Genomic DNA, 144179 nt, shown 5'->3' with positions numbered 1-144179 from the left:
GGACTTTTCCTGTCCACAGACCAGTTGAGCTTGTTTACCTGGGACGCCAGAGAAAACAAACTCGCAGCCGGGAAATCAACGCACTTTCCCGGCCGCCGGCAGCACGTTCACCCTCGTCCAACTGAGTAAGGCTTAGAGTCTGGGCAGGCAATGAGAATAACGTGACTGTAATATTGCTGTGTGTTTTATTATTGTGTTGAAGTCAGGGACGCCGATCCCTGTTTCCAACCAATCTGTGTCTACGCGTCGGATTTACATCCACGCGAACCTCGCTCTCTCTCTCTCTCTCTGTCTCTCTCTCTCTCTCCGTCTGAGTCCTGTATATTCCCATATCTGGACTGGTGTGTACAGCTCCACAGTTACACACCGCGGGACTGTGCAGCTAGACAAATTCTGTCCACTGCCCTTCTCTTCTCCTTTCTCTCTTTTTCTCTCCGCTCCACTAACCGCGGCGCAAACTCAGCAACAGCTGTTCCTGTGCGCTGCTCCACCCGCTTCTGTGACCGTGTGTAGTTCACTGTCCCTGGGATTTCTCACCACGAGCCCCCAGGCGCGCTCCAAGCAGGCTCACGAGCCATGCACGAGCACAGTGACGTCACGCCGTCCAGAAAGAGTGCGCCAAGCGCCTCTGGTGGCCGCGTGGGTGATTGCAATCTCTTGAGAGACCGCCACTCGGTGGACAAGTCGAGTCATTGCATTCTCCCTCCGTGCGCCGCCGCGCCCCTAGTGGTCGTTCCGGTTACTGCCTCGAACTAGACGCCTGCCGCCATCTAGCGTCCGTTCGAGGTCATTACACCCACACACACTGACCCTCCAATGCCTGCCGCCACCTGGTGGACGTTCGTGGTCATTACACCCCACTCAGGCTTCCACACACACTCTCACACACATACACACACACACACACACACCCTCTTTCTTTGTACATAGTGTTTGCTGTTTAATAGATTAGATCTTCGTGTTTGATTGTTTATTACTTAATTGTGTTGTTTTAAAAAATGATTTATGAATTATTTTTGAATAAATACTTTTTGTTAATAAACGCATTTTAACTGAATTGATCGATTCTTGGTTATCATTGTGTATTTATTGTTGACAATTCACTGGTTTGTAACAGTCTGTGCTCGAAGCTCACACCTTCCTTGTTATTTAATATTGTTATATATACACAGAAATATTAACTTTACTTAAATAACCCTTTTTGACAAATGAGACTGAAATTTGGTATTAGCTATTTCCAGCTTAGCTGGTGGTGCCCCGATTCAATTATTATTTGATAAATAAGCAATTTATTCAAATTAATAATTTTTTATTAATAAATTATTTTTGATAATTTATTAACTTTTTGAGTAATTACTCATACTCTAGGAGTTGCTGATGAGTAACTAACCGTTTACTTCATTAGTAATTCCAATTTTTCCTAAATTACTTTCAGTAATCCATTACTTTCAGTAATCCATTACTTACAGTAATTATTTATGCTAATTACCAACCATAAATCCCAACACAGGTACCGGGGAGATCACAGTGTAGACAGGTACCAGGGAGATCACAGTGTAGACAGGTATCAAGGAGATCACAGTGTAGACAGGTACCAGGGAGATCACAGTGTAGACAGGTATCAGGGAGATCACAGTGTAGACAGGTACAAGGGAGATCACAGTGTAGACAAGTATCAGGGAGATCACAGTGTAGACAGGTACAAGGGAGATCACAGTGTAGACAAGTATCAGGGAGATCACAGTGTAGACAGGTACCAGGGAGATCACAGTGTAGACAGGTATCAAGGAGATCACAGTGTAGACAGGTCCCAGGGAGATCACAGTGTAGACAGGTACCAGGGAGATCACAGTGTAGGCAGGTATCAGGGAGATCACAGTGTAGACAGGTATCAGGGAGATCACAGTGTAGACAGGTACAAGGGAGATCACAGTGTAGACAAGTATCAAGGAGATCACAGTGTAGACAGGTCCCAGGGAGATCACAGTGTAGACAGGTATCAGGGAGATCACAGCGTAGACAGGTATCAATGAGATCAGTTGAGCAGTTTGAACATATGTTAGTGAAAGTGAGACCATCTTGAACATCTTTGTCCTGTAATGAACTCTGTGAAGGACCTTGTATTGTATAAGCTGTATATTGGTGTTTTTGCTAATTTTGAATGTGTTTCTACAGATTTGTGACCAAAGCGTTGGGTCTGTGTTAAGTTTAGATCTTCTTCCCATTTGGAGCTTGAAGGGATATTGTGGTATTGGAACATGACAGGATTGAAACTATTTTAGAAAGTGGTTTTGGTGCTGAGATCTTCAGGAGGTTTGTCACTGTCTGAGGTCAGTTTAGGTTAATCTCTTCTAGTTTGAACTTTGTTTGTATTATTGACTTAAGCTGGAGATATTCCAGATAGTTATTTTGACTGATACCATATGTTTCTATTAGATCTTTAAATGGAATAAAAGAGTTATTGAAGAAAAGGTGTTCCAAGTTTCTTATTCCCTTGTTTTGCCATCTTGTGAAGTTTATTGGTTTCTTCCTTTGCAGGATGTCAGGATTGTTCCAGAAGGTGTGAGTTTGCAGGGAATGAGTGATGATCCATTCATTTTAAGAAATTCCCACCAAGCTGTCAGAGATTGTTTATATTGATGCTTTTAAAGCAGTTATGTTTTTTGATGACAGGACTGAAGAAAGGAAGGTTTCTGATGTGAAGATCTTCACAGAAGGTTTTTTCAATGTCCAGCCAGCCTTCATCTAAGTTTCTGATTAATCCATTTTACAACATAAAGTAATTTATTGACAAGATCATAATTATAAAAGTTTGGAAGTTCTAAGCCACCTTGGTCCTTGGTGTTCTGTAGTGTTTTTAAACTTATACGTGATGGGTTTTTTTTTCACAAGAACTTTAAGATATGGGAATCCAACGTATTAAACCACGTTTTTGGTGGTTTTGTTGGGATCATTGAAAAGATGTAGTTAATTTTAGGCAGGACCATAATTTTAATTGTTGCTACTCTCCCCATAAGTGATATAGGAAGTGTCCTCCATCGAGTGAGGTCCTCTTCTATTGTTTTAATGAGGGGGGTGTAGTTTAAGTGCACCAAGTCTGACAGCTTGGCTGAGATATTAATGCTGAGGTATTTGATTTTCCCTGAGGTCCGTTTCACGAAGCAGGTTTATCGATTACCCCAGGTAAACAAACACCGAGTTGAGGGAAATGCGGGACTTTCCGTTTTACGACGGGAGGTAACTCAAACCAGAGGAAGCGGGGTAACTCAAGCCTGTTTCACAAAGTGGGGTAATGTCAACTCTCGGTCAGTTACCGGGGCAACAGACGCTCTAGAACTAACCTGGTCGGGAGCAGGTTTTTGTCACTGAACCTGGAGTTTTGCTCTGGCTCCGCCCCCTTTCAGACGGACACGGGATTTAATTTCCTCATTCAGCGGGGGCGTTTTGGCGAAACAGTTCTGCAGTGCCTTATTCCCGAGGCAAATTAGACGTGAACTTTTTTCCCTCAATATGGAATGTGCTTTTGATAATGATCCGATTGATGAAGGTGCAGCGTTACTTCGCCGAGAATTTAATATTGGCAGACAGATCATCATCAGACCAGAGATGTACTGGCATTTCCAGACACCTTCCTTTTTGAGCGGTACGTTTTACTGCAGAGACCATTATGTACATCCACAGTTTAATCGCTCCGTACATTAGCAACATCACCAGCTGAGCCTTGCCCTGACGTCATAGCAAATATTGTGTGTTGCGCATGCGTTTCCTCACAAATGGCAGTTTTCTGTACAATATTGGAGACGCAGAGCACCTGAGTAAGGGCAGTGTATGCAGCCAATCAGAAAGGTGTGCCTGGCCCTAAAAAGGTTTTTAGCAACTTTTGTTGTTTTCCCTGGAGACAAACCTTCAAGAGTCATCAAGGAGGAGTTCCACAGGATTGAAGGTGAAGGATGAGATCCATTAAATTAATATTAAATACAATTCTGTTAATGATATTGTGCTGCAATCTTTGAGTGGGATTTTGACAGGGGTTGCTACCCATGCCAACCCCGGCTGCTGACCCCTTACCCAGACCCTGAACCAGGCCCCCAACAGAACTTCAACCGGGCTCACTGCAGGACAAGAGCCCAGGTGGAGAGGACCATCGGCCTGCTGAAAGCCCGTTTCCAGTGCCTACGTCACCTCAGGGTGACCCTGAGAGGGCCTGTGATATTATAGTGGCATGTGTTGTCCTTCATAACACCCTGCCCTACATAGAGAGGACCCTGCCCTACATAGAGAGGACCCCGATGATGATGATGAGCCCATTGACTTGTCAGCTATGCAGGATGGCAGAGCTGTCAGAGACACCATATGCCATCTTCACTTCGGGGTCTGACCACCACCACCACCACCACCACCACCACCTCCACCACCAAATAAAGACATGATGGACAATTCATTTGGTCTTCTTTATTTCCTACAAATACAATAGCTAGTTTAGTTAATGTAGTTAGTAGTTAGCAAAATTCACCTGGGACTGTACACCCACCCTTAACTTGTGCTCCAGTAGTTCAATTTCCACATCTGCCTTTGTAATCTGGTGGTCCAAGTACTGCATTTCCTTAGCAGCTTTTTCCATCTTCTGGAGCAGGTGGAGTCTATAGATCTGTTTTACAGATAACTGGGAGGACATAAGGAGGACATTCAATTATTATAGTTGGACATGAATTCCACAGAATGAACCTCTGGTGTTTACTGAACATCTGTCTCACTGTGTCAGTCCTTGCAGTGGATGTTGAGGGACCCTCCTGCTGCTGCCCAGCCAGGCCCTGTTAAAAATAATGTGTCAATACTTCAGTGTAGACAAAATATCACTTTATTCCACCACAATGTTTCAGAAATGTAAACGGGATGAGAACTATCATACCTCTATAGGCCTTTGTGGATCCTCCTCTGTAAAGGCAGCAGACAGGGTTTCCTCGTACTCTTCATCCTACATGAATATGTTTCAGTATATTTAAACTACCAACTAGCAAGATCTTTGGAGTGTTGCCTACTTACAAGGTCTGTTGTGGCATGAGGGGGTCCAGCAGGCAGAGAGCACCATCACAATCTGTTGGGTGACAAAAAAAAGACATGATGGGGAAATAAAGATGAACAGAAATAGGCTTAAAGAGATATATAGGCCTCGGCATATGATATATTATGAAGGAAGTGGTATCTTGAGGGGTGAGCTCTGAAGAGGAGCTCCTCCAGGGATTCCCTCAGCCACTGGCCTCCCAACATTCTGGCTTAGGGCTCCTCTGCCTCTGTTAAAGGTGGAGGTGCTGGGCCACCACCCGTTTTACATCTGCCTTCTTTCTGTTGGCTGAGTAAAGTCTGCCTTAGTTTAGCCTTAGTTATTTGACAGCACATGATATGGGTGAGAAGACATTTATGTGTTTGAAAACAGCATTATGTTGGAATAAAACACCTCACAGTCAAATGGCCACTTGATATTTACTGTACAATGTCACACATGATCGAAATTACCTTAAGAAATGTATTGATTAACAATTAAATTAGCAGCGGTCTTACCCGATTGGACAATGTTTTTATATTTCACTTTCAGCTGCTGCCAAGAGGCTTCTCCCCCACGGAATTGCACCTAAAAGAAATAAATTAATAAGCTACCATCAAGCAGTATTCCCTTGCAATAATGTTGCGATGACAAAGACGTTTGAACTTACGCATTCACTTGAGCAGCAATCTTCTTCCACGCCACCTCCCTCTCTTTAGCAGCCGCTGCGCTGTTGCATTTTTTTTTTTTTTATATGTTCATATTCACCATATGATTGGATCAATACTTCCTGCTCCACTGGCGTAAAAAACTCCGCCCTCCGCGTCTCAGTTGTCATGGTGACTCGTTGAATCGGGGCTCCATTGATGCGGTCTTTTTAGAGTCGGAGTGCACGCGCTTAACTCCAGGTGAAACTACTCCGAGTTCATCAAACTGATCAAAATCCGGCGTCGTGAAACCGAAAACTCCGCGTTTTCTGTCTCAGTGTAACTCAACTCAGAGCTCGGTGTTAAGCTCATGGCTTGTTAAACCTGCTTCGTGAAACGGACCCCTGCAGTCCCAGGAATCTGTAGCTGTCTGCCCTCTCCACCGAAGTCCCTCTGATGAACTGAGGCTGTAGAGGGGAAGGATTATTCCTGAAGTCCAGGATCAGTTTCTTAGTCTTGTCTGTGTTGAGGAGGAGGTTGTTCTTTTCTCCATAGACAACCATGTTGACCAGGGCCCTGTATCCTGACTCATCACTCCCTTTGATGAACCCCAGGATGGTGGTGTCATGAGCGTATGTGACGATGATGGAGCTGTCCTTGGTGGAGACACAGTCATGTATGTACAGGGTGAAGAGTTTGGGGCTGAGGCAGCAGCCCTGTGGTGATCCGGTGCTGACTGTGATCTCAGCAGACTGGGATCTGATCTGATCTGATCTGATCTCACTGTCTGGGCTGGTGCCAGCTTCACGATCAGTCTTCCTTGGCGGATGGTGTTGAATGCAGAGCTGTAATCCCAAAAGAGCATCCTGGCATACGCTCTGCTGCTGTCCAGGTGCTGCAGGGTGTAGTGGAGGGCTAGAGGGTGGGTGAGAACAAATTTTTCTAGGCGCTTCATGGCGACTGATGTTACTGCCACTGACCTGAAGTCGTTTAGTGTGCGTGTGTCTGGCTTTTGGGTACTGGTATTATGGTAGAGGTTTTGAAGATGCGGGGGACAATAGCTTGGGAGAGTGATGTGTTAAAGATGTCAGTATACACACCAGCTCGTTGTTCACCACAGGTCTTCAGCTCTTGGGAAGACACTCCGTCGTGTCCCGCTGCCTTGTGGGGGTTCACCTTCTTCTAAAAATCAAAACAGATGAAAAACTACAAATACATTAAGAAACTACAAATAAGAATAAAACAATTCAAAAGAATAAATAGAAAAATAAAGACGCTTAAAAAGCAATCAAATAAATGAGAACAATAAATAAAACAATAAGTAAAAGACACAGGGGACCACACGACTCACGCGGCGTTAAAAGCCTGAGAATAAAAGTGGGTTTTAAGACAAGCTTTAAAACAGTCTAAAGTGGAGGCTGTTGGGACGTGGAGGGGCAGAGCGTTCCACAGCTTAGGGCCGACAACGGAGAACGCTCTGTCCCCTCTGGTTTTGCACTTGGTCTTAGGACCCACGAGCTGGAACTGGCCCTCAGACCTCAGAGCGCGGGGGGGGGGGGGGGGTTGGTAAATTTGAATGAGGTCTGTAATATACTGAGGGGCCAGTCCATTCAAAGCTTTAAAAACAAACAACAAAATTTTAAAATCAATTCTAAAATTAACAGGGAGCCAGTGCAAAGATGCGAGGATTGGGGTAATATGTTCTCGTTTTTTGGTCCCTGTTAAAAGTCGTGCCGCAGCGTTCTGGACTAACTGCAAGCGGGAAAGTGCTTTGTGGCTTATGCCAGAATAAAGTGCATTGCAGTAGTCCAGACGAGAAGAAATAAAAGCGTGCACGACTTGCTCAAAAAGATTAAAAGATAAAAACGGCTTAACCTTAGATAAAAGTCGAAGATGATAACAGCCCGATTTTAAAACGCCATTTATCTGTTTATCAAATCTAAAATCACTGTCTATGGTGACGCCAAGGCTGGTGACTTTGGGATGCAAATAATTTCCGAGTGATCCCAAGTCCGTGAGGGCTGATCCAAATACCATCATTTCGGTTTTTCCCTCATTCAGTTTAAAAAAATTCTGGGCTAACCAAGCCTTAATGTCACCTAGACAGTCGAGCAGGGGTGTCAGGGGGCTGTGGTCATTCTTGGCAATGGGCATGTAAATTTGGCAGTCATCTGCATAAAAATGGTAAGACATGCCATGCTTTTTAAAAATCTCTCCAAGTGGGAGGAGATATAAGGCGAAAAGAATGGGTCCCAGGATAGATCCCTGGGGGACTCCACAGTGAAGCGGGGCAGAAGAAGAGGTGGAGTCCCCCAGCCTGACGGAGAAGGACCTCCTGACAGGTAGGACTTAAACCACTCCAACGCGGTCCCCCTGACACCCACGCAATCTCTTAGGCGGTTTAAAAGAATTGTGTGGTCGACTGTGTCAAAGGCAGCCGTGAGGTCTAGAAGCACTAAAATGGCAGAGCCTCCAGAATCAGTCATTAAAAACCTTTAAAAGTGCAGATTCAGTACTGTGCAAAGCTTTGTAACCTGACTGAAAAGGATCTAAGGTCCCATTTGCATCTAAAAAAGGTTGCAACTGTGCAAAAACGCATTTTTCTAAAATTTTAGACAGTAAAGGTAATTTTGAGATTGGACGGTAGTTTGCTAAAACTGCAGGGTCAAGGCCAGGTTTTTTAATCAAAGGCTCTACAACAGCTTTCTTACAAAAGGAGGGCACTATGCCAGAAGCCAGGCTGCTGTTGATGATCTCCCTAACAGAAGAGCCAATGGTGCCCCAAACCTCTTTAAAAGAGCGAGGAGGGACTGGATCTGTGAGACAGGAGGAAGGTTTTAGTTTGGAAACTATACCTGAGGAGGGACTGGGTCTGTGGGACAGGAGGAAGGTTTTAGTTTGGACACTATATCTGTGAGCACAGACAGTGGCACAGACTCAAACTGACAAAAAACAGCTGAGCACTGAGTGGATACAGAACACCACAATGAAGAGGGAGACATGTTGGCCCTAATAGCAGCAACCTTCTCATTAAAAAAGGAGAGGAATTGTTCACACGTTTTCTTTGACATCTCCAATGAAGTGGACGGACTCGGATTAAAAACAGAACCAATAGTTTTAAAAAGAACTCGAGGCTTACTGATATTATTCAAAATTAAGTCTGAGAAATATTTCGTTTTTTCAGTTTTAACAGCACTCTGATAATTTCTCCAGCACTCTCTAAGAATCTGGTGCGAAACCTCCAAACGATCCTTCTTCCACCTACGCTCCGCCCTCCGACACTCACGTCGAGCTGCGCACGTAGTGTCATTGAGCCACGGTTCCTGCTTTGGCTTGGGACAAATGGCTTTAAGTGGAGCAACACTGTCCAGGACTTCAGAGCAGGTGGAAATAAAAGAGTTCATCAATTGCTCCGTGTCCATAAATGCAGCGGAGTTCAGAAGATCCAGTGCCGATGCAGTAAAAAGAGGAGAAAAAGCAACGGCCGTGCCCGGCTTGATAACACGACCCTGACGCACGGGAAACAGCTTCACCTCCAAGTCCAAAATAAAATCAAAGGTGACAGGGCTGTGGTCAGAGAACACGGCATCTCCGACAAGGACATGGTCAACAGAAAAGCCACAAGACAACACAAGGTCCAGCGTGTGCCCGTGCACTTGTGTTGGGTCAGTGACGTGCTGTGTCAAATTAAAAGCTTCCACCAAGTCCAAAAACTGGCTGGCCATTGGCTTAGAGGGACAGCATACGTGCACATTAAAATCTCCGACAATTAAAACCCTGTCATAACGCGTGAGCACACAAGCAATAAATTCATAAAAGTCTCTCATAAAATCCTTGTTGTGCTTCGGTGGTCTGTAGACGACAGCGCACAGTACTGGGTCAGTCTGGCGGAGCTCGAAACCGCTCAGTTCAAATGAAGAAAAGGACCACTCAGATACCACTTTGTGATAACAACAGTTCTTTAAAATAGTAGCTATACCTCCGCCACGACCGGTGGTTCTCGGTGCGTTGATCAAAGTACAGTCTGGAGGTAGTAGCTCTGAGAAAGCGGTGGACTCACCGGTGTTGATCCAAGTCTCTGTTAAAAACAGTGCATCCAAAGTGTGCGATGTGAAGAAGTCCTGCAGGATGAAAGTCTTATTCACCACAGACCTCGCGTTCACGAGTGCACACCTCGTAGAAGCTGTGGTAGCCACGTGAACTGCCCGGCTCAGCGGCCTGAGGTTAGCCGGGGACACACCGCCAGAGCCCCAGAAAGAAGAGCAGTGAGGGCGCAGCGCGCAGAAATCCTCCCGGTGTCCGAGAATGGGCACCAACCAAGTGCCAACTGGAGCGAGTGTGCGTCGCGAGACATAGCGGCGAAAGCAGTCTCTGTAGTCTCGTGGAAGATCCGAGGACCACACCGCGCCGGGAGAAAGGGCCAGCCAGGCTTTCAACTTCACGAGCCGACCAGATCGCACTCCCCGGCGTTTGCGTTTCTTGGGAAGCGGCATTTTCACCCGGACGAGGTGCTCAGGCAGGTCGGCCAGGTAGAAAGCATTTGACTTGTTTGCGTCACGAATGATACACGATTGCACCGTTTGTTGTATTTTTAGTAGTTCCTGACGATTATACACCAGCAGTGAGTCGATGGTCCTTGTGACAGAAGTTAAAAGCAGCATAAAACAAATAAGACTGAGCAGAGCCAAGCGGCGTACCAGACACACCGGCGCCATCTTGGAATCTCAAACTCACTATTACCACTATTAGAAGGCCTCACTGTCTTACCTGTGAGGTGAAGTTGAGGTGAAGCAGTGATGAAGAGGAGGCTGAGCTCTTCTTTATATACACACAGGGCTGCAGGAAGAGCCACAGCAGTCAAAGCACTTTGGACTGATTTTGTTTGATCTCACTCACAAGTGAGGAAATATTAAAGAATAAAGCTGATACTGCTGATAAACCTTTTTAGGTTAGATTTGAAGACTCTGAGAGAGCTACTGCCCCTTACGGCGTCAGGTAAGGTATTCCACTGGTTTGTGGCTCTTACAGAAAAAGCAGATTGCCCCGCTACAGTGCGGCGAAATGGGATGGTACAATCTCGTATGGAGGATATTCTAGTGGATCTGATGGAATTTGACGAGCGAGCGTGGACAAAAACACATAATGGCTGTGGGGCCAAACCATTAAAAATGTTATAGACCATACACAAATTGGCGAATAACCTAAAATTCTCAAAACTCAATAACTCATGTTTCTCAAGTATCCTACAATGATAATAACGAATTGGCTTTTTGTCCAGTGTTTTTAAAGTTTGTTTGTATAAAGACTCCAGAGGTCTCAAAGTAGATTCACCAGCCTGCCCCCAGCAGGTGATACAATATGACATGCGGGACAGAATCATGGCGTGCATAAATATCTTGGCTGCATCCAGAGAGAGACAATTTCTGATGTGTTTAAAATTAACTAAATTATATTTTATGGTTTTAACCATTTTTTTGACATGTTTCTTAAAATTTAAATTTGGATCCAGAAACACGCCAAGATATTTAAATTCAGTAACTATATCAATTTGTTCACCTTTAATGAGAATCTCAACATCAGGGATTTGTACCATGGTTTTAGAAAAAAACATACATTTTGTTTTGTTTACATTTAAACTCAAACATGATTGATCAAGCCAAAGAGTGATTCTCTCCAGTGCAGTTGTTAACTTAGCAGCTGCTAAGTCAGCTGTTTTAGCATGTACATGAACAACAGTGTCATCTGCGTACATCTGCAGATCGACATCAGCACACTGTTCAGCAAGATCATTAATATAAAGACTAAATAATAAAGGACCTAATACAGATCCTTGTGGGACTCCCATAGTACATGTCCTGTAACTGGATTGTGCATCACAGACTTTAACACATTGCCTCCTGTTTGATAAATATGATGACATCCAAGCCAGAGCTCTAGGCGAAAAATTCAATTTAGAAAGTTTTGATATTAAGACACTGTGGTTAACTGTATCAAATGCTTTACGCAGGTCTAAAAATACAGCACCAACTACTCCTCCTTTATCGAGCCGTGATTTAATTTGCTCTATTAAATGTAAGGAGGCAGTCTCGGTTGAATGGTTCGCTCTAAAGCCAAATTGCATACAATGTAGACCAAAATTGCTGGTGTTAAGAAATGAGGTCAGTTGTTCAATGACAACCTTTTCAGCAATTTTTGAAAATACTGGCAGTATGCTTATAGGTCGATAGTTACTAGCTTCAAGGCGGTCTCCAGATTTAAAAACAGGTGTGACAATGGCACATTTCCAGTCCTCAGGAAAAAGACTACGTTTAAAAGAGAGATTAATTAGGTGAGTGACAGGACAGGATAAAATATCCTTATGTGACTTAACAAACTTGGTGTCAAAGTGAAAAGCATCTCTAGATTTGGAGCTTTTCAGAGAGCTGATGATTTTTTGTACTTGTGACACATTTGTTTCTACCAGTTCGAAGACCAGGGCTGTTTTATCTAGTGGAGCAACATCCAGTTTTCTTGTTGGAAATTTTTTCCCAAGTTCACATACAGATTCAAGAAAAAAATTATTAAGAGCAGAAGCAACAACACGATTATCTTCAATTAACTCTCCCTGTACTTTTAATATAAGATCTCCTATAGATTTATGGTTTCTCCTTGTGAGATCATCTATATTTTCCCATATCAATTTAATGTTGCCTCTTGCCTCATTTAAAATATTGACATAAAATCGGGATTTAGCTGATCTTAGTTCTTGGATAACTTTGTTCCTCAAACCTTTATAAACCAGCATATCAGTTTCTCTTCTAGTTTTAATTGCCTTCCTCAGTGCAGCATCTCTAGTTTTCATCAGCTTCCATAAATTCTCATTGAACCAAGGTAAATTATTTTTGTTTTTAAATTGTGTCTTGACACTCACACTAAATCTCTCTTTCACAGAATTAATTTTGTTAGTGAAAGTGTTACACCCATAGTTCAGATCATCAGAGGATACATCATCCCAATTCAAACTGTTAATTTCACTTGCAAATTCTTCTTGTTTAGCTTTCGGTATGCACTTGCAGATTTTTGTCTTATTTGCTGTGTTCCTAAATCTATTTTTAGATAGTTTTCTAGCACACAGAGTTAAATTATGGTCGGATAGGCCGGTAATTAAATGATAACTTTTCGTTATTCTTTCTGCTCTGTTAGTAAATATCAAGTCAATTTGTGTACTTGAGCATTTTGCAATCCTAGTTGGGCCTTTTACTTGTTGTTCTAAGTGGAATTTTTCGGTAATCATTTTTAGTTTTTTCCTTTTGGTTTTATCCTCCCAATTCACATTAAAATCACCCATAAGCAATAGTTCTTTGTTGTGATTGCACTCATTCAAGACTTCAGCAAGTTGATCATAAAAAGTGTCATCTGCAGAGGGAGGCCTATAGACACCTATAATGTTAAAAGACATTTGTTTAGACAAAATAATTTTTATCCCAACATATTCCAAAGTGTTACCCGCTTTATAAACCTCGCGCTCACATTTAATGCCTTCTCTTACATAAAAAAGCACCCCCCCTCCCCTTCCATCCGTCTGTCTCGTCTAAAACATTGATATCCAGGCACTGTAAATACACTTGAGGGAGTAGACTGTTTCAACCACGTCTCGGTCAGACAAAGAAAGTCCATATTTGAGTCAGACAGAAGATGAATTAGCTGATTGCTTTTTGGAGTAATGCTCCTGATGTTAAATTGTCCGCCGAATAACCCCCTTGGTTTCAGCTTCGGGTCCCACAAAACTTTCGCATGATTGACAGTTTGAAAAGTTTTGAATAACCTCTGTCTCTTCACTGCGGGGTTACAACGCGCAGCGGCATCTTCAGCAGATTTAGTAGGACAGACAGTGGACCTATCAAGGTCTCCACAGTCCAGGAACGATAAGTTATTCATTAAGTCACCATGTCCGAGATTTAAATTATAAGTGGAGAAGCCCGACTCAGGGGGTTCATGCTCACTCACCACCGGTAGCACCGAGTGAATCGCGGACACAGGGACTGCGCCGGGGCTCTGCAGCGCTCCAGTGGTCACTGGCTCAGGATTTAGCTGAACATCTCCGGCCAGCAGGAGCAGCGTGAGGAGGAGACCTGCCATTCTCCGGAGCGGTGTAATGGATGAGCGACCCACTGGGACAGTAATGCGCTCCGGCAGTTGGGCTCGCCCGAGCCGCAGGACAGATGAATAGATCGCATAATATCCCAGTAGATTACAATGCAAACTCACTGGAGAAACGTCGCTTGGCCACGAACCGGCGCCTGCTCCAGGTTCAGACGCCGGGAGCGCACGGTGGCACAGGTGGTTTCCATCAGCGTTGATTGCTCTGGCCAGGTAGATACGCACAAGTGATGCGACAGTGAGTAGCAACAATAGCCCAAAAAGCACTCCATAAAACACACCCCAGGCCTTTTTGCTGTTAAAAGACTGCTTTGCCCTCAGTACAGTTTTTAATTGGCATGTTCTGCGGCATAAACGGCCTCCTTGATGGAAAAGGACGCGCAGGGTCGTAGGACCTGTCACACCGCAACTCCGCGCTGCCGCCATTTTCCATTTGAGGCACCAACACCAACACCTGAAATATGTGAAGCAAATATACATGCATCCGAATCCAGTGCAGAATTCAGTATATGGGAAAGTTCATCAGGAGTTCCGGGCATGTCCCTCCGGTAGGAGGCCTCGGGGCAGACCCAGGACACGCTGGAGGGACTATGTCTCTCGGCTGGCCTGGGAACGCCTTGGGGTGCCACCGGAAGAGCTGGAGGAAGTGTCTGGGGTGAGGGAAGTCTGGGTAACTCTGCTCAGACTGCTGCCTCTGCGACCCGGCCCCGGATAAGCGGCAGACAATGGATGGATGGATGGAAATTATACAACATTCAGGGGCAAATTATAATTTCTATTGACAAAGCACACTGACCAGAGTAGTTTTTTTTTTTTTTAACCAGAGGTGGATAGGGTAGAGTATAAAAATGTATACTGAACGTTATTACAAAACAATAGTCGGGGTTACTCACTGTGATACCACCACCAAAGCAAGAAAAACAATCATTTTGGAAGCAGTGCAAGACACAGAAGTGGTTTTATATTGTCAAAATAAAGCTTATTAATAAAAACGTTGACAGTTAAAAAATATTATTCAAATGCATTATACGTATATTACTTTAGGGTGTCAGAAAATGACTCATAAACGTACAAGTTCATGAAAACGTTGCTCAAGTTAACTGTAGCTAGCTAGTGTGAATGTAGCTAGCTAACAGTGTACTGCCCACCTCTGGTTTTCATCGTTTAACAAAATGTTACATAAAACACATCACATAGTTACTTAACATAACTTTAAGTTATTGTTTTTGGTTCGAGATCAGGCCTCGTCAAACGGCTTGTTTAAAGTCGATATCAACTTACTTGATTGTCTTACAAGCACCCGACGAGGTTTCTTCAGAGGAGCAACGTAGCCCAACCATTTCTCTGGGTAAGGATGTTCAGGTGTAGGTTTATGTAAGGAGAAATGTTTCATTATCATTTGTTCATGCTTGTGCAAATTCTGTGCAGACCTTTAAGTGCAGCGGACTGCAGCCCCTGTACCTCACATGAGATCTTTATCTGTTAAATGTTTGGGTTTCTCCACCCTTTGAATTAGCTGTGTTTTTACAATCCTGTAAGACAGAGCACAGGACCCAGTTTGAACCAGTGTGTTTTTACAACTTGTGAACCCCCGCCCACTGAGCTATCAATAAAGAAGGCTGGTATGAGCGTTCTGGGAAGACTTCTGGGTGAACCATGTGAGATGAACTTGGTGTCTTCCCTTGCTGCAAGTACCTTGATTGTTTCTTGATTCACGTGCCTTCTCTTTATTTACCTATTTCAGGGGTCTAGACCTGACAGTTTACCATCCATAAAGTGAAAAGAGCAGACAAAAGGAAACTTCGGCGGATTCTTTAAATTCAGTGCCTTCAGCCAAGCTCGCCGATCCTCGTCCTTGGTAGGGAGGCGGGGCAAGGTAAACAAAGGACCACAACACTCAGACCTCTTCTTCTGATGTTCAAAACAATGCTGCAACAGAGTTAGGTTCCTTTTTCTCCAGCTATTATGACAACCACGCACTGCGCAATTAACGCCGGCCATCTCTGATAGCTTTAAATTAGCTTTAAATTGGAAACAATTAAACAGATTGGTATCACAAATCAAGTAGCGTGGAGCTAAACCGGAAGTGTGATTACGCACATGGCGCCGCCAAAAACAAACTTCCGGAATAAGGTGAATAGAGGCTGCGCACCAAGACACCTCCTACTGGTGGTGGGCTAACTCCCCCTCCCATGCCCTATGTGCCTTGTCTCGAAGATATGCTTCAATCCGTGCTGATGCTTCAAATGTGCCTGAGGTGCTTTTTTTTCCTTATTACAAACTATTCTCCATTAGAGCAGAATCTGAAATCTGCCTTATTTTCTCCACTCCTCACGTCTTATTGTCTCTCTGTTCTCCAACCTTCATATGCAATTTTGTTGTACGTGTATGTTGTACTTGTACAATGACAATGTTGGGATCTCACAGGACCACAGAAATTTTGTTCATTTGTAGGAAAAGACAATTGTCATATGTCATGATACACAGTCATGACATATGAATTCTGACCCAGGACTGTGATTGTCTTTCACACAGAGTGAGGGGGGGACCTTCTGCAGGACCTTCCTCCCCCCTTTCTGCTCAAAAGACGCTTCCCCCATGCAATCAGCTGATTGGTTGAAGTTATCAGGCTTTGACACCTCCGAATCCACACGTGGAACAAAAAGCCTGCGAAGCCTCCATTCTCTCTCTTGCACGACTACACTATGAAGAGGTGAGTTGCTGGAGAGCAGCTCATCCAGTGTTAGCACACAGCTAACACCAGAGGCCTGCAAGCAGGGGCCTCCACTCCTCTCTTGCCACGAAGACTCCGAGGAGACCTTCCCAGGACCGGAGACCAGCGCCCAGAGTCTGCTCTCCAGTGAAACCAACCGGTTCTTCCAGGACGGGACCAGGGAAACGACGCCTCACAGAACCTCTTTGTGTTTTTCCTGAACAAGCCGGAAAACCATCACAGACCTGAGCGACCAGCTCCTCAGTCTGAACAAAGGGACAACCAGGAGCTGCAAAGAAGGACTCCTGAAACACCAACTTCATCTTCTTCTCCTCAGTCTGCAGAATCAGCAAACCACAGTTAGCAGGAGGTGCTAACTACAGGAGAAGACACCAGCTTCCCTCCAGCAGGACAACAACCGAACTCCTTCCAGGAAGTGGTAACAACTGGGCTTTACCTGAGATTAGTTAAACCTGATGCTATGATAGAACTGTTTAACTTTATGAAGATGTGTTGATTCTGTTACAGTGACTGTGTTCTTTTGATAATGATGTTAGGAGCCATTATCAACTTGTAAACCACTGTTAGCTCTGCCACAGACACAGGGTCTGCATGCTAATCTTTGCTTTACTAACTTGTTAACTCACAATCCTACACATATCACATCAAAGACAACATCACACCGTAACCGAACACCATCTGATGGCTCCTGACGTTTTACAAGACAAATCGCAGTCACATCAACTCATTCTAGAAATGGTCCTTTAGCAGAGACACACAGGAAGCAGATGCTACGGCTAGCTTCTATTGATCCATTGCTATCAGCACATGGTGGAGACTCAGGACAGTCCTCCTGTTCTCTGACAACCTCCATTTGGAATGTAGTTTCTTGTGATCCGCCATTTTGTTTTGTAGTTCCATCACACGTCTCACACATAGACCCTCCCTCCAACTCTCTCTCTCTTTTCTCTCCACACACACACACACACACACACACACACACACACACACACACACACACACACACACACACACACACACACACACACACACACACACACAAGCTGTATATAGGTAGTTAGAATCTGTGTTTTATTTGTTTTCATTGTTAATAAATATAATTTTGGAATCATACTTGCTGCGTTATTAATGTGCACAAAGGTGAATGAAATGTCGACCTCTTCTGTGTTAAGAACTCCAAAATCCTTTAAGCTTTTCTGTTAATTCTGGTAATTGTAATTAATTTAACTATTAATTCAAATTCCTGATGAACTGTTTAGTATATCTTATGAGACTGATAGAACTGAATTGTCTATCATTTCCTGTTACGACAGGTGGTGCTCCAAGGTTCTGATACACATCAGATTAAATTTCGATAACATTATTAATAACTATCTTTGATAATTATTAATCATTATTGATAGCCAACCATAACATAAATAGTGATCCATATGAGGTAGTAAATCCCTACAACAATGAAGTAAATTCTGATTCTGATGTACTTCCGGCTCTCAGCAAAGGCGGGCGCTTTTCTCTTCTCTCCTCTCCCACTCGCCCTCCCCGCTTGCTGCTTCGTCCTGTACTGTCTTGTGTCTGATCTATCACGAGACTCTATTCAGACCCGCATCCGAACCTAACCGGAACCATGGAATTGATCAGCTGGTCTCTCAATGCGATCGACCAAACTTTTACGACACGACGACCGGGCAAAGGAGAGCCCGCATGTCCCGATGGGACGTTTGCAGCCGGATACATGCTGGATTCCTGGGGTTCCTGGAGGTCCCTGTGTTTGGCCATTCTTTCCATCGAGGATGTGGAGGACATCTACATATTGGGATTCATGATAGCAGGTATGCTGCTGATTGGAGCTGGCAGCTTTCTGATCTATCGCAAAGTCGAGAAGACGAGGGCAGCCGCATTGGGAGGGCTGCCTATCGTCACTGAAGGACTGTGCCGAGCTTTGAACGCTCAGACTCAGATGATAAACGAACTCAAGAGCGTGCAGGTCACGATTCTTGAACGTTTACGTGAAATTGGATCGATCTTGGAGGATATTCGAACTCGGTTGGGAAGCTAAAATTCTTGCCACAATTGGAGCAGCAGTGGAGACCAGAGACACTCAAGGTCGACGGATAAAGCTGAACGAAAACAAAGATAATCAGCATTTGGCTCCCAGACACACAGCTGCCAAGGCTGTGTTTTGTCTTCAACTCTCCTGGATGTGTGTGTGGAATTAAGCCTCTGCCTCTACAGACTGTGCTCCTCAGAGCATAGTCTTTAATCTGCCTTTTTTCCCCTCCTCTCCTCACCTCATGTTGTCCTTCTTTCCCCAAAACTTCTATGCAATTTCGTTGTACCTGTACCTGTACCTGTACAATGACAAATAAATCTGATTCTGATTCTACTGCTCAACTGTTGTTGGAGAACACTGTCCTGATCTGCACATCACAAATATCATAAAAAAGCTAAGAAATTTGCCCAAAAAATATAGTTATATGACCACAGGCTGAGGCAATGCAGCCTCTGCAATGCAGTGTGTGGCTGCATTGCACTCCACTACGAGACGCTCCACTATTTTCTCCCACAGAACTTTACAATGAAGCGATACTTTTGGTTCATCAACTAAACAACAAACTATATAATACTGTAAATGAAAGCTTGGATTTTTTTAACCATAAAATGAGCCTTTTAATGGCTTTATGTGAAAGAGAACTTTAATCAGAGTGTGTTTCCGTATGTTGCCATTATAAATGGCTTTAGAGGTGTGTTCTATCATCCTACACCTCCATTCCTGCTGATGCTGAAGCATTTGAAAATTGAAAGGACCAAAAATTCACAATGTAATGCCCAAATGTTGAAAAATAAGCCCCAAGCTCATTCACTCGTTATTATTATTTTTTCTCTCTCGCCACTCCGGTGCTCCGGACTAAAGCAAGACGGACGTGAAAAAACAACAATAGTGATACGAGGAGACGCGCAATGTTTTCTCGATTTTTGGTCTGCATCTGAGGTTCAGGCCAGACAAGATGGAGCGACCCGGACGAAACAGATGTATACAGTCCATCTCCTCATTCTTGTATGAGCGCTGTCTGTGCCAAATTGGTGAAATCAGTGACCTACCACGTTTTGGAGTGATGGCATGGCTCTCACTTGGCTCTGTTAACGGTGGAAAGACAACTGGTTCTTTGGTGGCGCTCATTTAAGAACTGGCCCTGGGACCAGCCCTGAAATAGCATCTGGTTCTTATTGGTGGAAAAGCCCTAACAGAGAGGAAAGGATGGTTTTGGATTGTTTTCAGTGGGTATCACATTATGTCCAGGATGTAAACGTTTTAGTCACTTTTCCACGATCCCGGAAGTTGAGATCACATCCCGCCGAGTGATGTTCGAGTATGAAGCTTAGCTTAGCCACTTACATCAGTCTGCTGTTAGCTTTTGGTTCTTTTGTATTCAGATAGTCTGGGACTCGATTCACTTGGGAGGGAGGGGAGCCAAGAAACTTCACACCTTCTTTTGGTTCAGGTGGCATTCACGTTCACTTTTGAGACCGGACCAAAATCATCTGTAAAATGTCATGCAATTACATCAGCTGCTGGTTTGGGGGCGCTGTCACCTGAAACAACCACTGACCAGAGAGGAAGTAAAGAATGCATACGGCTCATTGATTGCTCTGGAGCGAACCAAGGAGTCCCACCCCTTTGGCTAATGGTGGCTAGGCTAATTAGCTTGTGGCTAATGGGTAGCAACAAACAGAGATCTGTTAGATCCGGTTGCTCATATTATTCATTGAGCAAATAATCTCTCCTGACTAGTCTGGAACCACCATAAACTGATAGGATCAAGACATTTTAGTTTGGACCGCCCCAGATAAGTCTTGAAATATCAAAGTTTTTTGATGTGGCCAGGATTGCTCTGGATCTGGTCTGGTACCAATTAAACTGATCCACTGACATCACAAACAGAGCGATTCAGTACAGTTTTCTTGTCCAAGACCAGAGACCCATGTCATTTTCCTGTTATCTTTAAGGTCTTAATCCACAACCATGTAGTGGAGGACTTTGATGCATGTGGTGGAGCAACGTCCTGCATTAAATTCATGGTCTTCTTGAAAGATTCAAGCTTGTTTCTGTAACAATGCTTGAAGAAAGTGTCGTCAAAAAATTGGTGTGGGATGGGGGTAGAAATGTCCTCTCCTCTCCCAGAGAGTGAGAGGATAACCAATTATTTAAGGATGTAAAAAAATTCTTACTATTTATTTTATATAAAGAGCTAAGTAAATGGCTTTGAGATTCAACCTATTGGTTCATTATTGCTACCCTAAAACAACATAATTTTTTTTAAATATTTAGGATAAAATCGCAAGTGATTTCCAGTTCAAATGTGGTTAGTGTCTCTCAGGTTGCAATGGGAGCGCACAGGAATCACAGACAAAGTAGAAGTTATTTCACAGTTATGACCTTATTTAGTAGATTTGAAGATCTTTTAGCAGCACATTTTTCTACGAGATGAATTAAAGAAATCGAGATGAATTAAAGACATCGGCATGGAAAAAACAACCAGCATGTTTAATGGAGGACCAAACCCAGTGAATCAGATAAATGTGACAGTTAACCACAGTATTGATATGTGGCCGAGTGTAGTAACTGTTTCTAATCACTTCAATTTTTTTTAATCAGATAATTACTGTTCAATTCCAGCAAATCTGATACTTCCTGGTTCCAGGAAGAACCTGCCTGGAAAAGGTCTGCCAGGAATTCTGTGACTAACACCTTGTCTGCTCGTCATCCAGATGAAAAGCCTGGGAAAATCACTTCCTCATATACACCTGATGGAAGGAGGCAAAGTCCATAGGTGTGTGTATCTGTGTGTATAAAAAAGCACAAATCTTCCAGTCATCATTCCATCGCTCAAAGCACTGTGTGAATTCATCTGACCTCTACTTCTCTCTGTAAGTCCTGCTGTGCTGTTTTCTTTCCTATTTTAACTGTCGTTTTTAATCTGGTTCAAGTTTGTCTGTTTGCTTGTCAAGTGATTTTCAAGGTTGTGTCAGAGTTTTGCAGAGTTTCAGAAAATATTTGTTGTTGTCAGACACTTAAAGTTAAGCAACATGTTTTACTGTATTTTATAGTTCTTTCAGTGTAACAACAGTTATACAGTATGCATAAATACTTAAATATTTAGAATTAAAAACCTGACTGTGAGATTGAGAGGAGTTAAAGTTATTAAAGCATCTTGTTTCAAACTCACATGGACAAGTGAGGTTCGTTTATTGTGACATCTGACCATAATGTACTGCTTCCCCAGTACAGACTTTCATCAGCTCTCGTCATGAAGATGCTGCTGATCCTGGCTATCGTCCTCTCGGCTGCTCTTTCAGCCCGGCCTGCAGAAGGTAATTTGTGTACTTTCTTCGACTGACACATTCACAGTTACGCTTTTGATCTATTCTCCATTAAACTCTAGTCCGCTTTTTAATATTTACCTGTGAAGTGCAAGATGATTTCCAACTTGATAATGACGCAAGAAAACAGTGGAGGATCAAACAGACCAGCAGATGTTCTTCCTCTTCCTCAGGCGCTCCTGCTGAAGCTGCTGTTACACAAAGCGAAGAGAAATTTGCATCAAAAACAGGTTACAAACCTTTTCTTATTTTCAGGTTTATGACTTTTACACACAGCATTACGTACTTTACTGCAGGTCTTTGCAAATTACTCAAAATGCTTTAATGATCGCAGTGACATGTAATACAGGTTTTTAAAATGGACTGAGGTTATTTTTGCATCAGTTGGTGGAGGAAGATTCTCCAAGATTCTTCTTAAAAGTCATGATGAGCTACTAACAAGCTGTCACTAGTGAACAGCAGTCAAAGAGCTGATGTTTATTTCAGTCGCTGATGCTGTTAGTTCCAATCATGGATTGATTTTCTTGCTATCAGCAGGAAATGAGGTACAGTAGTTTCACTTCTTCCTGCAAACATGCGTTTAGTAAAAGAATAACAAATGTGCTCTTTAATATTATTGGATACAGCTAAAACTGGCTAAAGCTGTGAGATCACTTACTTTCTCAACTGTTTTCATCAATGTCAAATGTAAGAATTTCACTGAAACGTGGGTATTTGTAACAAATTTATTGATTTCAAAATCGTAATACGTCCCGACTGAAAGCAATAATGTTACAGTAGAAATGTGTTTACAAAACTAATCACATCATGAAATACATTAGACTGAAAAATGACTCACAAAAGGGTGTAAACAGGAGGTTTACACCCTTTACACCCGTAGGTATAATTATTTCTAAGAAGAAGGAATTTCAATCAAAACAGTTTTTCACAACTTTAGAAGCTCAGGGGTAGTTCTGATGAAAAAGGCAAGATTCAAGAGTTCATTGCTCTTAGTGTGAACTCTGAAAAGTGTGTAGAGTTTAAAAGAAGCAAGTCAGAGTTAATGTTTCGATATTACACAGGATGCCAGAATGAAGACGAGTGGTTCATCCATTCAGGAACTTTAATCCCATCTAACCCCCCCAATGAGACCCCCCTTATTATCTGCCCTCTCATCATGCGAGAGCATTGCTGTGAATCCTCAGACTACTTTCAAAATTGTGACTTCTAAAACATCAACATATACTCAAAGGTGAAATCTAAACAGTTGTTGGTTTTCACAGAGGAAGAAGCTGATGCTGCTGTAGATGCTGGCAAAGTTGCTGTTCTTCCTCAAGGTATTGAAGTAAATGATCATATTGAAGTAAAGGATTATCTAATGAGGTCCATTAAATTCATCAGTAATGGCTAAAGTGTGGGTGGTTGGCTGCTAAATAGTGAGTATTTTTCTCTTTCTTGCAGCTCGTTCCAGCTTCTGCCCAGAGGATTGGGAGTATCACAGTGGCAGCTGTTACACTATATTCAATTTCCCTGATTCCTGGAGTAACGCTGAGGTAATAACGCCTGACAGAAAACGCACGGCCTGTTTGTGGTACAATGTCAATACCATGACTCACCTGGAAGAGTGGGTTGATATCCAATTACATACTTGGTAGTTTAATTCCCCATCTTGCCTTGCTCATGAGCCTGAGCTACACATGTAAAATCAGGACTGGGTTTGGTATTTCCCCTGCTTGGGGAAGCAGTGGCCTCGAGGCTCGAGGAGCAGACTTGAGAAGGAACTAGAAAATTCCCGCGGAAATTTTATTGTGCCTGCCACCTGCCGCCCCCTGCTGCCGAGCGAGGCCACGAGCGATACTTCCCAGGTGTGGCTGACCTAGAATCTGGAGTTATGTCACATTCTGAGATGCTGAGCTAGATAGATTAGCGCGGCAGCTAAGTAGCTAGTGCGCCGTGATCGCAGCGCCCCCATGAGGCCACCCTCCAAATTTCAGCTGATTTGAACAAACTTGTTAGCATGCGATGCTAACAGCTAAAAGCGATTTAAGTACGTGGAAACCATGTCACTAGCTAGTGATTCTCGATCGCAGCGCCACCACGAGGCCACCCTCCAAATTTCAGCTCATTTGAACAAACTTGTTAGCATGCGATGCTAACACCTGTGATTTGCCTGAAAAGCGCAGAGGATGCCTCCCAGGTGTGGCTTACCTGGAATCTGGAGTTACGTCACATTCTGAGATGCTGAGCTAATTAGCTACTGCGCTGTGATCGCAGCGCCCCCATGAGGCCACCCTCCAAATTTCAGCTCAATTGAACAATATTTTTAGCATGCTAGTTGGCATGCTAACAAGTGTTGATGCTAAGGTATTAGCATCAACATTAAAATGCATTGAAAAGTATGCTGCCTAAGACACTGTATGTGTGTGAGCACTGTGTGGTCAACCATCATGTTACTGGTCCGGCCAATCAGAGGAGCCGTGTGTGTTGCCAGGCAAATTTGCTGCTTGAGTCTGTGAGTTTGCTGAGTCACACACGAGCAAAAAAGCACAAACGCAGGTCCCGAACAACTGCTTATAGTTGGAGAACCGTGACACTTGGGTGAAAAATTCCTTCACCGTGGGCGTCGGGAGAAGTTGAAGGACGTACGGTGTGGGTTTCATGTCCTTATGAGGTTCCGTCTCCCCGTGAGGACTTGAAACAAATGGCTGAACTTTGGGGATTTGGGGAGAAAACATCTCCCCAAAATACATGGGAGCGGGTTACAGAAAATCCTGCGCTCCCTGTCAATTAAGTCCCCTGGAGGGAGAACCGTGTCTCTCTGAGACAAAAGTGTCCCCTCGTGAGAAGCACAAGGCCTGTAGCTATATTTTGATGTATAATATGTTGAGAAAGACGAAGAAATGTGGCCGTGGCGACGTTTTTTTTTTTTGTAAAACAGCAGTTTCTCTCACTAACCGAAATCTCCTCACTCTAACCTTTCGAATACACACCCATACAAAACTGGAAAAAGGAGGGAAAACTTGATGACATTTGAAGGCTCACAGTTTAAAATTGGTGAAACTTGTGAAAAATCCAAGGACATATGTTTTAAGAGTAAGTTGGAGTCTGTAGGTGAAAATTTGGCGACGTGATGTGGCATGGAAAAAGTGTGATTTTGTGTGAATTTTTTTCTGGAATCCCATTCAAGTCTATGAGAGAAATTTTCACCGTTTTTTACGTTTTGTTCGGAAACCGTTTGCGATATCCAAAATGCAAAACCTTCATTTCAATACTAACATTTTCATGGAATGTCATTCATGATATAATTTTAACACTCATGAAGTCTATTAACATTTATCAAAATTTTTACCAACTTTGTAACGATCCAATTATCTTATCCTGCATTTCAGAGCCACTGTGCAGAATTTGACAGCAGTTTAACGTCAGTTCACAACATCTGGGAGTATACTTTCCTGCAGCGCATGGCCAAAACTAGAGGACACAGCTTCGCCTGGATCGGAGGCTACCACTTTCAGGTACAGTTAGGCAATAAAAAAACAAACATTTCCATTCACTGCCATGTTGCTGATTGTGGCGTATCATGATGCTGTCATGATGGAGTTATTTCTTGAGAATTGAGTCACCTCTCAATAAGCAGGGGTTTAGTGTATTTGCAACGGTGAAGACAACTGGCTAACATAAAAACTAACAGCATAGGGAATCATTCTTTTCACTTACATGGCGCATAATCGCATGATGGAACTTGAATTAATTGTCGCTGAGCTTGTAACTTTCTGAATGTAGGTTGTCATTGATGCCGGTAACGCATTAATTAATAACGTGTTACTCGCATATGACCACTTTTTTCAGTAACAGATTAACAGATTAAAGTTACTTATCCAATTCACTGCACGTTACTATTGTAGCATCCAATAAGACACGTTTCTTGTCTGCAAAGCCGCTTTATTTTTATTATTATTTATTTATTTATTTTACCCCTTCTCCCCCCCCCCCCCCCCCCCCCCCCCTTGTTCGACAGCTTGGGCAGACAATATGATGTGATTGAAAGTCTACCGATGTCAGAACAGCCTTTATTAGAAGTTGGCATGGCTGCTGTACATGACCGGGGTGGGGGGGGGGGGGTAGAGAAGGTTGAAGATTGAGGGGAGAGAGAGAGAGATAGAGTGTGTGTGTGGGGGGGGATGGGTGGGGGACAACATACAATACCCTTGTTATTGCTTCTTCAATCTCAGCCAATCACAGGCCAACTCATTCTAACTGGGAGTTCACGTAACAGAAAAGAATTGGAACCAACCATTGTCATCAGTAAATTTTAACATTGCAATAAGCCCCCTCATTTTTAAATAATCAATCAATCAATCAGTCAGTCAATGAAACACTTTATTTGTCGGGGAGGCGGGCAAATAAAGGCGCATAGAGCAGGCAGTGCAAATAAAGAAATAAATAATGTGACAACAGACTACAACTACATTTCTGGGTAAATAAATATCAGTAGTAGTAAAAATCTGATAATAAAACCATGAATCAGACATAAATACAACAAAGAATAAAGATCAAAGGTTAAATATGGATCTGTAGGTGCAGGAGGCGGTTAGGGTTAGTAACTTGTAATTTAACTTAGTTACTTTTAATAACAAGTAATCTGTGAAGTAACTAAGTTACTTTTTAAAGGAGAAACTAGTAATCAGTAATTGGATTCATTTTTTAAAGTAACTGTGTCAACACTGGTTCTTGTCACTGGTTTAGAGAACAGCAACAAAAGTAGTTTTTCTCTCATGTCTGTGGTGAATGTGGTGAGAAATGCTGTGCAGGAAGTAAGTGGCGCTGATCTCTCCTCCAGTACCTCTGGCGGTGGGAAGATGGCTCACGGTTCAACTACGAAAAATGGAGCTACTGCAGCAACAGTGAAATTAACCAATGTCTGAGACTCAATTCGGAAGGTAAGAACTGAAAATACTGACACTTTCATTTGGTCACCATGAATATATAAGCACACAACATTGTGTTTTTAATTAAAATTTTCAGGAAAGACTGGTTGGTCCAACCAACACTGCAACAGGCGCTATCCCTACATCTGTAAGAAAAGCACAAACTGTTAGTGTTTGTTCACCTTGGGAGGATCAAGATCAAGCTGCTGTTTTCCACAACTGCATCTCTCTCACTCAATGAGACTCAAATCACTGAAACATGTGTTTGCTTCTTTTTTAAATATTTTTCAGGACAGTAACATCAAAGGACAATAAAAGCTTGTGTTGTTGATTGTAATGTGAGTTATCTCATCTAATAGCAAAATAAAACACTCCCTCAACTCTCTTTTTTTCTCTCAAACAAATGCATAGTTCATGTAACCTTTAAAAAACCAGCTGAAAGACTCAAACAATATAAGTATTGTTTATTTTTATTTTATTTATTTATTTATTTTTATATATGTTTATTAGTATTAATATATAATACTATATATAAGGTCCGGGGCTCGACAGCTGGGGCCTTCTCTGTCCTGGGGTGGTTGGGAGTGAGTGTGTGTGTGTGTGTGTGTTGTGGGGGGGGACTACAATGCATGATTTGCATTGTATTGCTTTTGTCTTTTCCAGATGGCTTGACTCATTGAGTAAATGCAATGACAAAAACCAAATAGAAATGACAAAGACAAAACAGGAGAAGCATTGACAAAATGGAATAAGTAAAGACAAGATAGAAAAAGAATATGACTATTGTAGGGATCTCACAAGATCACAGAAAGGTGGTTCATTTCTAAGGAAAGAAATCTTCATTTGTCACTATACACAGTAGTGATAATCGAATTTGAACGAATTGTTCAAAACCCGCGAGTCACTTTACTGAACGGTGACTCACGAGTTATCACGTTCATTAACTCATTCACTGAGTCATTCTTGCTACAGCCTCCAGCTGCAGAGAGAAACATATAAATGTCATTGTTCTGCTGCTAGTGTAACTCCATTACTCACTAGAGTCGCCCTGTGAGAAAAGCAGCTGTAATGCTAAAAGCAGCTAGTAGCCCAGCCGCTAACGCTAGCTGCTATGCACAGCAGCTTCCGGCTCCTTACAGTCACATGAGGCTTTCAGCACGAATGACTGACTCACCTCGTTTCCGTCATTCAGCTCACTTGACCGACTCACCTCGTTTCAATCCTTCAGCTCACATGCAAAACTCGAAAGAGTCGTTGACTGAATTGGTCATTAGAACTTCCGCTGTGTCGTTCACCTCATGAGCGGTGAGCCCTCCGCCCCTCCCTCCCCTGAAAATCTGCAGAAGCGCTCCGCTCAGAAAGTTTCTGAGTGACGGTGGAGAAAAAAAAAACACATGTTGCTTGTTTCCCAAAGCTTGTAGAGATTAATACATGAATAAATACACAAAAAACAATGTTAACATACGACTGTAGCATGTATTGTATTATATTTAATATTATAATTAGTTCTGCCCTATGAACATCACATTATTTATTGATACTTGTAAAAAAAAGAAAATCAGTAGTGGGGGCTTCCTGGGGTGGTGATGGGGGGTGGGGGGCACGCACACTCCCGGAATCTGGGGGGGCTCTGGTCGGGGCCTGGGACTCTGTGCACTTTAACCTTCTCTTGTGGGCTCAGGGAGTGCCATGCCTGAGCGAGCGCGCCCCCCCATACTCCAACCGCACCCACCCCGGAACACTATGGGACCACAGCGGGAGGTCCCCCCCAAGCGGCAGAACCCAGAAAGCCAGCTTATCCCCTCAAGACCCTGTGTGACTAAGTGTAGTTAAAATTGTGGGCAGTGCAAAGTCGGGAGGGGCCAGACCACAGTCAAGTAGCTGTCCCCCCCACCCTAGGCCCCGCCCACTGGTCCCTAATGTTGAGTGAGGTAAGGTGAGGTTAGGAAGGGGGGGTTGAGAGGGAGAAGGTCCCCTCGTTGCTAGGACTTTGGCCCAGCTGGACCCCCACCCCACCCCCGAGTGGCCTGGAACATGGGGACCAACACTTGCTCCGACAAGGCACCGCTAGAGGACCCGGGCAGGAACCCCCCCCTCCCCCCTCCACCCCCCCTCCCCCCCCCCCCCCACCCGGTGTGTGTACGTAGGTATCAGGGAGATCACAGTGTAGACAGGTGTAGGGATTTACTACCTCATATGGATCACTATTTATGTTTTGGTTGGCTATCGATAATGATTAATAATTGTCAAAGATAGTTTTTAATAATGTTATGGAAATTTAATCTGATGTGCATCAGATACCTCGGAGATACCAGATACCTGTCGTAACAGGAAATGATAGCCAATTCAGTTATATGAGTCTCATAAGATATACTAAACAGTAAATCAGGAATTTGAATTAATAGTTAAATTAATTACAATTACCAGAATTAACAGTCAAAGTTGAAAGATTTTGGAGTTCTTAACACAGAAGAAGTTGACATTTCATTCACTGTTGTGCACATTAATAAAACAGCAAGTATGATTCCAAAAATTATATTTATTAACAATGAAAACAAATAAAACACAGATTCTAACTACCTATATACAGCTGGGTGTGTGTAGGTGCGTGTGTATGTGACGAGGAAAGAGAGAGAGAGAGTTGGAGGGAGTGTGTGTGTGTGACGTGTGATGGAACTACAAAACAAGATGGCGGATCACAAGAAACTACATTCCAAATGGAGGTTGTCAGAGAACAGGAGGACTGTCCTGGGTCTCGGCCATGTGCTGATAGCAAAAGAACAATAGAAGCTAGCCGTAGCATCTGCTTCTGGTGTGTCTCTGCTAAAGGACCATTTCTAGAATGAGTTGATGTGAATGCGATTTGTCTTGTAAAACGTCAGGAGTCGTCAGATGGTGTTCGGTTATGGTGTGATGTTGTCTTTGATGTGATATGTGTAGGATTGTGAGTTAACAAGTTAGTAAAGCAAAGATTAGCATGCAGACCCTGTGTCTGTGGCAGAGCTAACGTTGGTTTACAAGTTGATAATGGCTCCTAACATCATTATCAAAAGAACACAGTCACTGTAACACAATCAACACATCTTCATAAAAGTTAAACAGTTCTATCATAGCATCAGGTTTAACTAATCTCAGGTAAAGCCCAGTTGTTGTTCCCACTTCCTGGAAGGACTTCGGTTGTTGTCCTGGCTAGAGGGAAGCTGGTGTCTTCTCCTGTAGTTAGCACCTCCTGCTAACTATAGTTGCTGGTTCTGCAGGCTGAGGAGAAGAAGATGGAGTTGGTGTTTCAGGAGCTGTCCTTCTTCACAGCTCCTGGTTGTCACTTTGTTCAGACTGAGGAGCTGGTCGCTCAGGTCTGTGATGGTTTTCCGGCTTGTTCAGGAAAAACACAAAGAAGTTCTGTGAGGCGTCTTTTCCCTGGTCCCGTCCTGGAGGAACCGGTTGGTTTCCTTGGAGAGCAGACTCTGGGCGCTGGTCTCCGGTCCTGGGAAGGTCTCCTCGGAGTCTTTGTTGCAAGAGAGGAGTGGAGGCCCCTGCTTGCAGGCCTCTGGTGTTAGCTGTGTGCTAACACTGGATGAGCTGCTCTCCAGCAACCCACCTCCTTGGAGTTTGCTTTGCAAGCGAGAATGGAGGCTGGCTGAAGCCTTTTGTTGAACGTGTGAATTCAGAGGTGTTAAAGCCTGAGAGCTTCAACCAATCAGTGACTGGCTGATTGCATGGGGGAAGAGTCTTGTGAGCAGAAAGGGGGGAGGAAGGTCCTGCAGAAGGCCCTCCACCCCCACTGGGTGTGATGGTCAATCACATTCCTGGGTCAGATTTCATGGCATGACTGCGTCTCATGACAAATGAATATTGTCTCTAACCAAAAAAATGAACTAACATTCTGTGGTCCTGTTGAGATCCCAACACAGGTATCAGGGAGATCACAGTGTAGACAGGTACCAGGGAGATCACAGTGTAGACAGGTACCAGGGAGATCACAGTGTAGACAGGTACCAGGGAGATCACAGTGTAGACAGGTATCAGGGAGATCACAGTGTAGACAGGTATCAAGGAGATCACAGTGTAGACAGGTACAAGGGAGATCACAGTGTAGACAGGTACCAGGGAGATCACAGTGTAGACAGGTATCAAGGAGATCACAGTGTAGACAGGTATCAGGGAGATCACAGTGTAGACAGGTATCAGGGAGATCACAGTGTAGACAGGTACCAGGGAGATCACAGTGCGGACAGGTATCAGGGAGATCACAGTGTAGACAGGTACCAGGGAGATCACAGTGTAGACAGGTATCAGGGAGATCACAGCGTAGACAGGTATCAAGGAGATCAGTTGAGCAGTTTGAACATATGTTAGAGGAAGTGAGACCATCTTGTGTAATGAACTCTGTGTAGGACCTTGTATTGTCTGAGCTGTATATTGGTGTTTCTGCTCATTGTGAATGTGTTTCTACAGATTTGTGACCAAAGCGTTGGGTCTGTGTTAAGTTTAGATCTTCTTCCCATTTGGAGCTTGAAGGGATATTGTGGTATTGGAACATGACAGGATTGAAACTATTTTAGAAAGTGGTTTTGGTGCTGAGATCTTCAGGAGGTTTGTCACTGTCTGAGGTAAGTTTAGCTTCATCTCTTGTTATACAACTTTGTTTGTATTATTGACTTAAGCTGGAGATATTCTAGTCTAGATAGTTATTTTGACTGATGCCATACGTTTCTATTAGATCTTTAAATGGAATAAAAGAGTTATTGAAGAGAAGGTGTTCCAAGTTTCTTATTCCCTTGTTTTGCCATCTTGTGAAGTTTATTGGTTTCTTCCTTTGCAGGATGTCAGGATTGTTCCAGAAGGTGTGAGTTTGCAGGGAATGAGTGACGATCCATTCATTTTAAGAAATTCCCACCAAGCTGTGAGCGATGTGTTTATATTGATGCTTTTATAGCAGTTATGTTTTTTGATGACAGGACTGAAGAAAGGAAGGTTTCTGATGTGAAGATCTTCACAGAAGGTTTTTTCAATGTCCAGCCAGCCTTCATCTAAGTTTCTGATTAATCCATTTTACAACTTAAAGTAATTTATTGGCAAGATAATAATTACAAAAGTTTGGAAGTTCTAAGCCACCTTGGTCCTTGGTGTTCTGTAGTGTTTTTAAATTTATACGTGATGGTTTATTTATCCATAAGAATTTTGAGATATGGGGATCCAACCTATTAAACCATGTTTATTTTTGTTGGTTTTGTTGGGATCATTGAAAAAATCTAGTTAATTTTAGGCAGGACCATAATTTTAATTGTTGCTACTCTCCCCATAAGTGATATAGGAAGTGTCCTCCATCGAGTGAGGTCCTCTTCTATTGTTTTAATAAGGGGGGTGTAGTTTAAGTGCACCAAGTCTGACAGCTTGGCTGAGATATTAATGCTGAAGTATTTGATGTTCCCTGAGGTCCGTTTCACGAAGCAGGTTTATCGATTACCCCAGGTTAATTAACACCGAGTTGAGGGAAATGCGGGATTTTCCGTTTCACGACGGGAGGTAACTCAAACCAGAGGAAGCGGGGTAACTCAAGCCTGTTTCACAAAGCGGGGTAATGTCAACTCTCGGTCAGTTACCGGGGCAACAGACGCTCTAGAACTAAGCTGGTCAGGAGCAGGTTTTTGTCAGTGAACCTGGAGATTTGCTCTGGCTCCGCCCCCTTTCAGACGGACACGGGATTTCATTTCCTCATTCAGCGGGGGCGTTTTGGCGAAACAGTTCTGCAGTGCCTTATTCCCGAGGCAAATTAGGCGTGAACTTTATTCCCTCAATATGGAATGTGCTTTTGATAATGATCCCATTGATGAAGGTGCAGCATTACTTCGCCGAGAATTTAATATTGGCAGACAGATCATCATCAGACCAGAGATGTACTGGCATTTGCAGACACCTTCCTTTTTGAGCGGTACCGTTTTACAGCAGAGACCATTATGTACATCCACAGTTTAATCGCTCCGTACATTAGCAACATCACCAGCTGAGCCTTGCCCTGACGTCATAGCAGATATTGTGTGTTGCGCTGCGTTTCCTCACAAATGGGCTACTGCAGGACAAGAGCCCAGGTGGAGATGACCATAGGCCTGCTGAAAGCCCGTTTCCAGTGCCTACGTCACCTCAGGGTGACCCCTGAGAGGGCCTGTGATATATTAGTGGCATGTGTTGTCCTTCATAACACCTTGCCCTACATAGAGAGGACCCTGCCCTACCTAGAGAGGACCCTGCCCTACATAGAGAGGACCTTGCCCTACATAGAGAGGACCCTGCCCTACATAGAGAGGACCCTGCCCTACATAGAGAGGACCCTGCCCTACATAGAGAGGACCCCGATGATGATGATGAGCCCATTGACTTGTCAGCTATGCAGGATGGCAGAGCTGTCAGAGACACCATATGCCATCATCACTTCGGGGTCTGACCACCACCACCACCACCACCACCACCACCTCCACCACCAAATAAAGACATGATGGACAATTCATTTGGTCTTCTTTATTTCCTACAAATACAATAGCTAGTTTAGTTAATGTAGTTAGTAGTTAGCAGAATTCACCTGGGACTGTACACCCACCCTTAACTTGTGCTCCAGTAGTTCAATTTCCACATCTGCCTTTGTAATCTGGTGGTCCAACTACTGCACTTCCTTAGCAGTGTTTTCCATCTTCTGGAGGAGGTGGAGTCTATAGATCTGTTTTACAGATAACTGGGAGGACATAAGGAGGACATTCAATTACTACAGTTGGACATGAATTCCACAGAATGAACCTCTGGTGTTTACTGAACATCTGTCTCACTGTGTCAGTCCTTGCAGTGGATGTTGAGGGACCCTCCTGCTGCTGCCCAGCCATACCCTGTTAAAAATAATGTGTCAATACTTCAGTGGAGACAAAATATCACTTTATTCCACCACAATGTTTCAGAAATGTAAAGAGGATGAGAACTATCATACCTCTACAGCAGTGATTCCCAACCGGGGGTACGCGAGGGTATTGCAGGGGGTACGCAGAAAGATTATAAATTAGCCTACAGTATCCACACACACACACAAAAAAAAATTATACTATATTATATTGTATTATATCATGAATTTTAGTAAGGCCATACGTTTATTTTCCATGAGTAGCAGTTCGTCCACAGTGATTGTAACACTACAATGCACATAATATGAAAAGACTATAAAGTGGCGCGCTTTAAAAAAAAAAAAAAAAAGGTTCACGTTCTTGCTGCGGGCGCGCACGATTCGCGAAGCTAGCTAACTCTAGCTGCATACCGACTGTAAACATGGATGCATGGCTAGGCAGGAGTAAACGTCCAGCTACCGCTACTGCTACCGTCGCCTCGGACGCAGGCACAGGGGAGCCCAGTGAAAAAAGGAATTATGAAAGACTTATGAAAGACAAGCAAGCGCAAGTGTCTCATTAAAAGGTATGTTTTTACACTCACAATAATTGTTTTATTTAAATGAGCAGTTGGATAGATAGAAAGACAAAGGGTTAAATATAAGTACACATTAAGGCGAATAATCACACACGAGAGAGGGGGTACTTTTCACATGGAAACCAGCTCAAGGGGTACACTGGTCAAAAAAGGTTGGGAACCACTGCTCTACAGGCCTTTGTGGATCCTCCTCTGTGAAGGCAGCAGACAGGGTTTCCTCGTACTCTTCATCCTAGATTAATATGTTTCAGTATATTTAAACTACCATTTTGCAAGATCTTTGGAGTGTTGCCTACTTACAAGGTCTGTTGTGGCATGAGGGGGGTCCAGCAGGCGGAGAGCACCATCACAATCTGTTGGGTGACAAAACAAAAAGACATGATGGGGAAATAAAGATGAACAGAAATAGACTTAAAGAGATATATAGGCCTCGGCATATTATATATTATGAAGGAAGTGGTATCTTGAGGGGTGAGCTCTGAAGAGGAGCTCCTCCAGGGATTCCCTCAGCCACTGGCCTCCCAACATTCTGGCTTAGGGCTCCTCTGCCTCTGTTAAAGGTGGAGGTGCTGGGCCACCACCCGTTTTACAGGCATCTGCCTTCTTTCTGTTGGCTGAGTAAAGTCTGCGTTAGTTTAGCCTTAGTTATTTGACAGCACATGATATAGGTGAGAAGACATTTATGTGTTTGAAAACAGCATTATGTTGGAATAAAACACCTCACAGTCAAATGGCCACTTGATATTTACTGTACAATGTCACACATGATCGAAATTACCTTAAGAAATGTATTGATTAACAATTAAATTAGCAGCGGTCTTACCCAATTGGACAATGTTTTTATATTTCTTTTTCATGTGCTGCCAAGAGCGCTTCTCCCCCACGGAATTGCACCTAAAAGAAATAAATTAATAAGCTACCATCAAGCAGTATTCCCTTGCAATAATATTGCGATGACAAAGACGTTTGAACTTACGCATTCACTTGAGCAGCAATCTTCTTCCACGCCGCCTCCCTCTCTTTAGCAGCCGCTGCGCTGTTGCATTTTTTTTTTTTTTTATATGTTCATATTGGCCATATGATGGGATCAATACTTCCTGCTCCACTGGCGTAAAAAACTCCGCCCTCCGCGTCTCAGTTGTCATGGTGACTCGTTGAATCGGGGCTCCATTGATGCGGTATTTTTAGAGTCGTGGTGCACGCGCTTGACTCCAGGTGAAACTACTCTGAGTTCATCAAACTGATCAAAATCCGGCGTCGTGAAACCGAAAACTCCGCGTTTTCTGTCTCAGTGTAACTCAACTCAGAGCTCGGTGTTAAGCTCATGGCTTGTTAAACCTGCTTCGTGAAACGGACCCCTGCAGTCCCAGGAATCTGTAGCTGTCTGCCCTCTCCACCGCAGTCCCTCTGATGAACTGAGGCTGTAGAGGGAAGGATTCTTCCTGAAGTCCAGGATCAGTTTCTTAGTCGTGTCTGTGTTGAGGAGGAGGTTGTTCTTTTCTCCATAGACAACCATGTTGACCAGGGCCCTGTATCCTGACTCATCACTCCCTTTGATGAACCCCAGGATGGTGGTGTCATGAGCGTATGTGACGATGATGGAGCTATCCTTGGTGGAGACACAGTCATGTATGTACAGGGTGAAGAGTTTGGGGCTGAGGCAGCAGCCCTGTGGTGATCTGGTGCTGACTGTGATCTCAGCAGACTGGGATCTGATCTGATCTCACTGTCTGGGCTGGTGCCAGCTTCACGATCAGTCTTCCTGGGCGGATGGTGTTGAATGCAGAGCTGTAATCCCAAAAGAGCATCCTGGCATACGCTCTGCTGCTGTCCAGGTGCTGCAGGGTGTAGTGGAGGGCTAGAGGGTGGGTGAGAACTAATTTTTCTAGGCGCTTCATGGCGACTGATGTTACTGCCACTGACCTGAAGTCGTTTAGTGTGCGTGTGTCTGGCTTTTGGGTACTGGTATTATGGTAGAGGTTTTGAAGATGCGGGGGACAATAGCTTGGGAGAGTGATGTGTTAAAGATGTCAGTATACACACCAGCTCGTTGTTCACCACAGGTCTTCAGCTCTTGGGAAGACACTCCGTCGTGTCCCGCTGCCTTGTGGGGGTTCACCTTCTTCAGAGCCTTCAGGATCTGTGTGTTGGTGACCTGGAAGGCAGAGTCCGTGGGGTCACAGTGGGCTTTTGAGGGTGTGTCTGTATTCAGCCTGTCAAACCTCGCGTAGAAATTGTTTAGGCTGTCTGGGAGGGTGACGTCCCCACGGGTCTGTGGTTGTTGTGGTCCTCCTGTAGTTAGTGACAGACTGGATTCCCTGCCACATGCTACGTGTGTTGTGATGGAGGTAGTAGCCTTCAAGCTTTTGGGAGTGGGCCCTTTTTGCTGCTCTGATGGACTTCTGCAGGTCGTACCGGGCTCTCTTGTACTCCTCGCGGTTCCTGACTAGAAGGCCTCACTGTCTTACCTGTGAGGTGAAGTTGAGGCGAAGCAGTGATGAAGAGGAGGCTGAGCTCTTCTTTATATACACACAGGGCTGCAGGAAGAGCCACAGCAGTCAAAGCACTTTGGACTGATTTTGTTTGATCTCACTCACAAGTGAGGAAATATTAAAGAATAAAGCTGATACTGCTGATAAACCTGTCCTAGAATCACGTTTCTCCCCTTTTCAGCTGACATTCTTCTCTACGACGTGACAAGGAAGAGAAAGTTTTACACCAACACAATGAAATGATTGTGTTTTATGGGTTTGATTTGGCCAAGACAACATTTTAAATCCTACTGTGCTGAACAAGCTGGAAGCAGATTTCAGCATCACACAAATTAATACAAATAATCTAACCTTATTTTATGCAAATATTTGATATAAAGTGCAAAGTATGTGAAAGAAAAACCGCCACTGTTTCCATGAATGTATTTTCTTTCAGCTTCAGCTGAATAATTCTCAAGTTGCTAACTGCAAAACTTTACTTCATTTCCAGTTTTCATTTTGAAAGAAAGGGTTAGAAAAAAGTGCAGCAAACCCCTGAAACTCATGGTCCAATATTTCAAACCAAACACTGAACCAAGCAGGACTGAACAGAGTAAGAATTACTGCAAACTTCAACAAAAACAGCAGAAGATAGAAATCCAAAGAGAACTTGTTAGAAGCTTAAAGTTCTATAACAAAATGTTGTTGAAAAGGATGAAAATGTTGTGACAATGTTCTCATTTATTTAGGTTGGAAAAGTCTCAGAACTGAATTAGGTCAGCTGGAGTTGGTCACACAGTTTGTCCTGATTCGATTGGCTTTACAGACATTATTCAATGTTTCAATGTTCTTTTTTACACTAAATAGCATGCTCATGATTAAAATCTCGTTAATGAAGGTGATAATTATAACAACTTAACACTTTAATATCAGGAACAATACAAAGTGAGCTGAACTGTCATTGTGGGGAGGAAAACCAACTTTTAAGTTCAGAAACGCCAACATTATTCAAAATAGAGCAATATACTGATAATTTTGATTATGTTTTTTTACTTGATGGTCTCATACAGGGCATAGTTTTAACAAGTCAATTCACTATATTTTAAATAAAGCAGAGTACATCTGACTACATCCATTTTGTTGGTCATGTTTCTGAACCCATGTTTCATTGAGATTTATCAGATCAGCAGTGTTCCAGAAAAGTAAAATAAGGCTAAGTCTTATCAGCACTTAAACTCATGAAACATGATTCATATTGATAACACATTTAATGTGTGTTCAAAGTGCATTCAAGCAGATTTCCAGTGTGTTTTCAAACCTGTGGGTCTTCGGATTTTTGTGAAACTCCATGATAAAAAGACTTATCGTCTTGAATCCCAGAAATCATAAATTAAACTTATCACGCATTCCTCCCATCTCTTGTGATCATTATAGCTTACAAGAAACCTTTAAGTTGTAAAGATAAGAATTAATCTCTAAAAACTAGTAATGGACAGTTTCTGCTGTAGATTAGAGAACTTGTCTTCATTTAGTTTTCTTTGATATTTACAAACCTCAGCCCCCTTGAAGAGCGGCACACATGCTGGTTAAACTTGTTTAAAAAAAAAAAGTGGTTTCCAATGTAAATAAACACTAATCCAGAGACAAAAGATGAAAAGTCCTCAAGCAGGTCCAATTCCAAGAGTTTTGGGACTCTTTGGAGAGTTTTATTTATTTATTTTTTTACAATGCTACAAATTAATAATTCAACCAGTTCAACCAGTGATACTACAGGACTCTTCTCCTGTGAACTGTGAAGTAACTGAAATGTTGAAAACCTTCCCTGTAAGAAGGTTCACTTCATTTCCGAATGGCAGAACCGAGCACGTTACCCTGGGCAGAGCAAAATTCCACATCTGCGGTGTCCCTCGGGCCCAATGATGGGCCTCACCCTCCTCTGCATCTCTGTCTCCCTTCTCCCACTGGGCAATGTCATCAACAGAAACGGAATATCTTTCCATTGCTATGCTGACGTCCAGTCTGACCAGCTGCCTGAGGAGAAAGGTGTGGATGAAGGTCAGGTTCCTGCAGCTCTCATCAGCTCCACTCCTCCACCGTCACCAGCATCATCTTCTCTGGCCAAAACATCGCCCTCTCCACACCCATCACCAACCTGGATGCTCAAATTGACCCCAACTCACCTTTGACCCCCACATCAAACACCTCTGCAAGACCTCATTCTCCCACCTCAGGAACATCGTTAAACTCCACCCAACACTCACTCTGGCTGATGCAGAGAAGCTCGTCCAAGCCGTTGGGCCCCCAGAAAAGCTGCAGAGCCTCTGTCCTTCAGAAGGGGCCAGAAGCTTCAACCACAGGATGTGAGTATTTCTATTTCAAACATCATCATGGTCATAGACATACAGTTGTCCCTCACTATAACACGGTTTACCTTTCACGGCCTTGCTGTTTCGTGGAGTTTTTTGTGTGCAATTTTTTTTTTTTTTAACAGCATATGAACACACAGTGTTCTTCATCCTGATTGGTTAAGGGAGAACTTGCATATTGTATTCTGTGTCTTGATTGGCTAAGGGACTGTAGACCCTTGTCAATCAATCTCCGTGCAATGTCTCATGTACGCAAATGTGTTCGACTTCCCAAATATACATCAATGTCTGATCGATAGCAGTGTGACTCTGAAGTGCTGTGTGTTTGCAAGTTTTGTTACTGACAAATCCCACAATGTCAACAAAACGTTCTGCACCGACAAAGGCACCTACAGTCGCAGCCAAAAGGCAGAGGTATGTTCATGTTTTAAATCTACCAAGGTTTGAACTTGAGTGTTTAAACAAGAGAGAAATGTGAGAAAGTGTTCATTCCTGTCAGAGAAAAGTGTAGAAAGTGTGTGGTGAGGGGGTTTTACAGCAAAAAACATATATAATACTTGTAAAAAAAAAAACTTTGTGCCCTTAGCGAAACTCCCATCAGCCAAGGAGCTGGCAGAGGTGTTCCGCCTTCATGGGTTCCCACGGGACATTGTCTCTGACAGGGGGCCTCAGTTCGTGTCTCGGTTTTGGAGGGAGTTTTGCAGGCTGTTGGGAACGACAGTGAGCCTTTCATCTGGGTACCACCCAGATGAAAGGCCAGACAGAGAGGGTGAAGGTCTGTGACAGCCCGGCTTCTTGGTACAGGCAGTTAGTCTGGGTAGAGTATGTGCACAATTCCCTTCCCTGTTCATCAACTGGGCTGTCTCCCTTTGAGTGCGTGTATGGGTATCAACCTCCCCTGTTCCTTGCCCTGGAATCGGAGGTTCAGCCCTCATGTTGGTGCGGTGATGCAGGCGCGCTTGGCTTAAGGCCAGAACCAACCTTTTGCAATGTTCTGCAAAAGCTCAGACGCGAAGAAGCTGGCTTTGAGGTTTATTGGACCCTATCCAATAGTCAAGTTGGTTGGCCCCTCTGCAGTCCGCCTTCGTTTGCCCCGCTCGCTTCGCATCCACCCCACCTTTCACGTGTCAAAGGTTAAACCTGCCCGGGATAGCCCCCTGGTTCCCTCCTCAAGAGCCCCTCCTCCTCCCCGTATTGTAGAGGGGGAGGAGGTTTTTTCTGTCAGGCGGCTCCTGGCAGCTCGCCAGCGGGGACTGGGGTTTCAGAACCTGGTTGATTGGGAGGGGTATAGCCCTGAGGAACGTGCCTGGGTACCTGCTAGGGACATTTTGGACCCAGACATGATCGGGGACTTCCATAGGCAGCATCCTGAGTTGCGTGGGCCGTCTGGAGCCGGTCGTGGAAGGGGGGGGGGGGGGGGGGGGGTTAAACCACTCCCTAATCTGGTATGTTGGATGGAAACTAACATTATCCCAAATGATAACAGATGATCTGCAGGCCCATGATTCTGTTGCTGGTGGTCCAAGAGTGATGCCACCCCAATGTTGGCCAGGGACCTCAACAATGGCTCTTTGGCCAATGATGTTACGGCCTCTTCACCTTTGTTTCATGAGGTTGAACCCAGCCTCATTCGGGAAGATATACTAATGAGGTCTGGCCATCGAGTCCAACCAGAATATCCTCAGTGAAAACCTTTGGCACCGGAGAACTCTTGTCTATTGCGTTCAAGCTGACACTGTCAATGTTCTCAAAGTTGACATTGTCAGCAATGACTGTCTCTGATTTCTCGGAGTCTGATGGTGTTGCTCTCCTGTAACATATCCACAATGAGGGTTTCTTGTGCTTGTGTAAATATGGCAACTCTCCCACCTCCATGTGGCATTCTTTCAACTCTAGAGAAACAAACATGCATTACAGTACTGACTTGTATGTACTCTACTGCATGCATTCAGTAGAAGCATCAATTCTAGCGGGGGAGGATTGAGGAGCATGCGCAGTGAGTGATTCCAGTGTGACGTAATCGAGTGCAATCCAACATGGCGCCACCCAGCTTGTAAAGCAAACTTCTTTGACTACAGAGGGGGAAAAAAAACTAAAAAACAACAAACTAAACTAAACAAAGGGTAAAATTAAGCTAAAACATAACGCTGGAAGAGGAAACGATAGAAAAACTTCAAGCATACTTGGACGAGTGTTCTGACCGGCTCGTCGTGATGTCGAAGACGCCACACACAGCATCCAAGAGGAGGCGCGCTGAAAGCTCCCCAACAGCGGCTCCCTCTCCATCTAAACAGTTTGAGGACATCTTGGACAGCATCAACACCAAGCTGTCCAGCTTCAACGCCCGTCTTGCCCTGGTGGAGGTGCTCCACCGTGAATTCCAAGCTCTTCGTGAGTCGCTGGAATTCAGCCAACAGCAGGTGGCGGATCTCACAGCAGAGACCATCGGGCTGTTGGGATCTGCAGGACCACAGAAAGTTGGTTCATTTTTTTGGTTAGAGACAATATTCATTTGTCATGAGACACAGTCATGACATGAATTCTGACCCAGGAATGTGATTGACCATCACACCCAGTGGGGGTGGAGGGCCTTCTGCAGGACCTTCCTCCCCCCCTTTCTGCTCACAAGACTCTCCCCCATGCAATCAGCCAGTCACTGATTGGTTGAAGCTCTCAGGCTTTGACACCTCCGAATCAACATTCGTGCAACAAAAGGCTTCAGCCAGCCTCCATTCTTGCTCTCTTGCAAAGCAAACTCCAAGGAGGTGGGTTGCTGACGAGCTGCTCCCAGCAGCTCAACTCACCCAGCGTTCGCACACAGCTAACACCAGACGCTCTTGCAACCAGAGGCCTTCACTCCTCAACTCTTCGGCTGACCCGACCACGAGGGTCAGACCTTCCCCTGATCCAGAGACCAGCGATCCAGAGTCTGCTCTCCAGGGAAACCAACCGGTTCCTCCAGGACGGGACCAGGGACCCTCACAGAACTTCTTTGTGTTTTTCCTGAACAAGCAGGAAAACCATCACAGACCTGAGCGACCAGCTCCTCAGTCTGGACAAAAGGAACAACCAGGAGCTGCAAAGAAGGAGTCCTGAAACATCAACTTCATCTTCTTCTCCTCAGCCTGCAGAACCAGCAACCACAGTTAGCAGGAGGTGCTAACTACAGGAGAAGACACCAGCTTCCCTCCAGCAGGACAACAACTGAACTCCTTCCAGGAAGTGGGAACAACAACTGGGCTTTACCTGAGATTAGTTTAACCTGATGCTATGATAGAACTGTTTAACTTTATGAAGATGTGTTGATTCTGTTACAGTGATTGAGTTCTATAGATAATGATATTAGGAGCAGTTATCAACCTGTATACCAACGTTAGCTCTGCCACAGACACAGGGTCTGCATGCTAATCTTTGCTTTACTAACTAGTTAACTCACAATCCTACACATATCACATCAAAGACAACATCACATCGTAACCGAACACCATCTGACGACTCCTGACATTTTACAAAACAAGTCTCATTCACATAAACTCATTCTAGATATGGTCCTTTAGCAGAGACACACAGGAAGCAGATGCTACGGCTAGCTTCTATTGTTCTTTTGCTATCAGCACATGGTGGAGACCCAGGACAGACTTCCTGCTCTCTGATAACCTCCATTTGGAATGTAGTTTCTTGTGATCCACCATCTTGTTTTGTAGTTCCATCACACGTCACACACACACACTCCCTCCAACTCTCTCTCTCTCTCTTTCTCTCTCCACACACACACATGGACCTACACACACCAAGCTGTATATAGGTAGTTAGAATCTGTGTTTTATTTGTTTTCATTGTTAATAAATATAATGTTTGGAATCATACTTGCTGTTTTATTAATGAGCACAACGGTGAATGAAATGTCGACCTCTTCTGTGTCAAGAACTCCAAAATCCTTCAAGCTTTACTGTTAATTCTGGTAATTGTAATTAATTCAACTATTAATTCAAATTCCTGATGAAATGTTTAGTATATCTTATGAGACTGATAGAACTGAATTGACTATCATTTCCTGTTAAGACAGGTGGAGCTCCGAGGTTCTGATACACATCAGATTACATTTCCATAACATTATTAATAACTATCTTTGATAATTATTAATCATTATCGATAGCCAACCAAAACATAAATAGTGATCCATATGAGGTAGTAAATCCCTACATAATCGTTCCCCGTGTCCGGACTACATAATGGCCCCAACAGGGCTAAGAAGTGAGATAGACCTGCTGAACCAGGGACTGAGCGGCCTGACTCGGGAGAATAAGAACATGAAGGAGTCCATCCTGGACCTCCAAAGCAGGAGTATGCGGGACAACCTCGTCTTCGTGGGACTTCCAGAACACGAGGAGGAAAACGCGTAAACATCGCTGCGAGGATTCATCCAGGAGCACCTGAAGCTTCCAGTGGACACTGTGAACAAGATCACCTTCGCCCCCGTCCACCGCCTGGGAGGGACATGACAGGACAACCAGCGCCCCCGTCCACAGCCTGGGAGGGACATGACAGGACAACCAGCCCCCCCGTCCACCTCCTGGGAGGGACATGACAGGACAACCAGCCCCCCCGTCCACAGCCTGGGAGGGACATGACAGGACAACCAGCGCCCGAGGCCCATCGTCGCCAAGTTTGAACATTTCAAACAGAAAGAACTGGTGAAGAGCCGCGGCAGGGAACTACGAGGGACGCACTTCAGCGTTAACGACCAGTTCCCGAAGGAGATCTTAGACCGTCGCCGCTTGTTGTTTCCCGTGATGAAGGAGCTCATCGCTGAAGGATCCCGAGCCGTCATCACAGTGGACAGGCTTTATGTCAACGGCCAGCTGTACCGGGACCCCGCTGTCACCCCCTGGCTCTACTGATGGTCCTCATCAAGAAGTAACATCCCCTCTAACACACACACACACACACACACACACACACACACACACACACACACACACACACACACACACACACACACACACACACACACAGCCGCACACATCACAGGTTTACTGAGGTCCAGATAAATATCTAACGGCAACATTCGTAAGCATCATGATTGATTAAATAAGGAGAAAGTAATTAGTATTATATTGTTAAAATACACGATGCTTGCAATGTTATTATAGTATTAATCATCTTGAACTCGTACTATAAACGCTGGGATATTGTGTATATATGTGGGTATATGTATGTATATATATATATATAGGAATATATATTTACATGACTTTCAAAAAAAAAAAAAAAAAAAAAAAAAAAAAGCAGGCACTCCTCACGTCACCATTAACGTCACCAATGAGTTTGGGATTGTCTTTCTTTGGGTTTTGGTTTCTTACTTTCTATTTCTACGCCTCCTCCCTTGTCTTAATAGTAACACTTTTCCACTGTTTTAGCCACACTAAGACCACGACACCACAATCCAACTGTCATGACATCACACACTCCTATGTCGACAGACACACACTCCCATGTTAAATAACCAGTCAGAATTAGGAACCTTAAAAACATGCGCATGCACGTACACAGAGACACACAGGCACACACAGATGCTCACACACACGCACGCACATACAGACGCACACGCATGCACACACAGACACAGACACAGACACACACATGCACACACAGACACACACGCACACACACACACACACACACACACACACACACACACACACACACACACACACACACACACACACACACACACACACACACACACGCGCACGCACACACACACACACACACAGATACACACCCACCTAGAAGATGAGTGTAGCTAGGAACCTGTTCAGATTTGTCACCTGGAATGTACGTGGAACGGGCACACAAACAAAAAGACAAAAAGTTTTCGAACACTTGAATAAACTAGAGGCAGACATTGTCTTATTACAAGAGACACACACACCTTCCACAGGACATCACAAATTGATCTCACCACAATTCCCTCACACACTCAGCTGGTTAGAACTCCAAGCAGAGAGGTGTCGCTATATTAATCAGCAATAAAAAGCAATTCTCTCATAAAGATACAACCATAGACCCAGAGGGAAGATTTATAATTATTCATATCTCTCTTCAGAACATAGAAATGTGTATCGCAAACATCTATGGCCCAAATGTTGATGACCCTCCTTCTATCACTACTTCTTCACCAGCCTCTCAACACACTCTGACAAAACACTTATAGTTGGAGGAGACCTCAACATCGCCCTCAATCCACTAATGGACAGAGTTAGTAAAGCAGCAAACACCAGACACTGGGAACCCCCAGATATAATACATGTACAGTACAGTAGAAAGTGGACGTCCTTCTCCCTTCCTGTTTTTGTGTGCGTGTGTGCTTGCGTGCGTGTGTCCACTCAGCTGAGTCTCTCCCGGACAAATCTGGCATTTGATCCTGAACTGCCTGGAGGACAACTGAAAAGGTCAGCTCCAGCCGCTCCTTCCTTAGAAGGAAGACAACACTTGCTGACGTGGCCTTATCTTTCTTAAAAGCTGGAAGGCAGCGGTTACTTTGACAATAGCGCTTGTATTTCATTTATTTTCTGCTCGGACATCACACCCACCCACCCTTGGGTGTGTGTGAGCGGGTCTGTGTGAGAGCTGAATGTGTGTGTGAATGTTTAGGTTATTCTGTTGTTGGGATCTGCAGGATATGGTGCGTCTGCTGAGATGAATGCAATGCTGAATGTGAGAATGGCTGCCTGTGTTTATTGTATGTCTACTGTGTGTTTTTAGCTACACCGTTGTGCAATTTTATTGTACAATCACAATAAAAGCTTCTAATTCTAAGATGGCAAAACAAGGGAATAAGAAACTTGGAACACCTTCTCTTCAATAACTCTTTTATTCTATTTAATGATCTAATAGAAACGTATGGTATCAGTCAAAATAACTATCTGGAATATCTCCAGCTTAAGTCAATAATACAAACAAAGTTCAAACTAGAAGAGATGAACCTAAACTGACCTCAGACAGTGACAAACCTCCTGAAGATCTCAGCACCAAAACCACTTTCTAAAATAGTTTCAATCCTGTCATGTTCCAATACCACAATATCCCTTCAAGCTCCAAATGGGAAGAAGATCTAAACTTAACACAGACCCAACGCTTTGGTCACTAATCTGTAGAAATACATTCAAAATGAGCAAAAACACCAATATACAGGATACGAATGTGGATAGGTGTGTGCGGGAAGGTGTGTGTAAGTGTCTGCGTGTGTTAGTGTGTGTGGGGGGACGGTGAATGTGAGCGTGGGTGTATGTGCGTGTGGGGATGTGTAATTTATATATAAGTATGGGAGTCGTCTTATGTGAGTATGTGAGTGTGTGGGGGGTGGGGGGGGGTCTATGCTCCCTAGCCGCTGGCCTCCAGCCGGGCTCGTGCTGGGCCATGCGGGTCTTAGACTCTGCTCTTCGGCCGTCGGGTGGGGTGGGGGGTGGGGGCCTTCCTATCCGGGTCCTCTTGTGGTGCCTTGTCGGAGTGGGTGTTGGTCCCCGTGTTCCAGGCCGGCCACTTCGGGGTGGGGTGCGGCGGCGCGGGGGGTCCAGCTGGGCCAAGTCCTAGCGACGGGGGGACCTTCTCCCTCTCAGCCCCTCCTACCTTACTTCACCTTACCTCATTCAACAATAGGGGCCAGTGAACGGGGCCTAGGGTGGGGGGTCCAGGCCACTTAACTGTGGTCTGCCCCTCCCCCGACTTTGCACCGCCCACAATTTTAACTACACTTAGTCACGCAGGGTCTTGAGGGAATCAGCTGGCTTTCAGGGTTCTGCCGCTGGGCAGCGGTAGAACGCCTGGGCCCCCGCTACCCCTCAATTTTAAATTGCACCTTAGACACACACATTGCACCACCTCTTCAAAACACAAATACACACCTCCACATGCATCCAACACCCCACAGGGTGGAGGGGGGGGTGGGGGCTCCCCCCAGCACCTCCCGCTGTGGTCCCGCCGTGTTCCGGGGTGAGTGCAGCTGGAGTACGGGGGGCACGCTCGCTCGGGCGTGGCACCTCCAGGGGGGGCTGGGGAGTGGTTCTCCCTCCAGATTCATGGTTGTATTGGTGGAGAATGAGATCCCATAGTGGCCTGGTGGGGGCCTGGGGAGTGGGGGGCACCCCCCCTCCCAACCAAATAAATGTATGTACGTATGTCTGTATATATGTAGATATGTATATCTGGGTGTGTATGTGTATGCTTGGTGTGCGTGTGTGTGTGTGTGTGTGTGTGTGTGTGTGTGTGTGTGTGTGTGTGTGTGTGTGTGTGTGTGTGTGTGTGTGTGTGTGTGTGTGTGTGTATGTATGCGTATGCTTGGGTGTGGGTGTGTGGGTAGGCTGGGATTAGGTGATGGGGGGGGGGGGGGGGGGGGGCATTGGGGCTCCTGGGGGTTGGAGGGTGGCTGTCCTCCGGCCGGGCCTGGCTGGGCCTTCGCTCTTCCTGGTCTGGGGGGGGGGGCTGGTCTGGGGCTCGGCGGCTGGGGCCCTTTCTGTCCCACCGGGGTCGGGGGGGTGGTTGGGGGATGGCCCCTGGGGGTGCGGCGGGCTCCGCTGTCGGGGCCGGGGGGGCTCCCTGCCCGCGTGGCCTGGGGGCGCTGCACTGGCCGGTCCCGGCTTGGCGGCTCGGGTCGAGGCCCGGGGCCCTCTCTGTGGGGGGGGTCCTCTCTGTGCGCTCTGTCTGGTGCCTTCCGGGTTGGGGCGTGGCTCTCCGGGGGGGTTTGTCGGGGCCTCCCTGGATCCGGTGGGTCGCCGGGTGCCAGAGTGGCGGCGTCCGGCCCTGGTGGCCTTGGGCCCCGGGGTGGTGCTGCGGGCCCCCCACAACAGTTCCATTCACATCCAGAGGACAAACCACACACACACACACACACACACACACACACTTCCACTCCTCATTGACGAGATTGTTCGGTTAATTATCAAAATTAAGCAGTTGTTTGCTTTTTGTTGTTGTTGTTGTTGTTGTTTTTCCTTCCTGTTTTTGTTTGTTTTTGTTTTTATTTTGTTTTTTTGTTTGTTTGTTGCTGTTGTTTTTTTATGTCCTTTTGTTTTTTCTTTTGTTAGAATTGTTGTGATTATTTAGGTCTTTTGCTCTGTTGTTGCTCAGGCTGGTTTAATCTCATGGCAGTTGGAAAATATTTAGATCACTGTGGTTAATGTATTATCAAAAAAAAAAAAAGAAAAAATGTATGTAGCACTAACAAGGGTATTGTATGTATTTTATTTATTTTTCCCCACCAAGTCTTTCTCTGTCTCTCCTCTCCTCTCCTCTCCTCTCCTCTCCTCTCCTCTCCTCTCCTCTATCCTTTCACCCCAACCGGTCCGCAGAATTCCTCCACCTCTGACTCTGGTTTCTACAAAGGTTTCTCCTTGTTGAGGGAGTTTTTCCTTTCCACAGTCGCAAACACACCTGCTTGCTCATGTGGATATGTTGGGCTTTTCTATTTTCTCTATAAAAGCAAATTGGAATGACTGTAAAGTATTTAAAAATGTCTTTCTTTTAATAATAAAAAAAAAAAGCATCAATTGACATGTTTTGCAAAATAGTGCCTGAGATGAAACCAATTGTACTCCACTACTGTAAAAAAAAAAAAAACTATCTATTGTACACAGCAATCCAGTACAATACCTGATGTGTACTCTGAATGCCTGGATAACGGTGGCCACTGAGAACCTACTCAAGTTTGGATGGACTCTTAGGCCCAATCCCAATTCTCTTTTGTACCCCGTAGCCCTCCGTCTCCGCCTCCGCCTTCACCTCCAAAACGAGGGCAAAGGCAGGGGCATAAAAGTTTCAGCCCTTTGATTTGGGACACCCCTCTCCCTCTGCTCACACCTCCGCCCCTCTCACTCCGTCTCACAGTTTTGATGCCATAATACGGCGCCGTTATATCAGCAGAGCTGAGCCACGGATGTTAGTTGATTTTCCAGCAGGAGCATCGTCCTGCCGTCCAGAATTCCCCGTGTTGCAGCAGCTTGGCTGCTTCGTTTCCTCATCAAGGTGAAGAAATAGACGGAGACATGGATTACTTCAGGTTTTGTATTTGGACTTCAGAAATATTTCCTCATTCACCATGTGAAAGCGGAGGAGCTTCCTTGTTTGCTCTGGTCCCTGTTTTCAAAACACCCATATTAGAAGACTTTGGAACTATACAGTGTAATAATAAAATGTTATAAACACGGTCTCTATGAAACAAATACACACAGAAGCTACATACGGCAGCGCTACTGCCGTTCTTACTAGTATAAAACACAACAGGTTTATATAACTTTAGAAGCGTATATATGTGAAATGCGAGTCCTTCGGCGCCATGTTGGTGAAAGTTTGAAACTCCTCCTACCCCTCTGTTTAAAGTGTGCATCTGTAAACACTCCGTTTAGAGGGGTGAATAGCCTTTCCCCTCACCCCTCCGCCTCTGCACAGTAGTGAAATGGGACACCCCTTAGACTCTTGTGAATGCGCATTTCAGAGGGGTAGGGGTAAGATAAAGGGCTAAGGGGGAGAAATGAGATGCAGCCTTAGTCCTGCTTCAGTCACTGTCATGCCATGGACAAAGACTTGATCAATGACTGTTGTTCATATCTCATCTGTAATGGTGGTGCGAGTTTGTCTTGCTCTCCCTCCTTGGCCTGTTCCTGTGGCTGAATTTTTTTGCAGCTGAATTTTTAGACACATTGAATTTTTATACACTTAATATTTTTAGATGTTGAAAAAATCAGAAGCAAACAAAGATATGTGCTTGAAATTCAACAGCTTTTAACATTCAAAGTCTGATTTCAACGGCAATAAAAGTTCGAAATTCGAATTCAGACCCTGAACCTCCAAGGTCTGCCTCTTCCTGGTGGACATTCGAGGTCATTACACCCATTCATCCTCATCATTCCAGACCCCCCCCCAACCCCCATACACCCCCACACACTTTGTACATAGCGCTGTTTAATATATTAGATTTCTGTGTTAGATGATGTTTGATACTTAAATGTGTTGATTTATGGAATTATTTCAGAATTCTATATGAATTAATACACTTTTGTTGTAAATGCCTGTTGGCTGAATTGAATGATTCGTGGTGATTGTGTATTTATTGTTGACAAGTCACTGACAGTCTGTGCTTGGATCTCACACCTTTTTATTGACGATTGTTATATTTTTGCACAGAAATATTAACTCACTTAAATAGACCCTTTTCCAAATGAGATTGATATTTTGGTCATTGGCTATTTCCAGATTATCTGGTGGTGCTCACTTTTATTATTAATGGATAAATACTGAATTATTCAAATTGATAATTTTTCATTAATACATTATTTTTGATAATATATTAACTTTTAGGAATTAATCAATTACTTCAGCGGTTGTTAATGAGTAAATGGCGGTTTACTTCCATTAATGATTATAATTTTTCATAAATTACTTCCTATGATTTATTACCTTCAGTAATCTATTACTTACAGTAATTTAATGCTAATATCCAACCATAAATCCCAACATCAATAAAAAATGACCACATACCCACTAATAAACTATCTTTATTTCATCCAGAGCTCACAGAAATCAGCAAAGTTGATTGAAAAATTGAAATTCGCCTCTATATGTTTATGAAATCAAGTAAATGATTTGTGTAAATTATTGCATAGAAAACAACAATAATAAATCCTGGAGGGAAACTGCTTCAGTCTTGTCCAGGAATGTTATTTTTACCATATTTTATGAACATGGACTTTTAGTCAGTGGGCCTCGATATGATATAAAAATACAGCCTGTGTTCTTCAAAAAGACTCTTGAGAGCGTTGTCACTGCAGATCTTCAGACATTTGGACCTTCACAGGAAGCTCACAACAGTTCCCATCTTTCCCACCTGGTGAGGCTGCACTGCGTGGAACACGATGACAATCCTGTCAAAGACACCACAGCCAAAATCACACACTGACTGACAGCAGGGCGGAGACAGATCACGTTACTCGACTCTCAGCGCCTGCAACATTCAAAAGTGGATGTGTGGCGTCTCTTTCCCCTCCAATTCTCTGTTTGATGCCTGTGGTTACAGTCGGTAGCTGAGTGAGCTTCACTCATCTCCCAGTTGACCTTTGGCTAAGCCCTGCCCCCAAACGCAAATGAACCAATAGCATTCAACTACCAACTGCCAGGACTTGGACAAACTTTCTCAGCTCCACAGAGGAACATTAGATATGGCAACATTTTTGTCATTTTCTGGACTATTTAAGTCATTTAAGATGCAGAAATGGTCAAACAATGAGCTCGAGGGACATGTAACAGTGATACGAAGAATCCTGAAAGTATAAACAGGGTTTACTTGATTCCATTTCCCAAACCCAAACGAAAGCCGGACAAATGTCTCCTGTGGATGAAGCTCTATGTCAGACCACAAACTTCGACACCATAACTTTAAACCAGGACGTCTACATTTGTTCCAGTAAGACAACGTGTTCTATAAATCTCAGCAATCCAGTTGTATAACATTAATCACATGACACTAGCAGCAATGAGCTTCCTGAAACTAGCCACCTGCCATGAACACTGATGTCAATGTCAGCTAACTGATCAAGTAAGCTGGGTGGCTAAGCGCTAAAGTGTCTCACACCTTTTGCGTTGTGGTTTTCACACTGAGGGCTGCCTTGTAAACTGCGACGGCTTGTCCAAGTTAGCAACAGAAACGTAGCCAGTTTGTCCTCGGTTTTTAAGAAGGCAGAGTGTGTTTATGTTCAGGAAGCTGTGGATCGAGCTCACCGGTCTTCAGTCAGGCCCAGCTCCTTGGTCAGAAAGGCAAACAGCTTTGCGCTGTGCCCCTTGTTCTTCTCGGCGGTGTCAGTCACATCGATGGCCGCCACCGACAGCATGACACACGGAGAGCAGGAGCCGCCGATCAGCATGGGCAGGCCGGGCTTCACCACCACGTTCATCCTCTGAAAAACAGAAGCACCAGGACGGACAGAAACTAAGTGACCTCCCAAGATTTCAAACGCTGATGTGAAACTTGAAGCCAAAACACTAATAAATGTCAAAACATATCGAATACCAAAATCTGTAGTTCAGCATTAGCACTGGAGATGGCCTCTCTGTCCTCTCCTCCTGCCTCTTTCTTTGGCTCAGTTTGTTTGTTTTCGGACTCCTCAGCCTCTGTGAGTGATAACATATCTACGTATGTAATATCTACATTACAGTTTTTCCCGATTGCGAAGACACATTTCTTGAAAGTTGCTCTCATTTTCTCTACTCCGTGAACAGAAAACCCACTTCTCAAGCTTCATCCTGAAGAACTCACACTCCTCTCTCAAAAGCAAACTTTCCCCTCAAAACAGTTCAATCTGCACTCAAAACTGATCTATGTTGTCAAATTGTGCCCCGAGTCAGTCAAAATTCAAAACACTACTGAACAGTCACTAAACACTACATAGACAAACAGAAAACACAGTGCTCAGGACATGAAGCTGGGGAAAGAAATGTTTATTGTTCACTGTACACTAAATGCATGTTGCAAAACAAAACCCCTGTGCATTTAGCACTTGTACATATTAAAAAACCTAAACTGAAACATCTTGTCCATTTAGAAGTAGCACGTGCACAGTACAAAAACAAACAGATTTGCTTCGGTCAAAATAAAGCACAAAAATATAGATGGAATACTAGACCTACAAACGGCTAGCCTAACCTTCCATTACAATACTACCATACATTAGCGCAGTGATGTACTGAAACATATTTTCTTGCAGAAGACCATGGCACAGTATATAGTCTAGTCATATTGATGTCAACATTTACATACCATAATGTAAAAAAACGGTAATTACCTGTCCTCTTCTCTAAATCTTGGGATTATGGTGGACACAGTGAATCAACTGATGATTGGTTGAACCCTCATACTCATGCCATGGACAAGAACATCATCCATCACAGTCGCTCTGATTTCATCACATATTACTGTTCTTTCTTCTTTGTCTTTGCTGACCACCTCTACCTCCACATTTCTATCCATTGCAGTGCCTCACAAAGCACTGCTCTCTGAACTGCCTTACGTATATACAGTCCCTCACATCACGAGCCATATGTGGGATCCATTTGGAGTTGTTGTGTTCAACCAGTGACAGCTGCGCTTTACTTGTGCCTCTTGCCCCCTGTGGTCACCATTTTGCAATGCAGGTGCATCACAACAAAAATGTCTCGTCTAAACAGGTGAAAAGTGCTTATGGTTTTGCCAAACGAGTGACTGATTCAGTCAGTGGATCCAGGCAATGGAGCATTTGGTTCAGACAATACAGTTTAGTGTTTTAGCAATTGAGAAAATCTGTAAGTGCAGCGGCTTGTTAGTTTTGAGGTGAAGCTCACTGAGTTAGAGATCCAGTTCTACAGCCTACAAACATCCCAGCAGATGCTAACATGTTCCGCAGTGCGGGGAAGCATAGTTTTCAGCCCGCAGGATCTGCTCACGATTGCCTGTTCACGTTGCAGTGGATATATATGTGATGAATTGAATGCCTGAAAGAGGGTTTCAATACTTCCCCACAATCTGTCTGTCTTTCTTACCCTCTTCTCTCTGTCCTCTAAACCCAAACCAGAACAGCAGAAAGCCTACACCTGGTTCTGAGGGTTTCCTCCTACTAGTTTTTGTTTTTCACAGTCGCTCATGCTTGATCAAAATAAATTGTTGGGTTTTTCTCTGTGAAAGTGTCTTGAAATGACTGTGGTATCAACAGAAATCAAATTGAACGGAACTGGTCTGTGAGGATGTTAAATGCCCTGACACAAGTCACTGCTAAATATTGTTTGTTGTCTCTCACACAGTCACTCTTCTGGACGGTGTTGTCATCAGACACATCATCAGTAGGGTAAAGCTAACCTGTCTCACCACAGTCTAATCCCAGCTCATGTTTCCTGCTAATCTCGCTGCAGCGTCCGGAGCTTCCTGTCCAATTGCCACCTTTGGTCTGAGTAAAACAGGCCCCCTTGTGGCCGCTAAGCATCAGATACTTTCTTATGACTCTCTCTCTCCCCTTTGAAGGTGCCTCGCTTCACCTGGAGTCTTAGCCAATCACAAGTTAACACAGGCTTGCTCCACACAGGAAACTTTTGCCAGTAGTGTATGTTATCCGCACGGACTAGATACCTTGTTACAACTGTCCTGATTTTGTGTGCGTCTTCACAAGTAAGAATGTGTATTTTGTTATTCCTTTACTGTCATTGCTAAAGCTAGATTGGGAGTGTTTTGTCTGCTGAGCATTGCTAAATGTAAGCTCAGGCTTTGCCTGCTGAGCTCGGCCTCATGCTGTGACTTTCCTTTCTATAGATTTGCATGTTGCCATTCTGTCATTTTCTTTGCTTACACCTCGTAAACTATTTGTTAAGCTCCCTCTGTGTATAGTTTGTAATCTATCTGTGTGATATTTGCCTTACATCCAGCTAATTTGCTATAATTAGCTATAATTGGCTATATTCTCTTCTTTTTTCTATTAAAAATTTCTCAGTTTGCAAGATGAATAAAGGATCACTCAATCACAATCATTATAGGACGCATGTCCACTCACTGTCACATGACACCTCCCTGCATAGCCTGTTGTAGTTATTTATGCGACCAGCAGAGGGAGCCATTGTATTGTAAATAATTTATCCTTTCCCATTTTCATGGTTGAAGCTGTTTAGGTCCGCAGAGCAGTCTTGTTTCATTATATAATGACAGTTTTGGCAGTTTTGTTTATACATTATCATTATTATTCCAGCTATATTATTAGAATATCACATAGTTAAGGCAAATGGACATTTGTTGCATTTTATTTCTGTTTCCCTGTTTCAGAACCACACTAACTCCCATGTAATTATACAGACCCTTTCCAAAAAATGTGGATATCATGGAAAAGTATATTTATTTCCACAATGCCATTCAAAAAGTTAAACTTTCATATATTACAGATTCAGGGTCAAGTATTTATTTGGACATAATTTGGGCTTCCAGCTCATAAAACCCATGAAATCAGGAATTCCAAAAATTAGAATACTGCGACGACAATCACCATTTACTTCTCAGTTTTTGCAGGAAAAAAAGGACAGAAGATAGGATCACATCAAATCACTCAAAATATGGTACTTTCAAAACGATATGTCAATCTTCAATACTTGGTTGGGAATCCCTTTGCCTTAATCACGGCCTCGATGCGGAGTGGCATTGAGCCAATCAGCCTGTGGCATTGCCAATGAGTTATGGAAGCCCAGATTTCTTTGATACTTGCGGTCAGCTCTTCTTTGGTTTTGGGTCTGGTGTCCTTCAGTTTCCTCTTCATAATAACCCATAGATTCTCAATGGGGTTTAGGTCTGGCCAGTCAAGCACTGTGATGGCATGGGCATCAAACCAGGTTTTGGTGCTTCTGGCAGTATGGACAGAGGCCAGGTCCTGCTGGAAGATGAAATCTGCATCTCCATACAGATCCTCAGCAGAAGGAATCCTGTAGTTCTCAAAAATTCTGGTAGACTGTTGCGGTGACCTTGGATTTAAGAAAGCAGAGTTTAGCAACACCTGCACCGGACATTGCCCCCCAAATCATGACTGACTGTAGATATTTCACTTGACCTCAAGCAGCTTGGGTTGTGTTCCTCACCCGTCTTCCTCCAAACCCTTGGACCTTGATTCCCGAATGAAAAGCACACTTTACTTTCATGGGAAAAGAGGACCTTGGACCACTGGCCAACAGTCCAGTCCTTCTTCTCCTTGGCCCAGTTGAGACGCTTCCTGTGTTGGCTCAGGCTCAGAAGTGTCTTGATCCAGGGAACCCGACAGTTGTAGCCCTAACCCTAACCCTAACCCTAACCCTCTCCCGGATGCGTCTGAATGTGGTGGTTTTTGAAGCTGTGACTCCCGCCTCTTTCCACTCTTTCTGGATCTCTGCAAGATTCTTGAATCTTCATTGTTTGATAATCTGCTCAAGCCCACGGTCATCTCTTTTGCTGGTGGATCTTCTCCTGCCACATTTTACCCTTCCACACGACTTTCCATTGATATGCTTGGACACAGCGCTCTGTGAACAGCCAGCCTCCTTAGTTATGAGCTTTGTGGCTTACCCATCCTATGGAGGGTCGGGCTGCAACAACGAATCGATAACAATCTATTAAATTTGATTATTAAAATGGAGTCGAATGGAGACACCTAGCGGCGGGGTGCAAAACGACCCTTCCCATATCCTAAGTGCTGTCTCGAGAATATGTTGTAATCTGTCTGTGTTGATGCTCAAATGTGCCTGAGGCCGATTTCTTTCCGCCAATTGCAGACTGTGCTCCTTAGAACAGTGTTTTTCAACCACTGTGCCGCAGCACACTGGTGTTCCGTGAGATATAGTCAGGTATGCCGTGGGAAATGATCCAATTTCACATTTTTTTCGAAAAAACATTTGCTCTCACAGCCGTTGTCAGCTGTCAGAGCAGTGTGCTGAGTAATCATGTATAAATACTCTTCGCCACTAGATGGCAGCACAAAACTTTTCCGTTGAAATCGAAACTTAACAGAAGTTAGTCTGGTTAATCACCACCACCTGCGGCTACTCCCATCTTGTATCAAAGTGTGTCAGTGACAGTGATGGAGAAGTTTTTGAAAAGGGAGGATTCGAACTCCGAACAAGATGTTCATGTTTGTCTGTTTTCTATTCCTGCCAGGATCTCAGCTCTTCATCCATCAGGTCCAGGTTTCACACTGAGTGAGTAAAAATTAAAAAAAAGAAATTGGGAAATACATTTTTCTATATTTATTTGATTCCTGTTGATAAAGCATTGATGAGGGTGACTTTATATTGTTAATATAGGCTACAGAGTTTAAAATTTTAACATTTTCGGGTGGTGGTGTGCCTCGAGATCTTTCCAAAGAAAAAAGTGTGCCTTGGCTCAAAAAAGGTTGAAAAACACTGCCTTAGAGCATAGTCTGTAATCCGTCTTTTTTTCCCTCCTCTCTTCATCTCTTGTTGTCCTTCTTTCCCCCAACTTTCTATGCAGTTTCGTTGTACCTGTTACAATGACAATAAAGACGATTCTGAGGCGGAGTAATAAGTCAGGGAATCCATTCCAGTGTACAGCAAGGCACCGCTCTGCCGCCAGACGTCACAGTTTTAAAACTCCAGCTCGCCACGGAGAATGGTGCTGATTGGAATTATTTTCAGGGAGTTTAGCGTGGAGTAGGACACAGTTTCACAGAGGTGTGAATTGCCTGCAACAGCGCAGAGGAGCTGCTGTTCATTGTTTTGACGTCAGAGCTGTTCTCGGCGAGCTGGCATTTTAAAACCGTAACGTTTGGTGGCAGAGCGCCGCCTGGCTGGACAAGGCTTTGCAAACATCCACGTCAATGCTTTGAGCGTAAAATATGTCCAAACAGCGACATGTTGTCATGAAAAGTTGGATAGCAGCAATGCTACTTCCGGAGCCTCCCTGCTGGCTTCAAAATATGGAACGGATTTCCGGACATGAAATAAATGAAAAGTTCAAACATGAGACCGGTTTTAAGAAGATATTAACGTATTTCGCGAACACTGCTCTACTCCTCACAGGGCCCTCATGCTGCACTCACGGTGCACCAGATCAGGCCCCGCCTCCCCACACAAGAGTGACTGACAGGAGGGTTCACTCCTCATTACGCGAAGGAACCGAGAAGAGTCAGTCGAGACGGATGCAGCCAAGTTAACTCATTATCCAGTATCTTTGGTAAATGAAAAATTATCGAGCCTGGCAAACTTATCAAGCTCATTTTTAATTATCGTGCAATTAATTGATTTATCAATTATCGCGAAAGGCCCGCTGAGGAGAGAAAGAAGCTTCAGTGATAGATGCTATCTTTTTGACATAATAAAACAAAGCCTTGTCATTTAGCACTTTGAAGCATGTTTATGTTCTTGACTTGTGGCCAAGTCTGTTTAGCTCCATGACACTTCATCTGAAATACTGAGGTTAATAATAATGGTCACACTGACAAAACTGCAGAAACATCAATATATGAAAAGCACAGCTCCTACTGAGGAATATAGGGAAGCACCGATCCAGGTTTTTTTCACTTCCGATCCGATCCCAATTCCCAAATTTGATTCTGCCGATACCGATATTATTCTGATACCAGAGGTCTGTTTGCTTTAATATTACTATTATCCTTATTGTTGATTTTATATGAGGCTGTAATAAAACCCTCTCTACAGTAAAGTATGAAATGTATGAATGTACACAGTACATACCCCAGTGTTAAACATGCAGTGTCATAATGCATTGACTCGATCAGAGTTATTACAACACCCCCCAGTGTTGGTGTCAATTTCCAGAGTTAAATGAGGTAGTGTTAAAAGTATTCTGAAGAGAGTGAATTGGACACTGCAAAAGAGTAAACTATGTGTAAAAATCACATCATTGAGGGCAGTGACGTGCAATCAGGGTAGGAACTGAATTGTTTAAGTTTGTTTAAGTTTCTTTAATGGTATTTTACCATCTTGATGTTGTTAGATTACCACTTGGTAGCATCACAGAGCTGATCACTGCAATGCATCATGGGAGTTGGGTTGGCAGTGTTTCAAATGTCTTTTTATGGTTATATTAGGCTTATTAGGGTTGGTAATGATTGCGTTGTGTTTTTGTTGCTTAGTTCGTGTAGTTAGTTAGTCCATCTAGTTTAGTTTAGTTTAATATTTGTAAATTGACGACCACGAGTGAAGAGGGTTTTGTGAGTCATGTCGTGCTGCCATGGTGTTCTGCTTTTGAGATGTCAAAACAAGTGCCTCTGCTGACTGGAGTTGGCATAAATGCAAAAGTTCACTTTCATGTGACAATACTCAGCACCTTTTGCCTTCTGTGTTGTCACTGACTGAGGTACTTACAGAAATAATGTCAAGTGATATAAACACTACACAATGTTAGCCACTCAGAATTTCTCCACAGTGTGACATAAGTTTAACACTCATGAAGAGCAAATTGAAAAGAGTCAATCCTAATTAACACTAAAAAAAGCTTTAGTGTCAACTGTAAGTAACACTATGGGTGTTATTTTTCTTATGGTGTTAAACTTTGGTCAACACTTTTCGGTCTAGTGTAGTGTCAATTGCAGTGGAAATTCAACACCAAGTTGAGTGTAACTGGGGTTGCAAAGCGGTGGAAAATGTCAGGCAAATTTCTGGAAACAGTCCGGAAACTTGTAATGGGAAGTTTAGCTGGGGAATTTTGGAAATATTAAAAATTAAATAAGCATCTATAAATTAGCTGACAATGCATGTGGCCACCTGAATAAGATGACTTTCAAACAAACGTACTCCAATAATAAAGTTTGAAAAGTCACTAAATGAGACTACAATCAAGCACAGATTGCTGTATTGAGGTGTACATGACAGAAGGATCACATATTTTAACACAACAGACTAAATTTTAACTCATAATTCATATGACCTACAAATAGATTGCAAGTAATTAATTAATTAAATGGCCTGAAAAGTAACTTAAATATATGTTTTAAAAACTCACCATTAATAAGGATTCCTCTGACAGTAAAGCAAGCTGCTAACTAAACGATTTTTTCGAGGTGACTGAAAGCACATACAGAAACCATAATTCATTCACAGCAGTCACACAAGTGGAGGTAAGCTGTGTTGTAGCCACAGCTGTCCTGGGCTGCTGACAGTAGATGAAGTATTATTCATAATGATGAGAAGGGAACATGAATGCCAGTTGCTAATTATTCCCTCTATTCAAAGGACATAGCAAAAGGGAGATGTAGCAGGTTCTTGGACCCCTGTTGAGGGCCAACCTTGAATTTTGCAAATTTCTGTTTTATCCCCATAAATTTTCATTAATTCCCATGGAAAGTTTTCAATTTTGAAACTTCACGGAATTTTTCAACCCTCATTTTCACTTTTACTCTCTATAGATTAGGATCATAAGCTCATTGAATCTGTGTTAAAATGTACTCTTTAAGTGTTAAATAAACACTACTGATTTTACTGTGTATGCATGTATTCTCTCAAAAGACAACTTGAGGTTAGTATAAGGTCAGAAAAGGAAGCAGTACAAACTATTTTTGTTCTATTTGGACAATGTGGGTGTCTGCGTGACATCATCATCTCATACTAAACTAGTTCTATCTTTAAAACCTCAGAATCACTTTATTAATTCCTGGAGAAATTATTTATCAATGCAGCACAAACTGCAATTTTTCCAGCTCTAACGCAACACAAATGATTGGGACTATTTTCAGGGAGTTTAGCGTGGAGTTGGACGCAGCTTCAAGGAGGTGTGAATTGCCTGCTAGCCGCTTTGATGCCGCAGTCAGCGCTGGTCTCCTCAGTGAGCTGGCATTTTAAAACGGTCATGTCTGGCGGCAGAGCAATCACCTCGCTGTACAACAGCTTTGCAGACACTCACGTCGATAATTTGCAGTGTTCTGAGCATAAAATCTGTCCAAACAGCGACATGTCATGAGAAGATGGCTCCATTCGCTGGCTGCAAACTGTGGAATGGAATGAAACTGACTCATTACTCCGCGTCTCATTGAGACGCCTCCGTTCAGGAAATCCATTCAGCTTTTTGAAGCCAGTGAACGGAGCAGCCGGCAGGGAAACGTGTGGACTCATTTCAGCAGAAGCACAGATAAAGCTTCATGGATCGGAAATCTCAGCAGGTTGGATCGGAAATTTCCGATCTGTGAATTACGTTCATATCGGAACCTGATACGAATACTGGATCGGATCGGATCTTTTACACCGTGGTGTGCTGGGGGGGCCAGCACATCCAAGAAGGACACGTCCAGACTGGACAAACTGATCAGGCGGGCCGGCTCTGTGGTCAGCATGAAGCTGGACTCTCTGGTGACGGTAGCAGAGGTGAGAACACTGAACAAACTGCTGGACATTATGGACGATACCAGCCACCCTCTGCACGCCGTCATCATCAACCAGAGGAGCCTGATTAGTGACAGACTGCTGCTCCCCAAATGTCGAACAAACAGAGTTAAGAACTCCTTTGTACCTCAGGCCATCAAGCTGTACAACTCCTCACTGGGGGGGAGGAGGGGCCAGAGGGGTCTGAGGTCTGAGGATGGAAGAGAAGTAGCAGCTATGCTACCCAACTCATAACTCATAACCCTGTCTGTAATCACAGTGCATTTTTAACGCCTCTTTATTTCAACGTCACTTTATATTTTATTTGGCGTTCTTATTCTTTTGCTATTTCTACTTAGTTAAGGTTAGTGAAGAGTCTATATACTATTGTACATAATTATTTATCTTATTTTATTATCAAACATTTTTTCGACTTATTCTATTTAATTTATTTTTTATTCTTTGCTCTCTGTGTGCTGTTCCTGTCCTGTTAAAGCTGCTGGAACTCGAATCTCCCTGAGGGAGTCATCCCAAGGGATTAATAAAGTCGATCTGAATCTGAATCTGAATCTGATTAGTCCGGGACTCGGTTCACTTGGTGGGAGGAGAGCTGAGAATTTAATTTTCACTCCTTCATTTGGTTCAGGGTGCGCTCACATTCACTTTAGAGACCAGACCAAAATGCCTGGAAAATATGGCCTCAAATCAATATCAGGATATATTGAGCAGTTCACCTCGATAACGATAAATGGAGGATAACTACTACACTGTGACCCCCTGCACACAAAAAAAATGTTTGGCCACTAGATGTAGCAGTTATATTGATAGTATGTCTCCCCTGGACCTATTTACTGCCACTTTAAAGGACTGTAAAACTACACAGTCTGAAAGTCAATGAAGACAGTACAAATTAAGTATTTTCATTTAAGATCTGCACCTGAAAACTTGGGATTTCGCCACAGTTATATGAAAACAGACCTATCGAATCTAATTCGCATGAAAGAAGTTACTTATTTTGTGTGTAAAATGACTTTTCACATATAGCCCGACGGATGGCCAGTTGCTACACAGCGCTCTGCCTGCGATGAAGCTGCAGATTCCCGCAGCTCGCGTCACTCTGCCCGCTGATTCTAAATACGGACGATTTGGACGATCGAAGAGGAGTCGCTTCGATGGCTTCTCAAGCCGTTCAATTCAGCCACCGCAGCAGCTGACACAACTTCTGAACCTCCTCCATCGTCTCCTCTCTCCATTTTTGTTACAGACTGGATGGGTGGAGTCATGTCTCTCATGCAGTACAGCACCTTAAAGGACATGCTACCTACACACACTCAAAACCAACGTTTCTTTCCTTTCTTTTTTTTTTAAAAACACCAAATATACCGACATGGGCAAAATGACGTCGGTAATTTTCAGCAATTTCGGTATCTGTAAATTTTCGGCTTATCGGCCAGGCCTACTGGAAAATGTCACGCAATTACAGCAACTGCTGGTTTAGCGGCACTGTCGCCTGAAACAAACAATGATCAGAGGAGTTGAAGAAGAAACACGGCTCATTGATTGGTCCGGCACGAAAGAAGAAGTCCGGCTGCTTTAGCCTGTGGTGGCTAGGCTAGTTACCCGTGGCTAATCAGTAGCCATAAACAACTGTAATATATAGTCTTCAGACCAGATATCAAGGAGTCTTTCTCACAACTTCTCCCTCACTACCTCTTCCTTTCTACTTCTGTCTCACTACTTCTCCCTTTCTACGTCTTCCTCTCCACTCCACGTCTGTTCCTGAGACAGTCCAACTTTTTCTTTCTGCATCTAATTCTTCTAACTTGTGTGGTTAAGTTTTGTTTGTTTATCTGCTTCCTAGAATGTAAGTAAGTAAAGTTTATTTATAAAGCACTTTTCACAGATAAAAATCACAAAGTGCTGCACAAGAAATAGGTGCAATAAAATGAAACAAACAAAATTACATAATTGCATAAAATACAGTAAAAGTGAGGGATATATTTAGCGAAAAGCTTTCTTAAATAAAAACATTTTCAAGTGCTTTTTAAAAGAGTTTGTAGAATCAAGTGTGCAGAGGGGCAGGGGCAAGTCATTTCACAGTCTGGGACTTCAGCCTGAAAAGACCGGTCCCCAGGTTTTAAAGTCAGTCTGTGGGACTTTCAGGAGACTCTGTCCTGAGGATCGGAGGGTGCGTCCTGAGGTGTACACAGCATGTCCACAATATACTACGGGGCCTGGCCGTGCAGTGCCCAGAAAGTGGGGATTAAAATTTTGAGTCAATTCGAAAATTTGACTGGGAGCCAATGAAGGTTGGATAAAATGGGGGTGATGTGGGCTTTTTTCGGTGAACCTGTCAAGAGTCTCGCTGCTGAGTTTTGCATTATGCAAGTCTGCCGAGGACAGTCTTATTGAAGCAGGTGAAAATCGAATTGCAGTAATCAAGGCAAAATGAATGCAAGAATGATCATTTCAAGATCTGGTTTTGACAGCATCTTCCTCACTTTAGAGATGTTTCTCAGGTGGAAAAAGCAGTTTTTGCTCAGTTGTCAGGAGTGGTCCTCTAATGACATGGCCTGATTCAACCTGACCTGAGGTTCCTGAGGCTGGTTTTAACGATCAAGCCCAGGGCACTAAGGTGGTTTTTGATCAGGGGAATCCTTTTATCAGGGGTAACAATCAGAGTTTCTGTTTTGTCAGCGTTTAGCTGGAGGTCATTTTTAGAAATGTCATCAGCATATAAGTGGTAGGACATATTTTTAAAACCACCAATGAGACAACCAAGAGGTCTGGACAGAATGCATTGTGCACTGCATCACGTCCTCCAGCATTGCCCACTAGAAAAATGGTTTATAAAGGAACCGAGGCCGAGCATTTCAACTAGTCCAGAGATCTCTTGATAGCTCCAGTTCAGAGTTCGTGGGCATGTTCTCGTCGCCCAAATAAATCAGTTGTTCTCTGAAGAGAACTCCGGTTTGGACCAAACAGGGGAATGTGAAAACGCCCTAAAGGAAGAGCAGTGAGGAAGCTCTGTCCAAAACGCCTGTGCCATTATAAAGTGAAACTAAGTAATCCCATATTTAAAACATTTAAATGTGGAGTGCTGGCTAAAATTATATTTTGATTTCTCCTCTCACATTTTTTTCTAGAGAAAATCAATTATAAATCAAATTCAACATGACAGGGCAATTTTCTAATTCCTGATGATGAAATCATTAATTTGGTCTCCATGCCATGTAGGAGAAAAGTAATATGGGGTTATATTTGTGCCAAAATTCTGAGCGAGCGATGGGAAAATTTTAGCGCAAAAAAATTAATTGTGCAAGCACACTAATAACATTTTGAGGAAATGTTTAAATTGCGCAAAGACAAACTTGAGATTGCGCGCTCAAAAATCATTTCTGCGCTCAGATTCTTCCTCTGCGCTCAACCTCTCTCTCTCTCTCGCGCTCAACCTCTCTCTCTCTCGCTCGCTCAACCTCTCTCTCTCTCGCTCGCTCAAATCTCTCCACGTCCGCTCAAGTCCTGCTGTGCGCTCGCTCAAAATGTGCAAAGCCCAAATGTGACAGACGCGGTTGTCCACCAATCACAGAAATTTGGGGCGGGCGTTGAATTCTGATTGGTTGCTTCGGTTTCTGGAAGTGCCTCAGAACCGACGAAGAAGAAGAGGGAAAAACAAACTGCGAAGGAAAACAGAAATAAGGAAAACTAAAGATAATGATCCTGGATTACAACATGTTTTCCCCCGCAGTTTGTTTTTCCCTCTTCTTCTTCTTTTTCTTCTTTGTTGGTTATGAGGCACTTCCAGAAACCCAAGCAACCAATCAGAATTCAACGCCCGCCCCAAATTTCTGTGATTGGTGGACAACCGTGTCTGTCACATTTGGGCTTTGGACATTTTGAGCGAGCGCACAGCAGGACTTGAGCGCGGACGTGGAGAGATTTGAGCGAGCGAGAGAGAGAGGTTGAGCGCGAGAGAGAGAGGTTGAGCGCGAGAGAGAGAGAGGTTGAGCACGCAGAGGAAGAATCTGAGCGCAGAAATGATTTTTGAGCGCAATCTCAAGTTTGTCTTTGCGCAATTTAAACATTTCCTCAAAATGTTATTAGTGTGCTTGCACAATTAATTTTTTTGCGCTCAAATTCTCCCATCGCTCGCTCAGAATTTTGGCACAAATATAACCCCATAAAGTAACAGCAGAAGCCTAAACCTGTGTGCTGAGGACTTCCCCCTACAGGGATGTGGCAGGACTTATGTCCTCACTTCCTGTTTTTTGATTGCAATGTTTTTTTTGGTCCTTAAAACTTTCTTAAACTATCACTTTTAACCAACTTTTATAAACTATTTAGTTATTTAAATTATGCTTAAACTGAAAGTCTTATTTTTTTTAATTAGCTACCTCTCCTTTAACTTTTTTTTCAACTGTGTCCTTGAACTTTTTCTTAAATTTATCTTGTGACAAACCTGTCACACACACACACACACACACACACACACACACACACACACACACACACACACACACACACACACACACACACACGTCATTTATTCAACTGTCAAAATCATGTAATTCTGTATCTGTTGTTGGTCATTAGCTAATTTATGTACCTGCTGGAAAAGTAATTTATGTGAATATCTTGAAAGTGCTGGTTAGGTACATTTAATCTAACAATGGTTGTTTGTATCGGTGTGATAACTATAAATAGTATATATAGTAAGGCTGCAACTAACGATTATTTAAATAATTGATGAATTGGTTAAAAATAAATTGAAATTATAGGACCAGTTACTATTAAATGAACCAAACACCAAATATGTTATGATTATTTAAAAGCACATAACTGAACCAATACAAAGATGTATCCAATATATCTGCATATATGCACATGTATATAAGATAATGATGAAATAAGATTTAATGTACTTCAGGGACCACGTACAGTCCAGTTTCATCCTAAAGCCCCGTTTCCACCACACAAAAAGTACCGGTCTAGACCGGTCTAAACCGCTCTGGTTCACGTGTCACAGCAGGAATGCGGTCTAAACCGCTCCAGACCGCTACAAAGGCGACCGCTTTTCCGCTCCCCTTCCGTTGGGGTACCAGGACCATGGAACGGGTCTGAGGTTGAGCTGCTGTCTGCTGATTGGTCAGTGATTTACGACACGCCCTCAATATGTTAATGTGTCGGCTGGATGAAGCCTCTGCTGTCAGTGTGGTCAGCTTTGTTCTGGTTGTTTTGTTTTTTCTTTTCTTTTCTTTAGTGCTCAACTTTAGTGTTTGTGGTGAAAGAGCGACTTGAGGCAGGGGGAGACCGGGGGGAGGGACTTTGCATCGCGTTGGAGCTTTCTGTTTGCAACATAGCGCTCGCCGTGGCGTGCGGGACATGGGAGCCTTGAGCTTTTGGCTCCGGCGCTGATCGCGCATCCACGCCACTGCGTTTGTCGTTTTGTTTTGTCTCCCTGCATCTGAGTGTGCTCGCTACGGTGATGCCTCGCTGCAACACACGGCGGGCCAGCGGCGAGCCAGTTCGCTCGAGTGCCGCGCCTCAACTTTCGTGTTGTTTCCGAGAGTAAACACCAATCGGCTCCGGTGATGTTCCCTGCTTCGGAGCGCGCTCTGCGGCTAGCCGGTTAGCTCAAGTGCCACGCCACAAGTTTGATGTTTCCGAGAGAGCGAACGCCAGCCAAGTGATCGTGTGACACAACGAATTGAGAATTAAATTCGTTGGCAGCACTTTTAATAATCGAATTCAATTGATTTCATCAATTCGTTGTTGCAGCCCTAATATGTAGCATCAATAAGGGTATTGTCTGTTGTCCATTACTAATTCTTTGGAAAGATACGACTTTCAATAAAGGTCCTGAGGCAAACCCGAGCGTCAAAGAGAGGCTCCATCCAGTTTGAATGGGATCTGAGGTTGAGTCTCAGCTACCTCACCTACTGAATCACCTACTGAATCACCTACTGAGAGAACCAGGAGAGAACTAAAACATGTCCTGCATGTTTTAGTTCTCTCCGTGCTTCAGCAGACCTGAATCTAATGATGATGTCATCACCAAGGTTATGAAAAAAACAAACAATAACGAGCCCCTCATTGCAATCAGCTGTGTTGCAAGTGGGAGAGAGCTAAGTCCTGCAGGACTCCGGCCCTCCAGGACCGAGGTTGGGCACCCCTGTACTAAATCAATGAAATATATTAAACAGGAAACACGCACAGCCTTCACTCTAGAACAGGCGTAGACAACTGCAGTCTGAGAGGGCTGCAGTCCTGCATGTTTTAGATGGTTCCCTGCTCAAACACATCTGAGTTCTCATGATGAGTCTCTGCAGAAGAAAATTCACAAAAACATTTATAGCACAAATAATACCTCAGCTTTAAAATTAGGTATTATTTGTGTCGCTACATGGACTAGCAAGTGAGCTACGAATGTTTTTGTGGATTTTCTAGCCTGGAATCTATATTTAGCACAAGTGGGAGACCATCCCAAGATGGCGGCGCTGGAGGCATGTCGCAGGAGGCACCGGAAACCACATGGTAGAAAATGGAGGGAAAACTCATGGCAGAATGCAAAGCAAGATTTTGTATTGAGTCTTATTTTATCAGAAAAAATATCTGACCCATGACTCAGACATGAAAAATTTGAGCGCCACCAAAAAACAACTTCTGGTGCTCCTTCAGAACCAGATCAAAATTGTTGTGTGCACCCCTGGTTATGACATAAGGTTAACATTGTAGACTGAAGGCAATGCTGCTCTGACTCACATTTGTATCACTTGACTTAAAATGGCTCTCCTACATTTGTTCCTCTATAGAAAGCACGAGAAATACCTGGAGAGGAACACCAAGCGAGCTATTAATAAAAGGAAGCATGATGAAGATCCGAATGACCAAGGAGCACCACCCAAGCGGTTGAAACTGTGGGATATGCCTTGCGTGACACAGAAAGGTGTGGATGAGCATCTTGTTGATTTTGTGGTTAATGGCATGCACCCTCCAAGTGTCGTAGAAGAGCTGGGTTTTCAATGTATCATTAGATACCTCCAACCCAATGCATCTGTCATGGCTCGCAATACCATGAAGAGTAGAATCGACAAAGCAACTACAGAGATGAAAAAGAATCTCAAGGCAGCGATGCATGATATGGAGTTCATCGGGACCACCATTGATTGCAGGACAGCAAAAAGAAAAGGCTTCATCTGTGTCACAGTCCACAGTGTGGGATGCAACCCACAAGTCTGCAGCGGTGCTCTGCTGTACTAGCATGCAAGCAACGGAAAGGACCACACAGTTTCACTGCACTTGCGGAAGCTCCGACTAAGATCTATACAGGTATGGAGGCTACATTTAGGACTATTTTCCTTGAGTCCAATCAAGTTTAAATATTTAGGCTTGTTGTCACATCTGCATTCATTCATTCATTTTAATACTTTGCCTTTAACTTAGAATATCTGTATTCTTAACTGCTAATGTGTGCAATCATGTGTATGTGCCTGTGCTTTTTCCCTTGCTACTGTCAACTTAAATTTCCTGTGGGATCAATAATGTATCTGTTTGTCTTTTTTCTTTCCCGTCTGTCTAGAGTTCAACATCAGAGACAAGATTGTACGTATGACGACAGATTGTGGGGCCAATTTTCTGAAGGCCTTTAGAGCTGTCCACGATGACAGCAGCAATGCAAAACCACTTGGGGCAGAGCCAGATGAATCGGGTGAGTGCAGCATATAGGGCTGGACAATATGGCTTGAAAGTAATACCTTGATTTGTTTTGGCAATTCGGCGGTATACAATATATACCTCGATATACACATTTTCTCTCAAATAACACACTGTATATTCTCAAATAGTTTTAACACATGATGTTCTTATAGAATATGATGCATTGCTGTAGATTAAACGACCCAACAGTATATAAAAGTAAAGTTTAAATTGCAGAACATTTACCTGTAGTGGAGTATTTTCAATGTTGGGTCTTTGTACTTTTGCATAAGTCGTGGACTTGAATTACACACCCACTGAAAAAACCACCGGAGCTCTTCCAGATACTTTTAGGAGCTGGAAGCTGTGGGTTCAGTAACAAATGTGATCAGACGAACTATCACGTTTCTGGATGTGAGTTTTTTTTCAGCCATGGCGGATAAAAAAAAAATAAAAATCACATTTACTTATAGCTGCAAACTGGCTAAGTTTGTTTTTCACAGAGCAGCTCTGCTGTGGTGTGAAGAGTACAGGGAGATGCTGGAATAACATTACTTAAACAGATACTTTTTATTTGTTTTCTGTTGTAGCAAGCACAACACACAGCCATTCAGGAACTTGTCTGCAGCCTGAGTTAATCTGCATACTTGATGACTGAAGGAAAATAACTGCATTGAAAACTTGAATACGACAATATGGTCATCTGCTATATCGCGCATCAGTTCATACTCAAATACAATCGATATATTGCCCACCCCTAGTTGCATATTGGTTTGTGAAGATGACATAACTGTTGTCAAGTGTTTGGATATCTTGAAAAGCACCCTTGAATGCTAATAAATACATAATTTTATTAATAAGGTGAAGAGGATGGTGAAGAGAACGTGATGGAGGCTGTTGAAGCCGGTCCCTTGTGGAGCAGGATGATGGCCTGGAATACCAACTGCCAAAGCACCAGGTTCATCTTATGAACCTGGTGGGTGTTTGATTGAGTAAAAACGGTAATCCAAGGGATGACATGGAAGTTTGAACACTTATTCTCTACATGGCCCTTTGTTATTCACAGGTGGCAACAGTTGATATCAAAGCAGCGAATGAAGACCGAATCTACATGAAGCTCTCCCGCTCATGGTTTGCAAAGTGCCAGACTCTCTGGAACAAGAGCAGTAGATCCACCCGATTCAGAGATCATTGAAGAACACTGCAAACTCCAGCTCCTGAGACCTTGCAAAACAAGGTACACTTTGCATTTTGAGATGTGTTCAACCCTTTGAATCTGTTTCAGATATAAAGCACTATACAAAGATAATGTATTTCTTTTTATTGTTACAAGGTGGAATTCTCTCTTCTATGCTGTTGAGAGGATTGTACGGATCCTGAAGGAACAAGGAGAAGCAGCAATTGCAGTGGTCTGCATCACGCTGAAGATTCCGATATAAGTTTACTTTGCATTACCACCTAACTGTAGGGTTGACTGGTGTAAGTAAATATGAAGGAGCTAATCAACAAGTGCAGCTAGCTTCTTTGTTTACCGTCATGACATGTGAATTTAGACCCAGGAATGTGGTTGACTATCACACCCAGTGGGGGGGACCTTTTCCCACAGCAGATCCTCCCCCGCTTTCTGCTGAAAAGACACTTCCCCCATGCACTCAGCCAGTCACTGATTGGTTGAAGCTCTCAGGATTTGACACCTTCGAAACTTTCAACAAAATCATGCAACAGCAGTCTTGCAAGAGAGTCTTGCAATGAGCTTTCTCCTGTGAACACTATGGGAAAGGCTGCTTCCCAGCAGCTCAGCTCACCTAGTATTAGCATACAGCTAACACCAGAGGCCTGCAACCAGGGGCCTTCACTCCTCAACTCCTCTGCTGACCCGACCACGAGGGTCAGACCTTCCCAGGACCCGGAGACCAGCGCCCAGAGTGTGCTCTCCCATCAACCAAGTAAAACCAACCCATTTCTCCAGGACGTGACCAGGGAAGCAACACCTCACAGAACTTATTTGTGTTTTCCTCAACCACCAGGAAAATCATCATAGACCTGAGCGACCAGCTCCTCAGTCTGGACAAAAGGAACAACCAGGAGCTGCAAAGAAGGACAGCTCCTAAAACATCAACTTCATCTTCTTCTACTCAGCCTGTAGAACCAGCAAACCACAGTTAGCAGGAGGTGCTAACTACAGGAGAAGACACCAGCTTCCCTCCAGCAGGACAACAACTGAACTCCTTCAAGGAAGTGGGAACAACAACTGGACATTACCTGAGATTAGTTAAACCTGATGCTATGATAAAACTGTTTAACTTTATGAAGATGTGTTGATTATGTTACAGTGACTAAGTTCTATTGATAATGATATTGGGAGCAGTTATCAACCTGTAAACCAACATTCATAGCATTCGTTTCGATGTCTCACTATGGGATATGGAAGCTCCCGTATTGCCAGACAAGCTTATCTCAAGTCAACCACAAACACTTCAGGAATGGCCCTCTGCCTTAAGTGGGCCCAGCAGTCAGTACTGCATGAGCGAGGCTCAGAGCAGAGACACCAGCTTATAAAAGCGGACAAAGGTGAGAGGTGAAGACCAGCTTGCTGCTGCACAAATCTCCTGAATTGAGACCCCTTTACATAGGGCGCAGGATGCAGCCAGGCCCCGTGTAGAATGAGCCCGCAGACCCACCAGTGCCTGCTGGCCCTGAGATGTGTAGGCCAGAGCAATGGCTCCCACAATCCAGTGGGAGAGCCGCTGCTTTGTGATGGGCCTGCCCCTGCAGGAGCTGGCCCAGGACACAAAGAGCTGGTCACTCTTCCGAAATCCCCTTGTTCGGTCCATATAAATCCGTAAGGCCCAGACTGGACACAGCATGTGCAACCGCTGTTCTCGAGAAGAAGAAAATGACGGTGGAGAAAATGCTGTAAGAACAATGGGGGAGCTCGAGCCAATCACCTTGGGCACAAAAGCCAGGTGGGGCTTCAGTGACACCCTGGCGTACTCAGGAGCAAACTGAGTGCATGAGGAGTGCACTGAGAGTGACTGGATGTCACTGACACGCTTGGCAGAGGCCAAAGCCAGCAGGAGCCCTGTCTTCAGAGACAGGTGCTTCAAGCTGACCTCCTCCAGTGGTTCAAATTGAGCCCCAGAGAGCCCATCCAAAACCACTGCCAAGTCCCATGGGGGGCCAGCGGTCTGGAAACAGGAAGCAGCATGTGGGCCCTTTTCATAAAATGGCAGACCAAAGGATGCTGGCTGGCCGTTTTTCCTTCAAAACCCACATGGCATGCTGCAATAGCAGCCAGGTACACCTTTACTGTGGAGAAGGCTTTTTGTTTGTCAATCAAGCTCTGCAGGAATGACAAAGTTACACCAACAGTGCACTGAAAGGAGATGTGTCCTCTCTGCTGACACCACTCCTCAAACACCGTCCACTTACAGTCATAAAGAGACCGAGTGGAGAAGTTACACCACTCACGGGCCAGGCCCATAGGGCCAGATGCTCCGGGTGTGGGTGTAATACTGCTCCGCCTGCCTATGACAGCATGGCCCTGCGTAGTGGGAGTTGCCATGGCTGCCCCGACAGGAGCTGATATATCTCCGCCATCCAGTGCATAGCCGGCCAGTGCAGTGTTATCAGAATTAATGTGTGGCGATGTTCCCTGAGTCTGTTCAGAGTCGGAGGTATCAGACCCAATGGAGGAAAAGCGTACAAGAGGGCCGGCGGCCAGATGTGCGCAAGCGCGTCCACGCCAAGCGGCGCACTTTGATCGCGTATTGAGAAAAACAGCGGACACTGCGCGTTTTCTCTCGACGGCAACAGATCCACCACTGCTCCGCCATAACGGGCCCACACCTGCTCTACGATCACTGGATGCAGTGTCCATTCTCCGTAGAGCGGCACGCCCCTTGACAGCAGGTCCGCCCCCCGGTTCAGAACCCCCAGGACATGAGTGGCTCTCAGAGACCGGAGGTGCGCGCTGCTACACAGGATCAGTCTGAGTGCCAGCATGTGTAATTGCCATGAGCGCAGACCCCCTTGACGGTTGATATATGCCACCATCGTTGTATTGTCCATTCTCACCAGGACATGATGTCCATTGAGAAACGGGAGGAAGCGTCTCAGCATGAGAAACACCGCTAAGAGCTCCAGATAGTTTAGATGAGAGCGCTGGAGCGCTGCCCTCCAGACGCCTCTCACGCATCGGGTCTCGTATATGCCGCCCCAGCCTGTCATGTCACGTCTGTTGTGATCACTTTCCGGGACAGAACGGCTCCCATCGGGACCCCCTTCACCAGGATAGTCGGGTGGCACCAGCAGCGCATCCCCATTACGCATTGCACACTGATCATAACTCTCCGTGCGCCATGACGCGTGGGGTCCAGCCGGAGGGAGGACACCCATCGCTGAAAATCCCTCATGTACAGACGGCCGAGCCGGACTACCAGGATGGCTGAGGCCATCAGCCCCAGTAGCCGGAGGCATAATCTGAAGGGGACCATGCTGTGCAGGGTGAAGCGTGAGAGACAGGCTCTGAAAGCATTCACCCTCGCGGCTGAGAGAGACACAGAGTCCAGTGATAAGCCCAGGAAGATTATTTTCTGTACTGGAGATAACACACTTTTCTCTGAGTTTATCATAAAACCCAAGCCGACCAGGTGTTTTATGAGGGTGTGGGTTTGCACTATGGCTTCCTCTCTGGACCATGCCAGGAGGAGCCAGTCGTCCAAATACGGGGCCATCCTGATGCCCTGTCGTCGCAGCGGCGCCGCAGCTGCCTCGGTGCAGCGCACAAATACTCTCAGGCTCAGAGATAAGTCGAACGGGAGGACTTTGTACTCAGAGCAAACACCCTGAAAAGCGAACCTCAGATATTTATGGTGTGGAGGATATATCAGGATATGGAAATATGCGTCCTTCAGGTCGACTGATGTGAACCAGTCATTCTGACGCAACATACGCAGCAGGGACGCATGTGTGAGCATTCTGAATTTGTATGTTCTGAGGTATTTGTTCAAAGCCCGGAGATCCAGGATTGGGCGAATCCCGGTCCCTCCTCATTTGGGGACCAGGAAATACCTGGACTAAAAGCCGCTCTGACGTTGTTTGGGAGGCACTACGCATATTGCTCTCTTTATCAACAGCTAGTGAATCTCTTCCTGAAGAACACGAGCTGACTCTCTGCGCACTTGATAATGCACTACGCCAGAGAAACGAGGGGGGACGGCGGCAAACTGAAGCCTGTAACCCCGTGATATCGTTCTCAAAACCTAGGCTGAGCCGTTGAGAGCTGCCCATCGGTCCTTGATTGCAGAGACAGAAGTGACAGCATCTGACCCTGTCATCGGAGCCTCCAATAACTGTGTTATGGAATCCCTGATTGGAGGGAGGTTGTGACACTCGTGCGTCATTGCGCATGCGCTGGATGTTTGTGCATTGACAGCTCCGATGGATCGCTGGGTCCGGAGTTGTGATGTAACCCGCTCCGGGCCTGGGACTGGCGCCAAACTGTTTATTATGCTCTCGTTTATTAAATGTGACTGCGCCCTCGACCGGAGGTCTGGATGCGGCAGTGAAAATTTTTTTATTAAACAAGAACAATTGTGTGTGCTTGTGTGACTTCCGTGGGTGCACGCAGCAGGGACTGCTCATGGGCTCCGGAAAACGGGGGTCACACACACTGGAAGAAACACCGGCAGGGCTGGCGAACGGGAACATGCAGTGCCGGTGGGAAGAGGGGAAGTCGTGAGGCCGCCCGCTTCTTCTTCCTGGCCTGCTGACTGGCAGTCTGCGCAGTGCGTGCCGGCGGAGCCGCAGTCGCTGTGGTGGCCTTTCTGGGCCAGCCGGTCCTCGCCTCATGTGCAGGTGCGGCACTAGGGGCAGGGCGGGCCTAGGGCCACTTCGGGATTTTAAATTGAGGGAATGGAGGACGCACCGTTGCCTGCACGGCGTTCTTTCGCTGGGCTGTGGCAGGTGCATGCTCAGCTTTGCGAGAGAGGCAGAGCTGGAGAGCTTCATCCTCCTTCTTCCTGGCTTCACATCGCTGCTGCATTGAAGCGAGGGCCAAGCCGAAGACGGTGTGACTGGCATGTCTAAAATGTCCTCCTTCTCTCTGTCCGACAGGCGGGTCAGGTTGAGCCATCTGGCTCTTTCCTGCAGCACCATCATCCCGAGAGATTTTCCCGTGGCTTGGACGGCACAGCGCTGCACACATAGGCAGATGTCGGTTATCATGGTAATCTCGTCCCACACCGCTGGCTCAGGTTTGCTCGTCATGTCCTCACATAGCTCCGCTTGGTAAGCGGTGAGCATAGAGGACACGTTAACAGCCCTGACGGCCAGGGCCGTCGCCTTAAAAGTGCGCTCTGCCATAGCGGACTGGAAGCGGTCTGCTTTGGACGGCAGTGCGGGACTCCTGGAGGAAGCGGTCAGTCGCGGGTGCAGGTGCGCGGCGACTAACGGCTCCACGGGGGGCATGCGGAGAATGCCAAGCTTCTCCATGCCCTCACAGTTCAGGGAGGAAGCTCCGTGTACCAGGCTTCTGCCGCTGAACGGGCGGTCCCTCCATGAGGATGACAGCTCGTCGAGCAGCTCAGGGAAAACAGGGAGTTGCTGTTTCGCTGTCCTCATAGCCTGGGGTAATTTCTTCCCTTCATAAAGGGACCTGGCGGTCTCCGTTATTGCTTCAGGCCAGGGGATATTCAGCCGGGATGCAGCACGTTTGCACACGAAGACTGCATATCCATGCTGAAGAAGGGGGAAGCGGGTGCGCTTCCCTCCTCGTCCCCGAGGGCAGCCACAGCGCCTGGTGTGGCGAACTGAGGTGATGGAATGAGGACGTCGTCCTCACTCTCATCATCAGATATGAGGAGCTCCGAGGAGTAATCCTCGTAGTCCTCATAATCCGACTCCAGCACGTCTTCCACGGGCGGACACGGAGTTGCGAGGTCCAGCTGGGAGCCCCAGCTGGACCTCGCTCTGGTGTCCGTGTCATTTCCGTCCTTGGCCTCGGCGGAGACTGGTGTGTCACCGGAGGACAAGAATGGGTCTTGGCCGGACGAGCTAGCTTGGCATGCTAGTCACCATCTGAGATTTTTCATGGTGAACCCGGCGCAGTACACGCATGAGCCGGGAGTCTGGATAGCCTGCCGGGCTTGTTGCAGCCCAAGGCAGAACGAGCAGACCTGGTGTGAGTCACGGCTCGATATCCTGTTTCCACAGGTACAGAGCCGGGCCCCGGAGTCTCCATCTCCTCTGCTGTGAGGAGCATGGGCGTCCATAATGGTTAGCTGTGAAGCTAGACCATAGGTGCCATGAATTAGCTGGTGTGCTAATTGCTCAGAGCGGTGTTAGCTGGTGTGCTAAACCGTGTTACCTTCCCGTGGTTTGGTCAGGTGCGCAACTCTCAAAGCTATGGTGGAGGGTTGCGGTGTGGCAGCTAGCACTCGGCGACCGAGCTGGGTTAGCTCCGGTCTGTGAACAGTTAAGCTAGCTGGCACTTTTAAAATTGAGAGATGTTCGGCACGAAGCGAGAAGAGGTGTTTGAGTGACGCTATGCAGTAAGGGTTGGTGGCTCCACCCTGACGTCGGCGTCGCGATCACCCGCCAATCAGGATTGGCGTAATGAGATAAATGCTTCTGAGGCATACGGAGGGGGCGCATCCCATAGTGCGACATCAAAACGAATGCTATGAATGAGAACTGAACGACTCCTGACGTTTTACAAAACAAGTCTCATTCACATAAACTCATTCTAGAAATGGCCCTTTAGCAGAGACACACAGGAAGCAGATGCTAAAAACTAGCTTCCATGTTCCATTGTTCTCCAGCACATGGTGGAGACCCAGGACAGACCTCCTGCTCTCTGATGACCTCCATTTGAATGTAGTGTCTTGTGATCCGCCATCTTGTTTTGTAGTTCCATCACACGTCTCACACACACACTCCCTCCACCTCTCTCTCTCTCTTTTCACTCTCTTTCCACACACGTGTGTGTTTGTGCAGTGAAATGATTTATCAGCCTGTGTTCAGGACCTAAAGGTGAGGGAACACTGTGTGTGCTGGTGGATGATTTACAAAGCATGACATGGAAACACATCATGCACACACTCATGCACACATGCGCACACACACACACACACACACACACACACACACACACACACACACCCAGCTGTATATAGGTAGTTAGAATCTGTGTTTTATTTGTTTTCATTGTTAATAAATATAATGTTTGGAATCATACTTGCTGTTTTATTAATGAGCACAAAGGAGAATGAAATGTCGACCTCTTCTGTGTTAAGAACTCCAAAATCCTTCAACCTTGACTGTTAATTCTGGTAATTGTAATTAATTTCACTATTAATTCAACTTCCTGATTAACTGTTTAGTATATCTTATGAGACTGATAGAACTGAATTGTCTATCATTTCCTGTTAAGACAGGTGGAGCTCCGAGGTTCTGATACACATCAGATTAAATTTTCAATAACATAATTAATAACTATCTTTGATCATTATTAATTATTATCGATAGCCAACCACAACATAAATAGTGATCCTTATGAGGTAAGAAATCCCTACACTGCTCATGTCCAAGCTTCAGAATATTCCCAGCACCTCAAAGTATTGTGGGCCGTTGGTGGATGCTCTTCAAGCAGGGCTTAAGCATTGCTTGGACAGATGCTTGCTGATCCAGAGCTGATTGCTGCCATCACTCTTGTGAGACTCCCCAAGTTCAGGACATGCTGGACTACTAATGGAGGCATCCTTAAATATTGTATATGCTTCATCACTTTCTTTTATTGTATTGTTAGATGTTTTAAATTATGTTTAATATTCTTGACACCCTAAAACTCCCTCCCTCACATCTATATGTGCATATAAACCTTTCCCTACCTCCCCCTCCACACCGCCATCCACACTCCCTTGTTTCCTCGCCCTCCTTTGCTCTCAGTCCCTCCTTTGCTCCCAGTCCCTCCTTTCTCTGCCTATCCCATTTTCTTGTATGCTAATTCTGTTTCTTCATTTGGTTTTGTATCCCCATAGGCCTTGACTACATCCAAACCCACCTGAAGGAGCAGAGTTGTGGAGCCCTGTCAGGTGACTCTCTGTCGGCGGTGGAGGACGAGGACTTCTTTGCAACCATCAAGCAGATGGATCAACAGGACGACAACACCAAGCAATTGGAGTCGTACCTGGCCAGTCCACCTTGAAATCATTTCCATCTGTGTGCCACATGTCTCTGAAGCTCAGCACACCACTACTGCCTCGGCTGCCTGTGAGAGGCTTTTTAGCACAGCAGGGATGATTTTTAGACCAAAGAGGGCTAAGCTCCTGTCTGAGAACTTTGAAAACCTGCTTCTCATGAGGCTCAACAACGGGTTTTGTTAGATTTGTTTTACTTTGTTTGTTGGCCTGATGTTCTATTAAAAAACTGTTATTAAAAGGGTTGATTGAGAGTTGGGCCTATGATTATGATTTGTGACACCATAGTTTAGTGTGATGTGTTAACCTTAAGTGTACAGTACAAATGACTAAAGGACTATATAGTGAAGTACATTAGGATGCTAGGCAGGTAGTGTTTGTTCAAATAATAATATTGCTAAAGTAGATTCCATATAAATGATCCTGTGTTTGATATTTTTGCAGCCCGTGAATCATGCAATAGAAATACTTTTAAGTAAGTAATTTTGAGTACATTTTAGAGCCTGTACTTTTTACTTTTACTTGAGTAGATGCTTGGATCAGTGCTTTTTACTTTTCCTCAAGTAGTTTTTTTTTGCATAAGTATTTTACAAGTAAAAAATCGAGAGGGGTCTGACTGCAGGAACTCCACTCTCAGGCTTCCTCCACTTTCAGACAGGAAATGACGGTACATTTAATCCGAATGCGTAGGCGCAAGCTACATATTAGCGGTGAGTTGCTACTTTGAAATTTCCCGAAAGTTATGAATACATGGTTTCTTGCATGTGTTCGCCATTGATATACCTGCTGCAAACTAACATATATCGATGATGATAATAACAGCGTGTTACACCAGTGGTTTAGGTTACGTGTCATTTTTAAAGCTAAGTAATGCTAACGGTGGTAATCAATAAAGCAGCCGAGGTTTACCTTTTTTCAGTACACAACGTAAAGTAACTGTTCATATATCCGATGGGTGAAACAGTTTGTAAAAAGTACAGCAAGCAATAACCCCTCCACATACTAGCTAATGCATTGCAATGAAGTAGAAAATAGGTTTTTCTCATCTTGTGAACATTTTAGAGAAGCGTGGTTCTCACAGGACAGCCAAAGTATCAACATATAATGTAAAGCAACATGATGCATTACTGTAGTTTATATTAACATCTAAAGTTGTTAAAAATAGCTCAACCTTAATCAGTTGTTGTAAAGAAATTAACATATCAAATGCAGGAGTAATATTAATCCAGTAGCGATTGATAAAAATGGCTGCTTTTAATTTTCTAATATATCTTAACTTATATTTTATATGGGTATGTGTTTACATTTGCCATGTATTCCGTAGGGGGAAAATATTTTTGTGGTTGATCTCTGTGACTGCCAACATGGCGACAACCAACAGCTTTACCCGCAAGTATACCATGTCATACTGATTTTCAATCAAATTTAGATTCTTAAGCATTTTCACTGTTTTCATTCAGATGATTCCTTTACATTAGAGTGATGCTACAGTCAAAGATGCCATTGTGGTTCCTGTGTAGAAACCTGCTCTCTGCAAGTAATGATGCTTACTGTGACATGTAACGTTTATCGATAAACATTATCAAATGTTCATAAAAAATATTAGTTTTATATAAGTTGTATTGTCTTATGCTGTTTTGTTTTGTTGCCTTGTTCTTTCACACAATGTTGCATTCAAATGTCTGTAAAGTTTTGAAGCCACCAATGAATCCTTCTTGAAATGATTAATATAACGTCAGTGTGGACTAATTAAAAAGCCTAATAGTGTCTTGCTTGTGTTTGAATATTGAAGTGGATCATTTCACGTGTTTATGTGTGTCTGTATGTTTTAAGAAGAGCAGTGCACTAATGTTTCTTTCAGATTGGACGTCACTCCACCAGGACAACGGTGGAAGACGAATCTTGTTTCACAGTCTCTGTTGGTCAAATACTATTGATGCAGCGTTGGAAAGATCTTTTTTCTGTCTGCCTTTTCTATAGGAAACGTGTGAATCAAGGATTGTTGGTGGCTGCAGATGTGCAGCAAAGTGGGTTCAGGCAAACATGCACCTATTTACTGGCCGAGTTGACCTGGATTCTGTACTGGACACGGAGGAGCAGGAACAGACCGAGGCTGGTCTGCAGTACAAAGTCTGGTGTAGAGAAGTAATCCTGGACAAGTTGGGAAATTTATCACTTTTCTAACCATTTAAATGTGTCTTCTATACTATTGGAGATGTGAAGATTTTGTAAAGAAATTGTTGACAAAAGACATTATTAAGGATATTGAGAATGTCACACACATGACTGAATAAAGAACAATAAAATAGTTTGGACTTTTTGTGTTTTCTCCTTTGTGTTGTTGCTTTATGGAGTACTTTATATTTCACTTCAACTGTACTGTGGACGTCTCAGAGCGAAGGTAGTATATTTATTGACATTCCTCCAGGCGTAAATCTTTGTGATCCAGCAGAACAAGAACCAAAACAGCACAATACTTAATGAATAATGGCCACTAACACAGAATAAGACAAAAGAAAGGATGAAATGGAAAATTGAGCAATATACATTAAAGTAATAGTATATACAGTTTAAATAACAGTGAAAGTACATCATATGTGTCACATGGTCGAACACTTTACAATAGCTTTGATATCTTGGCTTATAAAATAAGTCATTTTAAGAAAAAGAGCATTTTTAACCGACTGGCCTCAAGCTGATTTATAATATAAACAAAATTCAGCCATATATATCATAAGGTATTTTAGAAAAGCGAGTACACCTCTCAATTCTGTGAACATTTATATCTTTCGATGGGACAACACTGAAGAAATGCGTCATCTCTTCAGTGTCCCATCAAACGATATAATTTAATATTTACAGAAATGTGAGGGGTGTACTCACTTTTGTGAGATAAACAAACATTCTAGTATTTTTGGAGAGGGGGTGAGATTTGATAAGTTATACTGCTTTCTTTGGTGAGATAGATTTTGAGTATTATAAACTATTTATTTGATTTTGTGCATGTTTGAAATAAACACTGCAATTTATAAAAGATTAAACTCTAAAATGCTGGAGCAATGATTTTTCACATCATAATAATAAACTGTTCAAGTCACAAGCTCTGCTGCATTTTTCTCATATCAAAAATACTACATGGAAGATACTATTACTGTTAAGCCCCAGCCAAGCAGCTACTGGAGCGCAACATAAAATTGCAACACACACAAATACGACCACAGTCATAACAATTGTATATTATACAATCGTTTGTGGCCATAAATGATCGTATATTATACATTCAGAAATAGTATAATATACAATCGTTAATTAGCATAAATACTCAAGCTACACGTGCCATATAGATAAAAAGGCAAAAACAATGTATACTGTACTACATTCAAGAAAATAGCTTTTAATGTTGCGTTCTTAATTAATTAACGCATTCTGAATTTTCCATGAGCATTTCATTCTGTCCCATTTTTTTACGAATTGTCGCGTTTTATTTTGAATGAGCACTTCCTGTCTGACAGTGGAGGAGCTTGACAGTGGAGGTCCTGCAGCCAGACACTCTTGAAAGAATCTGCGTACTTTGACCATCTCTGGTGATATGCATGGATGCAGTTTGTAATGTTGACTCCGATCTATAAGAGAAGGATTCATGAACTAACAGGACCGACCGACCGACCGGATGGATAGAATGAATGCAATATCAGTGTATGGACAAAACAGTGAAAATAAACCTTCAAAATGAAAGCCTCTCGTCTGTTTTCAATTTGCCATGAAAAAAACGTCTTTATATGTTTACACCCAATGCCACTTCATTACAATACTAGAAATAAATTGTTGTTTATTGCTGTTTTCAAATTGCAATAAAAAAGAATCCTTCATCTAAATTCACCTCAGTGCAATACTAGACATACTCATTTGTTACTACAAGCAATATGAAAGATATGAAAGACAATTATTGTAGAAATTTGTACTATTAAACATAAACCTCTCTTTCACTCTCATCTATTTACACACACGCTATGCGCTTCACTATGTTGCCTCACTAAGACTCTGGGACCAGCTGATTCACTTTACATTATTAACAGAGCAATGAACCTTGCCCCCCCCCCCCCCCCCCCCCCCCCCCACACACACACACACACACACGTCTGTAACCTAAATGTGGTTGTTTGTTGTCATTGTTCCATTGTAACAGGTAAACTTTGAAAGCTAAATATGCATAGTGTGGAATTGGTGACGTATCACAGTAATGTATTGTATATATTTTGAATGTAATTATGCGCGTCTGATGGATGTGTACTTTATTCATATATTTTTTTGGTTATGGTGATTTAGGGTAGGTTAAACACCCCTTAGATTTTTGTTTCAGCCCAGTCCGCCCTGATTGGCTGAATTCGGGGTGGGGCTGGGTCTATCTGAAGAGGCCCACTGTCAGTGTCAGGACTGAGAGACAGAGGGAACGAGTGTTTAGCCCCGTTTCCACCGCACAAAAGTGCAGGGACGGAGCGTAGCGGTACGGAGCGGTACGGCAAAGGGAAGCCGGAGCTCGGCTCCGGTACCCGTTTCCACCGCAGAGAGGAGCTTATAAAGTGGGCGGGGCTTAAGAGCTCCGCAGATATGTGATGTTACAACAGAAAAGAAAGTCGGCAGATCTAGATCTTATGAATCCTCTGTTGTTGTTTACATCCTCCACTTTGCACTTGTTGTTTAGTTAACTGTTATTTTCTGCAGAGGCAAAACAAACCTGTTATTTTTTGCAGCGGTTATTTTTTGCAGCGGCAGAGCTGCAGACGCAACTTCCGTGTTTGTGGCCGAGCTCCGAGCTCTGAGCTCCTCTTCATCGCTGCCGCGGTCCGTCCCCGCGATAAAGCGCCACTGACCGCAGCTGAACAGAACGCTGACCGCCTCTGGGAAGCGGAGCTGCCGGAGCGCGATCAGCGCCGGAGCCAAAAGCTCAAGACTCCCGTGTCCCGGACGCCACGGCGAGCGCTATGTTGCAAACAGAAAGCTCCAACGTGATACAAAGTCCCTCCCCCCGGTCTCCCCCTGCCTCAAGTCGCTCTTTCACCACAAACACTAAAGTCAAGCACTAAAGAAAAGAAAAGGAAAATAAAAACAACCAGAGCACAGCTGACCACACTGACAGCAGAGGCTTCATCCAGCCGACACATTAAAATATTGAGGGCGTGTAGTAAATCACTGACCAATCAGCAGACAGCAGCTCAACCTCAGACCCGTTCCATGGTCCTGGTACCCCAACGGAAGGGGAGCGGGAAAGCGGTCGCCTTTGTAGCGGTCTGGAGCGGTTTAGACCGCATTCCTGTGGTGACACGTGAACCAGAGCGGTGTAGACCGGTCTAGGCCGGTACTTTTTGTGCGGTGGAGACGGGGCTATAGTCTGCTTGCCTGCTGTGAGGTTGAAAGTAAAAGAGTGTTTGTGAACGTTTGTTTTTTGTCATTGTTTAATAGGTTTTTTTTTTTTTGTTAATAAAGTTTCCAGAATCGGACAAAGCTCTTCATACTTTTTCAGAAATCTTGAGTGATTATCATGGTAATTCTGAGGTATGTACGTCAGGCTGTGTTCACCTTGCATGTGAAAGACAAGATCAAATATCACTTTACTGATTCCCTAAAGCAGTGGTTCTCAATTATTTTCTGTCATGCCCCCCAAGAGGACAGAATTTTTTTCAGACCCCCCCCCCCCCCCCCCGAATTGTACTACCATTGCGAACCTGAAAATATTTATTTATTTGTCTGTATAAACCATGTATGTGTTGCTGGCACCAGCATTCTGCACACAATCGCCTGATTATCAAAATACATTAATAAAATGAGCTGAGAACACCTTAAAGCAATCTCCAAGTTTAGTTTATGAATTGTGATTCTCAAAACACAAAAAGTGCAAATGATTCACTGGGATGTGCATTTTTAAAAACTTAACACAGTCACATTCAAAACTTTAAACAATAACTATTGGTCACTTGTCAGCTTCATCAGCTTATTCCTTTTCAAAAAGGTACAAGACTTAATGATTTCTTTTGTGCAAAATTTGCAACAACATTGTTTATATTTCAGCTTATCAAAAAGGGATGAAAAGTGCATCACATTTGCATTTCCTTTCCCTGAACATATTGTCTCTCCAGAAGACAATGAAGCCCTGAACCCTGCAACATTTGAAGCTGTCAGCTACATCAGTTTGAACATTTAGAAAATGTGTTATAAAACACAAACTTCTTTCAAACTTATTTCACAGCATTTGTCTCTTATATATGAACACATTCAACTTCAATACAATTTACCATCACTCTGCCAGATGCACAGAACATCTCTTTAAAAAAGACATTGTACCAATATTAGTCAGGAGAAGAGTCTGCTGGTGTTGAGTGGCTGCTGGGAGCCTCGTTTCACAGCACGTCTTTTCATATCTGGGCTTTAAATTTGATATTGCTACTCTTAGCTGTTGCTAACAACTTTGTAGGAAGCTAACAGTGCTTTGTTTACTGATGCCGCGCTGACAAAATGAGCGGCTTGTTGGCCATACTCCTGGAGTTTACCATGAAACAACTCCAGTGGCTTACTGACATAACGGGTGTATGGTCTCCAGGTGTGTGGTGTATGGTCTCCAGGTGTATGGTGTATGGTCTCCAGGTGTATGGTCTCCAGGTGTATGGTGTATGGTCTCCAGTTGTATGGTGGATGGTCTCTAGGTGTGTGGTGTATGGTCTCCAGGTGTGTGGTGTATGGTCTCCAGGTGTATGGTGTATGGTCTCCAGGTGTATGGTGTATGGTCTCCAGGTGTATGGTGTATGGTCTCCAGGTGTATAGTCTCCAGGTGTATGGTGTATGGTCTCCAGGTGTGTGGTGTATGGTCTCCAGGTGTGTGGTGTATGGTCTCCAGGTGTATGGTCTCCAGGTGTATGGTGTATGGTCTCCAGGTGTGTGGTGTATGGTCTCCAGGTGTGTGGTGTATGGTCTCCAGGTGTATGGTGGATGGTCTCTAGGTGTATGGTGTATGGTCTCCAGGTGTATGGTGTATGGTCTCCAGGTGTATGGTGGATTGTCTCCAGGTGTATGGTGTATGGTCTCCAGGTGTATGGTGTATGGTCTCCAGGTGTGTGGTGTATGGACTCCAGGTGTATGGTGTCTGGTCTCCAGGTGTATGGTGTATGGTCTCCAGGTGTATGGTGGATGGTCTCTAGGTGTATGGTGTATGGTCTCCAGGTGTATGGTGTATGGTCTCCAGGTGTATGGTGTCTGGTCTCCAGGTGTATGGTGCATGGTCTCCAGGTGTATGGTGTATGGTCTCCAGGTGTTTGGTGTATGGTCTCCAGGTGTATGGTGGATGGTCTCTAGGTGTATGGTGTATGGTCTCCAGGTGTATGGTGTATGGTCTCCAGGTGTATGGTGTCTGGTCTCCAGGTGTATGGTGCATGGTCTCCAGGTGTATGGTGGATGGTCTCTAGGTGTATGGTGTATGGTCTCCAGGTGTATGGTGTATGGTCTCCAGGTGTATGGTGTCTGGTCTCCAGGTGTATGGTGCATGGTCTCCAGGTGTATGGTGTATGGTCTCCAGGTGTATGGTGTATGGTCTCCAGGTGTATGGTGCATGGTCTCCAGGTGTATGGTGTATGGTCTCCATGTGTATGGTGTATGGTCTCCAGATGTATGGTGTATGGTCTCCAGGTGTATGGTCTCCAGGTGTATGGTGTATGGTCTCCAGGTGTATGGTGTATGGTCTCCAGGTGTATGGTGTCTGGTCTCCAGGTGTATGGTGCATGGTCTCCAGGTGTATGGTGGATGGTCTCTAGGTGTATGGTGTATGGTCTCCAGGTGTATGGTGTATGGTCTCCAGGTGTATGGTGTCTGGTCTCCAGGTGTATGGTGCATGGTCTCCAGGTGTATGGTGTATGGTCTCCAGGTGTGTGGTGTATGGTCTCCAGGTGTATGGTGCATGGTCTCCAGGTGTATGGTGTATGGTCTCCAGGTGTATGGTGTATGGTCTCCATGTGTATGGTGTATGGTCTCCAGGTGTATGGTGTATGGTCTCCAGGTGTATGGTGTCTGGTCTCCAGGTGTATGGTGTATGGTCTCCAGGTGTGTGGTGTATGGTCTCCAGGTGTATGGTGGATGGTCTCTAGGTGTATGGTGTATGGTCTCCAGGTGTATGGTGTATGGTCTCCAGGTGTATGGTGTCTGGTCTCCAGGTGTATGGTGCATGGTCTCCAGGTGTATGGTGTATGGTCTCCAGGTGTATGGTGCATGGTCTCCAGGTGTATGGTGTATGGTCTCCAGGTGTATGGTGTATGGTCTCCAGATGTATGGTGTATGGTCTCCAGGTGTATGGTGTATGGTCTCCAGGTGTATGGTGTCTGGTCTCCAGGTGTATGGTCTCCAGGTGTATGGTGTATGGTCTCCAGTTGTATGGTGTATGGTCTCCAGGTGTATGGTGTATGGTCTCCAGGTGTATGGTCTCCAGGTGTATGGTGTATGGTCTCCAGGTGTATGGTGTATGGTCTCCAGGTGTATGGTGCATGGTCTCCAGGTGTGTGGTGTATGGTCTCCAGGTGTATGGTGTATGGTCTCCAGGTGTATGGTGTATGGTCTCCAGATGTATGGTGTATGGTCTCCAGGTGTCTGGTGAATGGTCTCCAGGTGTATGGTGTATGGTCTCCAGGTGTATGGTGCATGGTCTCCAGGTGTATGGTCTCCAGGTGTATGCTGTATGGTCTCCAGGTGTATGGTGTATGGTCTCCAGGTGTATGGTGCATGGTCTCCAGGTGTATGGTCTCCAGGTGTATGGTGTATGGTCTCCAGGTGTCTGGTGAATGGTCTCCAGGTGTATGGTGCATGGTCTCCAGGTGTATGGTGTCTGGTCTCCAGGTGTATGGTCTCCAGGTGTATGGTGTATGGTCTCCAGGTGTATGGTCTCCAGGTGTATGGTGTATGGTCTCCAGGTGTATGGTGTATGGTCTCCAGGTGTATGGTGTATGGTCTCCAGGTGTCTGGTGAATGGTCTCCAGGTGTATGGTGTATGGTCTCCAGGTGTATGGTGTATGGTCTCCAGATGTATGGTGTATGGTCTCCAGGTGTATGGTGTATGGTCTCCAGGTGTCTGGTGAATGGTCTCCAGGTGCATGGTCTCCAGGTGTATGGTGTATGGTCTCCAGGTGTATGGTGCATGGTCTCCAGGTGTATGGTCTCCAGGTGTATGCTGTATGGTCTCCAGGTGTATGGTGTATGGTCTCCAGGTGTATGGTGCATGGTCTCCAGGTGTATGGTCTCCAGGTGTCTGGTCTCCAGGTGTATGGTGTATGGTCTCCAGGTGTATGGTGTATGGTCTCCAGGTGTCTGGTGAATGGTCTCCAGGTGTATGGTGCATGGTCTCCAGGTGTGTGGTGTATGGTCTCCAGGTGTATGGTGTATGGTCTCCAGGTGTATGGTGTATGGTCTCCAGATGTATGGTGTATGGTCTCCAGGTGTCTGGTGAATGGTCTCCAGGTGTATGGTGTATGGTCTCCAGGTGTATGGTGCATGGTCTCCAGGTGTATGGTCTCCAGGTGTATGGTGTATGGTCTCCAGGTGTATGGTGCATGGTCTCCAGGTGTATGGTCTCCAGGTGTATGGTCTCCAGGTGTGTGGTGTATGGTCTCCAGGTGTATGGTGGATGGTCTCTAGGTGTATGGTGTATGGTCTCCAGGTGTATGGTGTCTGGTCTCCAGGTGTATGGTGCATGGTCTCCAGGTGTATGGTGGATGGTCTCCAGGTGTATGGTCTCCAGGTGTATGGTGTATGGTCTCCAGGTGTATGGTGCATGGTCTCCAGGTGTATGGTCTCCAGGTGTATGGTCTCCAGGTGTGTGGTGTATGGTCTCCAGGTGTATGGTGCATGGTCTCCAGGTGTATGGTGTATGGTCTCCAGGTGTATGGTGTATGGTCTCCAGGTGTATGGTGCATGGTCTCCAGGTGTATAGTGTATGGTCTCCAGGTGTATGGTGTCTGGTCTCAAGGTGTATGGTGTATGGTCTCCAGGTGTGTGGTGTATGGTCTCCAGGTGTATGGTGGATGGTCTCTAGGTGTATGGTGTATGGTCTCCAGGTGTATGGTGTATGGTCTCCAGGTGTATGGTGTATGGTCTCCAGGTGTATGGTGCATGGTCTCCAGGTGTATGGTGTATGGTCTCCAGGTGTATGGTGTATGGTCTCCATGTGTATGGTGTATGGTCTCCAGATGTATGGTGTATGGTCTCCAGGTGTATGGTGTATGGTCTCCAGGTGTATGGTGTCTGGTCTCCAGGTGTATGGTGTATGGTCTCCAGGTGTGTGGTGTATGGTCTCCAGGTGTATGGTGGATGGTCTCTAGGTGTATGGTGTATGGTCTCCAGGTGTATGGTGTATGGTCTCCAGGTGTATGGTGTCTGGTCTCCAGGTGTATGGTGCATGGTCTCCAGGTGTATGGTGTATGGTCTCCAGGTGTATGGTGCATGGTCTCCAGGTGTATGGTGTATGGTCTCCAGGTGTATGGTGTATGGTCTCCAGATGTATGGTGTATGGTCTCCAGGTGTATGGTGTATGGTCTCCAGGTGTATGGTGTCTGGTCTCCAGGTGTATGGTCTCCAGGTGTATGGTGTATGGTCTCCAGGTGTATGGTGTATGGTCTCTAGTTGTATGGTGTATGGTCTCCAGGTGTATGGTGTATGGTCTCCAGGTGTATGGTGTCTGGTCTCCAGGTGTATGGTCTCCAGGTGTATGGTGGATGGTCTCTAGGTGTATGGTGTATGGTCTCCAGGTGTATGGTGTATGGTCTCCAGGTGTATGGTGTCTGGTCTCCAGGTGTATGGTGGATGGTCTCTAGGTGTATGGTGTATGGTCTCCAGGTGTATGGTGTATGGTCTCCAGGTGTATGGTGTCTGGTCTCCAGGTGTATGGTGCATGGTCTCCAGGTGTATGGTGTATGGTCTCCAGGTGTATGGTGTATGGTCTCCAGGTGTATGGTGCATGGTCTCCAGGTGTATGGTGTATGGTCTCCAGGTGTATGGTCTCCAGATGTATGGTGTATGGTCTCCAGGTGTATGGTCTCCAGGTGTATGGTGTCTGGTCTCCAGGTGTATGGTGTATGGTCTCCAGGTGTGTGGTGTATGGTCTCCAGGTGTATGGTGGATGGTCTCTAGGTGTATGGTGTATGGTCTCCAGGTGTATGGTGTATGGTCTCCAGGTGTATGGTGTCTGGTCTCCAGGTGTATGGTGCATGGTCTCCAGGTGTATGGTGTATGGTCTCCAGGTGTATGGTGCATGGTCTCCAGGTGTATGGTGTATGGTCTCCAGGTGTATGGTGTATGGTCTCCAGATGTATGGTGTATGGTCTCCAGGTGTATGGTGTATGATCTCAAGGTGTATGGTGTCTGGTCTCCAGGTGTATGGTCTCCAGGTGTATGGTGTATGGTCTCCAGGTGTATGGTGTATGGTCTCCAGGTGTATGGTGTATGGTCTCCAGTTGTATGGTGTATGGTCTCCAGGTGTATGGTGTATGGTCTCCAGGTGTACTGTGTCTGGTCTCCAGGTGTATGGTCTCCAGGTGTATGGTGTATGGTCTCCAGGTGTATGGTGTATGGTCTCCAGGTGTATGGTGTATGGTCTCCAGGTGTATGGTGCATGGTCTCCAGGTGTGTGGTGTATGGTCTCCAGGTGTATGGTGTATGGTCTCCAGGTGTATGGTGTATGGTCTCCAGATGTATGGTGTATGGTCTCCAGGTGTCTGGTGAATGGTCTCCAGGTGTATGGTGTATGGTCTCCAGGTGTATGGTGCATGGTCTCCAGGTGTATGGTCTCCAGGTGTATGGTGTATGGTCTCCAGGTGTATGGTGCATGGTCTCCAGGTGTATGGTCTCCAGGTGTATGCTGTATGGTCTCCAGGTGTATGGTGTATGGTCTCCAGGTGTATGGTGCATGGTCTCCAGGTGTATGGTCTCCAGGTGTATGGTCTCCAGGTGTATGGTGTATGGTCTCCAGGTGTCTGGTGAATGGTCTCCAGGTGTATGGTGCATGGTCTCCAGGTGTATGGTGTCTGGTCTCCAGGTGTATGGTGTATGGTCTCCAGGTGTATGGTCTCCAGGTGTATGGTGTATGGTCTCCAGGTGTATGGTGTATGGTCTCCAGTTGTATGGTGTATGGTCTCCAGGTGTATGGTGTATGGTCTCCAGGTGTATGGTGTCTGGTCTCCAGGTGTATGGTGTATGGTCTCCAGGTGTCTGGTGAATGGTCTCCAGGTGTATGGTGTATGGTCTCCAGGTGTATGGTGTATGGTCTCCAGATGTATGGTGTATGGTCTCCAGGTGTATGGTGTATGGTCTCCAGGTGTCTGGTGAATGGTCTCCAGGTGTATGGTGTATGGTCTCCAGGTGTATGGTGCATGGTCTCCAGGTGTATGGTCTCCAGGTGTATGGTGTATGGTCTCCAGGTGTATGGTGCATGGTCTCCAGGTGTATGGTCTCCAGGTGTATGCTGTATGGTCTCCAGGTGTATGGTGTATGGTCTCCAGGTGTATGGTGCATGGTCTCCAGGTGTATGGTCTCCAGGTGTCTGGTCTCCAGGTGTATGTTGTATGGTCTCCAGGTGTATGGTGTATGGTCTCCAGGTGTCTGGTGAATGGTCTCCAGGTGTATGGTGCATGGTCTCCAGGTGTGTGGTGTATGGTCTCCAGGTGTATGGTGTATGGTCTCCAGGTGTATGGTGTATGGTCTCCAGATGTATGGTGTATGGTCTCCAGGTGTATGGTGTATGGTCTCCAGGTGTCTGGTGAATGGTCTCCAGGTGTATGGTGTATGGTCTCCAGGTGTATGGTGCATGGTCTCCAGGTGTATGGTCTCCAGGTGTATGGTGTATGGTCTCCAGGTGTATGGTGCATGGTCTCCAGGTGTATGGTCTCCAGGTGTATGGTGTATGGTCTCCAGGTGTATGGTGTATGGTCTCCAGGTGTATGGTGCATGGTCTCCAGGTGTATGGTCTCCAGGTGTATGGTCTCCAGGTGTATGGTGTATGGTCTCCAGGTGTATGGTGTATGGTCTCCAGGTGTCTGGTGAATGGTCTCCAGGTGTATGGTGCATGGTCTCCAGGTGTGTGGTGTATGGGCTCCAGGTGTATGGTGTATGGTCTCCAGGTGTATGGTGTATGGTCTCCAGGTGTATGGTGTCTGGTCTCCAGGTGTATGGTGCATGGTCTCCAGGTGTATGGTGTATGGTCTCCAGGTGTATGGTGTATGGTCTCCAGGTGTATGGTGTATGGTGTATGGTCTCCAGATGTATGGTGTATGGTCTCCAGGTGTATGGTGTATGGTCTCCAGTTGTATGGTGTATGGTCTCCAGGTGTATGGTGTATGGTCTCCAGGTGTATGGTGTATGGTCTACAGGTGTATGGTGTCTGGTCTCCAGGTGTATGGTCTCCAGGTGTATGGTGTATGGTCTCCAGGTGTATGGTGGATGGTCTCCAGGTGTATGGTGCATGGTCTCCAGGTGTATGGTGTCTGGTCTCCAGGTGTATGGTGCATGGTCTCCAGGTGTATGGTGGATGGTCTCTAGGTGTATGGTGTATGATCTCAAGGTGTATGGTGTCTGGTCTCCAGGTGTATGGTCTCCAGGTGTATGGTGTATGGTCTCCAGGTGTATGGTGTATGGTCTCCAGTTGTATGGTGTATGGTCTCCAGGTGTATGGTGTCTGGTCTCCAGGTGTATGGTCTCCAGGTGTATGGTGTATGGTCTCCAGGTGTATGGTGTATGGTCTCCAGGTGTATGGTGCATGGTCTCCAGGTGTGTGGTGTATGGTCTCCAGGTGTATGGTGTATGGTCTCCAGGTGTATGGTGTATGGTCTCCAGATGTATGGTGTATGGTCTCCAGGTGTCTGGTGAATGGTCTCCAGGTGTATGGTGTATGGTCTCCAGGTGTATGGTGCATGGTCTCCAGGTGTATGGTCTCCAGGTGTATGGTGTATGGTCTCCAGGTGTATGGTGCATGGTCTCCAGGTGTATGGTCTCCAGGTGTATGCTGTATGGTCTCCAGGTGTATGGTGTATGGTCTCCAGGTGTATGGTGCATGGTCTCCAGGTGTATGGTCTCCAGGTGTATGGTCTCCAGGTGTATGGTGTATGGTCTCCAGGTGTCTGGTGAATGGTCTCCAGGTGTATGGTGCATGGTCTCCAGGTGAATGGTGTCTGGTCTCCAGGTGTATGGTGTATGGTCTCCAGGTGTATGGTCTCCAGGTGTATGGTGTATGGTCTCCAGGTGTATGGTGTATGGTCTCCAGTTGTATGGTGTATGGTCTCCAGGTGTATGGTGTATGGTCTCCAGGTGTATGGTGTCTGGTCTCCAGGTGTATGGTGTATGGTCTCCAGGTGTCTGGTGAATGGTCTCCAGGTGTATGGTGTATGGTCTCCAGGTGTATGGTGTATGGTCTCCAGATGTATGGTGTATGGTCTCCAGGTGTATGGTGTATGGTCTCCAGGTGTCTGGTGAATGGTCTCCAGGTGTATGGTGTATGGTCTCCAGGTGTATGGTGCATGGTCTCCAGGTGTATGGTCTCCAGGTGTATGGTGTATGGTCTCCAGGTGTATGGTGCATGGTCTCCAGGTGTATGGTCTCCAGGTGTATGCTGTATGGTCTCCAGGTGTATGGTGTATGGTCTCCAGGTGTATGGTGCATGGTCTCCAGGTGTATGGTCTCCAGGTGTCTGGTCTCCAGGTGTATGTTGTATGGTCTCCAGGTGTATGGTGTATGGTCTCAAGGTGTCTGGTGAATGGTCTCCAGGTGTATGGTGCATGGTCTCCAGGTGTGTGGTGTATGGTCTCCAGGTGTATGGTGTATGGTCTCCAGGTGTATGGTGTATGGTCTCCAGGTGTATGGTGCATGGTCTCCAGGTGTATGGTGTATGGTCTCCAGGTGTATGGTGTATGGTCTCCAGGTGTATGGTGTATGGTCTCCAGGTGTATGGTGTATGGTCTCCAGGTGTATGGTGTATGGTCTCCAGGTGTCTGGTGAATGGTCTCCAGGTGTATGGTGTATGGTCTCCAGGTGTATGGTGTATGGTCTCCAGATGTATGGTGTATGGTCTCCAGGTGTATGGTGTATGGTCTCCAGGTGTCTGGTGAATGGTCTCCAGGTGTATGGTCTCCAGGTGTATGGTGTATGGTCTCCAGGTGTATGGTGCATGGTCTCCAGGTGTATGGTCTCCAGGTGTATGCTGTATGGTCTCCAGGTGTATGGTGTATGGTCTCCAGGTGTATGGTGCATGGTCTCCAGGTGTATGGTCTCCAGGTGTCTGGTCTCCAGGTGTATGGTGTATGGTCTCCAGGTGTATGGTGTATGGTCTCCAGGTGTCTGGTGAATGGTCTCCAGGTGTATGGTGCATGGTCTCCAGGTGTGTGGTGTATGGTCTCCAGGTGTATGGTGTATGGTCTCCAGGTGTATGGTGTATGGTCTCCAGATGTATGGTGTATGGTCTCCAGGTGTCTGGTGAATGGTCTCCAGGTGTATGGTGTATGGTCTCCAGGTGTATGGTGCATGGTCTCCAGGTGTATGGTCTCCAGGTGTATGGTGTATGGTCTCCAGGTGTATGGTGCATGGTCTCCAGGTGTATGGTCTCCAGGTGTATGGTCTCCAGGTGTGTGGTGTATGGTCTCCAGGTGTATGGTGGATGGTCTCTAGGTGTATGGTGTATGGTCTCCAGGTGTATGGTGTATGGTCTCCAGGTGTATGGTGTCTGGTCTCCAGGTGTATGGTGCATGGTCTCCAGGTGTATGGTGGATGGTCTCTAGGTGTATGGTGTATGGTCTCCAGGTGTATGGTGTATGGTCTCCAGGTGTATGGTGTCTGGTCTCCAGGTGTATGGTGCATGGTCTCCAGGTGTATGGTGTATGGTCTCCAGGTGTATGGTGTATGGTCTCCAGGTGTATGGTGCATGGTCTCCAGGTGTATGGTGTATGGTCTCCAGGTGTATGGTGTATGGTCTCCATGTGTATGGTGTATGGTCTCCAGGTGTATGGTGTATGGTCTCCAGGTGTATGGTGTCTGGTCTCCAGGTGTATGGTGTATGGTCTCCAGGTGTGTGGTGTATGGTCTCCAGGTGTATGGTGGATGGTCTCTAGGTGTATGGTGTATGGTCTCCAGGTGTATGGTGTATGGTCTCCAGGTGTATGGTGTCTGGTCTCCAGGTGTATGGTGCATGGTCTCCAGGTGTATGGTGTATGGTCTCCAGGTGTATGGTGCATGGTCTCCAGGTGTATGGTGTATGGTCTCCAGGTGTATGGTGTATGGTCTCCAGATGTATGGTGTATGGTCTCCAGGTGTATGGTGTATGGTCTCCAGGTGTATGGTGTCTGGTCTCCAGGTGTATGGTCTCCAGGTGTATGGTGTATGGTCTCCAGGTGTATGGTGTATGGTCTCTAGTTGTATGGTGTATGGTCTCCAGGTGTATGGTGTATGGTCTCCAGGTGTATGGTGTCTGGTCTCCAGGTGTATGGTGGATGGTCTCTAGGTGTATGGTGTATGGTCTCCAGGTGTATGGTGTATGGTCTCCAGGTGTATGGTGTCTGGTCTCCAGGTGTATGGTGGATGGTCTCTAGGTGTATGGTGTATGGTCTCCAGGTGTATGGTGTATGGTCTCCAGGTGTATGGTGTCTGGTCTCCAGGTGTATGGTGCATGGTCTCCAGGTGTATGGTGTATGGTCTCCAGGTGTATGGTGTATGGTCTCCAGGTGTATGGTGCATGGTCTCCAGGTGTATGGTGTATGGTCTCCAGGTGTATGGTGTATGGTCTCCAGATGTATGGTGTATGGTCTCCAGGTGTATGGTGTATGGTCTCCAGGTGTATGGTGTCTGGTCTCCAGGTGTATGGTGTATGGTCTCCAGGTGTGTGGTGTATGGTCTCCAGGTGTATGGTGGATGGTCTCTAGGTGTATGGTGTATGGTCTCCAGGTGTATGGTGTATGGTCTCCAGGTGTATGGTGTCTGGTCTCCAGGTGTATGGTGCATGGTCTCCAGGTGTATGGTGTATGGTCTCCAGGTGTATGGTGCATGGTCTCCAGGTGTATGGTGTATGGTCTCCAGGTGTATGGTGTATGGTCTCCAGATGTATGGTGTATGGTCTCCAGGTGTATGGTGTATGATCTCAAGGTGTATGGTGTCTGGTCTCCAGGTGTATGGTCTCCAGGTGTATGGTGTATGGTCTCCAGGTGTATGGTGTATGGTCTCCAGGTGTATGGTGTATGGTCTCCAGTTGTATGGTGTATGGTCTCCAGGTGTATGGTGTATGGTCTCCAGGTGTACTGTGTCTGGTCTCCAGGTGTATGGTCTCCAGGTGTATGGTGTATGGTCTCCAGGTGTATGGTGTATGGTCTCCAGGTGTATGGTGTATGGTCTCCAGGTGTATGGTGCATGGTCTCCAGGTGTGTGGTGTATGGTCTCCAGGTGTATGGTGTATGGTCTCCAGGTGTATGGTGTATGGTCTCCAGATGTATGGTGTATGGTCTCCAGGTGTCTGGTGAATGGTCTCCAGGTGTATGGTGTATGGTCTCCAGGTGTATGGTGCATGGTCTCCAGGTGTATGGTCTCCAGGTGTATGGTGTATGGTCTCCAGGTGTATGGTGCATGGTCTCCAGGTGTATGGTCTCCAGGTGTATGCTGTATGGTCTCCAGGTGTATGGTGTATGGTCTCCAGGTGTATGGTGCATGGTCTCCAGGTGTATGGTCTCCAGGTGTATGGTCTCCAGGTGTATGGTGAATGGTCTCCAGGTGTATGGTCTCCAGGTGTATGGTCTCCAGGTGTCTGGTGAATGGTCTCCAGGTGTATGGTGTATGGTCTCCAGGTGTATGGTGCATGGTCTCCAGGTGTATGGTCTACAGGTGTATGGTGTATGGTCTCCAGGTGTATGGTGCATGGTCTCCAGGTGTATGGTCTCCAGGTGTATGCTGTATGGTCTCCAGGTGTATGGTGTATGGTCTCCAGGTGTATGGTGCATGGTCTCCAGGTGTATGGTCTCCAGGTGTCTGGTCTCCAGGTGTATGTTGTATGGTCTCCAGGTGTATGGTGTATGGTCTCCAGGTGTCTGGTGAATGGTCTCCAGGTGTATGGTGCATGGTCTCCAGGTGTGTGGTGTATGGTCTCCAGGTGTATGGTGTATGGTCTCCAGGTGTATGGTGTATGGTCTCCAGATGTATGGTGTATGGTCTCCAGGTGTATGGTGTATGGTCTCCAGGTGTCTGGTGAATGGTCTCCAGGTGTATGGTGTATGGTCTCCAGGTGTATGGTGCATGGTCTCCAGGTGTATGGTCTCCAGGTGTATGGTGTATGGTCTCCAGGTGTATGGTGCATGGTCTCCAGGTGTATGGTCTCCAGGTGTATGGTGTATGGTCTCCAGGTGTATGGTGTATGGTCTCCAGGTGTATGGTGCATGGTCTCCAGGTGTATGGTCTCCAGGTGTATGGTCTCCAGGTGTATGGTGTATGGTCTCCAGGTGTATGGTGTATGGTCTCCAGGTGTCTGGTGAATGGTCTCCAGGTGTATGGTGCATGGTCTCCAGGTGTGTGGTGTATGGGCTCCAGGTGTATGGTGTATGGTCTCCAGGTGTATGGTGTATGGTCTCCAGGTGTATGGTGTATGGTCTCCAGGTGTATGGTGCATGGTCTCCAGGTGTATGGTGTATGGTCTCCAGGTGTATGGTGTATGGTCTCCAGGTGTATGGTGTATGGTCTCCAGATGTATGGTGTATGGTCTCCAGGTGTATGGTGTATGGTCTCCAGTTGTATGGTGTATGGTCTCCAGGTGTATGGTGTATGGTCTCCAGGTGTATGGTCTACAGGTGTATGGTGTCTGGTCTCCAGGTGTATGGTCTCCAGGTGTATGGTGGATGGTCTCCAGGTGTATGGTGTATGGTCTCCAGGTGTATGGTGGATGGTCTCTAGGTGTATGGTGTCTGGTCTCCAGGTGTATGGTGCATGGTCTCCAGGTGTATGGTGGATGGTCTCTAGGTGTATGGTGTATGATCTCAAGGTGTATGGTGTCTGGTCTCCAGGTGTATGGTCTCCAGGTGTATGGTGTATGGTCTCCAGGTGTATGGTGTATGGTCTCCAGGTGTATGGTGTCTGGTCTCCAGGTGTATGGTCTCCAGGTGTATGGTGTATGGTCTCCAGGTGTATGGTGTATGGTCTCCAGGTGTATGGTGTATGGTCTCCAGGTGTATGGTGCATGGTCTCCAGGTGTGTGGTGTATGGTCTCCAGGTGTATGGTGTATGGTCTCCAGGTGTATGGTGTATGGTCTCCAGATGTATGGTGTATGGTCTCCAGGTGTCTGGTGAATGGTCTCCAGGTGTATGGTGTATGGTCTCCAGGTGTATGGTGCATGGTCTCCAGGTGTATGGTCTCCAGGTGTATGGTGTATGGTCTCCAGGTGTATGGTGCATGGTCTCCAGGTGTATGGTCTCCAGGTGTATGCTGTATGGTCTCCAGGTGTATGGTGTATGGTCTCCAGGTGTATGGTGCATGGTCTCCAGGTGTATGGTCTCCAGGTGTATGGTCTCCAGGTGTATGGTGTATGGTCTCCAGGTGTCTGGTGAATGGTCTCCAGGTGTATGGTGCATGGTCTCCAGGTGTATGGTGTCTGGTCTCCAGGTGTATGGTGTATGGTCTCCAGGTGTATGGTCTCCAGGTGTATGGTGTATGGTCTCCAGGTGTATGGTGTATGGTCTCCAGTTGTATGGTGTATGGTCTCCAGGTGTATGGTGTATGGTCTCCAGGTGTATGGTGTCTGGTCTCCAGGTGTATGGTGTATGGTCTCCAGGTGTCTGGTGAATGGTCTCCAGGTGTATGGTGTATGGTCTCCAGGTGTATGGTGTATGGTCTCAAGATGTATGGTGTATGGTCTCCAGGTGTATGGTGTATGGTCTCCAGGTGTCTGGTGAATGGTCTCCAGGTGTATGGTGTATGGTCTCCAGGTGTATGGTGCATGGTCTCCAGGTGTATGGTCTCCAGGTGTATGGTGTATGGTCTCCAGGTGTATGGTGCATGGTCTCCAGGTGTATGGTCTCCAGGTGTATGCTGTATGGTCTCCAGGTGTATGGTGTATGGTCTCCAGGTGTATGGTGCATGGTCTCCAGGTGTATGGTCTCCAGGTGTCTGGTCTCCAGGTGTATGTTGTATGGTCTCCAGGTGTATGGTGTATGGTCTCCAGGTATCTGGTGAATGGTCTCCAGGTGTATGGTGTATGGTCTCCAGGTGTATGGTGTATGGTCTCCAGATGTATGGTGTATGGTCTCCAGGTGTATGGTGTATGGTCTCCAGGTGTCTGGTGAATGGTCTCCAGGTGTATGGTGTATGGTCTCCAGGTGTATGGTGCATGGTCTCCAGGTGTATGGTCTCCAGGTGTATGGTGTATGGTCTCCAGGTGTATGGTGCATGGTCTCCAGGTGTATGGTCTCCAGGTGTATGGTGTATGGTCTCCAGGTGTATGGTGTATGGTCTCCAGGTGTATGGTGCATGGTCTCCAGGTGTATGGTCTCCAGGTGTATGGTCTCCAGGTGTATGGTGTATGGTCTCCAGGTGTATGGTGTATGGTCTCCAGGTGTCTGGTGAATGGTCTCCAGGTGTATGGTGCATGGTCTCCAGGTGTGTGGTGTATGGGCTCCAGGTGTATGGTGTATGGTCTCCAGGTGTATGGTGTATGGTCTCCAGGTGTATGGTGTATGGTCTCCAGGTGTATGGTGTCTGGTCTCCAGGTGTATGGTGCATGGTCTCCAGGTGTATGGTGTATGGTCTCCAGGTGTATGGTGTATGGTCTCCAGGTGTATGGTGTATGGTGTATGGTCTCCAGATGTATGGTGTATGGTCTCCAGGTGTATGGTGTATGGTCTCCAGTTGTATGGTGTATGGTCTCCAGGTGTATGGTGTATGGTCTCCAGGTGTATGGTGTATGGTCTACAGGTGTATGGTGTCTGGTCTCCAGGTGTATGGTCTCCAGGTGTATGGTGTCTGGTCTCCAGGTGTATGGTGTATGGTCTCCAGATGTATGGTGTATGGTCTCCAGGTGTATGGTGTATGGTCTCCAGGTGTCTGGTGAATGGTCTCCAGGTGTATGGTGTATGGTCTCCAGGTGTATGGTGCATGGTCTCCAGGTGTATGGTCTCCAGGTGTATGGTGTATGGTCTCCAGGTGTATGGTGCATGGTCTCCAGGTGTATGGTGTATGGTCTCCAGGTGTATGGTGCATGGTCTCCAGGTGTATGGTCTCCAGGTGTATGGTCTCCAGGTGTATGGCGTATGGTCTCCAGGTGTATGGTGTATGGTCTCCAGGTGTCTGGTGAATGGTCTCCAGGTGTATGGTGCATGGTCTCCAGGTGTGTGGTGTATGGGCTCCAGGTGTATGGTGTATGGTCTCCAGGTGTATGGTGTATGGTCTCCAGGTGTATGGTGTCTGGTCTCCAGGTGTATGGTGCATGGTCTCCAGGTGTATGGTGTATGGTCTCCAGGTGTATGGTGTATGGTCTCCAGGTGTATGGTGCATGGTCTCCAGGTGTATGGTGTATGGTCTCCAGGTGTGTGGTGTATGGTCTCCAGGTGTATGGTGTATGGTCTCCAGGTGTATGGTGCATGGTCTCCAGGTGTGTGGTGTATGGTCTCCAGGTGTATGGTGTATGGTCTCCAGGTGTATGGTGTATGGTCTCCAGATGTATGGTGTATGGTCTCCAGGTGTATGGTGTATGGTCTCCAGGTGTCTGGTGAATGGTCTCCAGGTGTATGGTGTGTGGTCTCCAGGTGTATGGTGCATGGTCTCCAGGTGTATGGTCTCCAGGTGTATGGTGTATGGTCTCCAGGTGTATGGTGCATGGTCTCCAGGTGTATGGTCTCCAGGTGTATGCTGTATGGTCTCCAGGTGTATGGTGTATGGTCTCCAGGTGTATGGTGCATGGTCTCCAGGTGTATGGTCTCCAGGTGTATGGTCTCCAGGTGTATGGTGTATGGTCTCCAGGTGTCTGGTGAATGGTCTCCAGGTGTATGGTGCATGGTCTCCAGGTGTATGGTCTCCAGGTGTATGGTGTATGGTCTCCAGGTGTATGGTGCATGGTCTCCAGGTGTATGGTCTCCAGGTGTATGGTCTCCAGGTGTATGGTGTATGGTCTCCAGGTGTATGGTGTATGGTCTCCAGGTGTCTGGTGAATGGTCTCCAGGTGTATGGTGCATGGTCTCCAGGTGTGTGGTGTATGGGCTCCAGGTGTATGGTGTATGGTCTCCAGGTGTATGGTGTCTGGTCTCCAGGTGTATGGTGCATGGTCTCCAGGTGTATGGTGTATGGTCTCCAGGTGTATGGTGTATGGTCTCCAGGTGTATGGTGTATGGTCTCCAGATGTATGGTGTATGGTCTCCAGGTGTATGGTGTATGGTCTCCAGTTGTATGGTGTATGGTCTCCAGGTGTATGGTGTATGGTCTCCAGGTGTATGGTGTATGGTCTACAGGTGTATGGTGTCTGGTCTCCAGGTGTATGGTCTCCAGGTGTATGGTGTATGGTCTCCAGGTGTATGGTCTCCAGGTGTATGGTGTATGGTCTCCAGGTGTGTGGTGTATGGTCTCCAGGTGTATGGTGTATGGTCTCCAGGTGTATGGTGTCTGGTCTCCAGGTGTATGGTGTATGGTCTCCAGGTGTGTGGTGTATGGTCTCCAGGTGTATGGTGGATGGTCTCTAGGTGTATGGTGTATGGTCTCCAGGTGTATGGTGTATGGTCTCCAGGTGTATGGTGTCTGGTCTCCAGGTGTATGGTGCATGGTCTCCAGGTGTATGGTGTATGGTCTCCAGGTGTATGGTGTATGGTCTCCAGGTGTATGGTGCATGGTCTCCAGGTGTATGGTGTATGGTCTCCAGGTGTATGGTGTATGGTCTCCATGTGTATGGTGTATGGTCTCCAGATGTATGGTGTATGGTCTCCAGGTGTATGGTGTCTGGTCTCCAGGTGTATGGTGTATGGTCTCCAGGTGTGTGGTGTATGGTCTCCAGGTGTATGGTGCATGGTCTCCAGGTGTATGGTGCATTGGCTCCAGGTGTATGGTCTCCAGGTGTATGCTGTATGGTCTCCAGGTGTATGGTGTATGGTCTCCAGGTGTATGGTCTCCAGGTGTATGGTGTATGGTCTCCAGGTGTGTGGTGTATGGTCTCCAGGTGTATGGTGTATGGTCTCCAGGTGTATGGTGTCTGGTCTCCAGGTGTATGGTGTATGGTCTCCAGGTGTGTGGTGTATGGTCTCCAGGTGTATGGTGGATGGTCTCTAGGTGTATGGTGTATGGTCTCCAGGTGTATGGTGCATGGTCTCCAGGTGTATGGTGCATGGTCTCCAGGTGTATGGTGCATGGTCTCCAGGTGTATGGTGTATGGTCTCCAGGTGTATGGTGTATGGTCTCCAGGTGTATGGTGTATGGTCTCCAGGTGTATGGTGTATGGTCTCCAGGTGTGTGGTGTATGGTCTCCAGGTGTATGGTGGATGGTCTCTAGGTGTATGGTGTATGGTCTCCAGGTGTATGGTGTATGGTCTCCAGGTGTATGGTGCATGGTCTCCAGGTGTGTGGTGTATGGTCTCCAGGTGTATGGTGTATGGTCTCCAGGTGTATGGTGTATGGTCTCCAGATGTATGGTGTATGGTCTCCAGGTGTATGGTGTATGGTCTCCAGGTGTCTGGTGAATGGTCTCTAGGTGTATGGTGTATGGTCTCCAGGTGTATGGTGTATGGTCTCCAGGTGTATGGTGTATGGTCTCCAGGTGTATGGTGTGTGGTCTCCAGGTGTATGGTGCATGGTCTCCAGGTGTATGGTCTCCAGGTGTATGGTGTATGGTCTCCAGGTGTATGGTGCATGGTCTCCAGGTGTATGGTCTCCAGGTGTATGCTGTATGGTCTCCAGGTGTATGGTGTATGGTCTCCAGGTGTATGGTGCATGGTCTCCAGGTGTATGGTCTCCAGGTGTATGGTCTCCAGGTGTATGGTGTATGGTCTCCAGGTGTCTGGTGAATGGTCTCCAGGTGTATGGTGCATGGTCTCCAGGTGTATGGTGTCTGGTCTCCAGGTGTATGGTCTCCAGGTGTATGGTGTATGGTCTCCAGGTGTATGGTCTCCAGGTGTATGGTGTATGGTCTCCAGGTGTATGGTGTATGGTCTCCAGTTGTATGGTGTATGGTCTCCAGGTGTATGGTGTATGGTCTCCAGGTGTATGGTGTATGGTCTCCAGGTGTATGGTGTCTGGTCTCCAGGTGTATGGTGTATGGTCTCCAGGTGTCTGGTGAATGGTCTCCAGGTGTGTGGTGTATGGTCTCCAGGTGTATGGTGTATGGTCTCCAGGTGTATGGTGTATGGTCTCCAGATGTATGGTGTATGGTCTCCAGGTGTATGGTGTATGGTCTCCAGGTGTCTGGTGAATGGTCTCCAGGTGTATGGTGTATGGTCTCCAGGTGTATGGTGCATGGTCTCCAGGTGTATGGTGTATGGTCTCCAGGTGTATGGTGCATGGTCTCCAGGTGTTTGGTCTCCAGGTGTATGCTGTATGGTCTCCAGGTGTATGGTGTATGGTCTCCAGGTGTATGGTGCATGGTCTCCAGGTGTATGGTCTCCAGGTGTCTGGTCTCCAGGTGTATGGTGTATGGTCTCCAGGTGTATGGTGTATGGTCTCCAGGTGTCTGGTGAATGGTCTCCAGGTGTATGGTGCATGGTCTCCAGGTGTGTGGTGTATGGTCTCCAGGTGTATGGTGTATGGTCTCCAGGTGTATGGTGCATGGTCTCCAGGTGTATGGTCTCCAGGTGTATGGTGTATGGTCTCCAGGTGTATGGTGCATGGTCTCCAGGTGTATGGTCTCCAGGTGTATGGTGTATGGTCTCCAGGTGTATGGTGCATGGTCTCCAGGTGTATGGTCTCCAGGTGTATGGTCTCCAGGTGTATGGCGTATGGTCTCCAGGTGTATGGTGTATGGTCTCCAGGTGTCTGGTGAATGGTCTCCAGGTGTATGGTGCATGGTCTCCAGGTGTGTGGTGCATGGGCTCCAGGTGTATGGTGTATGGTCTCCAGGTGTATGGTGTATGGTCTCCAGGTGTATGGTGTCTGGTCTCCAGGTGTATGGTGCATGGTCTCCAGGTGTATGGTGTATGGTCTCCAGGTGTATGGTGTATGGTCTCCAGGTGTATGGTGCATGGTCTCCAGGTGTATGGTGTATGGTCTCCAGGTGTGTGGTGTATGGTCTCCAGGTGTATGGTGGATGGTCTCTAGGTGTATGGTGTATGGTCTCCAGGTGTATGGTGTATGGTCTCCAGGTGTATGGTGCATGGTCTCCAGGTGTGTGGTGTATGGTCTCCAGGTGTATGGTGTATGGTCTCCAGGTGTATGGTGTATGGTCTCCAGATGTATGGTGTATGGTCTCCAGGTGTCTGGTGAATGGTCTCCAGGTGTATGGTGTGTGGTCTCCAGGTGTATGGTGCATGGTCTCCAGGTGTATGGTCTCCAGGTGTATGGTGTATGGTCTCCAGGTGTATGGTGCATGGTCTCCAGGTGTATGGTCTCCAGGTGTATGCTGTATGGTCTCCAGGTGTATGGTGTATGGTCTCCAGGTGTATGGTGCATGGTCTCCAGGTGTATGGTCTCCAGGTGTATGGTCTCCAGGTGTATGGTGTATGGTCTCCAGGTGTCTGGTGAATGGTCTCCAGGTGTATGGTGCATGGTCTCCAGGTGTATGGTCTCCAGGTGTATGGTGTATGGTCTCCAGGTGTATGGTGTATGGTCTCCAGGTGTATGGTCTCCAGGTGTATGGTCTCCAGGTGTATGGTGTATGGTCTCCAGGTGTATGGTGTATGGTCTCCAGGTGTCTGGTGAATGGTCTCCAGGTGTATGGTGCATGGTCTCCAGGTGTGTGGTGTATGGGCTCCAGGTGTATGGTGTATGGTCTCCAGGTGTATGGTGTATGGTCTCCAGGTGTATGGTGTCTGGTCTCCAGGTGTATGGTGCATGGTCTCCAGGTGTATGGTGTATGGTCTCCAGGTGTATGGTGTATGGTCTCCAGGTGTATGGTGTATGGTGTATGGTCTCCAGATGTATGGTGTATGGTCTCCAGGTGTATGGTGTATGGTCTCCAGTTGTATGGTGTATGGTCTCCAGGTGTATGGTGTATGGTCTCCAGGTGTATGGTGTATGGTCTACAGGTGTATGGTGTCTGGTCTCCAGGTGTATGGTCTCCAGGTGTATGGTGTATGGTCTCCAGGTGTATGGTATCCAGGTGTATGGTGTATGGTCTCCAGGTGTGTGGTGTATGGTCTCCAGGTGTATGGTGTATGGTCTCCAGGTGTATGGTGTCTGGTCTCCAGGTGTATGGTGTATGGTCTCCAGGTGTGTGGTGTATGGTCTCCAGGTGTATGGTGGATGGTCTCTAGGTGTATGGTGTATGGTCTCCAGGTGTATGGTGTATGGTCTCCAGGTGTATGGTGTCTGGTCTCCAGGTGTATGGTGCATGGTCTCCAGGTGTATGGTGTATGGTCTCCAGGTGTATGGTGCATGGTCTCCAGGTGTATGGTGTATGGTCTCCAGGTGTATGGTGTATGGTCTCCATGTGTATGGTGTATGGTCTCCAGATGTATGGTGTATGGTCTCCAGGTGTATGGTGTCTGGTCTCCAGGTGTATGGTGTATGGTCTCCAGGTGTGTGGTGTATGGTCTCCAGGTGTATGGTGCATGGTCTCCAGGTGTATGGTGCATGGTCTCCAGGTGTATGGTCTCCAGGTGTATGCTGTATGGTCTCCAGGTGTATGGTGTATGGTCTCCAGGTGTATGGTCTCCAGGTGTATGGTGTATGGTCTCCAGGTGTGTGGTGTATGGTCTCCAGGTGTATGGTGTATGGTCTCCAGGTGTATGGTGTCTGGTCTCCAGGTGTATGGTGTATGGTCTCCAGGTGTGTGGTGTATGGTCTCCAGGTGTATGGTGGATGGTCTCTAGGTGTATGGTGTATGGTCTCCAGGTGTATGGTGCATGGTCTCCAGGTGTATGGTGCATGGTCTCCAGGTGTATGGTGCATGGTCTCCAGGTGTATGGTGTATGGTCTCCAGGTGTATGGTGTATGGTCTCCAGGTGTATGGTGTATGGTCTCCAGGTGTGTGGTGTATGGTCTCCAGGTGTATGGTGGATGGTCTCTAGGTGTATGGTGTATGGTCTCCAGGTGTATGGTGTATGGTCTCCAGGTGTATGGTGCATGGTCTCCAGGTGTGTGGTGTATGGTCTCCAGGTGTATGGTGTATGGTCTCCAGGTGTATGGTGTATGGTCTCCAGATGTATGGTGTATGGTCTCCAGGTGTATGGTGTATGGTCTCCAGGTGTCTGGTGAATGGTCTCTAGGTGTATGGTGTATGGTCTCCAGGTGTATGGTGTATGGTCTCCAGGTGTATGGTGTATGGTCTCCAGGTGTATGGTGTATGGTCTCCAGGTGTATGGTGTGTGGTCTCCAGGTGTATGGTGCATGGTCTCCAGGTGTATGGTCTCCAGGTGTATGGTGTATGGTCTCCAGGTGTATGGTGCATGGTCTCCAGGTGTATGGTCTCCAGGTGTATGCTGTATGGTCTCCAGGTGTATGGTGTATGGTCTCCAGGTGTATGGTGCATGGTCTCCAGGTGTATGGTCTCCAGGTGTATGGTCTCCAGGTGTATGGTGTATGGTCTCCAGGTGTCTGGTGAATGGTCTCCAGGTGTATGGTGCATGGTCTCCAGGTGTATGGTGTCTGGTCTCCAGGTGTATGGTCTCCAGGTGTATGGTGTATGGTCTCCAGGTGTATGGTCTCCAGGTGTATGGTGTATGGTCTCCAGGTGTATGGTGTATGGTCTCCAGTTGTATGGTGTATGGTCTCCAGGTGTATGGTGTATGGTCTCCAGGTGTATGGTGTATGGTCTCCAGGTGTATGGTGTCTGGTCTCCAGGTGTATGGTGTATGGTCTCCAGGTGTCTGGTGAATGGTCTCCAGGTGTGTGGTGTATGGTCTCCAGGTGTATGGTGTATGGTCTCCAGGTGTATGGTGTATGGTCTCCAGGTGTATGGTGTATGGTCTCCAGATGTATGGTGTATGGTCTCCAGGTGTATGGTGTATGGTCTCCAGGTGTCTGGTGAATGGTCTCCAGGTGTATGGTGTATGGTCTTCAGGTGTATGGTGCATGGTCTCCAGGTGTATGGTGTATGGTCTCCAGGTGTATGGTGCATGGTCTCCAGGTGTTTGGTCTCCAGGTGTATGCTGTATGGTCTCCAGGTGTATGGTGTATGGTCTCCAGGTGTATGGTGCATGGTCTCCAGGTGTATGGTCTCCAGGTGTCTGGTCTCCAGGTGTATGGTGTATGGTCTCCAGGTGTATGGTGTATGGTCTCCAGGTGTCTGGTGAATGGTCTCCAGGTGTATGGTGCATGGTCTCCAGGTGTGTGGTGTATGGTCTCCAGGTGTATGGTGTATGGTCTCCAGGTGTATGGTGTATGGTCTCCAGATGTATGGTGTATGGTCTCCAGGTGTATGGTGTATGGTCTCCAGGTGTCTGGTGAATGGTCTCCAGGTGTATGGTGTATGGTCTCCAGGTGTATGGTGCATGGTCTCCAGGTGTATGGTCTCCAGGTGTATGGTGTATGGTCTCCAGGTGAATGGTGTCTGGTCTCCAGGTGTATGGTGTATGGTCTCCAGGTGTATGGTCTCCAGGTGTATGGTGTATGGTCTCCAGGTGTATGGTGTATGGTCTCCAGTTGTATGGTGTATGGTCTCCAGGTGTATGGTGTATGGTCTCCAGGTGTATGGTGTCTGGTCTCCAGGTGTATGGTGTATGGTCTCCAGGTGTATGGTGTATGGTCTCCAGGTGTATGGTGTCTGGTCTCCAGGTGTATGGTGTATGGTCTCCAGGTGTCTGGTGAATGGTCTCCAGGTGTGTGGTGTATGGTCTCCAGGTGTATGGTGTATGGTCTCCAGGTGTATGGTGTATGGTCTCCAGGTGTATGGTGTATGGTCTCCAGATGTATGGTGTATGGTCTCCAGGTGTATGGTGTATGGTCTCCAGGTGTCTGGTGAATGGTCTCCAGGTGTATGGTGTATGGTCTTCAGGTGTATGGTGCATGGTCTCCAGGTGTATGGTGTATGGTCTCCAGGTGTATGGTGCATGGTCTCCAGGTGTTTGGTCTCCAGGTGTATGCTGTATGGTCTCCAGGTGTATGGTGTATGGTCTCCAGGTGTATGGTGCATGGTCTCCAGGTGTATGGTCTCCAGGTGTCTGGTCTCCAGGTGTATGGTGTATGGTCTCCAGGTGTATGGTGTATGGTCTCCAGGTGTCTGGTGAATGGTCTCCAGGTGTATGGTGCATGGTCTCCAGGTGTGTGGTGTATGGTCTCCAGGTGTATGGTGTATGGTCTCCAGGTGTATGGTGTATGGTCTCCAGATGTATGGTGTATGGTCTCCAGGTGTATGGTGTATGGTCTCCAGGTGTCTGGTGAATGGTCTCCAGGTGTATGGTGTATGGTCTCCAGGTGTATGGTGCATGGTCTCCAGGTGTATGGTCTCCAGGTGTATGGTGTATGGTCTCCAGGTGTATGGTGCATGGTCTCCAGGTGTATGGTCTCCAGGTGTATGGTGTATGGTCTCCAGGTGTATGGTGCATGGTCTCCAGGTGTATGGTCTCCAGGTGTATGGTCTCCAGGTGTATGGCGTATGGTCTCCAGGTGTATGGTGTATGGTCTCCAGGTGTCTGGTGAATGGTCTCCAGGTGTATGGTGCATGGTCTCCAGGTGTGTGGTGTATGGGCTCCAGGTGTATGGTGTATGGTCTCCAGGTGTATGGTGTATGGTCTCCAGGTGTATGGTGTCTGGTCTCCAGGTGTATGGTGCATGGTCTCCAGGTGTATGGTCTCCAGGTGTATGGTGTATGGTCTCCAGGTGTATGGTGCATGGTCTCCAGGTGTATGGTGTATGGTCTCCAGATGTATGGTGTATGGTCTCCAGGTGTATGGTGTATGGTCTCCAGTTGTATGGTGTATGGTCTCCAGGTGTATGGTGTATGGTCTCCAGGTGTATGGTGTATGGTCTACAGGTGTATGGTGTCTGGTCTCCAGGTGTATGGTCTCCAGGTGTATGGTGTATGGTCTCCAGGTGTATGGTCTCCAGGTGTATGGTGTATGGTCTCCAGGTGTGTGGTGTATGGTCTCCAGGTGTATGGTCTCCAGGTGTATGGTGTCTGGTCTCCAGGTGTATGGTGTATGGTCTCCAGGTGTGTGGTGTATGGTCTCCAGGTGTATGGTGGATGGTCTCTAGGTGTATGGTGTATGGTCTCCAGGTGTATGGTGTATGGTCTCCAGGTGTATGGTGTCTGGTCTCCAGGTGTATGGTGCATGGTCTCCAGGTGTATGGTGTATGGTCTCCAGGTGTATGGTGCATGGTCTCCAGGTGTATGGTGTATGGTCTCCAGGTGTATGGTGTATGGTCTCCATGTGTATGGTGTATGGTCTCCAGGTGTATGGTGTCTGGTCTCCAGGTGTATGGTGTATGGTCTCCAGGTGTGTGGTGTATGGTCTCCAGGTGTATGGTGGATGGTCTCTAGGTGTATGGTGTATGGTCTCCAGGTGTATGGTGTATGGTCTCCAGGTGTATGGTGTCTGGTCTCCAGGTGTATGGTGCATGGTCTCCAGGTGTATGGTGTATGGTCTCCAGGTGTATGGTGCATGGTCTCCAGGTGTATGGTGTATGGTCTCAAGGTGTATGGTGTATGGTCTCCAGGTGTATGGTGTATGGTCTCCAGATGTTTGGTGTATGGTCTCCAGGTGTATGGTGTATGGTCTCCAGGTGTATGGTGTCTGGTCTCCAGGTGTATGGTCTCCAGGTGTATGGTGTATGGTCTCCAGGTGTATGGTGTATGGTCTCCAGGTGTATGGTGTATGGTCTCCAGTTGTATGGTGTATGGTCTCCAGGTGTATCGTGCATGGTCTCCAGGTGTGTGGTGAATGGTCTCCAGGTGTATGGTGTATGGTCTCCAGGTGTATGGTGTATGGTCTCCAGATGTATGGTGTATGGTCTCCAGGTGTATGGTGTATGGTCTCCAGGTGTCTGGTGAATGGTCTCTAGGTGTATGGTGTATGGTCTCCAGGTGTATGGTGCATGGTCTCCAGGTGTATGGTCTCCAGGTGTATGGTGTATGGTCTCCAGGTGTATGGTGCATGGTCTCCAGGTGTATGGTCTCCAGGTGTATGCTGTATGGTCTCCAGGTGTATGGTGTATGGTCTCCAGGTGTATGGTGCATGGTCTCCAGGTGTATGGTCTCCAGGTGTATGGTCTCCAGGTGTATGGTGTATGGTCTCCAGGTGTCTGGTGAATGGTCTCCAGGTGTATGGTGCATGGTCTCCAGGTGTATGGTGTCTGGTCTCCAGGTGTATGGTCTCCAGGTGTATGGTGTATGGTCTCCAGGTGTATGGTCTCCAGGTGTATGGTGTATGGTCTCCAGGTGTATGGTGTATGGTCTCCAGTTGTATGGTGTATGGTCTCCAGGTGTATGGTGTATGGTCTCCAGGTGTATGGTGTCTGGTCTCCAGGTGTATGGTGTATGGTCTCCAGGTGTCTGGTGAATGGTCTCCAGGTGTATGGTGCATGGTCTCCAGGTGTGTGGTGTATGGTCTCCAGGTGTATGGTGTATGGTCTCCAGGTGTATGGTGTATGGTCTCCAGGTGTATGGTGTATGGTCTCCAGGTGTATGGTGCATGGTCTCCAGGTGTATGGTCTCCAGGTGTATGGTGTATGGTCTCCAGGTGTATGGTGCATGGTCTCCAGGTGTATGGTCTCCAGGTGTATGCTGTATGGTCTCCAGGTGTATGGTGTATGGTATCCAGGTGTATGGTGCATGGTCTCCAGGTGTATGGTCTCCAGGTGTCTGGTCTCCAGGTGTATGGTGTATGGTCTCCAGGTGTATGGTGTATGGTCTCCAGGTGTATGGTGTATGGTCTCCAGGTGTATGGTGTCTGGTCTCCAGGTGTATGGTCTCCAGGTGTATGGTGTATGGTCTCCAGGTGTATGGTGTATGGTCTCCAGTTGTATGGTGTATGGTCTCCAGGTGTATCGTGCATGGTCTCCAGGTGTGTGGTGAATGGTCTCCAGGTGTATGGTGTATGGTCTCCAGGTGTATGGTGTATGGTCTCCAGATGTATGGTGTATGGTCTCCAGGTGTATGGTGTATGGTCTCCAGGTGTCTGGTGAATGGTCTCTAGGTGTATGGTGTATGGTCTCCAGGTGTATGGTGCATGGTCTCCAGGTGTATGGTCTCCAGGTGTATGGTGTATGGTCTCCAGGTGTATGGTGCATGGTCTCCAGGTGTATGGTCTCCAGGTGTATGCTGTATGGTCTCCAGGTGTATGGTGTATGGTCTCCAGGTGTATGGTGCATGGTCTCCAGGTGTATGGTCTCCAGGTGTATGGTCTCCAGGTGTATGGTGTATGGTCTCCAGGTGTCTGGTGAATGGTCTCCAGGTGTATGGTGCATGGTCTCCAGGTGTATGGTGTCTGGTCTCCAGGTGTATGGTCTCCAGGTGTATGGTGTATGGTCTCCAGGTGTATGGTCTCCAGGTGTATGGTGTATGGTCTCCAGGTGTATGGTGTATGGTCTCCAGTTGTATGGTGTATGGTCTCCAGGTGTATGGTGTATGGTCTCCAGGTGTATGGTGTATGGTCTCCAGGTGTCTGGTGAATGGTCTCCAGGTGTATGGTGCATGGTCTCCAGGTGTGTGGTGTATGGTCTCCAGGTGTATGGTGTATGGTCTCCAGGTGTATGGTGTATGGTCTCCAGGTGTATGGTGTATGGTCTCCAGGTGTATGGTGCATGGTCTCCAGGTGTATGGTCTCCAGGTGTATGGTGTATGGTCTCCAGGTGTATGGTGCATGGTCTCCAGGTGTATGGTCTCCAGGTGTATGCTGTATGGTCTCCAGGTGTATGGTGTATGGTATCCAGGTGTATGGTGCATGGTCTCCAGGTGTATGGTCTCCAGGTGTCTGGTCTCCAGGTGTATGGTGTATGGTCTCCAGGTGTATGGTGTATGGTCTCCAGGTGTCTGGTGAATGGTCTCCAGGTGTATGGTGCATGGTCTCCAGGTGTGTGGTGTATGGTCTCCAGATGTATGGTGTATGGTCTCCAGGTGTATGGTGTATGGTCTCCAGGTGTCTGGTGAATGGTCTCCAGGTGTATGGTGTATGGTCTCCAGGTGTATGGTGCATGGTCTCCAGGTGTATGGTCTCCAGGTGTATGGTGTATGGTCTCCAGGTGTATGGTGCATGGTCTCCAGGTGTATGGTCTCCAGGTGTATGGTGTATGGTCTCCAGGTGTATGGTGCATGGTCTCCAGGTGTATGGTCTCCAGGTGTATGCTGTATGGTCTCCAGGTGTATGGTGTATGGTCTCCAGGTGTATGGTGCATGGTCTCCAGGTGTATGGTCTCCAGGTGTATGGTCTCCAGGTGTATGGTGTATGGTCTCCAGGTGTCTGGTGAATGGTCTCCAGGTGTATGGTGCATGGTCTCCAGGTGTATGGTGTCTGGTCTCCAGGTGTATGGTGTATGGTCTCCAGGTGTATGGTCTCCAGGTGTATGGTGTATGGTCTCCAGTTGTATGGTGTATGGTCTCCAGGTGTATGGTGTATGGTCTCCAGGTGTATGGTGTCTGGTCTCCAGGTGTATGGTGTATGGTCTCCAGGTGTCTGGTGAATGGTCTCCAGGTGTATGGTGTATGGTCTCCAGGTGTATGGTGTATGGTCTCCAGATGTATGGTGTATGGTCTCCAGGTGTATGGTGTATGGTCTCCAGGTGTCTGGTGAATGGTCTCCAGGTGTATGGTGTATGGTCTCCAGGTGTATGGTGCATGGTCTCCAGGTGTATGGTCTCCAGGTGTATGGTGTATGGTCTCCAGGTGTATGGTGCATGGTCTCCAGGTGTATGGTCTCCAGGTGTATGCTGTATGGTCTCCAGGTGTATGGTGTATGGTCTCCAGGTGTATGGTGCATGGTCTCCAGGTGTATGGTCTCCAGGTGTCTGGTCTCCAGGTGTATGTTGTATGGTCTCCAGGTGTATGGTGTATGGTCTCCAGGTGTCTGGTGAATGGTCTCCAGGTGTATGGTGCATGGTCTCCAGGTGTGTGGTGTATGGTCTCCAGGTGTATGGTGTATGGTCTCCAGGTGTATGGTGTATGGTCTCCAGATGTATGGTGTATGGTCTCCAGGTGTATGGTGTATGGTCTCCAGGTGTCTGGTGAATGGTCTCCAGGTGTATGGTGTATGGTCTCCAGGTGTATGGTGCATGGTCTCCAGGTGTATGGTCTCCAGGTGTATGGTGTATGGTCTCCAGGTGTCTGGTGAATGGTCTCCAGGTGTATGGTCTCCAGGTGTATGGTCTCCAGGTGTATGGTCTCCAGGTGTATGGTCTCCAGGTGTATGGTGTATGGTCTCCAGGTGTATGGTGCATGGTCTCCAGGTGTATGGTCTCCAGGTGTATGGTCTCCAGGTGTATGGCGTATGGTCTCCAGGTGTATGGTGTATGGTCTCCAGGTGTCTGGTGAATGGTCTCCAGGTGTATGGTGCATGGTCTCCAGGTGTGTGGTGTATGGGCTCCAGGTGTATGGTGTATGGTCTCCAGGTGTATGGTGTATGGTCTCCAGGTGTATGGTGTCTGGTCTCCAGGTGTATGGTGCATGGTCTCCAGGTGTATGGTGTATGGTCTCCAGGTGTATGGTGTATGGTCTCCAGGTGTATGGTGCATGGTCTCCAGGTGTATGGTGTATGGTCTCCAGATGTATGGTGTATGGTCTCCAGGTGTATGGTGTATGGTCTCCAGTTGTATGGTGTATGGTCTCCAGGTGTATGGTGTATGGTCTCCAGGTGTATGGTGTATGGTCTACAGGTGTATGGTGTCTGGTCTCCAGGTGTATGGTCTCCAGGTGTATGGTGTATGGTCTCCAGGTGTATGGTCTCCAGGTGTATGGTGTATGGTCTCCAGGTGTGTGGTGTATGGTCTCCAGGTGTATGGTCTCCAGGTGTATGGTGTCTGGTCTCCAGGTGTATGGTGTATGGTCTCCAGGTGTGTGGTGTATGGTCTCCAGGTGTATGGTGGATGGTCTCTAGGTGTATGGTGTATGGTCTCCAGGTGTATGGTGTATGGTCTCCAGGTGTATGGTGTCTGGTCTCCAGGTGTATGGTGCATGGTCTCCAGGTGTATGGTGTATGGTCTCCAGGTGTATGGTGCGTGGTCTCCAGGTGTATGGTGTATGGTCTCCAGGTGTATGGTGTATGGTCTCCATGTGTATGGTGTATGGTCTCCAGGTGTATGGTGTCTGGTCTCCAGGTGTATGGTGTATGGTCTCCAGGTGTGTGGTGTATGGTCTCCAGGTGTATGGTGGATGGTCTCTAGGTGTATGGTGTATGGTCTCCAGGTGTATGGTGTATGGTCTCCAGGTGTATGGTGTCTGGTCTCCAGGTGTATGGTGCATGGTCTCCAGGTGTATGGTGTATGGTCTCCAGGTGTATGGTGCATGGTCTCCAGGTGTATGGTGTATGGTCTCCAGGTGTATGGTGTATGGTCTCCATGTGTATGGTGTATGGTCTCCAGGTGTATGGTGTCTGGTCTCCAGGTGTATGGTGTATGGTCTCCAGGTGTGTGGTGTATGGTCTCCAGGTGTATGGTGGATGGTCTCTAGGTGTATGGTGTATGGTCTCCAGGTGTATGGTGTATGGTCTCCAGGTGTATGGTGTCTGGTCTCCAGGTGTATGGTGCATGGTCTCCAGGTGTATGGTGTATGGTCTCCAGGTGTATGGTGCATGGTCTCCAGGTGTATGGTGTATGGTCTCAAGGTGTATGGTGTATGGTCTCCAGGTGTATGGTGTATGGTCTCCAGATGTTTGGTGTATGGTCTCCAGGTGTATGGTGTATGGTCTCCAGGTGTATGGTGTCTGGTCTCCAGGTGTATGGTCTCCAGGTGTATGGTGTATGGTCTCCAGGTGTATGGTGTATGGTCTCCAGTTGTATGGTGTATGGTCTCCAGGTGTATGGTGTATGGTCTCCAGGTGCATGGTGCATGGTCTCCAGGTGTGTGGTGAATGGTCTCCAGGTGTATGGTGTATGGTCTCCAGGTGTATGGTGTATGGTCTCCAGATGTATGGTGTATGGTCTCCAGGTGTATGGTGTATGGTCTCCAGGTGTCTGGTTAATGGTCTCCAGGTGTATGGTGTATGGTCTCCAGGTGTATGGTGCATGGTCTCAAGGTGTATGGTCTCCAGGTGTATGGTGTATGGTCTCCAGGTGTATGGTGCATGGTCTCCAGGTGTATGGTCTCCAGGTGTATGCTGTATGGTCTCCAGGTGTATGGTGTATGGTCTCCAGGTGTATGGTGCATGGTCTCCAGGTGTATGGTCTCCAGGTGTATGGTCTCCAGGTGTATGTTGTATGGTCTCCAGGTGTCTGGTGAATGGTCTCCAGGTGTATGGTGCATGGTCTCCAGGTGTATGGTGTCTGGTCTCCAGGTGTATGGTCTCCAGGTGTATGGTGTATGGTCTCCAGGTGTATGGTCTCCAGGTGTATGGTGTATGGTCTCCAGTTGTATGGTGTATGGTCTCCAGGTGTATGGTGTATGGTCTCCAGGTGTATGGTGTCTGGTCTCCAGGTGTATGGTGTATGGTCTCCAGGTGTCTGGTGAATGGTCTCCAGGTGTATGGTGCATGGTCTCCAGGTGTGTGGTGTATGGTCTCCAGGTGTATGGTGTATGGTCTCCAGGTGTATGGTGTATGGTCTCCAGGTGTATGGTGCATGGTCTCCAGGTGTATGGTCTCCAGGTGTATGCTGTATGGTCTCCAGGTGTATGGTGTATGGTATCCAGGTGTATGGTGCATGGTCTCCAGGTGTATGGTCTCCAGGTGTCTGGTCTCCAGGTGTATGGTGTATGGTCTCCAGGTGTATGGTGTATGGTCTCCAGGTGTCTGGTGAATGGTCTCCAGGTGTATGGTGCATGGTCTCCAGGTGTGTGGTGTATGGTCTCCAGATGTATGGTGTATGGTCTCCAGGTGTATGGTGTATGGTCTCCAGGTGTCTGGTGAATGGTCTCCAGGTGTATGGTGTATGGTCTCCAGGTGTATGGTGCATGGTCTCCAGGTGTATGGTCTCCAGGTGTATGGTGTATGGTCTCCAGGTGTATGGTGCATGGTCTCCAGGTGTATGGTCTCCAGGTGTATGCTGTATGGTCTCCAGGTGTATGGTGTATGGTCTCCAGGTGTATGGTCTCCAGGTGTCTGGTCTCCAGGTGTATGGTGTATGGTCTCCAGGTGTATGGTGTATGGTCTCCAGGTGTCTGGTGAATGGTCTCCAGGTGTATGGTGCATGGTCTCCAGGTGTGTGGTGTATGGTCTCCAGATGTATGGTGTATGGTCTCCAGGTGTATGGTGTATGGTCTCCAGGTGTCTGGTGAATGGTCTCCAGGTGTATGGTGTATGGTCTCCAGGTGTATGGTGCATGGTCTCCAGGTGTATGGTCTCCAGGTGTATGGTGTATGGTCTCCAGGTGTATGGTGCATGGTCTCCAGGTGTATGGTCTCCAGGTGTATGCTGTATGGTCTCCAGGTGTATGGTGTATGGTCTCCAGGTGTATGGTGCATGGTCTCCAGGTGTATGGTCTCCAGGTGTATGGTCTCCAGGTGTATGGTGTATGGTCTCCAGGTGTCTGGTGAATGGTCTCCAGGTGTATGGTGCATGGTCTCCAGGTGTATGGTGTCTGGTCTCCAGGTGTATGGTGTATGGTCTCCAGGTGTATGGTCTCCAGGTGTATGGTGTATGGTCTCCAGTTGTATGGTGTATGGTCTCCAGGTGTATGGTGTATGGTCTCCAGGTGTATGGTGTCTGGTCTCCAGGTGTATGGTGTATGGTCTCCAGGTGTCTGGTGAATGGTCTCCAGGTGTATGGTGTATGGTCTCCAGGTGTATGGTGTATGGTCTCCAGATGTATGGTGTATGGTCTCCAGGTGTATGGTGTATGGTCTCCAGGTGTCTGGTGAATGGTCTCCAGGTGTATGGTGTATGGTCTCCAGGTGTATGGTGCATGGTCTCCAGGTGTATGGTCTCCAGGTGTATGGTGTATGGTCTCCAGGTGTATGGTGCATGGTCTCCAGGTGTATGGTCTCCAGGTGTATGCTGTATGGTCTCCAGGTGTATGGTGTATGGTCTCCAGGTGTATGGTGCATGGTCTCCAGGTGTATGGTCTCCAGGTGTCTGGTCTCCAGGTGTATGTTGTATGGTCTCCAGGTGTATGGTGTATGGTCTCCAGGTGTCTGGTGAATGGTCTCCAGGTGTATGGTGCATGGTCTCCAGGTGTGTGGTGTATGGTCTCCAGGTGTATGGTGTATGGTCTCCAGGTGTATGGTGTATGGTCTCCAGATGTATGGTGTATGGTCTCCAGGTGTATGGTGTATGGTACCAAGGTGTCTGGTGAATGGTCTCCAGGTGTATGGTGTATGGTCTCCAGGTGTATGGTGCATGGTCTCCAGGTGTATGGTCTCCAGGTGTATGGTGTATGGTCTCCAGGTGTATGGTGCATGGTCTCCAGGTGTATGGTCTCCAGGTGTATGGTCTCCAGGTGTATGGTCTCCAGGTGTATGGTGTATGGTCTCCAGGTGTCTGGTGAATGGTCTCCAGGTGTATGGTGCATGGTCTCCAGGTGTGTGGTGTATGGGCTCCAGGTGTATGGTGTATGGTCTCCAGGTGTATGGTGTATGGTCTCCAGGTGTATGGTGTATGGTCTCCAGGTGTATGGTGTCTGGTCTCCAGGTGTATGGTGCATGGTCTCCAGGTGTATGGTGTATGGTCTCCAGGTGTATGGTGTATGGTCTCCAGGTGTATGGTGTATGGTCTCCAGATGTATGGTGTATGGTCTCCAGGTGTATGGTGTATGGTCTCCAGTTGTATGGTGTATGGTCTCCAGGTGTATGGTGTATGGTCTCCAGGTGTATGGTGTATGGTCTACAGGTGTATGGTGTCTGGTCTCCAGGTGTATGGTCTCCAGGTGTATGGTGTATGGTCTCCAGGTGTATGGTCTCCAGGTGTATGGTGTATGGTCTCCAGGTGTATGGTGTATGGTCTCCAGGTGTATGGTGTCTGGTCTCCAGGTGTATGGTGTCTGGTCTCCAGGTGTATGGTGTATGGTCTCCAGGTGTGTGGTGTATGGTCTCCAGGTGTATGGTGGATGGTCTCTAGGTGTATGGTGTATGGTCTCCAGGTGTATGGTGTATGGTCTCCAGGTGTATGGTGTCTGGTCTCCAGGTGTATGGTGTATGGTCTCCAGGTGTATGGTGTATGGTCTCCAGGTGTATGGTGCATGGTCTCCAGGTGTATGGTGTATGGTCTCCAGGTGTATGGTGTATGGTCTCCAGGTGTATGGTGTATGGTCTCCATGTGTATGGTGTATGGTCTCCAGATGTATGGTGTATGGTCTCCAGGTGTATGGTGTCTGGTCTCCAGGTGTATGGTGTATGGTCTCCAGGTGTGTGGTGTATGGTCTCCAGGTGTATGGTGCATGGTCTCCAGGTGTATGGTGCATGGTCTCCAGGTGTATGGTCTCCAGGTGTATGCTGTATGGTCTCCAGGTGTATGGTGTCTGGTCTCCAGGTGTATGGTGCATGGTCTCCAGGTGTATGGTGGATGGTCTCTAGGTGTATGGTGTATGGTCTCCAGGTGTATGGTGTATGGTCTCCAGGTGTATGGTGTCTGGTCTCCAGGTGTATGGTGCATGGTCTCCAGGTGTATGGTGTATGGTCTCCAGGTGTATGGTGTATGGTCTCCAGGTGTATGGTGCATGGTCTCCAGGTGTATGGTGTATGGTCTCCAGGTGTATGGTGTATGGTCTCCATGTGTATGGTGTATGGTCTCCAGATGTATGGTGTATGGTCTCCAGGTGTATGGTGTATGGTCTCCAGGTGTATGGTGTCTGGTCTCCAGGTGTATGGTGGATGGTCTCTAGGTGTATGGTGCATGGTCTCCAGGTGTATGGTGCATGGTCTCCAGGTGTATGGTGCATGGTCTCCAGGTGTATGGTGTATGGTCTCCAGGTGTATGGTGTATGGTCTCCAGGTGTATGGTGTATGGTCTCCAGGTGTATGGTGTCTGGTCTCCAGGTGTATGGTGTATGGTCTCCAGGTGTGTGGTGTATGGTCTCCAGGTGTATGGTGGATGGTCTCTAGGTGTATGGTGTATGGTCTCCAGGTGTATGGTGTATGGTCTCCAGGTGTATGGTGTATGGTCTCCAGGTGTATGGTGTCTGGTCTCCAGGTGTATGGTCTCCAGGTGTATGGTGTATGGTCTCCAGGTGTATGGTGTATGGTCTCCAGTTGTATGGTGTATGGTCTCCAGGTGTATGGTGTATGGTCTCCAGGTGTATGGTGCATGGTCTCCAGGTGTGTGGTGTATGGTCTCCAGGTGTATGGTGTATGGTCTCCAGGTGTATGGTGTATGGTCTCCAGATGTATGGTGTATGGTCTCCAGGTGTATGGTGTATGGTCTCCAGGTGTCTGGTGAATGGTCTCCAGGTGTATGGTGTGTGGTCTCCAGGTGTATGGTGCATGGTCTCCAGGTGTATGGTCTCCAGGTGTATGGTGTATGGTCTCCAGGTGTATGGTGTATGGTCTCCAGGTGTATGGTCTCCAGGTGTATGCTGTATGGTCTCCAGGTGTATGGTGTATGGTCTCCAGGTGTATGGTGTGTGGTCTCCAGGTGTATGGTGCATGGTCTCCAGGTGTATGGTCTCCAGGTGTATGCTGTATGGTCTCCAGGTGTATGGTGTATGGTCTCCAGGTGTATGGTGAATGGTCTCCAGGTGTATGGTGCATGGTCTCCAGGTGTATGGTGTCTGGTCTCCAGGTGTATGGTCTCCAGGTGTATGGTGTATGGTCTCCAGGTGTATGGTCTCCAGGTGTATGGTCTCCAGGTGTATGGTGTATGGTCTCCAGGTGTCTGGTGAATGGTCTCCAGGTGTATGGTGCATGGTCTCCAGGTGTATGGTGTCTGGTCTCCAGGTGTATGGTCTCCAGGTGTATGGTGTATGGTCTCCAGGTGTATGGTCTCCAGGTGTATGGTGTATGGTCTCCAGGTGTATGGTGTATGGTCTCCAGGTGTATGGTGTATGGTCTCCAGGTGTATGGTGTCTGGTCTCCAGGTGTATGGTGTATGGTCTCCAGGTGTCTGGTGAATGGTCTCCAGGTGTGTGGTGTATGGTCTCCAGGTGTATGGTGTATGGTCTCCAGGTGTATGGTGTATGGTCTCCAGATGTATGGTGTATGGTCTCCAGGTGTATGGTGTATGGTCTCCAGGTGTCTGGTGAATGGTCTCCAGGTGTATGGTGTATGGTCTCCAGGTGTATGGTGCATGGTCTCCAGGTGTATGGTGTATGGTCTCCAGGTGTATGGTGCATGGTCTCCAGGTGTATGGTGTCTGGTCTCCAGGTGTATGGTGTATGGTCTCCAGGTGTGTGGTGTATGGTGAAGATGTCTTATAATTGCAAATAGAAATCAGGCGAGACCATTATTTTCATTAATTTGCTCCAAGTTAAACAGTACTTTACTGCAAATTCCTACAGTAATTTTCTTTCATATTTCTTGTAGTAACAAAGGAGTACGTTCAGTATTGCAATGAGGTGAAATTAGGCATAAACCTATGAAGGATTCTTTTTTTCATTGCAATTTGAAAACAGGCAAGACCATTATTTTTGACCAACAGATTGAAGTTTAACAGTACTTTTCTCCAATTTCTACATAATTTTCTTTCAAATTACTTGTAGTAACAAGGAACATTTCTATTATGGTAATGAAGTGAAATTGGGTGTAAACCTATGAAAGATTCTGTTTTATTGACATTTGAAAACAGGCAATAAACCATTATTTTCGTTAATTTGCTCCAAGTTAAACAGTACTTTAGTCCAAATTTCTACAGTAATTGTCTTTCATATTTCTTGTAGTAACAAAGGAGTGTGCCTCGGACTGCACTGAGGTGAAATTAAGCATAAACCTATGAAGGATTATTTTTTATTGCAATTTGAAAACAGGCGAGAGACCATCATTCGGTCTGTCTGTCTGTGTCAATATGTCGTTGCTTTCAAGGGCCTTTATTTTGAAGGGTTTCCTTTCAGCGTTGCGGCCGTACACTGTCTTGTGTTTTACCGTAAAGGCGCTAATAAAAGTGCAGTTAAAATCAAGTCCGTGCTCACTTGAAGGCAGTAAGCGAGGCGGCGGACAAAAGCTACTCACGTCCTCCGGTTTTCCCAGAGCGGCGGCGGCGCACGAGCTCAGCTTCCTGACGAAGTCCTCCGAGAAGGAGGCGGCCGGCAGGTTGGAATGAAGGTCGATGAAAGGCATTGCTGGACGCTGAAGACCCGCTGGCTGCACGGTGGACAGAGAGAGAAGGAAAGACACAGAGAGAGAGAGAGCGATAGAGAGACCGGGTTGGACGGAGAGAGAGAGAGAGAGAGAGAGAGGGGTGTGGGGGTCGTGATGATCGAATTTGAACGAATCGTTCAAAACCCGCGAGTCACTTTACTGAACAGTGACTCGCGAGTTATCACATTTATTAACTCGTTCACTGAGTCATTCTTGATACAGCCTCCAGCTGCAGATAGGAAAATATAAATGTCACTGTTCTGCAGCTCGTCTAACTCCAGTACTCACTTTAGTCGCCCTGTGAGAAAAGCAGCTGTAATGCTAAAAGAGCTGCTAAAAGCAGCTTGTAGCTGAGCCGCTAACACAAGCTGCTAAGCGCAGCAGCTTCCGGCTCCTTAGATTCACATGAGGCTTTCAGCAGCTCGAGTCAGCTTGTAGGTGTAGTTCAGCACGAATGACCGACTCACATCGCTTCAGTCGTTCAGCTCACATGCCCGAGTCACCTCGAGACTCGAAAGAGTCGTTCACTGAATCGGTCAGTAGCACTTCACTGTGTCGTTCACCTCATGAGCGGTGAGCCCTCCGCCCCTCCCTCACCTGAAAATCTGTAGCTCCGCTCCACTCAGAAAGTTTGAGTGACGGCGGAGAAGAAAAAAAGACACATGTTGTTTGTTTCACAAAGTGTGTAGAGATTAATACATGAATAAAGACACAATAAACAATGTTCAAATACAACTGTAGCAGGTATTGTGTTACATTTAATATTGTCCCCTATCCACCTTATTCCGCCCCGCCCACTTTTACTTCTGTCCCTCACTTCCTGTTTGAAACGCACTTCCGGTTACAGCGAAATCGCATTCATTTCTACGGAGAATTACTGGGAAGACTTGCGTCTAAAATATCACATAAGGTAGGTTATTTTGCTTCAAATGTGCTATGATCATGTACACCAACGAGTAAACGATGCATTGCTTGTGTTGATAGTTTGAAAAGGACTTTGAGGTGTTTATATAGCCCGTTTGCCGGTCAGATCGCATCCCTTCTGTGTGCTCAGTACGGAGCTCCTCTTCACTGAGGAGAGCAAACAACAACAATCTGGAGGATTCTTAAGTGTGGAAACACAATATTCCATATAGAGCTGACTTTATTACAGACTACAGTCTAAATCAGAGTGTGTCCAGTGCTACATGCTGTCATTATAGTGCCGCAGCGCGGAGTTGGTAGTGTTTACAAGACGACAGGCTAACGCAGCCGGTCGAGCGATTCTTAAGCCGCGTCTTGCTTAGGATATTAAGGCATCTATTAAACAAACCCAGCCACTAAAAACTACCCACAACATGCTTTGTAAAGATAGTGGTGGTGTGATAATGTTTCAAACGTAGTAGTGTTTGTGCGTAATATTCACACTCATCTAGTAGCCACTAGAAAGACACAGACAGCTGTTAAATCATTTGATAGTTGTGTTGTTTTAAAAGATTTTAATGAATGCTCACTACCATCACCTTAGGCCCATACATTTGATGATGATAATGTAGTCTAGTCTATTCTAAAACTGAGAACAGTAAAGCATGGATGTAAAAACTAAAGTACAGCTACGTTATCTCTTATTATACTTTCTGTTGCACCAATAGTCTGTTATATTTTATTTCCATTTGTAAAACTTTGTTTTTCTGACTCTGCTAATTCCTTGTCTTTCACCGTCTGTCACAGAAACATGGAGAGAACGACATGGGAAGAGACCACACATGCACTGAGGAGCTCAGGAGGAATATCTTTGGCTCACCCTAGAGATATTTCAGAGCGGGTGGATGACATGAGAAGATGACCGGAAATAGTATATGCCGACATTTTTAATTATTTTGTTTTGTTATTTTCATTTAAACGACAAGCAAAATAATTCACACTTTTTATGAGAGGTTAATTCTTTTAATGTACAAATAAACAAAGCCTACATTGGCAACACCACTTGGAAATAGGTTTGTTTTTTTAATAATCTGTTCATGTACATTATGACCTGCTGGAATTGTCTCCCTGGGCAGCCAAGGGATGGAACTCCTCAGCTTCTCCTCCATGATGTCGAACCACAGCGATGTAATCTTGCTGACTTGTGACTGTAACACATGAAATCTTTCCGCAAGGTCGTCCTGCAGAAAATTTAGGCGGAGCTTCATCAGTGACATAAAGATCTGATCACAAGCGTCCATCTGAAAGGAATTTTTGTAATCTTTTGTCAGCTGATCAGCCAAAAAACCAAAACCTTCCAAGGGCAAACCAGTGTACAGCAGGCTTAAGTGATCAGAGCGTAGCAGTTGTCTGTACAGTTCGGGGACCTGAACACTGTGTTGCCTGATCACATTTAAGTGGCTGGTCTAATATTGGCCCAGTATCTGTATAGTCGTGGTCAGGAGGAAGTGAAGGTGTTTCTTCTTCATGGGTATCGTCTTCCACAGCACAGCTGGCAGATGCAGCTGAAGACACAGACACATTCAATTAGTTTTTAAGAAATTATACAACATTTTTTTATTGATTTTTTTTACCAGAGGTGGGTAGGGTAGAGTATAAAAATGTATACTTAAGAGTAACGTTATTACAAAACAATAGTCGGGGTTACTCACTGTGATACCACCACCAAAGCAAGAAAAACAATCATTTTGGAAGCAGTGCAAGACACACAAGTGGTTTTATATTGTGAAAATAAAGCTTATTAACAAAAAATATTCAAATGCATTACAGGTATATTACTTTAGGGTGTCAGAAAATGACTCATAAACGTACAAGTTTATGAAAATGTTGCTCAAGTTAACTGCAGTGAGCTAGTGTGAATGTAGCTAGCTAACAGTGTACTGCCCACCTCTGGTTTTCATAGTTTAACAACATGTTACATAAAACACATCACATAGTAACTTAACATAATTTTAACAAATCAAAGAATGAAGTGATTGTTTTTGATTGGAGATCAGGCCTCGTCAAACGGCTTGTTTAAAGTCGATATCAACTTACTTGATGGTCTCACAAGCACCCCACGAGGTTTCTTCAGAGGAGCGACGTAGCCCAACCATTTCTCTGGGTAAGGATGTTCAGGTGGAGGTTTACCATCCACAAAGTGAAAAGAGCAGACGAAAGGAAACTTCGGCGGATTCTTTAAATTCAGCGCCTTCAGCCAAGCTCGCCGATCCTCGTCCTTGGTAGGGGGGCAGTGCAAGGTAAACACAGGACCAGGGGCCTCATTTATAAAACTGTGCGTAGGATTGACGTCAATATTGGCGTACGCACGAAACACAGAAAGTGCGTACGCACAAAAATATCCTGATTTATAAAACAGTGCGCACGCACGTCCTACGCCGATTTCCCTTTATAAATCACAATCCACTCTAAATGTGGCGCACCTGTGTGCGGGTCATACCACGCCCATATTGGCCTATAAATATTCAGAGGAACGCCTCTCATGAATATTGATTCATGACTGAAAGCATGCCGAAAGCAGAAAGAAAAGCCAAGAAACGCAATTTGACCCAGTGTGAGGTGGAAGTTCTGGTCGGGGAGGTGGAGAAGAGGAAGGCGATATTATTTGGTGGACACAGTGTTGGGGTCACCAACGCCAAAAAAGCTCTAGAGTGGCAGCATGTGGCGGATGGTGTCAATGCTGTGGCCTCAGAAGGTCGGAGTGTGGCTGAGGTGAAAAAAAAGTGGTCAGACATCAAAGTAGACGCAAAAAAGCGCCTGGCGTCACACAGGCAGAGTGTCTGTGCCCCGGGCGGGGGGACGGGCCCTCCGGAGCTCACCCCGCTGGAGGAACAACTGGCGGGGATCATCGGGGAATCCCTCCTGAGTGGAGTGGTGACGGAGGTGGAGGGGGACACCCAGGCCCGCCCCTCCCTACACGCAGAACACGCGCTGTGCGTCGGGCCCCGCGATCCATGGGGGCCCCATTTTGCGCAAGTGAATTGAATTTCCCTCGGGATCAATAAAGTATCATCATTCTCTGCAAATGCGCAAATGATGCGCGTGCGTTATGCCGAGAGGCGCGTAGAACACCGCCACCAAGTCAGCCTGAGGCAGGAGAGAGAGAGAGAGAGAGAGAGAGAGAGAGAGAGAGAGAGAGAGAGCTTCCAAACGTCAATACGATTCAGGAGCTAGCAAAAGAAAGAAACAGTCCAAACAGTCAGAGGCTCGTGCTTCACTTGAAGGTGGGATGTTGTTGAAATAAAAAAGATTGTTCCACTTTTGATCTATAAAGTTGTTGTTCCACTGTTGATAGAGGCTGTTCATTTGATTCGTTAGTAATTAAATGTATTGTTATTATTATTATTAGTAGTAGTAGTAGTAGTAGTAGTATTAGTATTATTATGTTATTGGAAGGGGGGCCCCAAAATAAAATCCTGCTTAGGGCCCCCACTTGGCCAGGGGACACCGCCGCCTGCCCTTCAGGAGCCCGATGGTGCGCTCCACAATACTATAGATTCTAGGTCCTCTCCTCTGCGCCTTGTGGGTGAGGAAAAGGGGTGAGCAGCCACCGCTTGAGGGTTAGGGTTCTCCACTGTCGCCTGCAAGGTCGTGAACGGGTTAAACACTACTACAACATTGCAAGTCTCAGGATTTCCACATGAATTCTCCGTACCTAGAAGCCACCCATCACGTACAGCCTCCAGTCTGCGCCCAACACTGCTATATGGGCTATATGATATAGGATGTTACACTGCATTCATATCAGTGGAAACATAATACTGTTGTCTTACTATTGTCTTAATCATATGTTTCCCGTGTGCACTCCGGGGAGTATGTTTGTTTATTCATTGTAGAAATTTTATTTTTTACTATCCACTTCTTGCAAATAAACTGTCCATATATGAGGTCATATAACTATTTATTTTACACGATCGGTTTCACACAGTTTCTCCCGTTTCTTTCTTCTGCCATCGGTGGCGCAGTTTCTCCTTCCCCCAGTTCTGTGGTACGCCTGGGTCAGAGTTGGCGTGGAGGACCGCACATTTTCCCGTCAAGTTCTCTTTTTATAAATCCCACGGTTTGCGTAGAGAGTGGCGTACGCATTCTTTTGTGCGTACGCAACGTTTATAAATGAGGCCCCAGGACACTCAGACCTCTTCTTCTGGTGCTCAAAACAAAGCTGCGACAGAGTTAGCTTCCTTTTTATCCAGCTATTGTGACAACCACGCACTGCGCAATTAACCCCGGCCATCTCTGATAGCTTTAAACTAGCTTAAAAGTACCTTAAAATTGGAAACAATTCAAGAGACTGGTATCGCAAATCAAGTAGCGCGGGGCTAAACCGGAAGTGTGATTACGCGCATGGCGGCGCCCACGCAAACTTCCGGAATAAGGTCAATACTTAGTTCTGCCTTATGAACGTCACATTATTTATTGATATTAAGAAAAAAAGAAAATCAGAATGTTGGAAGGAAAAAAACAGTAAAATCATATCATCATATTAATATATACTGTATATCTGCCATTCTGGATGCCAGGTATTTATTCAGTTTAATCCCTTATTTAATTTATTTTCTGATTCGAATTAACCTCAAAAACAACACACATAATCTAGAATAAGGAGACCAGGATAAAAAAAAAACTAGTGTGTACTTATTGTTATTTTCCTCAGAAGTGTTTCAGCATTTTACGATGAATACATGATTCTCCCCCTGGTTCATGTCGCAGTTCAGCTGAGCCTCCAGGTCCAGGAGCAGGTGGAAATAGTGCGCATGCGCAACTGAATCAAATGACTCAGACAACCGGTTCACTTGGGTGAATGACTCAAAAACCCGTGACTCCGTTCAAGGAAAAAATTAACAACAGCTCCTCCACACTGTAGCAGGTGATTCACACCTCCGTGAAACTGTGTTCTGCTCCATGCTAAATCCACAGCGAGGGAAAGGATACCATGGATCCCGAACGCCAGTAGTAGGATGATGGACACCCATCCTACTACTGGTTTGAAGGCTCTCCGTCCTTCTTCAAGTTGGTCGGAGCCGGCTTGGTCTGTCAGTGACGAGTTGGTCTGGGGTGACGAGTGGCACCGTGTCGCATGTACCCACTCTGCTCTCCCCTCCTTTTCAGAGCTGTTTTCGTCATGACCAGCACCTGGTATGGAGCTTTCTGTCGAGGAAACAAAAACTCAGATAGAGACTTGATTAATGCATCATCATCCACGTGAAGTGGTTCAGTTGGTTCAGTTGGTTCCTCTCCAGGCTTCAGCAGTCTCCTGGATACCTGCAAATGAAACTTCCTCAATGTTAGTGTTAACATATGTAGTCACATAGTCATCAGTCCCTTGTAAGGTCGTCTGTACTCATTTATTTCTTTGAGCTTCTCACCAGAAAATAGTTCAGACAATCAGGATTGTGATAACCAACAGGGTGATCAGGCTCCATTACCCCAATGCAGACGCTGAAATAGCTTCTTATAGCATCTATATTGTTTATTCTACACAACCAAACAAACAAACAAAACTGACAAATAAACAATAAACAAATACAAACAAACAAATTGACAATTTCCCAACTAACATACAAAATCATCTTTCGTTTGTTTTGTTAGCTCAAATCTACATTGAAATTTAAGTTAACTTTTTAAAATAGTTTTTTCTTTGTTTTCTTCAGAGTAATTTGAAATCTATTTATGATATAAACATTGTCTCCTGCTGAGACATAAACAAACAGGACAACTACCAGGGTGAATCCACCAGCCGGCCCCTCCCGGCCTTGTGCACACCCCATTTACATAGCAACACTGACCTTTCTCAATCATCAGTGCAGTTTTGTTCATCTAAAGACATCATTAAAATGCGACTGAATTTATTTATTCTGGATTCACAGGTTGTGTGGAAAGAAATTGAGTATCTGAGCAGCAGAAGTATTCAAGATGTGCAAGTCTACATGTGGCACATGAACTACACAATCGTGTGCAAGTACAATCAGTGAAGATTTATCAATCAAAGTGGCAACAGCGGCCACTAATCTCAAACATCTCGGCATGCCGAGGACAACTGGGGAGAGACGCGAGGAGTAATACGCCACAGGACGGTAATGTGCACCATGCTTCTGCACCAACATTCCAGTAGCAACACCCTCCTTTTCATGCACATGTAGATGAACGGCTGATGGTCGTCCGGCAAGCTAAGCGCTGGAGCCGAACTCAACGCCTGCTTGAGTCTCTGAAAAGCATCTTCATCTCGGCGGTCCACTCCACCTCTCTTGGAGCAGCATTCAGAGTAGCAGCTCTCAACACACAATCCATAGCTGCATACTCAAAACTCCAGTGACGACAGTAGTTTGCCATGCCAAGGAATGATAACATGTCCTTCTTGGTTGCTGGTGGTGACATATTGGCGGGGAGTTATACCCTCTCGGGGGACAGCCTCTGTCCATCCCTCAACACACGGCCCAAATGTGGAACTTGAGGCAAACAAAACTGACGTTTGGCCAACGACACGCGATGACCACACTGTGCCAGTCTTTTCAGAAGTAAGATGGAATCAGTTCTACAGTCCTCAGGTGTTGGTGAGGCGACGAGAAGGTCATCGGCATATTGAACAAGCGTGCTTCCTCCCAGGAGGTGCAGGTCCTCCAGGTCACGCTTAACCGCTGCTGCATACACCCCCGGACTCTCCACAAAGCCCTGGACTAACCTAGTCCAAGTATACTGTTTACCTCTGTAGGTAAAAGCAAACAGATTCTGACCGTCTGGGTGCAATGGAATAGAAAAGAACACTGAACACAAGTCCACGACTGTGTAGCACATGCTATTAGAAGGCAAAGAAGCCAAAATGGTGTTGGTATCTGGTACAACAATGTTGTTAATTGCTTGCAAGTCTTGAACAAATCACCATTCATTAGGTCTGCCTGGTTTTGGAATAGACAGAACAGGTGTATTACAAGGACTGGACGTTTCAACCAACACCCCTTGGTCAATTAGGGATGAAATCACATCAGTTATTCCATCAATAGCTTTTGGGACAAATTATATTGTCTAATCATTGGAAATTTAACATTGACTTTACAACATATTTATCTTTTGTTGCCATCATTGTTTCATAGTTACCATATACTCCTAACCATCTCAGCAGCCGTCACTGCTTATCAACAAATCTCTCTCTCTCGCTTCAACCTCAGACCTTGCAACTCATACGTTCATACATTCAGACATGCAGCTGATACCACAAAACAGACAGGCATGAAGCAATAGGAAAAAACCACCTTCAGTTCGCTCTAACTTACAATTATTAAATGAACCGTTGTTACAATCGCACAACATGCAAGAAAAATTAAGCACACACTCTTCATTCTACCAACAGCACCAGCAGGAGTTAAAACCTAAAACACACTCATATCTCTGTTGCAGAACGAGTGGACTGTTGATTATCCATTTTAATCTTCCTCCTCACATACTAACATAAAATATTACATTAGACACAAAAACTTAAACATGCATAAACCACTCCATCTACACAAAAGGAAATTTGCGTTTATGAGAATATTAACATACATGAGAAACAAAGTTCTTCAGAAGCTCTCTTATCAAACTGCTGAGGAGCCGAGGTCACTAGACACACACAGAACACAAAACAGAACACAGCGGACAGTTTGCTTCAATAAACTCCAAAAGTGTCGTTAAACATTAATTTTTCGTCTTATACATTTTTTTCTTTTCTTTGGTGAGTTTGGTGAGTTTTAATTTTATGTTTTCCAATCTTTGCATTTTCACCTTTAGTTTTATCAAACCTCTGTTGTGGACTGATTTGACTGTATGTCACCTTTATTTATGATTATTTGTACAATGTTAGTAAAACAATTTAGTGATACAAAAAAACACACAAAGCAACACAGAACAAGACACGCTTCACATTTCAATAATTCCCAGAGCATCTTTTTAAACAATACATTTTAAACAATAATGGAATTTAGTGCGTTGGTGATGAATTATTGGCAGTTTTAATGGAGAAAGGTCTGCAGCCCTATTTCTCCTCCTGTGGAGTCCTCGCATAAATCCTCCACAGTCCTGGTCCCAGCTTGGGCTGTTCTCATAACAGACTTTGTTACTGCACGCCGGCAGTGAAATGACCCCAAGACTTTCTGATCACCCGTAACTCGTCACTTGAAAAAATGACAAGACCAACAGGCTCACAGAAAGTGATCTCCTATCAGAGATCAGGTATAAAACTCATCGATCCTGCACCAGCCCACCACAGTGTTCAGTGACACGCTGAGCAGATCGGACATAAAATCATACAAACAAGATAGACAATTGAACACGAGGCTTCCACAAGCCCTCCAGCTAGCCGCGCGCTCACAACTGTTGTTCACACAAAACCTTCCAGCTAGCAACGCTCACAACTGTTGTTCACACAAATCCTCCCAGCGAGCAACGCTCACAACTGTTGTTCACACAAAACCTTCCAGCTAGCAACGCTCACAACTGTTGTTCACACAAAACCTCCCAGCGAGCAACGCTCACAACTGTTGTTCACACAAAACCTTCCAGCGAGCAACGCTCACAACTGTTGTTCACACAAAACCTTCCAGCTAGCAACGCTCACAACTGTTGTTCACACAAAACCTCCCAGCTAGCAACGCTCACAACTGTTGTTCACACAAAACCTTCCAGCGAGCAACGCTCACAACTGTTGTTCACACAAAACCTCCAAGCTAGCAACGCTCACAACTGTTGTTCACACAAAACCTCCCAGCTAGCAACGCTCACAACTGTTGTTCACACAAAACCTTCCAGCGAGCAACGCTCACAACTGTTGTTCACACAAAACCTCCAAGCTAGCAACGCTCACAACTGTTGTTCACACAAAACCTTCCAGCGAGCAACGCTCACAACTGTTGTTCACACAAAACCTTCCAGCTAGCAACGCTCACAACCGTTGTTCACACAAAACCTTCCAGCGAGCAACGCTCACAACTGTTGTTCACACAAAACCTTCCAGCTAGCAACGCTCACAACTGTTGTTCACACAAAACCTTCCAGCGAGCAACGCTCACAACTGTTGTTCACACAAAACCTCCAAGCTAGCAACGCTCACAACTGTTGTTCACACAAAACCTCCCAGCTAGCAACGCTCACAACTGTTGTTCACACAAAACCTCCCAGCTAGCCGCGCGCTCACAACTGTTGTTCACACAAAACCTCCCAGCGAGCAACGCTCACAACTGTTGTTGACACAAAACCTCCAAGCTAGCAACGCTCACAACTGTTGTTCACACAAAACCTCCCAGCTAGCAACGCTCACAACTGTTGTTCACACAAAACCTCCCAGCGAGCAACGCTCACAACTGTTGTTCACACAAAACCTCCCAGCGAGCAACGCTCACAACTGTTGTTCACACAAAACCTCCCAGCGAGCAACGCTCACAACTGTTGTTCACACAAAACCTCCAAGCTAGCAACGCTCACAACTGTTGTTCACACAAAACCTCCCAGCTAGCAACACTCACAACTGTTGTTCACACAAAACCTCCCAGCTAGCAACGCTCACAACTGTTGTTCACACAAAACCTCCAAGCTAGCAACGCTCACAACTGTTGTTCACACAAAACCTTCCAGCTAGCAACGCTCACAGCTGTTGTTCACACAAAACCTTCCAGCGAGCAACGCTCACAACTGTTGTTCACACAAAACCTCCCAGCTAGCAACGCTCACAACTGTTGTTCACACAAAACCTCCCAGCTAGCAACGCTCACAACTGTTGTTCACACAAAACCTCCCAGCGAGCAACGCTCACAACTGTTGTTCACACAAAACCTTCCAGCGAGCAACGCTCACAACTGTTGTTCACACAAAACCTTCCAGCTAGCAACGCTCACAACTGTTGTTCACACAAAACCTTCCAGCGAGCAACGCTCACAACTGTTGTTCACACAAAACCTTCCAGCGAGCAACGCTCACAACTGTTGTTCACACAAAACCTCCAAGCTAGCAACGCTCACAACTGTTGTTCACACAAAACCTCCCAGCGAGCAACGCTCACAACTGTTGTTCACACAAAACCTCCCAGCGAGCAACGCTCACAACTGTTGTTCACACAAAACCTTCCAGCGAGCAACGCTCACAACTGTTGTTCACACAAAACCTCCAAGCTAGCAACGCTCACAACTGTTGTTCACACAAAACCTCCCAGCGAGCAACGCTCACAACTGTTGTTCACACAAAACCTTCCAGCGAGCAACGCTCACAACTGTTGTTCACACAAAACCTCCAAGCTAGCAACGCTCACAACTGTTGTTCACACAAAACCTCCCAGCGAGCAACGCTCACAACTGTTGTTCACACAAAACCTCCAAGCTAGCAACGCTCACAACTGTTGTTCACACAAAACCTCCCAGCTAGCAACACTCACAACTGTTGTTCACACAAAACCTCCCAGCGAGCAACGCTCACAACTGTTGTTCACACAAAACCTCCCAGCGAGCAACGCTCACAACTGTTGTTCACACAAAACCTTCCAGCGAGCAACGCTCACAACTGTTGTTCACACAAAACCTCCAAGCTAGCAACGCTCACAACTGTTGTTCACACAAAACCTCCCAGCGAGCAACGCTCACAACTGTTGTTCACACAAAACCTCCCAGCTAGCAACGCTCACAACTGTTGTTCACACAAAACCTCCAAGCTAGCAACGCTCACAACTGTTGTTCACACAAAACCTTCCAGCTAGCAACGCTCACAACTGTTGTTCACACAAAACCTCCCAGCGAGCAACGCTCACAGCTGTTGTTCACACAAAACCTTCCAGCGAGCAACGCTCACAACTGTTGTTCACACAAAACCTTCCAGCGAGCAACGCTCACAACTGTTGTTCACACAAAACCTCCCAGCTAGCAACGCTCACAACTGTTGTTCACACAAAACCTCCCAGCTAGCAACGCTCACAACTGTTGTTCACACAAAACCTCCAAGCTAGCAACGCTCACAACTGTTGTTCACACAAAACCTTCCAGCTAGCAACGCTCACAGCTGTTGTTCACACAAAACCTTCCAGCGAGCAACGCTCACAACTGTTGTTCACACAAAACCTCCAAGCTAGCAACGCTCACAACTGTTGTTCACACAAAACCTCCCAGCTAGCAACGCTCACAACTGTTGTTCACACAAAACCTCCCAGCTAGCCGCGCGCTCACAACTGTTGTTCACACAAAACCTCCCAGCGAGCAACGCTCACAACTGTTGTTGACACAAAACCTCCAAGCTAGCAACGCTCACAACTGTTGTTCACACAAAACCTCCCAGCTAGCAACGCTCACAACTGTTGTTCACACAAAACCTCCCAGCGAGCAACGCTCACAACTGTTGTTCACACAAAACCTCCCAGCGAGCAACGCTCACAACTGTTGTTCACACAAAACCTCCAAGCTAGCAACGCTCACAACTGTTGTTCACACAAAACCTCCCAGCTAGCAACACTCACAACTGTTGTTCACACAAAACCTCCCAGCTAGCAACGCTCACAACTGTTGTTCACACAAAACCTCCAAGCTAGCAACGCTCACAACTGTTGTTCACACAAAACCTTCCAGCTAGCAACGCTCACAGCTGTTGTTCACACAAAACCTTCCAGCGAGCAACGCTCACAACTGTTGTTCACACAAAACCTCCCAGCTAGCAACGCTCACAACTGTTGTTCACACAAAACCTCCCAGCTAGCAACGCTCACAACTGTTGTTCACACAAAACCTCCCAGCGAGCAACGCTCACAACTGTTGTTCACACAAAACCTTCCAGCGAGCAACGCTCACAACTGTTGTTCACACAAAACCTTCCAGCTAGCAACGCTCACAACTGTTGTTCACACAAAACCTTCCAGCGAGCAACGCTCACAACTGTTGTTCACACAAAACCTTCCAGCGAGCAACGCTCACAACTGTTGTTCACACAAAACCTCCAAGCTAGCAACGCTCACAACTGTTGTTCACACAAAACCTCCCAGCGAGCAACGCTCACAACTGTTGTTCACACAAAACCTCCCAGCGAGCAACGCTCACAACTGTTGTTCACACAAAACCTTCCAGCGAGCAACGCTCACAACTGTTGTTCACACAAAACCTCCAAGCTAGCAACGCTCACAACTGTTGTTCACACAAAACCTCCCAGCGAGCAACGCTCACAACTGTTGTTCACACAAAACCTTCCAGCGAGCAATGCTCACAACTGTTGTTCACACAAAACCTCCAAGCTAGCAACGCTCACAACTGTTGTTCACACAAAACCTCCCAGCGAGCAACGCTCACAACTGTTGTTCACACAAAACCTCCAAGCTAGCAACGCTCACAACTGTTGTTCACACAAAACCTCCCAGCTAGCAACACTCACAACTGTTGTTCACACAAAACCTCCCAGCGAGCAACGCTCACAACTGTTGTTCACACAAAACCTCCCAGCGAGCAACGCTCACAACTGTTGTTCACACAAAACCTTCCAGCGAGCAACGCTCACAACTGTTGTTCACACAAAACCTTCCAGCGAGCAACGCTCACAACTGTTGTTCACACAAAACCTTCCAGCGAGCAACGCTCACAACTGTTGTTCACACAAAACCTCCCAGCTAGCCGCGCGCTCACAACTGTTGTTCACACAAAACCTCCCAGCTAGCAACGCTCACAACTGTTGTTCACACAAAACCTTCCAGCGAGCAACGCTCACAACTGTTGTTCACACAAAACCTCCCAGCGAGCAACGCTCACAACTGTTGTTCACACAAAACCTCCCAGAGCAACGCTCACAACTGTTGTTCACACAAAACCTCCCAGCGAGCAACGCTCACAACTGTTGTTCACACAAAACCTCCCAGCGAGCAACGCTCACAACTGTTGTTCACACAAAACCTTCCAGCGAGCAACGCTCACAACTGTTGTTCACACAAAACCTCCCAGCGAGCAACGCTCACAACTGTTGTTCACACAAAACCTTCCAGCGAGCAACGCTCACAACTGTTGTTCACACAAAACCTCCCAGCTAGCAACGCTCACAACTGTTGTTCACACAAAACCTCCAAGCTAGCAACGCTCACAACTGTTGTTCACACAAAACCTCCCAGCGAGCAACGCTCACAACTGTTGTTCACACAAAACCTTCCAGCGAGCAACGCTCACAACTGTTGTTCACACAAAACCTTCCAGCGAGCAACGCTCACAACTGTTGTTCACACAAAACCTCCCAGCTAGCCGCGCGCTCACAACTGTTGTTCACACAAAACCTCCCAGCTAGCAACGCTCACAACTGTTGTTCACACAAAACCTTCCAGCGAGCAACGCTCACAACTGTTGTTCACACAAAACCTCCCAGCGAGCAACGCTCACAACTGTTGTTCACACAAAACCTCCCAGAGCAACGCTCACAACTGTTGTTCACACAAAACCTCCCAGCGAGCAACGCTCACAACTGTTGTTCACACAAAACCTCCCAGAGCAACGCTCACAACTGTTGTTCACACAAAACCTCCCAGCGAGCAACGCTCACAACTGTTGTTCACACAAAACCTCCCAGCTAGCAACGCTCACAACTGTTGTTCACACAAAACCTCCCAGCGAGCAACGCTCACAACTGTTGTTCACACAAAACCTCCCAGCTAGCAACGCTCACAACTGTTGTTCACACAAAACCTCCCAGCTAGCAACGCTCACAACTGTTGTTCACACAAAACCTTCCAGCGAGCAACGCTCACAACTGTTGTTCACACAAAACCTCCCAGCGAGCAACGCTCACAACTGTTGTTCACACAAAACCTCCCAGCGAGCAACGCTCACAACTGTTGTTCACACAAAACCTCCAAGCTAGCAACGCTCACAACTGTTGTTCACACAAAACCTCCCAGCGAGCAACGCTCACAACTGTTGTTCACACAAAACCTTCCAGCGAGCAACGCTCACAACTGTTGTTCACACAAAACCTCCAAGCTAGCAACGCTCACAACTGTTGTTCACACAAAACCTCCCAGCGAGCAACACTCACAACTGTTGTTCACACAAAACCTTCCAGCGAGCAACGCTCACAACTGTTGTTCACACAAAACCTCCCAGAGCAACGCTCACAACTGTTGTTCACACAAAACCTTCCAGCTAGCAACGCTCACAACTGTTGTTCACACAAAACCTTCCAGCGAGCAACGCTCACAACTGTTGTTCACACAAAACCTTCCAGCTAGCAACGCTCACAACTGTTGTTCACACAAAACCTCCCAGCGAGCAACGCTCACAACTGTTGTTCACACAAAACCTTCCAGCGAGCAACGCTCACAACTGTTGTTCACACAAAACCTTCCAGCGAGCAACGCTCACAACTGTTGTTCACACAAAACCTCCCAGCTAGCAACGCTCACAACTGTTGTTCACACAAAACCTCCAAGCTAGCAACGCTCACAACTGTTGTTCACACAAAACCTCCCAGAGCAACGCTCACAACTGTTGTTCACACAAAACCTCCCAGCTAGCAACGCTCACAACTGTTGTTCACACAAAACCTCCAAGCTAGCAACGCTCACAACTGTTGTTCACACAAAACCTTCCAGCTAGCAACGCTCACAGCTGTTGTTTATTAAATGAACCGTTGTTACAATCGCACAACATGCAAGAAAAATTAAGCACACACTCTTCATTCTACCAACAGCACCAGCAGGAGTTAAAACCTAAAACACACTCATATCTCTGTTGCAGAACGAGTGGACTGTTGATTATCCATTTTAATCTTCCTCCTCACATACTAACATAAAATATTACATTAGACACAAAAACTTAAACATGCATAAACCACTCCATCTATACAAAAGGAAATTTGCGTTTATGAGAATATTAACATACATGAGAAACAAAGTTCTTCAGAAGCTCTCTTATCAAACTGCTGAGGAGCCGAGGTCACTTGATACACACACACAGAACACAAAACAGAACACAGCGGACAGTTTGCTTCAATAAACTCCAAAAGTGTCGTTAAACATTAATTTTTCGTCTTTTACATTTTTTTCTTTTCTTTGGTTAGTTTGGTGAGTTTTAATTTTATGTTTTCCAATCTTTGCATTTTCACCTTTAGTTTTATCAAACCTCTGTTGTGGACTGATTTGACTGTATGTCACCTTTATTTATGATTATTTGTACAATGTTAGTAAAACAATTTAGTGATACAAAAATACACACAAAGCAACACAGAACAAGACACGCTTCACATTTCAATAATTCCCAGAGCATCTTTTTAAACAATACATTTTAAACAATAATGGAATTTAGTGCGTTGTCAGAGCGCTCCCACACCTGACAGACAAAGACACATTCCACAACACATCCTCACACACACACAGACATGCACATTCTGACCAACCAACCTACACACTCTCCTCCTTTGTATATAAAGTTGCTGCCCCGTAATCACATCCTCTAAGGCAGTGTTTTTCAACCGTTTTTGAGCCAAGGCACACTTTTTTGTTTGGAAAAATCTCGAGGCACACCACCACCCGAACATGTTAAAATTTTAAACATCTGTAGCCTCTATTAACAATATAAAGTCATTCTCATCAAAGTTTTATCAACAGGAATCAAATAAATACAGAAAAAAGTATTTCCCAATTTCATTTTTTTTAATTTTTACTCCCTCAGTGTGAAACCTGGACCTGATGGATGAAGAGCTGAGATCCTGGTTCACATTCTTCCTTTTCAAAAACTTCTCCATCACTGTCACTGACACAGTACTTTGATACAAGATGGTAGCAGCGCAAGTGGTGGTGATTAACCAGACTGACGCCTGTTAAGTTTCGATTTCACTGGCAAATTTATGTGCTGCCATCTATTGGCGAAGAGTATTTATACATGATTACTCTTCAACACACTGCTCTTACAGCTGACAGCGACTGTGAGAGCAAATGATTTTTAGAAAAAAATGTGAAATTGGATACTTTCCCACGGCTCACCTGACTATATGTCGCGGAACACCAGTGTGCTGCGGCACAGTGGGTGAAAAACACTGCTCTCAGGCCTGTTTCTGGTGCCGCCAGCAAAAACGTTGATTAAGGGGCTCAAATCTAACAACAACGTAACCGGCCTGGGGTGGCAGTGACCTGGCAGATGAGGTAATTATCAGTGAGTGCGTAGGGCTGAAGATCAAAGAGATCTTAGATTTTCTACAACAAGTGGGAAATTGACCAAGGTTTCAGTGCCCTGCTCCTGCAGCGGCTCTGGAAGAGTCCTGGGACAGAGGGGAGGGAAAGTCCTATGGCCCTTGCAGCCCCCCTGACAATCATCTGCAGGACTTTTCTGTCTGACATGCTGCAGCTGGAGTTGCATGTTGAGGTTCCATGTATGTCAGGACGCTCTTAAGCACACCTCTATAGAAAATCCTGAGGATGCTGGTGGAGACAGGCTTGTTACAGCTTCCTCAGGGAAGAGATGGGTTTTCGCATGGTTCCACTGAAAAAGAATTGGATGGTACAGAAAAAACGCTGACCACGCGGTACGATTTTCTGCCACCCCTCCATTGAGTTATAACACTAAGGAACAGGTCTGTGAGAAGGAGTGACAACATAGCCGTCTGCCGATTGGTAGTGATGATCGTCATTCTCAACTTGCCTGCAATTTTTCAATATTTCATCGGCCGTAACCCCTCCATTGTCGTTTACATGCGCTGCTTTGCATTTGGTTACCTGGGTTCATTGAAATGTTGGCGTGCGAAACAACACCCGTTACAGGAGAGGAGGAGATTCAGCAGGAACTGGACGAATGAAAAAGTTTGTGCTATGTCACAGAGAAGGAGGCTCAAGGCTTCACTCGGACGGCCGCGGGCCAGAGGTCGGTGGTGGCGCCAGATATTTTTTTTCTATTAGTGCTTTGGGGGAGCTCCATCTTTCAGTGGTGGTTCTGGGGAATTTATGGGTCCCCAGTTTATTTTCCACTGTAAACGAAGTGTACCTCATTAAAAGACCACAGTGTTGTGTCGCTTCTCTCAGGAACAGGAGGAGGAGATTCAAGAGGAGCTGGATGCTGCTGTTCACAATGAGAAAGTTTAGCCTGAGTCACAAGAGAACGACTTGAACGGCCACTGGCTGCTTCCGTGTTCTTCGGTGGACGTCTCCGAGTCGTTCACAACCCCGCCTACATTTTTACCGTACGTTCTGTTGTGGGACCGCGCGACAGAGTTGGTCCTAGATGCGCTTTGCCATACTGAAACCTCCCGCTCTGCCCAGCTCCGCCACATACTGTGTCATTAACACGTCATACTGTAGAACACATTTTACAGTAATAGTCGCATTTCCTACTCTGTGCTGCACATTGCCATGCAGTGTACAATACCTTGACAATTACAGTAAGAGTACTACAGTACTATACTGTAAGTTTACTGCAGTGCAGCTGAACACTCACCGGTTCTCATTGTGGAAAGTTCTCATGATTGAAGCCACGTTTGATCTTCTAAGGTTTGGTTGTATCATTCTTGCTGACTCAATCATTGTCATGCCATGATTGATGACATGATCTACAACAGGGGTGTCAAATTGATTTCAGTTGAGGGGCCACATCAACCTAATCTGACCTCTGAGGCCAAACAAGTCAAACATAACATATTAAACTGCAGATATGGACAAATGAAAAGTCTTTCTTTCTTTAGATCCTTTTGTACCTGCAAGAATTTGCCAGTCTATTCTCAAATTTACATATTAAAGAAAATCAGATATTATTATATTTGCAACAAAAAAAAACACACACAAAAAACCCTCAGTCACCTGTGTCTGGATATCCTATTTTTATTCAGGATTAAAACAATTTGTCATCATCTGGAAATTGTTTTGAGTTTACGTGTCTCAAGTATCACTTCACATAAATTGACTCATTGTTTTGATGTGAAAGGCGTTGCGTTATGCGACCTCCACAGACGCATTAATGTCCGGAGTCAAATTCTGAGCAAGGGCAGTTTTCAATGTGTCATTTCTGACAATCTAGTGTTTTTAGATCAGCCTCTTGTCAGTTTTCATATTTATACTTAAAAAAAAAAAAAATCACATGGTTTGCCGGATTAGATCCTCTGGTGGGCCGGTTCTGGCCCGCGGGCCGCATGTTTGACACCCCTGACCTACAACCATTGCTCTAATCTCACTGGAGACTCTTTGCCATTGCCATCTTGGTCTTTATCCTCGACCCCGTCCCCCCACACCTCTCAAACTGGGTTCTCTTTGACCACGTCTTCCTCCTCTTCCTCCTCCTACTTGACCTCTATGGTGCCCCCCTGCCCGCTCCATGTTGTATCACTACATATGTTGTTGTTGATGCCACTTACTTATATATGACAAGGTCAGATCAATCATCAGTAACACATTGGTGTCCATCATTGTCATCATCCTGAAAATGTCATGATCTGAACATGCTCATCCTCAGTTTCCAAGACTATACTTTAAGAGTAATGCAGTTACTTGTCATTTTGAGTAGTTGTATTGATAGTTAGATTATTGTAATGAAATGAATAGACAGTGATCTGAAATGTAATGTATGAATTGTACTTTGCTGTTAAGTTGTGCCATTTTGAACCGGTGATTAAAGTTCAATGGACAAATGATCTTTTGTGTATGTGCATTGTATCCAAGACATTGAAAAGTGCATTTTGATCATTGGTTGTGAGTTTTGAAAAGAGTTGTAAAAGATGACATCAAGGTTCTGAAACTAGTCTCAAAGTGACTGGTACCAGAGGTAGCATGATGATATCGCTACCATGTTTATTAGTATGCAGGCCGCATTATTTCGGGGCCTCTTCCAGCTGTACTGTCCTTACCAGTGCTCTGGAGTTCCACCTGGTTCAGCACCATGTATGGATTCTGTGAAACCGCTACTCAAGTATGCCTTTTTCCTTCTTGAGGGCTGCATGTGTGTCCCATTAAAATACATCAATAAAATGTCATGACATGAAACACTGTGGCATAAAGAAATAAAGGGGAAAAATAAGGACATAGCAGCTATTTATTACAAGATCATCACTGTACATTATCCAAAACCATTTCATACAATTCAGTCAGTTGACCGATCAGAGGCATGATGCTCACTGCCTGAAGTACAGCGCAACACATCCGAATGGAGTCTACAAGATAAGCTCCATGTCTCCAAGATCTCCTTCAGACCAGCGCCGTCACACCTGCAGGAAACAGGAAGGTGAAGGACGTTCACTCAGTGACTCAGACAGTGAGCAGATTGAGTGCCGACTCACCGTGAGAGTACTTGCACTGTTTGAGGGCCTCGTTGAAGCCTTCACACAGAGTCAGGTCTGTCTGGTTGGTGGCACAGTCCAGGAACTGTTTGACCTCAAAGTGGCAGGGTCCAGGCTGGGCTGCAGCAGGCCGGGGGGGCTCCTGGGGGGGGGGGGGACAACGGCAAAACGACGTATTGGAAGGTTTCTGCACTGCTGATGGTTTTCATACTGAAAGCACTGAAGGGACACAATGTGTTCTGAAGCCTTAATTTGGTAACAATGCATGTGTTGATGGAAAAAAAGAGCATTCATCCTGAATTTGTTGGGGTTTTTTCCCTTGATGTTTGTGCCTTTGGCTCTACATATGAAATGTAATATAGTGAAATCTGATATTTTATTATGAAAGTGACCGGCTTCATGGCATATTTTGTGTTGCAGTTTCCTGTCTGACTGGTTCTGAACAGATCTGTGTGAATAACAGATGCTGTAGTGTTGATCCTGGTTGAAATATTGTTTCAATGACGGTTCTGCGTCGCAACAATGACTCCCGTTGTTACTATTCATGATCTACTCCCACATGATCAACTGTTAATGTTGATATGCTCATTCATCAATAAACTTGTTTTCCCTGTTGGGACAGAGGCCAATGGAAAAACTTATGTGAACTAATACATTTATTCAAATTCATGTTTTCCCTTCTCTTCCCAGACTTCCCTCTTTTGCCTCTTCCTACATCATGACGTTAACTAATCCACACATACACGCACGTCAGTCTGGTGCAGCAGGACTCCATCTGATTGGTCAAATTCACTGACATGCAGATCATGAATGCACAGTGCACAGAAACATCATCACCATTCAGTCTTTACACATGCAGAGCATGTTTATTATAAATTCAAATATATGGTGTTATTTTGCATTAACTCTTTATCGTTATGTTGTCTTCTGACCTGATATGCAGGCTTGGCCGGCTCCGAGCTGCTGCTGCTGCTGCTTCCTCCACCGAATGCCCCCGTGAGGGCACTGCCCATCACGTGGCCCACCGCCGAGCCCACCGCCACACCGGCTGCTGTGGTGGCCATCTGAGCCATGAGGCCGGGCCCGTGGGACTGAGCCGGAGCCGAGGCCAGGGAGGCAGGGGGGGGGGCAGCAGGGGTCGGAGCGTAGGATGGAGCCGAGCTGTAGAGACAACGGAGCATGTTAGGAGTGTACTGAGGAACCTGAGGGTTTGTTGTTAATGCACACTGCAGGTGTAAAGTACTGCAGCTCCCTGCCGCCGCCTGTCGAGCTGCTCGGATCCAGGGCAGCTTCTTCCATCAATTGTGCCTTGACCGTCAGTCTGTCATGTCAAAGTGCCTGAGAGCCAACAGCCCCGATTGCATTATAAATGATTACAAATTGACCACAAAGCTTCAAGAAAGACTTTCCATTTCATCTTTCACTTCTCTTTTTATTGGGTTTCACCAACCTCGTTGATGCCTGCTTTTGTCTTTTTTATCAGTTTGTTTTTATGCTTTTATTTGATTATTTTTTACGTGTATCAGTTTTAGGTTTTTTTGATAAATGTAAATTTCTTACAAATCAACTTTGCTGTTGAGCTGGACAGGGTTACGTCACAAGGCATCTCCAATAGTTTTTCACTTTAATTCTTTTCGTTTGTAGGTTTGTAACCTTAAACGTTTTCTATATGCAACAACAATGAAGGAAATTTGACAAAAAAACAACATTTTTTTCCCCCTTTAAAGATTCTAAAAGCAAAGCAGCAGCTGGAAAGATTTCCAGTCTTGTTTGTCCATTTTTCACACAAAATTTATAAATGAACCTGGATGAATATTTTACCCTGCTATGTTCTGTCATTTACATTTACCACAGTGAGTGGATGGATTTAATAAATGTTGGACTCCTGTTAAATCTCAGTTGTAAAACTTTGCAGTGTTCAAGTGATTGCAAACTATAACCTTCGTTCTTTTCTGAAGGTTTCATGTGGGTCACAGCTTTTAAGTCCTCTACAAATCAACACTTTGTCAAAAAATAGAACATTTGTGTGCAATTTTGTTTTTCCCACCTGGCGATCAGCACCTGAAGTGAAGTCTTTCGAGAAGCATTTATATTTTTAAGATTAAAACCTGAGACGGGTGTGTGGACCTTCAATAAACCCTCCCCTTCCTCCTCGTGTCCTTTAGGACACCGACGTAACTCCAGCTGACCTATGACGAAACAATAAAGCCCGAATGACCCGCATGAGACGCGTGAAACACGCAGTAAAAAGCCAGACTGCAAGAAACCCTGTCCTCGCTTCACTTCCATGTGTTGGTGTGTTTTCTGTGCGTCACTTCTGTTCGGTTTCAGCACTTTCAGAGGACACACGAGCGCCGCGCGCTGAAGTAACGGAGCTGCTGTTTACCTGCTCGGAGCGGACGGACGGCTGCGGCTTCCTCTGGCCATGTCGCTCGAAACTCACACACTGGGAGTAACAGTCGATGCTTCTAGAAAGTGCTGTCTATACACACACACACACACACACACACACACAGAGACAAGGTTTCTGCGCTCGGGTCACCTGTGCATGTACCAGATCTGTCCGGGCGACCAGATCTGTCCGGTCGACCAGATCTGACCGGGACGGGGTTTACGCATGCGCCCGAGCTTCCAGATCTGTCCGGGGCGGGGCTTGCGCCCGCTCTTGCCTTTTTTTTATTTTTTTTATTAACAAAACTTCCAAACAATGACAATAACTTTAATATTACAGTCCAAACATAGAAGACATACACACACATCACCTTATCACAAGATAAAACTGAACAAAACAAACAGAAACAAAAAAAGTAATAATTAAAAAACAAAGCAAACCAAAAAAAAACAAAACACCAGGGGTTTTCATTGAGTTTACATTCTTTTACAAAGTTTTATGCTATTTTTTTCTTCATACATTTAAGAGATATAAAGTACATACAAAGCTCTTTGTGAAAAATGTTGAAATTCGGCTTGGTCTTCATATATTTATTTTTGTGAATGAAAAACTTGGCGATTATCAGTAAAAAATTAAATGTTAGGTCTTTCTTGCTGTCAGCTAAAAATATTCCAAATAAAACATTATATTTGTACAGATGAGATGGGGATGCAAATTCAAATGGACACCAGAATTAAAAGTCTTCCCAAAAAGTATTCACAAATATACTGTAATATTCTGCAGTTGTAATATAGTTGTGAGTTAATTGTCTATTAATGATGTTCTGATGGTTCCGATTGTTTTGTTGCTCTGTGAATGCACCGTTGAGGAGGAGGAGGGCGGTGAGAGACGTGAATGAGCGAGAGAGCAGCCAGGTTCGTTGGAGATTGTGTATTGCGTTGGCATGGATACGGCCTACAGTTAACCAGGTTCTGGAAGCAATAAAGCGACTTTGCTGTCAAGAACGTCGTAGTCATTCCAACGGCCTGCGGGACGCTACAATACATTCAAAGAACAAGTGAACAACAGTCTCAATATCACAATCACACAAGGTGCAAGAATTATCTTCAAAACCAAAACGAAGTCTTAGAAACTCCCTGGAAGTGTAAATACTCAGTTTGAAATTAACTTCCTTTACTTTTGGAGGAACAGGGAATTTGATATATTTACTCCTTAATTTGTCCACTTACTCTTTGGGAAAGTGCATAGAAATTCTGTTTCTGTAAAGTGAAATAGAATATAATTCTCTGACAAACAAAGATTGAA

General features: G+C 45.9%; 2 protein-coding genes across 2 annotated transcripts; both read right to left on the bottom strand.

Annotated features, from left to right (window-relative positions):
* Window positions 1-50679: 50679 nt before the first annotated feature.
* ddt (D-dopachrome tautomerase) lies at window positions 50680-120361 on the bottom strand. The gene is made up of 3 exons (XM_080520566.1): window positions 120173-120361; window positions 51917-52092; window positions 50680-51063 (listed from the first exon to the last, which is right to left on the bottom strand). Exons 1-3 carry the CDS (start codon window positions 120278-120280, stop codon window positions 50991-50993), a joined length of 357 nt encoding a protein of 118 aa, XP_080376692.1. The 5' UTR covers window positions 120281-120361; the 3' UTR covers window positions 50680-50990.
* Window positions 120362-140220: 19859 nt separating this feature from the next.
* chchd10 (coiled-coil-helix-coiled-coil-helix domain containing 10) lies at window positions 140221-143094 on the bottom strand. The gene is made up of 4 exons (XM_080494275.1): window positions 142869-143094; window positions 141415-141643; window positions 140483-140624; window positions 140221-140410 (listed from the first exon to the last, which is right to left on the bottom strand). Exons 1-4 carry the CDS (start codon window positions 142907-142909, stop codon window positions 140391-140393), a joined length of 432 nt encoding a protein of 143 aa, XP_080350401.1. The 5' UTR covers window positions 142910-143094; the 3' UTR covers window positions 140221-140390.
* Window positions 143095-144179: the final 1085 nt, after the last annotated feature.

This window comes from Blennius ocellaris (genome assembly GCF_963422515.1).
Source record: "Blennius ocellaris genome assembly, chromosome: 3".
NCBI lineage: Eukaryota > Metazoa > Chordata > Actinopteri > Blenniiformes > Blenniidae > Blennius > Blennius ocellaris.
The sequence above is the reverse complement of the archived record's forward strand: the minus strand, read 5'-3'. Positions and strand labels throughout refer to the sequence as shown.

Excerpts from the sequence above, each read along its gene's own strand:
- ddt (XM_080520566.1), bottom strand. The coding sequence starts at position 120,280 with ATGCCTTTCATCGACCTTCATTCCAACCTGCCGGCCGCCTCCTTCTCG. Across the intron at positions 52,093-120,172 it reads CTCTGGGAAAACCGGAGGAC|AGGATGAACGTGGTGGTGAA; the intron begins GTGAGTAGCTTT and ends TCTGTTTTTCAG. Across the intron at positions 51,064-51,916 it reads CTGGGCCTGACTGAAGACCG|GATTGTCATCGTGTTCCACG; the intron begins GTGAGCTCGATC and ends TGTCTTTGACAG.
- chchd10 (XM_080494275.1), bottom strand. The coding sequence starts at position 142,909 with ATGGCCAGAGGAAGCCGCAGCCGTCCGTCCGCTCCGAGCAG. Across the intron at positions 141,644-142,868 it reads CGTCCGTCCGCTCCGAGCAG|CTCGGCTCCATCCTACGCTC; the intron begins GTAAACAGCAGC and ends TTGTCTCTACAG. Across the intron at positions 140,411-140,482 it reads ACAGTGCAAGTACTCTCACG|GTGTGACGGCGCTGGTCTGA; the intron begins GTGAGTCGGCAC and ends TGTTTCCTGCAG.